General features: G+C 41.4%; 9 protein-coding genes across 23 annotated transcripts in view; 4 read left to right on the forward strand and 5 right to left on the reverse strand.

Moving 5' to 3' along the window:
• fam199x (family with sequence similarity 199, X-linked) overlaps window positions 1-7,449 on the forward strand; it is a 14,371-nt gene extending 6,922 nt beyond the window's left edge. Inside the window, exons 4-8 of the mRNA XM_026186655.1 lie at window positions 1-130; window positions 573-734; window positions 838-1,021; window positions 1,157-1,260; window positions 4,798-7,449. The exon at window positions 1-130 is cut by the window's left edge and continues 29 nt beyond it. Of these exons, the coding sequence (XP_026042440.1) occupies window positions 1-130; window positions 573-734; window positions 838-1,021; window positions 1,157-1,260; window positions 4,798-4,971 (754 nt within the window). The 3' untranslated portion in view covers window positions 4,972-7,449. The remainder of the gene's footprint in view (window positions 131-572; window positions 735-837; window positions 1,022-1,156; window positions 1,261-4,797) is intronic.
• A 1,199-nt stretch (window positions 7,450-8,648) lies between these two features.
• smim19 (small integral membrane protein 19) lies at window positions 8,649-13,759 on the forward strand. Of its 5 annotated transcripts, none has more exons than XM_026186731.1 (4): window positions 8,649-8,715; window positions 10,574-10,732; window positions 10,893-11,017; window positions 11,123-11,415. In XM_026186731.1, the coding sequence occupies exons 2-4, from the start codon at window positions 10,599-10,601 to the stop codon at window positions 11,353-11,355; spliced, it is 492 nt and encodes a 163-aa protein (XP_026042516.1). In that variant the 5' UTR covers window positions 8,649-8,715; window positions 10,574-10,598; the 3' UTR covers window positions 11,356-11,415. The 5 variants fall into 5 exon arrangements, with proteins under 5 accessions (XP_026042516.1, XP_026042507.1, XP_026042534.1 ...); XM_026186722.1 differs by lacking the exon at window positions 8,649-8,715 and adding an exon at window positions 9,488-9,611; XM_026186749.1 differs by lacking the exons at window positions 8,649-8,715; window positions 11,123-11,415 and adding an exon at window positions 12,734-13,759 and having other exon boundaries at window positions 10,401-10,732.
• A 134-nt stretch (window positions 13,760-13,893) lies between these two features.
• Window positions 13,894-25,614, reverse strand: pld7 (phospholipase D family, member 7). Of its 2 annotated transcripts, none has more exons than XM_026186680.1 (12): window positions 25,220-25,614; window positions 24,635-24,736; window positions 20,446-21,342; window positions 20,047-20,234; window positions 19,758-19,938; window positions 19,540-19,654; window positions 19,325-19,452; window positions 18,563-18,766; window positions 17,326-17,465; window positions 16,846-17,011; window positions 16,651-16,750; window positions 13,894-14,351 (listed from the first exon to the last, which is right to left on the reverse strand). In XM_026186680.1, exons 1-12 carry the CDS (start codon window positions 25,334-25,336, stop codon window positions 14,155-14,157), a joined length of 2,535 nt encoding a protein of 844 aa, XP_026042465.1. In that variant the 5' UTR covers window positions 25,337-25,614; the 3' UTR covers window positions 13,894-14,154. The 2 variants fall into 2 exon arrangements, with proteins under 2 accessions (XP_026042465.1, XP_026042476.1); XM_026186691.1 differs by lacking the exon at window positions 25,220-25,614 and adding an exon at window positions 24,924-25,201.
• Window positions 25,615-25,686: 72 nt separating this feature from the next.
• Window positions 25,687-34,110, forward strand: gpr137 (G protein-coupled receptor 137). Its single transcript, XM_026186707.1, has 8 exons — window positions 25,687-25,748; window positions 27,015-27,491; window positions 30,624-30,658; window positions 30,768-31,008; window positions 31,805-31,954; window positions 32,050-32,175; window positions 32,747-32,865; window positions 32,980-34,110. The coding sequence occupies exons 2-8, from the start codon at window positions 27,111-27,113 to the stop codon at window positions 33,074-33,076; spliced, it is 1,149 nt and encodes a 382-aa protein (XP_026042492.1). The 5' UTR covers window positions 25,687-25,748; window positions 27,015-27,110; the 3' UTR covers window positions 33,077-34,110.
• A 3,873-nt stretch (window positions 34,111-37,983) lies between these two features.
• Window positions 37,984-49,258, reverse strand: syvn1 (synovial apoptosis inhibitor 1, synoviolin). Its single transcript, XM_026186772.1, has 16 exons — window positions 49,033-49,258; window positions 48,217-48,362; window positions 48,036-48,128; window positions 47,751-47,903; window positions 47,308-47,356; window positions 46,235-46,338; window positions 45,670-45,796; window positions 45,471-45,570; window positions 42,509-42,574; window positions 42,275-42,391; window positions 41,912-42,081; window positions 41,520-41,672; window positions 41,284-41,430; window positions 39,372-39,555; window positions 39,081-39,193; window positions 37,984-38,989 (listed from the first exon to the last, which is right to left on the reverse strand). Exons 2-16 carry the CDS (start codon window positions 48,346-48,348, stop codon window positions 38,793-38,795), a joined length of 1,905 nt encoding a protein of 634 aa, XP_026042557.1. The 5' UTR covers window positions 48,349-48,362; window positions 49,033-49,258; the 3' UTR covers window positions 37,984-38,792.
• Window positions 49,259-50,528: 1,270 nt separating this feature from the next.
• On the reverse strand, window positions 50,529-61,010 carry smad5 (SMAD family member 5). 3 transcript variants are annotated; one of them, XM_026186794.1, is made up of 7 exons: window positions 60,699-61,010; window positions 56,118-57,062; window positions 54,726-55,016; window positions 53,670-53,777; window positions 52,304-52,525; window positions 51,965-52,221; window positions 50,529-51,620 (listed from the first exon to the last, which is right to left on the reverse strand). In XM_026186794.1, the coding sequence occupies exons 2-7, from the start codon at window positions 56,518-56,520 to the stop codon at window positions 51,477-51,479; spliced, it is 1,425 nt and encodes a 474-aa protein (XP_026042579.1). In that variant the 5' UTR covers window positions 56,521-57,062; window positions 60,699-61,010; the 3' UTR covers window positions 50,529-51,476. The 3 variants fall into 3 exon arrangements, with proteins under 3 accessions (XP_026042579.1, XP_026042588.1, XP_026042570.1); XM_026186803.1 differs by lacking the exon at window positions 60,699-61,010 and adding an exon at window positions 60,162-60,331 and having other exon boundaries at window positions 53,673-53,777; XM_026186785.1 differs by lacking the exon at window positions 60,699-61,010 and adding an exon at window positions 60,162-60,331.
• A 3,377-nt stretch (window positions 61,011-64,387) lies between these two features.
• Window positions 64,388-76,351, reverse strand: ap1ar (adaptor related protein complex 1 associated regulatory protein). 3 transcript variants are annotated; one of them, XM_026186818.1, is made up of 10 exons: window positions 76,108-76,351; window positions 73,724-73,772; window positions 73,599-73,625; window positions 73,263-73,288; window positions 73,069-73,165; window positions 72,793-72,891; window positions 69,793-69,857; window positions 69,274-69,347; window positions 67,838-67,960; window positions 64,388-67,540 (listed from the first exon to the last, which is right to left on the reverse strand). In XM_026186818.1, exons 1-10 carry the CDS (start codon window positions 76,176-76,178, stop codon window positions 67,275-67,277), a joined length of 897 nt encoding a protein of 298 aa, XP_026042603.1. In that variant the 5' UTR covers window positions 76,179-76,351; the 3' UTR covers window positions 64,388-67,274. The 3 variants fall into 3 exon arrangements, with proteins under 3 accessions (XP_026042603.1, XP_026042613.1, XP_026042624.1); XM_026186828.1 differs by having other exon boundaries at window positions 69,793-69,854; window positions 76,108-76,350; XM_026186839.1 differs by lacking the exon at window positions 72,793-72,891 and having other exon boundaries at window positions 69,793-69,854.
• Window positions 76,352-77,221: 870 nt separating this feature from the next.
• On the reverse strand, window positions 77,222-82,865 carry cfap100 (cilia and flagella associated protein 100). 5 transcript variants are annotated; one of them, XM_026179745.1, is made up of 16 exons: window positions 82,801-82,865; window positions 82,603-82,693; window positions 81,707-81,784; window positions 81,401-81,501; window positions 81,042-81,252; window positions 80,894-80,958; window positions 80,163-80,326; window positions 79,740-79,820; window positions 79,400-79,569; window positions 79,210-79,282; window positions 78,784-78,826; window positions 78,531-78,685; window positions 78,252-78,381; window positions 77,971-78,173; window positions 77,620-77,713; window positions 77,222-77,518 (listed from the first exon to the last, which is right to left on the reverse strand). In XM_026179745.1, the coding sequence occupies exons 3-16, from the start codon at window positions 81,723-81,725 to the stop codon at window positions 77,393-77,395; spliced, it is 1,635 nt and encodes a 544-aa protein (XP_026035530.1). In that variant the 5' UTR covers window positions 81,726-81,784; window positions 82,603-82,693; window positions 82,801-82,865; the 3' UTR covers window positions 77,222-77,392. The 5 variants fall into 5 exon arrangements, with proteins under 5 accessions (XP_026035530.1, XP_026035551.1, XP_026035566.1 ...); XM_026179766.1 differs by lacking the exon at window positions 82,603-82,693 and having other exon boundaries at window positions 82,801-82,860; XM_026179781.1 differs by lacking the exon at window positions 81,707-81,784 and having other exon boundaries at window positions 82,801-82,859.
• Window positions 82,866-111,449: 28,584 nt separating this feature from the next.
• gabra4 (gamma-aminobutyric acid type A receptor subunit alpha4) lies at window positions 111,450-139,707 on the forward strand. 2 transcript variants are annotated; one of them, XM_026186864.1, is made up of 10 exons: window positions 111,450-111,566; window positions 111,769-111,943; window positions 112,041-112,159; window positions 114,197-114,264; window positions 114,478-114,698; window positions 115,202-115,284; window positions 120,106-120,249; window positions 120,819-120,971; window positions 130,784-131,040; window positions 133,854-139,707. In XM_026186864.1, exons 2-10 carry the CDS (start codon window positions 111,855-111,857, stop codon window positions 134,388-134,390), a joined length of 1,671 nt encoding a protein of 556 aa, XP_026042649.1. In that variant the 5' UTR covers window positions 111,450-111,566; window positions 111,769-111,854; the 3' UTR covers window positions 134,391-139,707. The 2 variants fall into 2 exon arrangements, with proteins under 2 accessions (XP_026042649.1, XP_026042639.1); XM_026186854.1 differs by having other exon boundaries at window positions 111,450-111,943.
• Window positions 139,708-141,114: the final 1,407 nt, after the last annotated feature.

Below are 141,114 nucleotides of genomic sequence, written 5' to 3' on the forward strand. Positions count from 1 at the left end.
TGATGTCCTCTCTGACATAATTCCAAGTGTGCCAAGTTCACCATGTTTGTTTTCCAAGAGGAAGCCGAAGCCCCACCCTCATCGCAACCTGGATGAGCTGCCTTGGAGTGCCATGACCAACGATGAACAAGTAAACAAAACAAGCTCGTTTTGTGCTGAGTGCTCAGAATTAGCATTAAAGCTAATGAACCAGGTGTTTTCTGTCTTGCGTGGTTTTGTTTGTTGCAGTGTGTCGTCTATTATTTTTTCATTTGTTTGTCTATTTTTTTTAACCTGTAATACATTTCGATATACAGTCAGTTGAACTGGTGTGTTATTCCCCCAACCGGTCGTGCAGATGGCCCCGCCCCTCCCTGAGCCTGGTTCTGCTGAAGGTTTCTTCCTGTTAAAAGGGAGTTTTTCCTTCTCACTGTTGCCAAAGCGCTTGCTCATGCAGAGTCGTATGATAGTTGGGGTTTTCTTTGTATTATTGTAGCATCTTTACCTTACAATGTAAAGTGCCTTGAAGCAGCCATCGTTGTGATTTGATGCCATTTAAATAGAGCTGAATTGAATTGAATTTCCCCTTCTAGGTGGAGTACATTGAGTATCTGAGCCGGAAGGTCAGCACAGAGATGGGCCTGAGAGAGCAGCTCGACATCATCAAGATCATTGACCCCTGTGCTCAGATCTCTCCCACTGACAGCGAGTTCATCATCGAGCTCAACTGTCTCACCGATGAGAAGCTCAAACAGGTGAGCAGCAACAACAGCTTTGTAGCTGCTGCATATTGAGGAGCAGCGCTGTCGAGAGTTGTTCAGAAACTCCCCTTTTAATGGATCTGTGTGACGTCATTAGGTGCGTAACTACATCAGGGAGCACAGCCCCAGGCAGCGAGCCAGCAGCACCAGGGAGGGCTGGAAGAGGAGCAGCCACAGCAGTGCCAGTACAGGCGGCGTCAGCGGAGCCAGCAGCAGTAACGCCAGCATGGTCAGCTCTGCCAGCTCCTCCACTGGATCTACTGCCTCCAACTCTGTAGCAGGTACGATGCTGCCTGGTTTGACACCGCCACAGGAGTCTGTGCTTATGTTGGTACTTCCAGCTTTTGCCAAGATAAAATTGCTCCCCTGCATTCTGGTCTTGATGTTTCTAACAGTGTCTGTGCCTTGTGTTCCAGGGGGTACAGCCTCTGCCTGTAGTGGGAGCAGTGTTGCTAATATTAGCAGAGCTCACAGTGATGGAAATCTTTCCAGTGCTGCAGAACGCATACGAGACTCTAAAGTAAGAAAGATGAATGTTGAAAAATGAAAAACAGTTTTTGTTTTCTTGGTAAATATTTTGCTCTGCAGAGTCCGGGCCAGTGGTTATAATATATATCTCTGAAACACTGGAAGAACAGTTGCAGATCTTGATTGTTCTATACAGAAGGACATTTGGCGTTGTGTTAATAATTGTTACACATTTTCTGCCCTTGAAACTTGAGTGAGAGTTTTCTATAGACGAACGCTTGCTTGGAAGCCTTTCTTGGACTTATAACAGATGACCAAGTTGTTATCAGCACCGCTCCTCCCCTCACCCTCACACTGTGGTGTAGCAGCAGAGGAGACTGTGTGACTGTAATACCTGAGCGCAGAGGTGGGCAATTAATTTACCCAAGGGCCCACGTGAGAAACTGGGACTCTTGTGGAGGATCACTACAGGTGTATGAGTGTGGAGACTCTCACTGAATCTAAGGAAGTGAGGACTGTGGTTGGTGTGATTACGAGAAACCACTCAGCATTAGAGCAGGGCGATATGGCCAAAAATATTTATCACGATATATATTTGAAAATTTGCGATAACGATATAACCGACGATATAATGGATGCGAGACAAAATACAACTCCACAACATTACTAGTGCAAAAAGACAACCTTCCATTTATTTTCACTTAAACAAGAAGCTGGTTTTTATGTACATTAAAGCTTTATAAAAATGTAACAGTGCAAATGCAAATTCCTTGCTGAAAGTTTAACCAAAAGGCATTTCCAGTACAAATGGGCTGACATATCCTGAGCATAACCATGTATAATATCCACTGAAGTTAAAAAGAGGTGCTTTGCAACATTAAACTGCAGTGTGCAGTACGCATTTTTCGGACCATAAGGTGCACGGGATTATAAGGCACATTAAGCGAAACAAAGCAGTCAGATAAATCAAACTTTATTAAACTCATTCTTCTTGCTTCCTCCACTTCTGTACCATTGATTCATTAATGTTGAATTCTCTGGCAGCTGCTCTATTCCCATGTTGTTGCAGTATATTAATGACTAACCTCGTATTGTGGATGGATTATCTCAGTTGTTCTCCTGACTGAAGTTTGGTCCGTTTACAGCATCCTGCCATGCGATTGCATTTGTCTCTAACCATGAAGAACCTTCACGTTAACTTTTATAAGTGGAAAAGTGTTAGTGTTCGTCCTCCAGCTTCACTGTTTATATTATGCTAACATAGCTGTGTCGCTAGCGATCACGTAGCACATCATTATATACCAGCTAGCCCAACTTCAGTAACCCTACAAACGTCACTGCTGTTTAGTTTCCTGTCTTCATTTATGTTGGAAGTGATAGCAGAGCTGTACGTTTGATTTTTTTCAGAAATCTCTCAGTCAGAACATGCTATATCATGCTTAGGTAACTAGCGAAACTAGCGAGCTAACTTCCGCTAGCTTCCTGCTAACTTCTAACTCCGTTAAATGTAATAACTTTTGTTTTCATGGATGCCTGAAAGTTAAACTTCATAGTTACACCTGGTAAAGCAGCAATGCTGATCGTTTTATTAAAGATGAAAGAATTTAGACAGGTTTTAACTCTCAGTGATGCTGCAGTGTTGTTTGACCAGAAGCATACAGAGTTTAGGACCCAGATTACTCCCAGATTTAAGAGCGTCTTAGTCCGACAAATACGACAATAACAACGGCTGCTTGCATGTTCTGCAAAAAAATGTGCTTTGTTGTGTATCTGACGGACAAACACCAAACCAGTTCCACATCACGGAAGTTGCACCATTTTTACAAACCAATTCTGGTTCATCTGTTTCACTCAACAATCGGCCATGTGCGTATGAAAACAAAGGCACTGCGCATGCGCGTTTTACTCCCATTCTATCGCGAAATTTCATTTTCCTGTCGTTGCCTAACATTATACCGGTATTACCATGAACGGTATAATATGGCCCAGCCCTACTCAGCATTTCAGAACTAGACTTTTTTTTTTTTTCCTTTTCATGAACTTTGTCAGACAGCAGAGTTTACATTTCTTTAAACTGCTGTTAATTGCGACTTTAAATATTGACATCCACTGTGATCTAAAATAATTATGATCTAATGTGAACTGCTGAGGAAAAATAATTGATTCAGTGATTTAATCAGTTTGGTGAACTTTGCTGTGCTGTGTTAGAATAGAGCTCATCGCTTGAGTGATCTTTGATTGTTTTTTCTTCAGACACAAACACAGGAAGTCTCAGAGTGCAGTCTGAGTGTAATCAGGGGGCAGCATGATGGAGATCACACAGTAAAGAGAGAATAGATTCTCAATGGTTAGATTTTAGCCTGGATCAGCTGTAAGTTGGCTCGTTAGGATCTGTTAAGTCACAAGATGTAGGAAAGCATCACAAGACCAACAAGAATGTCTTTGCAGCCTTGTCTCTAAGCTTTGATCCTGAGGTGAATTGTGTGTTTTGTCTTGCGTTGTGTAACTGATAATATTTTCCAGTGCCAGTTCTGTTGCCATACTATGATTCCCACAGTTGTTCTCAACCAAAGAAAGTCTCAGTTCAGATCATTGGTATGTGCTTTGTCTCTAGCTTAAATATCTCTTTCATTGTTTGTGGAGTACACGTGAGCCTTTTCAGGATTAACAAATTGTAGAATAAGGTTCAGTTAACAAGAAAACTATTTGTAAACTGCAATCATTATTCTACTGATGGCCTGTAAAAAGAGTATCACCAGAAAATGGTTATCCCCGGAGAGCCCAAACATAAGTACATGGATGGAAATCACAATGGAAATCTATAACATGGAAAAGATAACAGCTTCTGCCAACCACAAGCTGGAGAAATTTACATCATACTGGGAAAACTGGGTCAAATATATCACGCCTCATAGGCCAGATTTTATTTTCACAAACCAATAACTGTGATGTATGAGAGTATATATTTATAGGATCACCCCCTACCAACACATCCATTTTGTTTGTTTTTTTGTTTGTTTGTTTGTTTTTGTTTTGTTTGTAGGTTTGTTGGTTTTGTTTGTTTTTCTTATTTCGGATTATGTGATTGTTTCAATTGTTTCTATAGTTGTAAATATTCTTTCTTTATGATTCGGATGTAAATTAAAATACTATTTCGGTATCTAAGGCAGATAACCTAAGCAAGAAGTATGCTTACATGATGTACATACTGTGAATGCCTGCTTTTGAAACCTTAATAAAAAATATATAAATTAAAAAAAAAAGTAAACTGCAATCATAAAACAGAAATCAGCCTTTTTTGGGGACATATGAGAGAGCAGGTTGTAGCTGACAGATGGTGGAGCTGGTGAAGCAGTGGCTGGATGTTCACAACAACAGCTGTGAGAATGTGCTTACACAGTTTTAGATGAAATGCTCTGATGGATTGTTGAGCTGTGAAATGCAAATTACTGAAAGGGTTGAAGTTGACTTGTATCCGTTTCTACAAAATGCTGTCACACTGCTGACGTCTGCTCATATCAGAGCATTTAGACCCACGATTTATTTATTGTTATTATTAACTCCTCTCTCCACACACCGTCTCTTCCAGAAACGTTCAAAGCAGCGAAAGCTTCAGCAGAAAGCCCTCCGCAAGCGACAGCTCAAAGAGCAGCGGCAGGCCCGAAAGGAGCGACTGAGCGGGCTGTTTCTGAACGAGGAGGTCCTGTCGCTACGGGTGACAGAGGAGGACGATCACGGAGACGACCTGGACATACTGATGTGACACCAGTGAATCAATCAGTGCTCCCTCTACGCCTGCTTTCACTCCACCTAGTCACTAGCATAGAGCTTATAGAACGTGCTAATCCACATCGCTGCATGCGTTAGCTCCGCATATGCTAACATGCTTAGAATGCTTTTTGTAAGAACAATGTGATGGCCAGTAATAGCTTCTTGCAGCATATAACTTAGCTTGACATATTGTTTGCTAATACTAGTGTTACCTGCTGGTGTGTAAATTGCTAAGTGCTGCAGTCACTACTGCTCTAGTTAATGTAGCAGTGATAAAGCACTGCTAATGCTTTAATAGCCACAGTCTCTCCTGCTTACAGCCAGAGGTTAGCGCTGCAGCTCCTTAGAAGATTGCAATTGAATTCACACTACTAATGATGATTATGGCATCTTAATGCAGGTAATAAGAGGTTTGCTTATAGATGCTGTAAGAGGATATATTCACTACTACCTGGCAGAAGGACAGATCAGACGAGAGAGGTGGACTTTGGCTACATTTGCTTCAGTGGGAGCGATGGCAAAGGCTTTATTCCCCACAGGGAGCTGGATCCAAGCTTTGGAGGATGATGTAATTTGATCTGCATACAAATATGTTCATAATCAGCAGGATGAATTGGTCTCGTCAGATTTAAAGTGCTCATACTTTTCTCCTTAACAGCCTCCTTTGAAGCTAATGTTAAAGTTAGCCATGTATGCGACACATTCTTTCACTTTTAAGTTCCTCTTAAATAGAAATATGGCCCAAATCCTGGAACAGCTGCAGTCTTGTGTGAAATAAGTCAGATATGTTTGCTACTGGAACATCAGGATTTTCAGCAGTGCTCAGCTGAACGATTCGGCTGGTTCACATTAGACTTTAATGTGCTCGATGGATTTTTTTTTTTGGTTGTATTTAATGCTGCTTGGTGGAGCATTATATCGTTGTGTAACTGGAGTGAAGATTGGACTATAAACTAATCCTTTAAGGCAGCTGAGCAGCATTTTTCCTGGACTTTGATCTTTTATAGGTTTGAATAAAAGAAGGCAGATAACAGGCTAAAAGACGCAGAGATCCTTTAAGCATATTATGGGCAGTTTAACATGTCTGTAAACTTACTGTAAATATAATACCTCTCACACTGTGTCGACACATTCTTGATGCTGAATGAACTGCACATCGATGCACCCATTGTTGCCTTTAGGGGAAAACATGAATCCAAACTACGATGGTTTAGGTGTGGAAAATGCAGCGAGCTGGTCTGTCTTTCTCTCTGCTGAGCTTTGTGGTCCCATTTCACTTTTAAGGCTTAGAGGGAGCACTGAAACACTGCATGTTTCAATCGTTACCCACAGCGAATCACCGTGTGGACCAGAAACTAACAACTTGCATCATCGTTCGCAAACACCTGTTGAAATAGCTTACCTGTGTTGTAAATAAGCGATCGGTACCATCATATTTACTGCTTGTTTTCAAGGTTTCCTCTGTGATAACGTTTCTTTCCTTTTGGGAGTGTATGTAAATGATGGACATGGCAAACTAACTGGTCATTGGGGCTTGAATGCGTTGCTAGGTTGCTGCCGATCCCTTCAGATATTTTCAGTCATATTTTGATGTGTTTTGTTGTTTTCATCACTTTTATTTGGTCTTTTTTTTTTGTTTTCTTGAACTCCTACTTGAATGTTTGACCCTCATTGTTTGTTTGAGTGATTTTGGGAATTGTGGACGTTTTATAGGATTTTAAAGATCACACTTTGCTCAGTGGCTGGTATGGTTTTGGAGCTATTCTTCAGCTTCTTATTTGAGCCGTCAACGTCGTTTCCAGAGATGTGCTCACTTTGCTCTGAAGATTCAAATCCCAGACAAAGTGCTGATGAAGCAGGACAGCGTTCTGTGGAACTACCGGGATGTTTTCGTTTTGCTCAGTTTTTTCTTGTTAACTTGTAGAAAAGATTTTTTTTCCACAGCTTCTCTGCTGTAACCTGATGAACCACTACAACTGTCGGCCTAAAAGCTGCCGTTTCTGATACTTGATGTGGACTGAGCCGTGGCTCTTGTTTCTGTCTTGTGTATAAAATAATTACAGCAGTCGGAGGAAAAACAGCTTTGTGTATTCTGTAGCAATGAATTAGTAAAACTCTATTTTGAAAAATGACATAATTTTGAAATAAAAATAAGTGATGCAACAGAGTAACTTCAGCAGATAAAATGCCATTAACTGCTGAAAATGAATGATATTAAACTTACAAACCTACACAGGATGTTTTGAAAGGGAAGCCCACTGTGGAGGTGTTATATTATATTACGCAAGTGAAAATGTTTTCATTGGCTACTAAAGCAAAGAGTGGATTTACATGCGTTAACTCCTGATTAACAAATGATTCTGGAACAGTGTTGTGTTTGAATAACAGGGTTGAAGGGAGACTGAGCAGTTCACTCGACGCTTCCTGTTTATTGTGAACTCGACAAATAAACATTCAGTGTTGCATCTTTTCTACACGTGTGCTTATTTTGACTTGCAACTTCTGTAGAGGAGAGCATGACTCATCAAGTTATTCATCAGTTTGCAAATTCCAAGCACTTTTTATTGAGCGCTAAATCACTGTGAATTTTATTTTCCACAATAATTAACAAAGGAAAGAACACTTTGGCTTTTCACAGCTCATCAGCTGCTCCTTTGTGTAGTAAGTTCAGGGTGGAGATTGAGATCTTTTGGAGGGAATCCCATCAAGAAGAGGGATCAATGGACTTCCCTGTTTTGCCCGGCCCCAGAGCTCACTGGAGGAAAACCTCTGCATTAAATTTTAGTGCATATTTGTAATAAATACCTTTTAATTAGGTTATTCCAAATAAACAAAATTTCATTATTCTGATCATGGTACAAAGTCAACCTATGAAAAGTTAAAAATGAAAACTAGTGTCTTTCAAATATTGTACGCTCAGACTGGATTTCATACAAGCAACAAATTTTTTACCCCTCAGCCATGAAAGGCTCATGTTGTCACTCCACCGGTGAGGTGGGTGTGTGGGAGGCGTGGACACTTAAGTTTGTGATAAATTGCAAATGAGGCGTTTGAAATTAATACCATACATGTATCTACTAAAAAAAAACCAAACAAACTCCAATGACTTCAAATGTCAGTGATGTCAGGTCAAGGTCAGAGGTCAGGTTTTCTGAAGATGCCAATGCGACGTCACATACATTCTGTCTGTGAAGTAGTCAGACTCGAACGTCAAGGAAGGTGGTAGGGAAGCAGACATTTCAGGTTTCCAAGGTGAGCAATTTATTTACAGTGAACTTAATTTAATGTAACTTAACAAAACTTCCTCCCCAAATAAACTCTATTAACAAACTGCAAATTAACATGGCTCTGGTAACACAGCTCACCTCTCCTGCATCTGGTAGAGACTGGCTTTAAATAGGGCCATCAATTTCCCTCCAATTGCCCAGCCAGTACCACTCACTCAACTGAGGCATCTAAAACTACACAGATGATCTAAAAACACAAAACCTCTACACACTTCTAACATGCACATTTACACAACTAAATGGCAGTATTAACGAAAGGAAAAACATTCAACAAATCCCTTTAAACCATAACACAAACAAAAGGAAGCATCTCTATGGAAAAAGAAACCCCTCCACTTGGTTTGACCTGCTGATGTCATATGTGACATCATCAGGACTTTAAAATGAGGAAATGCCAGGCAGGCGTTTCCCCACACCTGACCCTCATGAAGACTGAAAAGACAAGCAAAGTAAATATGAACAAATGACTTAATCTGTAACATAATGAAATATAAAGAAACATGTAACTGAGTATTTAGCTTAATTTGCAGAATGTTTGATTTGCCGGCAACAAAACGCTTACACAAACAAACCCGGGATAGTGAGTGAAGCAATGTTACTTGACAAATGGCAAAACATAGTAAATACATAGAAACGGAATAATGTGTACAATGTGTACAATGTGCAAAAAAAAAAAAAAAAGGTAAACACATATGGGACAAATGGAGAGCATTGCAACTGCTCCTCCACTTTGTCACACTGTCATCTACAGATCCGTATGCCCTAAAGTGCTTTTATGCTGATTGAGCCATGTTTATGATGCTAAAATTAAATTTTACTGAGTTGGTGCCGTGCAGCAGATTGGTTTAATTACAAATGGATAACTGATTTTACATGATTCAGTTAGATTTTATACATGTGAGACATATTAATCATCCCAGTTTACTTTGCATTTGTTTAACTCACTTAATGCTGCTGAGCAGCTTTTTCCAGAGGCTGAACAGGTCTGCTAACATTGTTGCCATTGTTATTTGTCAGTCTGTATATCCTCAGTTCTTTTCCTTGCCCCCCCTCCGGCCAGTCTGAGTCTCTCCCACCAAAGATAGGAGCAGAGGAGGTGAGGAAGGAGGTCAGTCAGCATCACTGTAGTGATGAGAGATGTTTACTTTGGAGCCTCATTTCAACGCGTGTCAGTTAAAAGAAGTGCGGCACCTGGTATCTCTCATTGTTCCTTTTGAAAAGTTTACCATTCTGGAAAATGGAACGATATCCTTTGGATTTTTGCCACACTTTCAAACGGTGAAGACCAGAAAGTTGGATCACCATCCTGATCTTTTTGCTTTTTGTTTCCCTCTATACAGCAAAGGTAACAACCACTACAGAAACATACACCTGTGTGTCTCTTCTGTCCTCCAGATATATTTTATGAAACGGCATTCTGTAAGATGGCAAACTGACATACTTATTTGGTCTCAAGATTCAAAAAAGAGAGAAGGCAGGGCTGAAAAAATAAAAAACCCAACCTGTGACATCACATAAATGGATGAACAGATTGGAGGTTGGAAATCGGTGTGCTTTTACCTTTAGTAGTTCTCATTCATTATTTGCTTCCTCCTGTTGCAGTTGTGCTCATGAGTAAAATAACATATGTGGGTAAGATATAGCTTTTACTGATTTGCACATTTGGGGTGATGCTGACCTGATTTTCACCAAAATGAATCTGAATATATAGAACAATCATGCATAATGGACCTTCCATGACCTTCCAAGCTATATAGTTTGTCTTCCATATTTCCAACTATATCCATAATCACATACTGTGTATGCTACCATTGTATATAGTATTATCTTACTATTTTTCATTGATTGTACTTAATTGTATTTTTGTATTTCCTTCATATCTGTACCTGAGCTGAGGTGACGCAAAAATTTCCCCGTTGTGGGATCAATAAAGTCTTATCTTATCTTACAAGTAAAAACAAATACACGCTTGTAAAGTTCCCTTCAGGAAGGACAAATAACAGGAAAGGACCCAAAAAACAACACAGAATAAAAGAAAACATTTTGTGCTGTAATAATTAATTTAATTCTCCAATCAAACCTGCATCAATGAATTAATTTCAGAATTGATTTTTTTTTTTACTGGGTTGATAAGATTTGGGACTGTAGGGGGCAGCAGTGCGTCTAAACCGGAAGAGGAGCAACGAAGAAAAGAGAACTGATGTGACGTAATAGTGTTTACGCTACACAGTGGATTCGCGACGACGTGTAGGCTAACGGGGCTAATTTAGAGGGTTTTGCTTCAAAATTGGATGTTTCTCCGTGTAGTTTGGTGGCAGTTTCCGCATTTTCCATGGGCGCTCACGGAGTTTTGGGAAACGAGCCCGACTCCATAGACTACTCTGTGCACGAAGCGTGGAACGAGGCCACGAATGTCTACCTGCTGGTGATCCTGGTCAGCTTCGGCCTGCTCATGTACGCCAGAAAGTAAGGACGCGTTTCTTAACCTTACCTCATAACGACTGTAAATAACTGGTTTGGCAGGTTAACATGTTACAGGTCAAACCGTGTGCTCGTTGATGATGTTCCCCTAGTTGTTTGCGGATAACGAGCACAGACTGACGCTGTTTGTTTACGTACGCTTTAGAAACAAGAGGAAGATCATGCGCATCTTCACTCTGCCTCCCACCGCGGGCAGCAGCCCGGAGCCCAACTTCTACGACAGCCTGCAGAAGGTCCGCCTGCGACAGCAGCTGGAGATGTACTCTCTGGGTGAGGATGCATGTGGGCTGATGTGGATTGCAGTGAAACTCGATTTGACGCTACAGTACTGTGCAAAAGTCTTGACCCGCTTCTAATTTCCTCTTACTTTACCAGGAAGATGGGAAATAAGGGTCGGGTCTGGGTTTTCCCCTTTTCTTTTACATACTCTTCATACTTTTCTCTCCCTCTTCTACTTGTCAAGATTCAAGGACCCACTCCACACCACGCCGAGATACGCCATGTTTTCAGCTAACCTCTCTGTGGGAATCGCCTTGTTGTTGCAAAAATACTATTTTACGCCGACCACACTGTTATTTGTAACCTTTTTTTTTCAGCTAAAGAAATGAAAACAAGGATGCTCCTAACACAGATACAATTAAAATTTGGTTCTTTGCCAAGTGGAGTCATCCATGAGTAAGATGCCTTTTTATATGCTTGGATCATTCGTAGGTCAGTGTTAAGTCGCTTAACAAAAAAATGAATAAATAAATACACGATATGGTACAAAGACTGGACCAATGCAAGTGATGTCCAAGGAATAGTGTTTTAATTGGTCAAAACAACTTTAAGAAATTACAAGAAATTGTCTCCATTGAAGCAAAACGGTAGGTGGCTCAAGACTTTTGCACAGTACTGTAGATGCTGCCTTTATTGAACTAAAATAAGGTTGCACAGCAAGTCAGTGAATATTGTGTGGCAAAGCCTTTAACATTACACTGGGTTGTGCTTGCTGGTGAGGCTATGGCTGGACGAAGCCAGACGGAGGTTTGATATTGAGTTGTTGTTTTTTTGTTGTTGTTTTTTTTTGTGTGTGTGTGTGTGTGTGTGTGTGTGTGTGACTGTTTTTCAGCCTTAGAGGTTTTGTTTTCCAGGTAAAACCTCTGCGATCATGCCTCCCCTACTTGTCTACAGTGAGCCTCTGTAGCACGTGCGTAATTCTAAAACACACCCCAGAGTTTAGATTCTATTGAGCTGAGCAGACTCATTTTATTGATTTATTTATTAGCATTCAAATATCTCACTGAATACAGAATAAAGATCTACCACAAAGCAAGAAAGCACGAGACAAGGCTAATCAAAAGGTATTGGCTGAATATGCTTATTACGCCAACCCTTTTAACAAAAGATCTTTCAGCATGCAGCTCATGTACAAAACAAAAACTTTCCACCTTAGATAAGTAACTATATTAAATTAAATGTCATTAATATAATCAAAGCAAAACAACCAAGAGTTTCAGTGTTATTATTTTGCTCTTTTCATTCTTGATTTATAATTTTTCTAATACTCTATTTTTAAACAACGAAAATAAACTGCACCTGTTCCACCAGTTAACTCCTCTAACAGAAACACTCTGCTTTATCTTTGTCCTTATGTTTTTTTTTAAAGAAATCTGTTCCCCTTAAGTCGTATTTACCAAACAAAGAGCAAAAAAGTAACCTGAAATCACTGTAGTGTGAAACCAGATACTAACGTAGTCGAGCCTGTGTGTGTTGGCTCAGTGTGGGCTGCGTTAGATGGGGAAAAGTGGGGATTTTTTTTTTTTAAACTGAGTTATCTGGTGGCTCTTTTGTGTAATGTTTTCCTTCACATTAATAAAGACATTAATTCAACATTCCAAAATGGTGCATAAAACATTCACAAGAGTGTGGAAAGCCTGCTGGACGACCTGTAGATCTTCTGCTTATTGTAGTAACTCTCCGTCTGTCTCATGTCTCGCCTTCTAGCCAGGAAGTTTGAGCAGCAGCAGCAGCAACAACATCAGCAGGGCCAGTCAGACAGTGTGCAGCTCTCCATGGAGTGAGAGCCCGTCTTCAAGCTTCTCCTGCCCGTGGATATGAAAGGACTGGGATGGTTGCAGAGTTTGTGTAAAAAGAATCTGCACCCATCCTTGCTGCTTCATTCACCGTCTGACGTTTCATTTGTGCACGTGGAGCTGCTCCACAGCTACAAAACAAAGCTGTGGATGCTTTTGTACAGCTGGCAGCTAGCAGGTGTGCTGTCTCACACAACAGTGACACTAAGCAGGTGTGACGAGCTAAAGCTGGAACTGCAGCGTTCGACACTGACACAGGCTGTACATGGTTCATCCCATTTCTTCTTTTTTCCCAGATGTGTGCAGAGAAAAGATTCTTAAATGTGAAGATGAAGGCACATAAACCTGAAGTTAGTAGTTAGATTATTTGTAAATGCATCATCTGGATCTCTGTGGGTTTTGTTTTGAAATAGCTGCTTCAGTTCACGTATATAAAGATTTTTCCTTCTAGCATTGAGCTTAAGACAGCACAGATTCACTGTCAAATGAGTCGTTTGTCTGAAACAGGCTGTTGGTACAGCTCCTCAGTTCATCCACTGAAATAAACTCTCTCTGCTAGCTTTCATCCGATTGGCTGCCCCTCATAAACTAAAAACAGCATGAGGATGGCGCTTTGGCGCTCACAGCCAGAGGTGTGATGTCATAAGAAAGAGAAAGGGCTCTTGAGGAATCCAGAAAGATTACCATATTAGGTGTGTCCTCTCTCTGACATCATACAGAGCCAAGAGTAGAAAAGCCTGCTTGAAAGTGTTTAAAGCAGCCTGAAGCTCTTTGTTTGAAATGGCTGCAGGTGAAAGCTTGTACGTAATACCAAGCTAATTGTTTTGAAACTGCAATAGGTCACCTTTAACTTTGTGGAACACCATTATGATTTTGTAGCTGATTTCACACAATCATCATTATAATAAAATGATTCTATGTTGATGGCTTAAAAGTGTGCAACGAGTTGGAATATTACTGCTGTGCTGACAGCTCTCAGTTTATAAAATAACACGTGTTGGTTATGTAGTATTCAGACTTTTTCTGTTGTAAAAGTTCAGATTTTGTAAGAAAATCCAGAGAAAAGACGTCTTAAAGGTCTCCAGAATGTTGTTTTATTTATAATGTAACACACTTGTCACATCTGTCAGCATATTAAAAACACCACAGAGAAATTTAAAAAAAACAAAATAATGTGCTCTGAAAACGCAACTATATACAGAAAAAAGGCAGCCAGTCGGTAAACTGCAATAAAACAAACAGCCAGCGGATTCTGCATAGATGCAATAAAGTTCAAGTAGTAGCAGCAAGAAAGCATACAGCTCTTCTAAATGCGATGCGCTTTTGATTCCCTCAATGGCGCGGGCACACGTCCACGTCTTCAACGGGGAGCGTGGAGGCGTACTCAGACCCCCAGTCTCTGAGGAACAGCTCCTCTGCTTGGCTCTGCAGAGTCTGCTGGCCCGGTTTAACAGCAGAGCCCGTCTGGTTCACCACCAAGCCCACGCCAGCCGTGAATGCAAAGTAGTTTTCTGACCAGTTGGACGTCCCTGTGAAGAGAAGCAGTTTAACAAGCTGGACCACAGGAGACTCTGGGTGAGAGCTACAGTCTCCATTTATCGAATGCTTTTCTATACTTTCTGTCACACGTACACAAGTTTAAAACAATGTGATCAGACAGTTTTTTACTCTTAGATCTGTATGTTGTGACAGAGATTGGAAATACCTAATATGGTCATTTTAGAAGCCCCGCCCACCTGGTGTTTAAACCGTGGAGGATGGCTTTACAAGGAGAGCAGCTAAAACAATTAGAGGATGAAGCGCTGCACTAAGACTCAATATGTGATGAACAGTGTTGAGTAAGTAACTTTAAATTAGTAACTTAGTTACATTACTAGTTACTTCTATCAAAAGTAACTCAGTTACTTCAAGTTACTTTCAGAGTAACTAGTTACTAGGGAAAGTAACTTTGGTTTAACTCAGAATTCTCTTGTTAATGTGTTGCTTCTGTAACTGGACACCCAGCCAGACTGCCGGTCTTCTAGCTTGCTTACTTGCCACAAGTGCACTGTGCCACCTACCAATAGAAAGGAAAAAAATAATGTGCACACTTCCATGAGAGAAATCCCACGCCTGATTCTATCCTAGCCATTCTATCCTCGCTTTTTACATCCAACACAAAAACTGCAGTCGTGGTGCTTTCGATTGTACTCAGAACTCGGAAATTCTGCCTTCTGAATAGGAAGATGTAGGTAACACCAGACTGCAGATGAGCTGCATACAGAGCTGGACTGGGACAAAAAAATCGTCCCGGGGAATTTGACTAGAGACCGGCCCACCATTATAGGAAAAATCATAAAGCCTTTGAATGAAAATAAACACTGTTGTGACAGTGATGTACACTGATCTGATGGTATATATGTATCAATCTATCAATCGTTTGTTGTAAGACTCAGATAATTATTTTTTTTAAAAGCGAGACATTTTAAATGAGAATAAGAAAAAAAAGTATTTCCCCTCTCCCTTTTAATGCCCTACATGGACCCCAGGCAACACTTTGCTAGACCCGCCCCTGCACAGTTACCAGCTGTCAGCTACTTAGAAAAGGATCCTGGGGTTATTTGTCTCTCAGAAACAGTTCATAACTTCCCTTCAACTCATTCATGTCACCTAAAAGGTAAACCTGTTTCTCCATCACAGCTCTGATGTGATTCAGTAAGGACATCTCCTGGTTTCATCTTCATGTTTCCCTCTCACCAGATAACCAAACCGACATCATGACCAGCAGATTTACAGCTGTGGCTCCAGCAAACATCAGCTGATACTAGAAAGTAATATTAAATAAATTCTAACAACAGCTGATCAAGCTTAAACGTGCTGCTGTTGTTTACCGCGACATCCGCTGGTTTCCTCTTTCTGGCGCAAAGTGGGCGATAAATAAACAAGAGACAAAAGCCGATCAGCTGATCATTGATCAATTTCATGATTGAAGTAGAAACAGGAGAGGGAGGGTGAGAGAATGAGAGAAGAAGAGGCAGCTGTGCAGCAAACACACAGTAACTCCAGCTTTGTGTCTTTTTCATTGTAGCTGAAGTCCGGGACAAACTGTGTTTCTTTTCACCTAAATACGAAACGCGTAATAATTTCTCTGAATACGAGACGATTCTGTTTTTTACAGGACGGTTGGCAACTCTAATAATTAACCTTATGAACAAAATAAAGTTCAACATCAGTAACATAGCACCACCCAGCTGTATAGAAACTCCGTCATGCTAGCTAGCACGCAGTACGAAAAAGTCAGCATAACAAAAATAAACTCAACCTAAACTTGGTTCATATCTGACCCAGATGGACTGCAGGTCATAACTTCTTACCTGAAGTTCAGTTCACCTGACACTCTCGGACCAGGGGCCGCTTCGGGTCTCTCCTCTTGCCTCCCCTTTCCTTCATCCACCTGCTGCCCTCCACCACTTGCTAATGTTATTGAATCTGTGGAAACTCCGCGATAGCCACCACACGAAGTAACGAGTAACGACCCTATCTAAATCCCAGTAACGCGTTCCTGGTTTTGGCATAATAACTAGTTACCGTGCTCGTTACCACAATAATAACGTAGTTACTGTAACGCGTTACTTAATAACGCGTTAGTCCCAACACTGGTGATGAATGCAAAGCTACTTTTGGAAAGTTCAAGAACAGAAACAGAGCTGAAATTGAGTATAATCGTTCCACTTTACAGACATTACCTACTAAATGTTAAAAGCTGGACACCTTATGCTGTTAAATTTTGCCTTTCACAGTTCAAAGGAGCTAAAAAGTGTTAAAATGTAGCCAGTGCTGGCAGCATACCTATATAGACCACTCTGTCTGTAACCATGTACTTGGCATGGTTGACTCGTGCAAAGGGAATCTTCTTCTGCTCTGCTGTTGAAGGCACTGTAAAGATTTTCTACAGATCATACAAAAAACGTTGCTTTAGAATCCGCCATGTCATCGGTGACTTAAAACGTTTCATGAAAAGAAAAATCAAATCTTCAAACGTACCACGTCAATGTCGCACGTCAGTGGATGCCTCCTGAGCACCTGCAGGGACTGCAGGAAGATGAACATGTCAGGAGAAGAATGCTCCCAGCAGCTGACCAGCAGTTGGACTCGCACGCCTCTGGTGCACGCCGCAGCACGCAGGGCCGTGTCGATGGCGGGCCAGAACCTGAAAATGAGAGACCAGGACATACTTTAAAGCTCTACAGCTTCCACAAGACACATCAGCACTTTTACTGTTTGATGCAGGCAGGTAGAAGCAGAACGAGCAAATTTCTTCCTCCTGAAATGCTCTCTGAGCGTGTGTACTTGATCTTAATGAGAGGCTGCTTTGTAAGCCAATCTTTTACCTTTTTAGTAAGTCGACATAACATTTTTTAACAGCATAACAGTAATTTCTGATTGTGTCTTGCATTAAGGTTGACTGACTTAAGAATCGCTATTAAATGACATGAACAGTGCAGCTGTGTGAGTGGAGTGTACCTGAGTGGCTCCGTGAACTGAGACAGTGGAAGGAAGTCCATGACAGAGATGTAAACGAATCCCTGAGCATCGTTGATGACAGACAGAATAGTGGACAGATCGTCAGAGCGGCCACGGGCTGAGATTTGTGGAGGGGCGCTCTGCAGAAAACAGACACAGCAGAAGCAATGATGATCAACAGAGCCAACACAGGAGGAAGAAAAGCCTGTGACAGCTGAGTGATGTCCTTATCTTGAGATTGGAATGGTGCAAAAGCAGTTTCAGACAAACATACAAATGTTGTTTTTTAGCTTTACACCAAAACATATTCAGGGCATAGTTACATTATGAAGATGATTTTATTTCAGGGGGCTAAACCAAAGTAAAAGTCCCAGAGTGCAATTGGTGTTTCTGTGAACCCACAACATGCAGCTAAAGGAGCTCTGGATACAAGAGCTCTATGAAACCTACACTTTTTTTTACATTCTTACAAAAAAAATAGTGCCCTGGTGATTGCAGACTCCTTTTTCATGGTAAAGAAAACCCGAGAGCACATCAGTCTTAGAGGGGTAAGCACAGAAGTAAGCATATCATTATCCAAGTCGAACATAAGAGGAATCTTGCAGAGAGTTCAGTACACCATGCAAACCAGCTATCGTAACAAAGACAGAAAGGGGAGATTAGACACAAACATCTACAAAAATCTGAACGAGCCCCAGAAATCCTGGTCCAGCATTCTCTGGACGAGGGAAGCTCAGATCAGCCTGCAACCGAAGGACAAAAGAAAAGAAACTGGAAGAGAAGATAAAACCACAGAGAAGGCTTGGAATGGTTTATGATCTGAAGTATGATGGCATGAACAGGGATGGCTTCCCGTGGCACTGGGCCACTAATGTGTATTCATGATGTAAAAGAAGGCAGTTAAAGACACACCATCTGTACAGATTTAGAAAAGAACAGCAAATTAAAATAATAATGAACAAAGATGTTGGTTTTAATGTTTCTCTCACTGACTAAAAGACTCCAAACAAACCACAGACAGCAGCTGTCTGTCTTTTTTGTTTATTCCTGATCAAATGTTAGGATATTCCCATTCGTTCAGTGTTGGGAATAAATCTGTTTGTCATTGAGCATTTAGTATGATGACGTAACATAGACTCATCTGCCTGTGTCTATAAAACAAATAGCAATCGATGCAACACAGTTCCTGTAAAATGACAGCAGAACTCAAAAGGATTCCTCCTGAAAGGATACTCACAGAGAGGTAGACCTGAGCAGGGACCCCGTTGAACTTCAGATGCAGGGGCTTCTGGGAACTCGACAGGGCAGAGAGGCGAGCGGGCCAGTACGGAGGCAGGGAACCGTTTATCACACCGCCGATGCTCCAATACACCCCAAAGATCCGAAAGGCATCCTGAGCCAGGCAGCTGCAGTCCTCCACTGACAGACCCACCTCCTTCACCTTTGTTCAAGAGAGTCCACAGTCTGCATTAGCTCTGACACAGCACAGCCACTGTGCTAGTATGCACGATGTGTGGGCTGATACAGGGATGTAATTACTTCTTCTAAAGGGAAATGTATCATTTTCAGGTTTTAAAGCTGGACTCTGTATTTTTATTCATGGACTCCAGTAAAGCAGCTTTGCACAGTTCATGCTGGGCTTTGGTGTAGCTGCTCTTTTAGGGCCTCTCCCAGTTTACGTCTAACTGGCTGCCCCTCACCAACAGAGGGTTTAAATCAGCAGCTGAGCGGGGCTTCTGTGCCCATTGACAGAGCTGACCATATTAGAAATATTTCTTCTCTATGACAGCACAGAGGAAACAAAAACCATGAGACATCAGTCCTGCACTCTGTTGACACTAATGTACTTAAGCTGGGACGGATCTGTCTCCCTGCCCCACTTAAAAATGTTGTGTGGAGACTTCTTACTTGACATTACCCGACTAAAAACAGGGGGATTAGTGAGGATATCCATCTCTTATACAACCTATATATAATAGTTTAGGAGTTTGCACCATACCTGGCTTAGAGAGCGCCAGTCCATGTTAGCACTGCCCACATAGAAGTGCTTTTGGTCAACCACCCACAGCTTGGTGTGGACGATGCCTCCAGTAACGGCTTTGAGGTCCACCTCTCTGACCTCTGCACCTGCAACGGAAAAACAAAATAGCATGGGAAATTAATGCTGAAATTCCTTAAACGTCCTATTCTGAAACACAAACCTGGCACTCTTACCTGTCCCAGCCAGGTCGGCTGTGTCGTGATTTGACTGTTGGGGGGCGTTGACAGCGATCTGGAGCTTTACACCTTTGGATTCAAGTTTCATCAGCTGCTCAAAGACCTTTCTTCCCTGAGAATCATGCGAGGCCATTAGCTCAGAGGCTTAAAGCTTCAGGTACAACCATCTGATGTGCCGCATTGTGAGACCTGAGTGTGCAGGTGGTTGTGCTCACCTGAGAGTCTGAGGATTCGTGCGAGCCCAGATCGCTGTCCCGCAGTGTGAAATAAAAAGCGGCGATGTGGACTGAGCTGTTGGCTCTGTCCAGCAGGTGCAGCCAGCTGTCTGCGATGCTCTTTCTGGACGAGGGGGAAGACTGGTAGAGACCGACAGGAATGCTTTCCACCAGGTGCACTCTGAACAACAAGGACCACATTCAGCAGTACATTAGTTAATCCTGACAGGTGAATATAATATTTCTGACATAAATAACTCAAAAATATCCAGTTGCTGATATCATTTACCGACAGTCAGTGCTACAGGGCTCTGGTAACAATCCAAAGCCCTCCAGCCAGTGCAGCTCCAGCTGAGCCGTGAGCTGGGACACGGACATGGGAAGCCCGTAGTGCCACACGTGGTGAGAGAACCCTCCGAGAAGCAGCAAGGTGGTGCTCAGGAAGCAGAAGAGGGTAAAACTGGGACATCCTGACCTCTGAAGGATGATAAGGGGAGAATTTATACACTCCAACAGGCTACATCACACTCACAGCTTAAGCATAGCATAGCATACTGTGATGCATACCAAAGCTGCTACTGCAGGGAGTGGTAGAATTCTGAAGAATTCCTAAATATGCCTCAGCTGAGACGATCAAGGAAACAGACGCCAGTGGAAGCTCTCAGTCTCAAACAGTGACATAACTCACCTTGGCTGACTTGGTTGCTTTCACTTTAGCGGGCGTCTTTGGTGCTGCAGCAGCGTCTGAGTCGGGATCTGCTTTTTTCTCTTTGAGCTTTGGGAACTTTGACTGGCTTATGAGTAGTTTACGATCCTCCTTCACTTCCTCTGATCTCTCACCAGCCAACTCATCCTCACATTCAGCTTCTGATGAAGATATACTGTCCCTCAAACCAGCTGTGTTCAGTGGCTCTGTCTCCCATGGAGGTTCTTCGTCCATTATAGCTTCCACTTGGCTGTCCTCAGGTGCTTGAAAGATCTCTGCAGACTTTTCAGAGTCTCCAGATGGAGTGAGGAGAATCCTGTCTTTAACTGCGGGGTCGTACGTCTCCGCTGGCTCCTCCCAGGGTATCTTGCTGGGGAAGCTCTCGCGTGGCAGATGTGTTGTAGGCCCATCTGGGGTGGTTTCTGAGGTTTTGCTCTTGACTTGCTCTGATCTGAGAGCAGGCCGGGGGCTTGCAGTCAGAAGAGGGGAGTGAACAGGTTGAGCAGCAATCAGAGGGCCGTGAGCTGTCGCAAGAGCCACTTCTGTCCTGCTGAATGTAGAAGGAGCCTCGAAGCCAATTTTGGGGGTGTGGAACAATGGCGCAGGGAGCGCTGTTTCTCTGGGATCAGGCGGCTTGGACTTTGAAGTTTCCAGACTTCCAAGTTTCTCAGGAGGCTGAGCATGGACTGGAGTGTCCTTTCTGGGAACCGGCAGCTCCGTGCTCTGACTGGCTCCAGCGGGTCGCTTCTGGAAAGTTGGGATTCTGGAGACTGGTTTCCCACCTTTGCGGTTCATGTCTTCTTTCTCCTCGAGGTCTTTTTTCAAACTCTTTTCGTCAGCTTGGAGACGGTCCAGCACAACACTGCAATCCTTCAGATCCTGAGGAAGATGAAATATCTGTTATAAATCTGTGTAATCATGTAGCACACACACACACACACACACACACACACACACACACACACATGAAGCAGGGATTCTGAATAGCTTCATGGCACACACCAAAGGAAACGTAACACCTACGGCTATCTAAAAAGCTAGCAGTGAATCACTGAGAGACTTTTCCAGTCTTAGTCTTCCTGCTCCCGCTGGCTCCCGTCAACATCAAAGCTCCCACACTGACTAGCTACACCCATTTAAAGCAGCTCTCCTGACTGGTGCGTGGCTGCTGTTGACTTGTTAATATTTGTTTACCTGCATGACACGAGCCTTACCGTGGCTACAGCATTGTTTGACCTGATATTCTCATGGCAGTCAGTGCTCAACATTAGCCTTGCTCTGCTCCACCTCTGCCTGCTCATTTTCATAAATACACTGACAGCCCAGTGGTCCAAAAGTGGGTGTGGCCACTCTACAGGTCACATTTTATGGATGCTACATTAACTTGCCAGTAAAATATATAGCAGTGCCCCCTACAAACAAACAAACACTTAGATACGTACCTGCGTTTCCAAACATACTTCATATTACACCCGTCAGCCACAACATTGAAACCCCTGCACTGATTTTAATGGGTCACTTCATTGCACTGGGTCATTGCATTAATGTAAACGATACTTTGATACACTGTTGAAAGCCAAGCACATTTGCAAAACATGTTCAGCAACAGCCGCCAGGCTCCCCAGATCTACACTTCCAGAAAGATCCTCACTTATTAAAGACAATGAAGACAATGTCAAACCATATATGCATTCCCGTATAGTAAGTGAGACCTGGTGCTAAAGTGACCCAGCTGTAGTTAATCAGTGTCACCCATTTCATGAAAACTGGCACATTATGAAACAAAACAACCTCCCCAAACTGTTGAGAACAGAAACTGTAAAACAATCACGCCTGGAAGAACGTTTCTGTCTTAAACAAACAGCAATTTGTCTCCTCCCTTTTATCAAAAGAGCTGACGATGCACAAGTGGTAACGACACGTTTTTAAAATGTGCTGCTGGCATCAGCATCATCATGCATTTTAATGATAATAATAATAATACATTTTATTTATGAGCGCCTTTCAAGTCACCCAAGGACACTTTACAATAGGATAAAACACTTAGTAAAACAATGGCAGAATAAGAACAATAAAATAAAGCACAAGATAAAATGAACAAACAGTGGATTCACAGTGAATATGCAGATTTGAACAGATGAGTTTTGTTCTGCTAATCCAGTTTAGGGTCACAGTTGGGTAGGAGCCAATCCCAACTGTGAAAGGGTGAGAGACAGGGTACACCCTGGACTGGTTGCCAGTCTATGTGGCAAGGCTCACACACAGAGACAGAACAGATTTGCACTCATATTTGCAACTACGGCCAATTAACCCAACATGCATGTCCGAGTATCCAGAGAGACCCCAGGCTTCAGCTTTTGCAGATATATTGGAACCCAGCAAGTTTCATGTTTTACAGTTGCCTTTATTTTAATTACAGAAATACTCTACTATTCTGCAATATTCATTTACTTTAAATTCAACTGTATTCATATAATCATCACAGCAACAGTCACCTCAAGGTGCATTATACTGGGGTCTTCTCTCTACAATAATACAGGGAGAACCCCAACAATTAGTCGACCCCCTATGAGCAAGCACTTGGCAACAGTGGGAAGGAAAAACTCCCTTTTAACAGGATGAAAATTCCAGCAGACCCAGGCTCAGGGAGGGGCAGCTTCTCTGGTTGGTGGTAAGGGGAAAAAGACGAGACAATAGGCATGCTGCTGAAGAGAGCCAGAGACTAATAATAACTAAAGATTAAATGCAGAATGGTTTATAAACACAGGTTGAGTGAAGAAAAAACACTTGGTGCACCGTGGCCCCCAGCAGCGGATGCCCATTGCAGTGTAACTAAGGGAGGGTTCGGGGGTCACCTGATCCAGGCATAACTATCCGGTTGTTCAGTCTGACGTCACTAGCCGTGTCTGGGTCTAAACTCCGCTGCAGGTCCATATATCAAACGATCACTATGGCATTACTGAGAGTTGAAAAACTGTCTAAAGTCTTTCATCTTTAATAAAATGATCAGCGTTCTGCTCTACCAGGTGTAAGAATTGAGTTTAACATCCAGGCATCCATGAAAACGGAATTTATGACATTTAACGGAGTTAGAAGTTAGCAGGGAGTTAGCTCGCTAGCTTCTATCTAAATACAATATAGCATGTCCTGACTGTGGGGTTTTGGAAACAAATTAAAACGTACAGCTCTGTTATCACTTCCAGCATAAATGAAGACAGAAAACTAAACAGCAGTGACGTTTGTAGGGTTACTTAAGTTGGGTTGCTGGTATATAATGATGTGCTAGGTGACCGCTAGCGACACAGCTATGTTAGCATAATATAAACAAGCTAACTTTTTTTCCACTCGATAAAAGTTACCGTGAGTGTTCTCGGTGGTCAGGAACAAATGTAATCGCATGGCAGGATGCTGTACAAGGACCAAACTTCAGCCAGGAGAACAACTGAGATAATCCATCCACAATACGAGGTTAGTCATTCATATACTGCTGCATAGGCTGGGCTGTAGTTACATCCTTTTAAAGACTTTAAAGACAGGTTTTAAAGACTGAGCTTAAATAAATGATTAGTGGTAATAAAAGCCGAGGGAGGTCAACAGGGATCACTGACTGTTTTAGGAGCTTTTTGAGATCAAATAGAAGAAAATACATAACATTAAACATGTTAACAACACAAAAGCCATATTAAACGCAGACTACTTTAGACCCGGAAGTAGGATTCGTCGCGTCATCACTGAACAACCGGGAGGGAATGTTTTATAGAGTTTTAAGGAACCACAAGAATGCCAGCTGTCTGAGAACAAAGTGCTCTTTTGGGGTGATATGAGATATTTAAGAGAGAGATGAAAATAGATATAAGCCAGTATTGATTGTGACTATTCAATCTTCTGTTTATTACTAAATAAGCAACAGCTCTCTTCTCTGCCAGCAGGGCAAAGGAGGTTGAGACATTTCCGCACTGGCCTGCCAGTATTTCCCGGAAGCGGTTTTATGCAGCTGCAATGACACAAAGCAGGATATTTATACTGCAGGGCTGTGCAAATAGGAGCTCTGCCACACCCAGGAGGCCTCACAGGTGGCTCTGCTTTGCTCCCTCCCCCCACATCATGCGTGCACAGAACAATATCTGAAAGTGAGAGAAAGGGGGGTGTTTGTAGGTGAATTATAGCCTACCGTCAGATCTGCCTCCTCAGCAGCTTCCTCCTCCAGCTCAGCCTCACGTCTCTCCATCTCCTCCTGGAGCAGGAAAAGCTCAGAGTCTGACTCGTCTGACTCCTGACAGGAGATATCGGTAACACCGTTAACGTTAACAAGCGATGGAATAAAGCACTAGTTGCTGCGTGCACTCTGCATTAAGTGTGTTAACCATTAAAGTAACAGAAAAGGGGAAGGAAATAATATGAAAGGTATTTTTTTGTTATTAACCACATATAAACATCCTAAGCTAGTTAAAAAAACTTACCATGATTAGAGACCTTTAACTAAGTTTTGGCTCGCACGCGGAGTTAGCTAAAACAATGCTAGCCGCTTAAGCAAATATTTATTGCGGTAAAAAAAAAAAAAAACTAAAGCAGTAAAGTTGGATGACTTAAGAGCAGTACGGCCTCTTTATAATCCTCGCTTAAGTATTCTACACGTATTAGCCAACTAACGTCTTCGCCGTTGACGTTAGCCAGTGAGCTACGTGGCCCACGATGAAGTTTGCAGCAGCGGAGGAAGAGGAGGCGGAAAGGAAAGGCTGAGTAATAGAAATCCCACCTCGTACGTAGCTCTCTCCTGCCTGCTCCTGGAGCTTCTCCTGGCTGTCGGTGTCGACGTCGGCAACTGTACCTCGCCGGGGCGGAGGGACTTTCTGGATCGCAGTACCATGGGCATCCTGGAGCACTTTTTTTTTTTTTTTTAATAATGCAGCACCTTCGTGACTCGAGGCTTAACGGACGCTGCGGAGCGTTAACAGCGGGCTCGTTTGTCTGCGGTGCCGAGGAGAGCTCAGCGACACACCCGCTAAAGCTACGCTTCAGTTGATTTTTTGGGATATACTCACATTTATTAAAAACAAATCGATTGGGTCGTGTAAACAATCTTTAAATTGATTTGAATGCACCTACCTTCACGCCATACGTAAACAACAAATTGAAAAAACCGCGATTTCCTGTCTTCGCTGATTGGCGGTTGAAATCAAAACTGTGGCTCCTCCCACAAGTCTTGACTCACGTCACACAATGCGGAAACCAAAAAGGGATTACCGTCGTCGGCTGCACATCCCAGGAGTCCTTGCTCGCGAAAGGTAAGCGCTGTCTTTGTTGTTAATAAATTATTGCGGGTGTCTTGCGTGTTTTATGGTTCTAATGAGGAAGCAGACGGCCTCTGACCGCTGGCAGTAGCAACACTTCACATTAGCGCTGGCTCACAGTTACTTTCAGTTAGCCTGGCTGTGGCTGAAGACCCTGAGCGGAACAGCCGGTTGTTTATGCTTTTGTAAAGCTCAAAGGAACCTCAAGAGCATAAAAGCAAATCAATTACATAACGGAAGTGTGACAGAATGTGGCCGATTGTTGCTGTTACTGTGTTATGCTGCTTTAATGTTCTGCTGTTATCATTAATAACAACTGCATGACTGATTGAAAAGATATAGTTTTGTGGAAATCGGATTCGATTTTTCTTTCGAGGTTAGATATTTTATATCACAGTACTACAATATGAATCAAAGGCTTGGACACTACTGACCACACAGGCCACTACTTGGTCGACTGATCTACTTTGCAGTATGTTGTTCTGAAAACCGAGGAAAAAATCATCTTCCCATTGAACTTTTTTGTGTTTTTCTGCCTCTTTGAAGCTAAAATAGAAAGAAAGTGTACTTTATTGGTCCCCGTGGGGAAAATCCCTCTCTGCATTTAACCCATTCACTCAGTGAAGCAGTGGGCAGCCACTGGGCGCCCGGGGAGCAGTGTGTAGGGACGGTACCTTGCTCAGGGGTACCTCAGGGTAGTTGTTCAGGGGAATCGAACCCCCGACCTTCCGATCATGGGGCCACCACTCTACCTACTGAGCTATCCCTGCCCTGTAGGCAGGAAAACACATGAGATATTAATGGAAAGCCCAGGATGTCCTCTATTAAGTACATCAGGACTTAGTAGGGTAGCTCAAATAATCAAAAGATGTAGACCAAAAACAAATGTCTATTACAGAGGACATAAATGAATAAGCTAGTTCTCAGGAGGATATATTTATTTCTTTTTCCTCGTAATGATTTCTGTTACAAGCACAGTAGTTGTAAACGTGCCTGCATGTCACCTGAGGCAAGTGATTTGGAGAGGGCCTGTTATCACATGAGAACGCTGCGTGTGATAACATGCAGTGTTCTCATCATTCTTCTTGATCAAACAGCCCACACAAAAGGATGGAGGTGTATTTTAGGCCACTGTCCTACTGTGTGAAGGGATATGATCAAGGTACACAGGGGTGACACTGAGGATAGATTCTCTGATCACATTTGTGTTATCAAGATTGTTTTTTTCCCCATCTTCTAACTTCTTGTTTTTTCATTCAGGTCTCATGTAATCCCCTCTGACAGAGAAGATAAGCTTTGGTTCTCTAATGATGATGATGATGACAATGCCAGCTATTTAATCACATCAGTAGTCCAATGGAAGCCCCAGTTACAGCCACCCCTCCTGCCAACTCCTCCAATTCGCCATCCCCGGCCCCCCTGCGTCCTGCTGTCGCCCCCTCGGTCCAGCTTAGCTTTACCGTCCTCTACACCACTTTGTACGCCGGGCTCTTTGTGGTGGTGTACGTGCAGCTGTGGCTCCTCTACATCTATGGACACAAGCGATGGAGCTACCAGAGCGGCTTCCTGTACCTCTGTCTGCTGTGGGCTGCCCTTCGCACCACCTTGTTCTCTTTTTACTTCCATGATGCCCTGCAAGCCAACCACCTCCCCGTTGCAGTGTTCTGGCTCCTCTACTGCTTCCCCGTTTGCCTGCAGTTTTTCACTCTCAGCCTCATTAACCTGTACTTCACTCAGGTAAGGTTGAAGGGATGTGGATGGGGAAACGTTCTTAAAAATCTTGTGTCATTTAGAAAATGTTGCTCAGAATGTAAAAAGAGTTGCTCTGGTACAGCCGTGGTGATAAAAGCACAAATAAAACTAGTCAGAGGAAAACACAAGAGCCCCTTACAGTGGATCATGTGTCCTCAGCTACAGCGCCACATTTTTTTTCCAACAATATCTTTATTATTATTTACATTTTAATGACTTGCAAACAGTCCAACATTCTAAATACTACATGAACATACACTCCTCTCAGACAGCAAAAAGAAAGCAACAAAGTCGTCAGATTTGTCACTCCGTTAAAGGCCTAAATTTGTCATTATCCCAAATCAAATGTCATTGCCCTCAGTCCTCGTCCTCCTCAGATAATACAAATCCTTCTACAAAATTTACAAATGGTCTCCACACCTTCTCAAAAACATCCAATTTCCTTTTCAGTATACATGTTATCCGCTCCAATGGCAAAGCCACCATCATTTGTTTTATCCACTGTGTGATACTCGGTTCCCTTGTTTTTTTCCATTTTAGTGTGATTAATCTTTTTGCTTGTAACAAACCCATATCAATAAGCATTCTGTCACTTTTTGTGTACCTCATGTTTTCTGGGTACAATCCCAGAATAAGGAAGCCAGGATCCAAAACAACCTCTTTGGATAATATTTGTTTCATAGTTTGTGTTACTGCAGCCCAAAAGGATCCTATCTTCCTGCAATCCCAAATACAATGCCAAAAGTTACCTTTATCTTCATTACATTTATTATAAGTGTCTGGAATATTAGAGTTGTACTTATTTAATTTTTCCGGAGTAACATATATTCGCATTAACCATTTGTATTGCAACAACCTTAGTCTAGAATTAATAGTTTGTTTATGAGCTTTTGCGCAAACCAATGCCCATTGTTCCGTGGATATGTCCTTCTTTAAATCATTTTTCCAGGCGTTCAACCTTCCCAACGAATTGTCAGATGTTTTGGACCTAATCAATTTATATATTTCTGATATTGCCCCTTTTTTTGAACTGCTTTTGCTAATTATGTCTTCCAATTCTGATTTTGGTGGTTTGGTGCAGGTATTATTTTGATTTGCTCGAATGTAACTTCTAATTTGGAGATATTTGAAAAATTGCTTTCTATCTATATTATATTTATGTCTAAGCATATCAAAGGAAATATCTTGAGAATCTGTTGCATACAAATCTTGGATTTTTTGTAGTCCTTTAATTGACCATTGTCTAAAAACTTTATCCTCTCTTCCTGGTCTGAAATCCTGGTTTCCCCACATCGGTGTAAACTGTGACAATACAACAGGTTCCTTCTTATATCTTTTTACACCATACAACACTTGGACCATGTTCTTTACCATTGGATTTTTTGCCTTTTTAATCAAGTTTATTGCTCTGTCTGAGAAAAAATATAAAGGTAAAGGTGGATACATCTGTCCACTATCTCTGTTATTTCTTTAGAAAGTCTTTCATAGTCATTTTCCACGATCTCACTTAATTTGGGCGAAATCATTATTCCTAAGTACATAAAGTCCTTTACTGTCTTAAAATGAGATGTTACTATGGGTGGGTTTTTCCTTTCTTCTTCATTTAGTAATAAAACGGATGATTTAGATTTGTTAATGACATACCTGATATTTGACCAAACTCCCCTATCAATCTAAGCAGAGCAGGTATAGATTCTGTTATTTTAGAGAGATATACTATTACATCGTCTGCGTACAACGAAATCCTATGTTCTACTTCATTTACCATAATTCCTGTCAATGATAAACTCGAACGTACGGCTATAGCTAATATAAACAACAGTGGGCTTATCGGTGAGCCTTGTGGACATCCCCGTTTCACTCTTATTAGTTTAGAGATATTTTTGTTTGTCAAGATTTCAGCAGTTGGATTTGAGTGTAATAATTGTATCCATCTTCGAAACACATCTCCATAACCAAATCTAGTCAGAACATCAAAAAGATAAGGCCACTCGACCCTATTGAATGCTTTTTCAGCATCCAGTGAGAGTAAGGCCCTCTCTGAAGAATTGTTTAGTCCGTTTATAATGTTAAAGACTTTTCTTACATTATGTAGACCTTGGCGCCCCAATATGAAACCGTTTTGATCTCTTTGAATTACTGAGGGGAGAGTATCTTGAAGACGTGTTGCTAATATTTTACCCAACACCTTAAAATCAGAATTAAGTAAGCTTATCGGCCTCAAATTTTCACATTTATTACTCGGTTTTCCTGGTTTATGTAACAAAATGATTAGTGATCCTGTTACTGATTTAGGAAGACTTCCTTTGCTTAATGATTCCTGATACATTTCCAATAGTGGTTTCATTAATTTACTTTTAAATTTTTTATAAAAATCAATTGGGAATCCATCTGGTCCAGCTTTTTTACCTGATCTCATATTGTTAATTGCCCTGCTTATTTCCTCTTCGGTGATTTCTGCATCTAATTGTTGTTTTACGTCGTCAGCGATAGTAGGAATATTTATTTTATCCAGAAACGCATTTCTGGAGTTTTGATCTGATCTATCCTGGGATTCATAAAGTTTTTCATAATAGTTTCTAAATTCCTTGTTTATTTCAATCGGATCCATGATCATTTCCCCTTTGCTGTTTATAATCGACGTTATATTTTTCTGCACTTCCAATTGTTTAATTTGCCATGCCAATATTTTTCCAGGTTTCTCTCCTTGTTCATAAAAAGACTGATTTAATCTCAAAATGTTCGAAGCTGCTCTATCTCAGCGCCACATTTTTATTCTTGGTCTTTACATGATTCACAATTCAAAATAACCACTGTTCATTTTAAATTGGAGCCTGGTGCAGCCGTTCAAGTAATCTACTGTGAAACATGATGTTGTAGCTCCTTTCCCTTTCACGCAACTTCCTTCTAATTGATCGTATTAAAAAAAAGGCTAACAGCTCTTGTGACTATTATGCTCGTGCCACAGACTTCAAAGAAGTATAACAGGACTGACTACTCGGCTGTGTTACCTGCAGTTCTGCCCCCATCAGATCTTAATCAAGCCTGTTGTGTTTTGAGCAGGATGCATTCTTTGTGTCTTTATGTTTATGTGGGTGTCTTTGTGTCTTTGTGCAGGTATTAGTGAAAGTGAGAGAAGTGGACAGAGGGCTGTAAGTTTTACATCATTTTCCTGTTGTTAAATCTAGAAAAGCGCCTCGTTATGTTATTGTTATGAGCCCTAATCGTCCCGATTGGACCCCCTGTATGTATGTTCCTCAGGTGGGCAGCAAGGTGTTTGTACGGTGCGCTGAACGCCATCTTCTTCTGCGTCAACGTGGTGTGCGCTGCACTCGGGGAACGAACCAGCGATGGCGAGAGGGGAGAGCGCACCTGGAATCTAGTCCTGGTTCGAGTTGTGGTCAACGACTTGCTCTTCATCCTGGAAGCAGTGCTGCTGGCCTCCACGCTGTTGCTCCTGACCCGACACTCGCGGTCCGCCAGCATCCACCTGATCAGCAGGGTGTGTTCAACGTTGTTCCCCAGAGAGAAAAATAGGGATATGCTAATCTTGCACTCACTATTGACTTCACTGCACTGGAGTTTATACTCAACGAACGATGCATCTGCAGCTCAGATGTGTCTAGACAAGCTAGCTGTTTAAGAAAGGAAATCTCGTGGTATCTACTCAAAGTATGTCAGTATCAGCATCAAACATGAAGAAGTGGTACTGAGCCAGCCCTGATGAACCGAGCCAAGTTTAACAGCAGCACACGCATGATTAAACTCATGTTTAGTCCTGAGCTGCTTGGAAAAACAATGCGTGTCATGTCTCCAGTCTGAGAAGATCACGGGACTGACATCACTTTGACATCATCGGGGTTATCTCAGCTTGAGCTGCTACACTACATATCTCCAACAGATCGTTTTAGGTGTTGCGTTAAAGGCAGCGAGGCTCCTTTTTAGCTACACAAAAGACATTTCCTCAGGTGAGAGGTGAGACGTCTTCACGAGAGCCTACAAAGAAGTCCAGTTACCTTCAGCTCAAGTGCTTAAAACTACCAGAACCTGGATCACAGACAACCTGCACCAATGTCTGTAACAGATCTGTGTAATAAGCACTGAGATGCATTATGGGAACTGTAGGATCCAACATTACTTGAGTGATATAATGGATGAAAGCAATGTTGAGCATAGCCAGAAAAAAAATGTGATGCGGGACACAGAAAAGCCAGGATACTACCATAAAGAGCGATGGGGATGTCTGTATTTTGACAGTACTCCAGGCTAACTTTGTTTTTATTTTTTAACCTGACCAGGGGACCACAGTGTGGCGTACAGCAGCACTGGGAGGAGCAGTGATCTTCCTGTTTGCCAGCAGAGCCTGCTACAACCTGACCGTCCTGTTTCTGTCCCAGAAGTATCGGGTGGAGTCCTTTAACTATGATTGGTATAATGTCTCTGACCAGGTAAGGATCCAGTACCAAAGCCTTCATGTCTGCTTAACAACTTTGGACAATTAAGGTGCCCCTAAAGAGCACTTTCTGCACTTACTTGTTTTAAGGCGGACTTGGAGAGTGAACTCGGCGACAGGGACTACCTGGTCTTCGGTGCCATTCTCTTCATGTGGGAGCTGCTTCCAACTGGCCTCCTCATCCTTATCTTCAGAGTTCGCCGGCCTGCTCAAGAGGTAAATCTAGTGGATGTGAAAGTAATGTCCCGAACTAAAAATCTACTAATGACACCTGAGACTGTATTAAATACAATTATTTACTGCTTTATTACTCAAAAAAATAGTGCAAAATCACAACAGCAGTCGCCTCAAGGTGCTTTATATTGGAAGGTAAAGACCCTACAGTAATATAGAGAAACCGCCAACAATCATATGACCCCCTGTGAGCAAGAACTTGGCAACAGTGGGAAGGAAAAACTCCCTTTTAACAGGAAGAACCCTCTGGTAGACCGGGCTCAGAGTGGCAGCCATCTGCTGTGACCGGTTGGGTTCAAAAGTGGGAGACAGAACAGAAGACACGCTGTGGAAGAGATCCAGAGATTAATTATAACTAATGCTCTTCCTCCCATTCTACTTTTAAGTAACCACAGAACCTAAAAGTAAGCCCGCAGACTGAGAGCGAAGTGCTCTAATGGGGTGATATGGTACACTGAGGTTTTTAAGATAACATAGGGCCCGATTATTCAAGACCTTGTGTGTAGGGAAAAGGATTTTTAATTCGAAACATTATTTCATCTCATTCTCACAGAACAGCATCATGGCTATAAACAACAGGGTCCTGCCTCGGCCGTACTTCTTTGACGACCCTCAAGGCAGCGATGAGGACATACCCGCTCCATGGGCCAATGGTTCAAATTCAAACATAAGGTACAAGCACCACAAAATCTGATACACGCAGGTCATTACCTTAAAGCTGATCACAGGGTTTCAGAAGTGTGAGAAGAGCTCTCATCTTCTTCTTTTCTTGCTTTTTCCCCACAGCTGGTACGGATCAGAGACCGCGCCGCTCCTATTTGCCAACAATCCTCCAGACCAGAACCACCAGCACCACACTCTGTATTCCACTCCTCAAAACTGACCCCCCCCCTCCCCGAGTTCTTGTTTCCTTGATGACATTTATCTCAAAGACAAGCCGCTCTCTCTCCTAGACACACTCACAGCCAGTAGTCCCTCACTGTGTGAGCAAATTTGCACTGAAAAGTCTCAGGAAATCATCACCAAACAGTGAATATGCACCTTCTATTTTTCTAAAGAGACTGTATTTAAAAAGTTCTTCCTCATTTAAAGGGAACAAGCTATGTAGAAACAGACCAAACTGACTTAAACTGGCCAGTACTGCTCTCTCATGAAGATCATACTGAGCTACAGCCACAGGTTGACTTCACACACATGCCATTGTTCAATTTTGGAGAGACCCTTGCCATTTCCAAAGAAGAGGATGGCACACGCGGCCTCATTTGCATTCCTGTCGGTGTGATGTCGATGCTAAGTTCAGTGAAGTTAAACAGCGACTTTTTTTTTTTTACAGGCTCACATGTGATCGTTTGTCTTGTAGACAGACTGTTTCTTTTTGGTGTTTGCAGCTAAGTACTGTTTTAAGACCAGGGATGTCCTTGGCCTGTACACTGCTGCTGGTATAGTTTTCTTTCATCTTTTTTAAAGGCCAGTGTTTGCTCCCATGTCTGTAAAAAGTTGCATCGTTTAAATATTTCTAAGTTGACTGAAGTCCTTATTGGATCTCTAAGTTTAACTTATTTTATAACTGTGGGTCTACCTGTAATTAGAGTTGGAAATCAAATGCGACTCACCCTTTGCGACTTTTATGCAAAAAAACCAACTTCCTCATAGTCTGTCACTCACCTGTGGTTTGGACTTATCCACGTGACAGGTATGTACTGTCCATGCTACGGACCAATAACAACATCAGAATAAACCTGCTGGGCATGTTGCTGAGCAGAAAATCTATGTGGTAGAAATTCTGTATCTACAGTGGTGCTGTTATGCATTTTAGCCCTGTTACTGTGAAGGGTATGTGACTCGCTCTTTGAAATTCAGGACTCCTTTTGTCTTTTATGTAATTGTTGACTGATAAAAAATAATAATCTAAAAAGACTCACTGTGCCACATGCATTACTTAGTGCTTCAGTGTAAGGGTTCGCAACTGCTTTGGGGTTTTCATCACAAATATCAAGTGCACTAAGTCTGAAAACATGACCAACACCTAACTAAAGATGCATGTTAAATAATTCTTCCATTAATTATCTGGATGAATATTGACCATGGACTGTATGAAAAAGAAAACAAAGCTGCAGATGAGTTTGGAAAGTGGAGTCAGCATTAAAGTGTTTTAAAACCTGCATTCTTTTTAATGGCCAGCAGGAGGCGATGACAATGGCTGTCAAAAAGATGTTCTGAAGTCTTGGAAAATGGCCCTCTGATCATTTTTGGGCTCAGTGACTAGTTTCAGCTAATAGACTAAAACATGAAATTAATTTAGTAAATTATTGGTCCTAGTAGTAGAGCTGGATGGATCAATACTTTATTTCTAGAGTCCCAGAACCTCGAGTAATGTCACTGACATGTGTCATCATGGCATGATGGGTTGCTGTTTTAAAAAATGTTATAATCTTATTCCCTTAATAAATGGAACCATTTGACCTGCACTGGAGCAGACTGGGTTTGCAATGATGCAGATGTTTCCCAGTACAAAGTAAAACCAGGGTTAACCCCAAATTTATCTGGATAAGCCAAAATTCTGCTTTGTAGTGCAGGCCTCTGGTTTCAAACCACCAAGACGTGAAACCAAACGCTTCAAGCAGCACTTTACAAGCTGATGTGTGATAGTACAGCAGCCATCTTTCGTATACAGTCTGTGCCTAACATCTATAGATAATGACTGGACACAATACCAGTGTTGTTAAACCTTCAGTCACTGTTATATCGTACATGGTGGGAAAAGAATAAATGCCTGACAAGAGTTTGTAGTTGTACAACACACCAACTGCACATAAAGGACAAGTGAACCTTAAGATGCAGTGCTGACATCCGAGTTTTTCCTCAATGATTCTGGCTAATGCCCGACTTTCAGATACCAGAAACACGAAAACATTTTAGCCTGATTGAACTCAGCGTTAAAAGAAATGTTGTGCAGTAGTTCTGTCTAGGGATGGGTACCGGTATCCGGTGCCATGATGGCACCGGTTCTGACATAAACGGCAGTAACCAGACCGAAAAGCAGCGCACATTTCGGTGCTTTTTTTTTTCCTGAGCTGTGATACACTTTAGATTCTAGCCAATCATTTTACGTTTCCGAGGATAGTAGGCGGGTCCAGGTACGTACGTTCTTTTAGAGCAGAGCTACAGATTAAAAATGCCCAAGGCAAAGCGGTCAAAAGTCTGGCTGTACTTCACAGCAAAAGATGCAAACTCAGCAGCCTGCAACAAGTGCTTTAAGCTGATACTGTGATATTGTCAAAGGAGGTAACACCTCAAATCCGATGAAACACGTGGCGACGCATAACGTTTTTTTAAAAGCCGAGAAATGCTTGCTGCAAGACCTCACACCAAGCACATCTACTGTGGGTGTGATGCCTGTTATCGACCCGGAGTTAGCAACATCCCCCAAAAACCCGAAGAGTAGAGTCCTGGGCCCGTATCCCTAAAGAATCTTTGTGCAAAAAGTGGCTCCTAGCGGCCAAATTCTAAGAAAATTCTCAGAGTCATGACGTTTTCTTAGAATTTCCCCTAAAAGTGACACGACAATCCCAGTTAATATAAAAGCTATTCCTCAAGATTCCTAGCGCTTAAAAGGGCTCCTAAGGCGAGATCTGCTAAGAGCAGGGAAGAGGACTTTTAGTGGCTTAGGAGTTCCCCTAAGCAGCTGCACAAAATGGCCAACAGAAGAGGCAGGAGAGATGTCCTGCAAACACTGGATGACAGGGAATTATTGAGACGCTACAGATTGGATCGTGCAGGAATCATGTTTGTGGTGGATCTCCTTAGAGATGCAATTACTTCACCAACTCGACGCCACAACGCTATTACACCGGAGACGAAAGTAATCACAACCCCGAGGTATTTGGCAACTGGGAAAATGCAACAATGCAGCAGTGATGACTTGGGTCTGCAATCACAGACATTGCTAAAAGCTGAGCCGTGTTACCCTCGTTAAGACCACACTGGACTTGTAACGTTGTGATTTCTACTTCATTAAGGACAGCCTCTTGAGATAGGCCATCTTGTTTTCAACGGGGTCCATATGGGAGTGAAAGTACAAAATATGCCAGCTAGGATATTAATATGAGCAAATAAGACACAAATCATTATTTGAACAGGGTGTAATGAGTTTAAGTTTTCACATATTTTAGATTCTAATGGCTATAACCCCTACAGCTTACTATTCATTTTCCAGATATTTTCTTGAATGTGAAATATTATTTACAATTACAGTCAGCATAAGATTAGAGTATATAATATGTTTATTGATTTGAGGGTACATCCTTTGCTCATTATCACCAAAAGCTCATTTCCATCAAACTTGTAGGATCAACCAATCACGGCTTTTGAAATGATGACTCATACCTAGCAACGGGGTCAACCACACCTCCTCACTAAGATAGGATTTTCCATCCATTCCTTGCTCAGAGTTCACTGAAAATGTTCTGGAATCACTTCTAAGCTAAAACTCCTGGCAAGGAATTTTTAGGTTAAGTTAGGAGCTCTCTGAGAGGATTCTCAGAATCTTTAGGGATACGGGCCCTGGCCCCTAGCAGCGTTGCCAACTTAGCGACTTAGCGAGTTTTCAGACCCCTTAGCGACTTTTTCGCTAAAAAAAACAAAAACAAAAAAAACAGTCGCTTTTTTGCTAAAGCGACTTTTTTGCTAAAAAAAAAAAAAAGTCTCTAAAAAAAAAAAAAGAGTGAAAGCGCTTATCTCTTTTACTCTCAACAAGCAGCGGGTGCTGTAACACAGTCAGTTCTTCTTTTACTCTTATGCTGTTTTGTGGATCACAAGGTTTAAAACTACTTATAAACACACACACACAAAGTAACTCCACCAGAGTGCCTATTTCGGGTCACTTGTCGGTCCAAGCCCGGATAAAGGAGCAGGGTTGGAATTGTGACATTAAGAAAAAACAATAATTGCTAAAAGAAATTTAATTTGTAGTTCTAAATAAACTCTAAATGCATTTAGGACGTTTTTTTACTCACTTTATGTCTCTTCCACGATGTTATTTCTCTCTCCAACAACATAGGTTACAATTAGATTAGCATGACCAATTATGCAAATTAGGCGATGACGTCATTTAGCGACTTCTAGCGACTTTTAGGACAGCCAATAGCGATTGAGGAGTTGGCAACACTGGCCCCTAGCCCTGCCAGTGTAACAGAAATGATGACGGATGATGACGGCAGCAGCAGCCGTTCTTCTCTGCGTGAGTAGTGTGAGGCTAACCACGTTATTACATTAATGCATGTAAGGTGAACTAGCAAACATCATCATAGCTACATGCGGCTGTCTTCTTGTTTGATGGCAGATACTCCCTTCACCCTGGCCAAAAAGGCTAAAATGACCAAAGAAAAAGTGGAAAACAGTTAAACATGAGAGGTTTTTGGACAAAGTTTGATTTTTTCCCCCCATTGTTTAAGCACTGCTTCCAGCCAAGAGTGATGCCATATATGTACCAAAAGCTGCAGAAAAGGCTAACATTGTTATCTTTTTACATAAAAAAAACAAAAGCAAAAAAAACAACAACACCTGAACATGAGAGGTTTTAGGACCAATTTTGTGTTCTCCATTCTTTAAGCACCGGTTCGAGCACCGTTTAAGCACCAGCACCGTTTCAAAAGTACCGGTTTGGCACCGGTATTGGATAAAACCTAAACGATACCCAGCCCCAGTTCTGTCAATCTTTATTACTTAAGTGTAGCAAATGAGAGACGCTGGAATCAAATGCTAAAGGTGCTCACTCATAAAGACGTGATGTCATTTAGATCAGCATTAAGTTTTAATTAAACACCCCAATCTCTAGCTCAGAGGCAACAATGACGCACTTAAACAGAAACCCTGATGAGAGGTGCTCACACTCACTGAGCTTCACTGTAACAATCCCACCTCTATGACAACAGTTTGCAAACAACTTCTGTACCGCTGCAATTTCAGTCAGTTTATTCTGCATTATGTACAGATCATCCTATTAAAACTTTATACAGTATGTACACATTCAAATAAATCAGTATGTTACAGTGTCTGCAGTGGTAACGTGTTGAGAATGCAGGAAACAGAAGAATGATGCATGTTAAATGAAAAGACAGCAGAGGAAGCTGATTGGTTTCATTTGATTTGAATTCACTGGATTGGTTGATGATCCATGTCCTCTGTAACACATCGATGAGGAGCGCGGGACCTAATGTCAGACGAATTAAAATAGGAAGTTAAAGCAAAGACGTCACTGACAGTAAAACTACCAAACACAAACCCAGCATGGCCTCTCCCACACTGATCAACCACAGCTTGGTTTGAAAGGACATTTCTTCTTCTGTCTCAGTAAGCTGACAAATGCCTGCAGTACAACTACTGCAGCAGTCCCTGATGATGCAAATCAAAACAAACAAAAAGCAGGTGCTATTGCTTTCTGACGCAGAAACAGTCCACAAGGATTTTCTGACAGTCCAGCTCGACACAGTTAGAAACCTGAACCTGTGGAAGAAAGCTAATGGAGAACCAAAGCAACTGAACACCAGCTCAGAGTTCCTGTTGGTCCAGAGTGATATGTCTGAGTCGGGACAAGTGGATCAGTTGTCTGGAGGAGGAGAGGGAGGCGATGACGACGACGATGGTGTTGTCTCTAGCTTACGAAGGCGGCGGCGTCTCAGCTCAGCAGCATTTGGCTCTCCATCCTCTCCGTCCTCCACTCCTTCGTCCATCTTCTCTTTTCTTTCAGTGGAGTCAGCGGACTGAGAGGAAAGCGTTGCCCCGTTCACCTGATCGGCTGGAAACAGAATCGTCACGGTTACTTTACTTCTCTCCACTGTTAAATCCTATGAAAAACAAGACTTGAAAGGCGATAACCAGTTCCTTACAGAGGGACGAGTCCCTGTCCGTGCTGGGACTCTCTGTGTTACTGCCAGCTGTGGAAGATGAGGCAGTGCGATTCGTCCCGCTGGCTTCTCCAGTGCTGCCAGCCCGAGGAGGACTGGAGAAATCAGCAGAGGCACAAACGGTCAAACAAGCAATAAGCTCAAAATTCTATGTAGGAAACAGCATAGGAGGACCAAACCTGGCACATCACTGTATCTCTTGAAGCACTGAACTGAGTTAAATAGTTACAGATTCCTCATATCTAATCAAAAGTAAGAGAATCTATCCATTACGTGAGTGTTGCGACGGTGCTGAGGTAGTGGTGGATGTTGAGCATGGCAGCGTCTAGCAAGGTGTGGATGTTTTGAAGACACTGGAGTCGGGCCTCAAGGCCCCGCCGACCCTCTGCCTCCAGCTCCCTCAGCTCCTCTTCTGACAGCCGAGACAAGGAGGGAGGGGGAGGAGGCATCGAGGACACTGTAGGAGAGAAGACAAAATAAACTGAACTGTAACAGCACTGACACGCTAACAAACACGCTTAACCAAGAGCTGCCAGAGCTTTGGGACACATTTGCAGACACTCAGTTAAATTCAAGATGTTCCTACAGCCGTCGTGGCCAAAACATTTGAGAATGACACAAATATTGGTTTTCACAAGACCTCTACAATTCACCCTGGCATGCTCTCAACCCATTCTTTCATAATCAGTGCTTGGAGTTTATCACAATTTTTGTTGTGTTTGTCCACCCACCTCTTGAGGACTGACGACAAGTTCTCAATTGGATTAAGGCCTGGGAGCCACTTAGTTATTACTTTGGCCTTATGACGCATTGAGCCCACTTCCTTGGGTGAGAAGCAGCCCCACAGATGAATTGTCTCAGGATGCTTTACTGTTGGCATGAGACAGTAAAGCGGACAATCCTTTTTCCAGATGCCCCAAACAATCAGAAAGGGGCTTCATCAGAGAAAATGACTTTACCCCAGTCCTCAGCAGTCCACTCGCTGTACTTTTTGCAGAATATCAGTTTGTCCCTGATGGTTATTTTGGAGAAAAGTGGCTTCTTTGCTGCCATCCTCCAAGTCTTCGCCTCACTGTGTGTGCAGATGCACTCACACCTGTCTGCTGCCATTCCTGAGCAAGCTCAGCACTGATGGCACCACCGATCCTGCAGCTGGATCATCTTTAGGAGACGTCCTGGCACTTGCTGGACTTTCTTGGGCACCCTGAAGTATTCATGGTTGATTTAGGTGCAATCATACTAGCAACAGCATCCTTGCCTGTGAAGCCCTTTTTATGCAACACAATGATGGCTGCATGAGTTTCCTTGCAGGTAACCACGGTTAATAGGAAGAACAAAGATTTCACGCATCATGCTGCTTTAACACATCCAGTCTGCTATTCTGACTCAGTCATCATGACACAAAGATCTCCAGCCTTGTGTTCACCAACATTCTCACCTGAGTTAACAAGAAGATTATTGAAATGATCTCAGCAGGTCCTTTTATGGCAGTGATGAAATGCAGTGGAAACTGTTTTTGTTGGGATTAAGTTCATTTTCAAGGCAAAGGACTTTGCCCTTCATCTGATTACTCTTCATAACATTCTGGAGTATATGCAAATTGCCATCATAAAAACTGAAGCAGCAAACTTTGTGAAAACTAATATTTGTGTCATTCTCAGAACTGTAAGTATGGCGATGTATCCAGTTTGCATCATTTATTTACCCTGTAGCTTGAATAAAATGGTAAATGGCCTGTACTTGTATATCGCTTTTACTAGTCCCTAAGGCCCCCAAAGCGCTTTACACAACCAGTCACCCACCCATTCACACACTGGTGATGGAAAGCTACATTGTAGCCACAGCCACCCTGGGGCGCACTGACAGAGGCGCCCCAGAAGTTAAGAATGCTCATGAAAACTGATGCTTTACACAAAACTGCCAGAATCCAAATACATGTTTGAAAAGACAAAACAGTCAGGCTATGAGAGGTCTGACAGGACCGAGGCACCTTGGTGTGACAAATGAACCAACCTACCCAAAGTTTAGATCATAAGGAACAGAAAAGATGCGTTTGTGCAGAAAAAAAGTCACTCATACAGATATTATCATCGCCAGTATCCTTGAACAGCAGCCTGCTCAGGCAAAAACTCTAAATGTGAATTTAAGGATAGACCACAATATTTGGAAAACTGCTAACCCTTACCAAAGGGAGGAGGTGGTGGCATGGGGAGCCATGGTGCAGCAGGGAAGGGAGGAGGGGGGAAAGAGAATGGGAAGCCTGGCACTGCTGATCCTGGACCTGCTGCCGTAGCAGCAGAATCTGCAGTAGATGTTGTGGGCTGGGTGGTGCCTGAAGGGAAAAACAAAAGCAACAAAAGCCCAATCACTCAGAGGTGTCTCTTTCATTTTACATTCAGGAGCTACAGGAGGCATCCTTACTAGCTGTCTGAGTGGACTCTGTGCTGCTTTGTGGAGCATCAGTAGCACCTGGAGCTGGAGGTACAGCTGCTCCAGCAGGAGGAGGCACTGCAGGGAAGGGACCCCAGAAGGGGAAGATGCCGGGAGGAAACCCTGGTAACATGCCTAGAGCCACTGGAGAAAATACAAGGACAAAAGAACAGTTAAATTCTCACATAGTGGAATATTCCTATTGCATAAGCTGCTTTAAAACCACGTTCCCACTTCAGTTTACTTTTATCCAATGGCTGCTTTCAAGCTGGGAGAACCCACATTACTGATGCTCTGCAATATAATGTGGATGACCTTCATGTACCACTGAAAGCAACACAAACACGGGGGTTGCGATCACCTGGTCTTGTTTTTACTCTCACCATTTGGTGGTTGGCCTGCGGGGGCGTTTGCAGGGGCGTTGGCAGGGGCTGCCGGGGCTGGAGGCGGAGCTTGGGCTGGAGCCGGAGTCTGGTTGTTATTCGTAGCACGGAGTACGTCCATGCGGCAGGTGGGACAGGTCTGCTGTCTCTGGAACCAAGAGCGCAGGCAGCTGGAAGGAGGACAGGACAAAAACACAAACCTTTCAAACACAAAGTCATGTTCAGTCTGCCACACTCACTCCTTTTCTGTTTAAACGCAGGTCCTGTGTTTAATGCTGACCACCTCTGACATGGAACTGTTTGTTTTTCTTTGCAGGCTACAATCTTTCCTTGCTGATTCAGACCTTTTACCACAGAACTTACCTGGAGTGAAAAATGTGATTACAAGGCAATTTCTTGGCTCCAGTCACCATTTCTTCTCGACAGATGATGCAGACGTTGTCTGAGGCCTGCAGATCTTCAGGAGTAGCGTCGGGGTATCTGATCACAGACAGAAGAGAGAGGCGGAAGTGAACAATGTTTCTGGCCAGAGGACACATTAGTCACTCCATTATTCTGGGCCTTGATTTCACATCTACAAACCAGACGTGTACATACAGCGTATTCATGTTGCGGATGGCTCTCCGGGACATCACAGCATCTGTTACAGCTTTTTTGAACTGCCTGCAAGATACAAGAAAAGAGAAGCAATAATCACAACATATTCAGTAGTATACAAAAGAGTCTCATTATGAAAAATGTCATTTTAATTAAGGACAAAGCACTCAAGTCTCCTCTATTAGTTAACTTACTTATCTAGTTAGTTACTACAGTGGGGCAAAAAAGTATTTAGTCAGCCACCGATTGTGCAAGTTCCCCCACCTAAAATGATGACAGAGGTCAGTAATTTGCACCAGAGGTACACTTCAACTGTGAGAGACAGAATGTGAAAAAAAAAATCCATGAATCCACATGGTAGGATTTGTAAAGAATTTATTCGTAAATCAGGGTGGAAAATAAGTATTTGGTCAATAACAAAAATACAACTCAATACTTTGTAACATAACCTTTGTTGGCAATAACAGAGGTCAAACGTTTACTATAGGTCTTTACCAGGTTTGCACACACAGTAGCTGGTATTTTGGCCCATTCCTCCATGCAGATCTTCTCGAGAGCAGTGATGTTCTGGGGCTGTCGCCGAGCAACACGGACTTTCAACTCCCGCCACAGATTTTCTATGGGGTTGAGGTCTGGAGACTGGCTAGGCCACTCCAGGACTTTCAAATGCTTCTTACGGAGCCACTCCTTTGTTACCCGGGCGGTGTGTTTTGGATCATTGTCATGTTGGGAGACCCAGCCTGGTTTCATCTTCAAAGTTCTCACTGATGGAAGGAGGTTTTGGCTCAAAATCTCACGATACATGGCCCCATTCATTCTGTCCTTAACACGGATCAGTCGTCCTGTCCCCTTGGCAGAAAAACAGCCCCATAGCATGATGTTTCCACCCCCATGCTTCACAGTAGGTATGGTGTTCTTGGGATGCAACTCAGTATTCTTCTTCCTCCAAACACGACGAGTTGAGTTTATACCAAAAAGTTCTACTTTGGTTTCATCTGACCACATGACATTCTCCCAATCCTCTGCTGTATCATCCATGTGCTCTCTGGCAAACTTCAGACGGGCCTGGACATGCACTGGCTTCAGCAGCGGAACACGTCTGGCACTGCGGGATTTGATTCCCTGCCGTTGTAGTGTGTTACTGATGGTGACCTTTGTTACTTTGGTCCCAGCTCTCTGCAGGTCATTCACCAGGTCCCCCCGTGTGGTTCTGGGATCTTTGCTCACCGTTCTCATGATCATTTTGACCCCACGGGATGAGATCTTGCGTGGAGCCCCAGATCGAGGGAGATTATCAGTGGTCTTGTATGTCTTCCATTTTCTGATGATTGCTCCCACAGTTGATTTTTTCACACCAAGCTGCTTGCCTATTGTAGATTCACTCTTCCCAGTCTGGTGCAGGTCTACAATACTTTTCCTGGTGTCCTTCGAAAGCGCTTTGGTCTTGGCCATGGCGGAGTTTGGAGTCTGACTGTTTGAGGCTGTGGACAGGTGTCTTTTATACAGATGATGAGTTCAAACAGGTGCCATTCATACGGGTAACGAGTGGGGGACAGAAAAGCGTCTTACAGAAGACGTTACAGGTCTGTGAGAGCCAGAGATTTTCCTTGTTTGAGGTGACCAAATACTTATTTTCCACCCTAATTTACGAATAAATTCTTTACAAATCCTATCATGTGAATTCATGGATTTTTTTTTCACATTCTGTCTCTCACAGTTGAAGTGTACCTCTGGTGCAAATTACTGACCTCTGTCATCATTTTAAGTGGGGGAACTTGCACAATCGGTGGCTGACTAAATACTTTTTTGCCCCACTGTAGTTATCTAACTGGTTTCGATAAAGATATATCTTATACTGGGCTTTGGTGCTGCCCCTCATTTCCAAACGGTGGAGGCAGATGCTTCTCCCCGACTCTGGTTTTTCCTGAGGTTTCTTCCTGTTAAAAGGGAGTTTTTCATTCCCACTGTCACTGAGTGCTTGCTCAAAGGGGGTCATTTGATTGTTGGGGTTTTCCCTATATTACTATAGGGTCTTTACTTTGCAATATAAAGCATCTTGAGGCGACTGCTGTTGTGATTTGATGCGTTATTGAACTGAAATGAATAAAGCTCCCATCCTTTCACAGCAGCTTTCTTCTCAACTGCCCCTCACAGACAGGACTTTAGAACAGCAGGTGGGTGTGGCTGCTGTGAACACACCCTCTACCCTGATCTGGACACTAAATGACAACGACACAAGGGAAGGAAAAAAAGCCTCTTTTTTTGCTCTAAATGACTTGAGAATCAAAACCATATTTAACAAATTAGAATGTTATACAAATACAACATAAAATAAAAGCATCATGGGTCCTTTTAAATAAGCATTTTTCTTTTCTCAGGAATCATCTTTGTTGAACACGAAGGAGAAATTACACTTTGTCTCCACTCTAATAATTATTAGCACTGTAGGCAAATGTGCCGAACAGATATACATCTGGCTTTATTTCATTCATTCAAAAGGCTGAAATTAACGGTGACGACAGTCCTCGCAGTCCCATTTTTACAAAGATAACAGGACTAATGAAGCACAAGCAGGAATTCTGGTCACTCGTGATAATTTTTTCTTTCTAGTTTCTCTTTCTCCACATTTCCACTGCCTCTCTGGTGCTGCTCTTTTCTCCGGTAGCACAAAAACTTTAATGTTTTCCAATGAATTTAAACATAATGGGAGCTTTGAAGCCTAAGCTTCTTGCTCAGGGACACTTGTTGACACAGTCGTCCTTATTTGAAAGTTTGGGCATGTTTAAAACAAATTTGGTCTAACATAAAAGTATATTTTCTGTAATTCAATAACTGTGTCTCATGTGTTTTAAATGACTAAATGAAAATCCTTAAACTGAACTGTGTATAAAGCCCAACACCACAGACCAATGGTAAAAACATCATGAAGATTTTGATCATAAGTAGTAAAGGAATCGCTCACCTCATAGCCAAATACATGGGCCGAATGGCAAACAGAGGGAAGGTGTGCACCTTTATCATGATGGTCATGAAAGCAATGTACAGGAACACTTTGACCACACCTGGAATAAAGATGTCAGATAACATTTAAGAACACCTGCCACCACAATCCCAGAACAATTTCAGCATTTCATACTTTGAACCCCAACTGAATACAGCACCTGTGAAGAGGTCAGTGTAAAGCATATAGACAGCCTTGTTATCCCAGGGGTTCTCACTCTGCAGGTCAATAGTATGCAGAAGATACTTGATAAAGGTTGTCAGGACCATGGTCAGCAGGATGGCATACTGAGAAGAACAAATGCAAACATTCGTTTTGGTTGTTATGTGCACGTATCAACCGATGAGTATCCATCATTTCCCCACATGAGCCAGCAGAAGGAAAGAGTGAGAGGTTCACAGCAACTGGTTCAAATCTAAAGAGCAGACGCATTTCACAGCAACCATTATGACACAGAGAAAAAACACTAATCCCATTTATTAAAGCTCTGATCCTTAATTGAACAGAATGTTTTAAATGTCAGTATAATACATGTGTTTACCTACTATTTCATATCAAAAATGGCTGCTGTGATTGTGAGATCCATCTATCCATCTATCTATCTATCTATCTATCTATCCATCTATCTATATATATGAGATTCAAACAGCCAAAGACGTGTCAGTCAAGCTAGCTTATTGTTTGCATGCACAACAGTTTCAATTCAGCTTCAGCTCACGACAAACCTCAAATCCAAACACAAGCTGGACCGAAGCGCCTCGGGTAATGATGCTGTGACAGGCATGGTTGACGAACAGGAAGTCCATGACGCCCAGCAGTCCCATGAGAGCTGCAGAAAGTAAAGGAGCACATATCAGTATTTTTCTAACCAGTTTCTCAGCTCGAAGTTTGCATGCAGACGGTTGGAAGTCTAAACAAAAATGATGTTGCAAAATTTGAATGTGTTGGATTTGATTAAGGAAACCTATCACGCTGACAGAGCCACAAACTGTCCGCTGTTCACTTACAACAGTTTGTAAATACAAATAAGTCATTAGCTTATACATATTCCCTTATTCCTAAAGAATTTCACTTTGCAATGATGCCACCTGCAGTTAAATCCACTTATTAATATCAAGGCATCCTATTACAACACCAAGACTAAGGCAGACTGCATGGCTTAAAGAGGTGGTCAGAGTAAATAAAAGTTTTTTTTGAGGCAAAAGCTCAGATACTAGAGGCTGATGAAAATTAATTAATTAAATTAGACAGTTTTTCCCCTGCTCTTGACTCTGCATGATGTCACAGAGAGCAGAAATCCCTACAGTCATCTGAGGCACAAAACTCTGGTTAACTGTGGCTGTGACACACAGCAACTCTAACCAGCCAATAAGAAAGCTGAATTAGGGATGAGGGGAAAGAAGCTAAACAGTTCGTTTGAGCACTAAAACATCATGAAGGTCAGTATATGATCAATTTTCTTTATGTTATACTTTAATATAATCTGAGACTAAATACATAGAGGTGGAAACGAACACAGCAGGTTTTTTGTAACAGACCAGCTTCCCTTGCAGTGTTCAGGAAACTGCTGTGGCTTGTTACTGTTATCCACTGTAATGTTCTGGCCTTACAAATAAACCAGTGCAGGTGGCCTGTAGTGCAAGTACAAACATTTGCATATAGTTTCATTTAGCTAAAGATTTATGACTTCAATTGGTGGAAGAGACAGAGTTGCCCAAAAGGAGAAATGAAAGACAAAAAGAAAGCCGGCACAGAAGTGAGGTATGAATGATATTCCACTGTGCTGATGTCTACTTACATAAAACCCTCATGTGAAAAACCCATGATATGTTGGGACTCCGCTCCATCTGACAGAAAAAGGATTGAAAAGACCCGTTAGCACATGCAAAGCTAAATACACTCAAATGCTACATAAGATTCAGAGTATCGTATAAATCTGTATGCTTTACATTCTGCAACTTACAGGTCTTTTTGAAATGGCAGTTTTAATATAATTACAAGTCATCTAATTTACAACATGCTAAAGGCTCTTTATGTTTAATTTCTAATAAAATCATCAGTTATAAAATCTCCAATAACAATGACATCAATACTCCACACCCTTAACCACACACCATCTGTTCCACCCGGTGTCCCACACTTCCTTTCTACCTTTGAGCAATGTCCTGTACACAGATGCACTGGAGTGTGTTTTATGTGCATTGTGTGAGACAAGGAAGCGCTTTCTCATTCATCACTCACAAAGTCCACTCGATCCTCAGCCAGCCAGTGAAAGCACTTAAGGAACAGGAGGAGGGTAAAGAGGGCGACGAAGCGAGGAGAGAAATCATCCCTGAACACAGTGAAAGCCAGGCACGTCTCGGTCACAGCGTACCACGAGCGTTCGATGAGATGCTGGGGGTAGCCAGGAAAGAATGTTCAAATGCATATGAACAAAAGAGTCTCAGCAGTATTATAAAGACCGTGCAATAAATTCTAAATTAAATACGTCACGATGAATCAACTGAACATAAAAGATATCTCTACCTCCATTTCTGCAGCTCTCAACTGACCAAAAAAGACCTTCCTCATAAACTTTCCCAGCAGAAACACAAGCACAAATGCCTGGATGTACAACACCTGATACCAGGAGAGAAAGGAAAATTTAAAGAATTTACAGAAAAAACAAAACAAAACATGGAACATTTGACTTCATTTCCAATCTTACCGCCATGCTGGGACTGCTCTTGGTGAGGTAAACTACAGTCGGGTAAAACTGGTGTTTGAGTAAATAAGCATGTGCCACAACGGCCCCAGTCAACGCCAGACTGGTGACAGTCACTAAGGCTGCTCGCACCATTTTGGCCTTGGATGCTGTGGAGGGAAAACAGATGGAGAAGGAATGGAAGAACAGGTTAATGCTTGTGAAAGTTGACAAATACACTAAAGCAGAACGCAAATAAAAGTGATATGCTTGGGGGGGAGGGGCGTCTTTATGCCATGTTCGTTTTACTTAGATAACGACTTTTAAAATAAAATGTATTAGGTAGACTTTATGAGGGTATATGGTCAAAAGGTTTTGGCACTCATAGTGAAATATAGTTGTGCTGTTAAACCAAAAAAATACAGAAACGTTTTATATTTAAACATCAATGATGCTTCCTTTTGAAGTTTTGAAGCTGACCACTACAATTATCAGGAATAACTTATAGTAAAGCTAGTTAAACAACAGCTACACTCCCTCTTCAGAAAAATCAAACAAAACCACGTATACAGATGCTAAGTAGCTTACTGTTTTTAAAGCTAATGGGCCAATGAAGTCTGAAAGCCGACTGACCTGCTAGGTTTTCAAGAAATATTAAATGCTAAAACCACAAATATAAAGAAGCTACACATTATCCAAATACCCGAAGATACGATTGTCTGGGTTAATAATGTTATCTGCTCCACAGACTGTCAAACAGTGTAGTTAGTTAGCCAGTTTTAGCTAGCGTTAGCCTGCTAGCTGCTACCGTTGCAGCTGTCACTACTCTGCGGGACTCACCTACTCGATGTCTGTGGTAGACTTTCTCCTTAGTACCTTTGTCGGATGTATCCCTGCCTACTTGAACTGTATATTATGAGCAACTACTCCATTTCAGCTCTTTCACAACACCCTCCCTGTAATATTTATTATCCTCACCCCTTTCTGCCTGTATACGTGTTTATCTTTGGCTTGCTCACTAGAAGCCACCTCACATCCGGTTGGTAAAATTATTTTGACGCAAGACCAATTTGTGTGTCTCACGACATGCTTGTGTTCTTATGTCCGGTAATCGCTATAAAAAGCAGATAGAGGGACGCTTAATTTACAGTATTTAGTCACGACTTAATATTAGTGTTTGACCCCTATATCGCGTAACAGTGTTTGTAGGTGCGGTTTGTTTCACTCTACTGTATTGTTAAGCGACGCACCTTTTAGGATATTTACGGTAAATAGAAACGTGGACCAATAGGAAGTTGACTGGCTGATGCGTCATTGGTTAACGCTTCAGGTCTGGCGGTGAAAAACTGTAAAAAGGGCAACTTGCTATTCTGTAACCTCCTGTACTCATTGTGCCTATTTTTGTTTATTTATAAGCTCAGGTAGACACGTATACACACACACACACACACACACACACAGGTGAAAAATATTTGTGCTATGTTGTTATTCAGAGCTGATTATAGATTTGAATAAAGCTTCCTGAAAGATTTATTGAAAAATTTCCTTTAACTTGAATTGTTTCTAAAGGTTCTGCGTGTACCTACCTCATGAATATGAAGGAATCCTGCATGCTGTCCTTATTGAGACATGCTGCATGAAATACAGAAATATCAACAAACATTTCAACATTTTTTAAGTTCTCCATTTCAGCCAACAAGTGCTTTAACCTCATGGAAAGCAAAAAGAATGCTATTCTTGTATAACAGATTTATTGACACTAAGCCGTACTGTAAACAGAAATAAGCTGTGGACTTTGTGTACTTAATCTTTCAGTCATTACAATTCACTGTCCTTTATGAGTTTACCACGGTGACAGTGTATTTTCACAACCCTTTACATCTAATAAAGGCTATTCAAAGCAATCAGCCATAGATAGAATGATTCCATGGAGAAAGCTGGATGGTGTGTCATCAGTTTTCATTATCAGAACAAACCACTGTGTACGGTGAATCCATCTGCTCACGTATGTTTTGACTGATTGTCGCCAATTTGCCAAGACCAGACGTAAGCACAGAACAATAAGCTATCGCTGTTATCAACTGGTAACTTAAAGACATTTTTGTTACCTGAAGTAAAAATAAAAACTTGACTTTAGAAAAAAAGAAAGAAATAGAAACAGTATTTTTACTTAAAACAAAAAGAAAAACAAGAGGAAAATAAAATAAAAATTCACAGGAAATGCCTTTGTCCAACACAAGCAGGAGATTGTTGCACACTGAGGTTATCGTCTCTATGCGACTGAGCCAAAAGTCAAAAATTTAAAAACAAAAACACTTAAAAGTACAAAACTAAAATTATTCCGTTACCAGACAACCCCTTTATTTCATTGAGCAAAGGAGGTCAATTTATTTATCAACATAATGCCTTGGTACCCACGTCAAACCCATCCAACATGCCTCCATAAAATTCATGAGTGCACAATATTGTTAATACAGTGAGTATGGAAAATACAGCCACTCTTACTTGAACACGAGAGTACAAACAAGAATCAATAATGATGGCGTCCACTTTCTGATTATATCATATATGACTACTTCTATTACGATAGATGTAACATTCACAATGTTGTTAGCTTATGGCATGTTAAACTTGTTCAGTGATTGATCTCCCATATCAAAAACTATCAGGTTGGCATACATAACTTTCTTAAAAGGCAGTAGCTCAGTGTTCAATTCTAGCAGTAGAGACTATAAAAAGAAAGCATGTTATATCTGAGTCTAATGGTAAACATAGTCATGTCTATATCTTTATTGTAAATATTTGACATTGAGACAACAATGTAAGAAAAGTGTTTTGTAAAATTTCAAATTGTCAGACACAAGGCAGAGTAGTGAAACAGTTCCGCTTCATTAAAAACTACACATATGGAGAAACAAAAAGTTATTCGTCAAACAATAAAACTTGATGCAAAAAAAAATTAACATTTGACAGATTCAAGCTTGACAATAGAGCCCTCAGTTCTTGTAGGTATTGTAGCATTGTCAAGCAGTAGTGTGTCCATGTCGTCACTGCTACTTGGGCATATTCTCATCTTTCTCCAGGTATTTTCTTGCAACATTGATGCCATTTCAACAACTGGATGCTGGCTGCAGGTGCTGTTGAATTATTAGCCAATCCCTTCCCAAAGTAAGTGTAAACAGTTCAGCCATTAAGACTGTTTTAAATTAGAAATCATTGAGGGGTTTTGGGGGCGAGGGGGGTGATTTTCATAACGGGTCTCCCAGGCTCTCACAAGTCCAGTATTAGGACACAGAAGAGATTGGGTTGAGAGGAGAACCCATTTGTGTTAGCACTTTGTCTAGCCACTGAAGCGGCCCGTGCAGGTGCACTTCGATCCAGCAGGGGGTGCTGGTGACATCCTGTCGATGATACTCTGCTCCCCAGCCCTGTGGAGGGAAAACACAAAAAAAAAAACTAAAGGTACACCATATTACACAATGACAGTGACTGATGATGTTTGCACTTATTAAATCAAGCAAAAGTGTGGCTGGTATTGTTTTCACCGTGTGTGTGTGTGTGTGTCTCATCATGACTAGAGAAATCTACTGTAACAGAAACTACCAAATAGGTGTACTTCTTGGAGTACTTTGGTAGGCTGTTTTTCTGACTTTCTTATAGCAAAAAGAAAGTCAGGTTTTGAAGTGCTTGTGGTCTGACTCACAATTAGTGAGGAATCAAGAAATTACCGAGAACGTCTTCATTCGACTTGTGTACAGCATGAAACCCTTACCTTGACAAAGCTCATCCTAATTGTACACATCTTGGTAAGCTCATAGACGGCCTCAAAGCCATGGTTAACCGACTGAGCCAGAAGTTGAGCAAACTCTTGGTTGTTGAAAATCTTCAGGCTACATCCACTGGGGATCTTGCACACAGTGGTAGGGTGGAAGCCGTGGTGGTAATTACAGTTACGACTCTGAACAAAAATGCTGGTGTCGCTGAGGCACTCTGCATACACCTCCCCTCCCACATAGTACAGGTGCACTCCTGGACGACAAACAAAAGTGTAAGAACATTTAATCACCATCATTTCCTTATTTCCTACTCTTACTGGGGTTATTAGTCATACCTTTGCCAATGTGTCTGCGGGTGTTCTCGATTGTGGAGTTGCGGTTGACGTTGGACAGCAGTCCGAGGCAGAAGCGGTTTTTGTTGTTTGAGGGGTCAGTGAAGCCATCCACGAGCACACTGGTGGATGAAGCGTGGTAAGCCTCTCCGACACGATTGTTAAGTTCATAGTAGACAATAGAGCACCAGTGACTGGGCTCCTCATACTCCACTGGCTGCACATCTGCAAACAATAGGTAAGATCAACAGATGTTGAACATGGATTTGAAATGAATTCAGACAATCCAGACAGTACACGACTGCGTGGTTAAATAAACTACAAGATTTATTAATTATTACGGTTAAAGAGGAAAAGTAACCAGGAGCAAAGCTCTGTTAACCCAACTCATGTAAAACTACATTCAATGAGGTTACCTCAACTAGCTCTAAAAGACCAGTCCTAACATATGGTCTACACCAACAGTCTGGTCAGAGATCATGCAAGTTTAAATAAATCCAAAGCTGTCACATCTTTCTTATTTCTGTAGTACAATGATGTGATGCTCCATAGAGGCTCTAATTTAGTCAACCTACATAGACTCACTCCCGACTTCAGCTCTCATAAACCAAATACTGCTGGTAGACATGAAGTGTAGCGATACTTGTGCTTCAGTAAAATGTTGTTATACAGAGATTTACAAGCACCAGGTAAATCTCAGTAATGTGTGAACTGTTTTTGGCAAGGGCCTGAAAAATGTCAAAGCCCTGCATATCAGCTTAAAAAGGTTGTCAAAACACCTTTTAAATGTGGGCACAGCAAAACACTGAGAGTCAATAGTCCAAGTGATATTAAAACATCTTTTCCTAAATATAACCATGAATGTAACAGAGAGCTGCTTCGCACTTATCCAATAAGAGTGTTCTGTTAAATGAGTCAAAGGACTTGAAACTGTTATGTTTAGGTTTAAGCATAATAGCTTATAAATAGGGGGTCATGACAGCACATTGGACAAAACGTTTGATTTAGTAGAGTCGTACCGCAGCTGCCCAACCTCACATAACCCTCCTAGAGACTTATCTGGGTCTCAAACACGAGAACTTTCACACATTTGACAAATGGGTTAACTTAACCACTACAACTGAAAGATATAAACCAGGTTTAATGGAAGATTGTGTAAAAAGTGTCCCATAAACTAAAACGGAGACAGCACTACTTGGATTTGAAGAGAAAAAAAAAATGAGGAAGAAACAAGACCTTTGTAAATTAAACTCTGTTCATAATTTAACAGCTAGTTAAAGAGGAAAGGAAACTTATACATGAAGCTGAGATATACCAACAGGTTTGGTATATTTTTGCTACTGTCAGTATAACTGTGAGCACATCTCACCACCTCTGGCAATGCTCTGCGGTACCAGGCTGCTGTTCGTTTCCATGGACTGGGGCTCCTGGCCGATCGGCTCATCAGGGGGCATGTAGGCTGGTGGTGGGGTGTCAGCTGAGACATTAAGAGAGACATTAGTGGGACCAGTTGCTGCTGCTGACAAATGTACTCTCTCTCTCTTACGCACACAAAATCCCCTTAGACACTCCTTAGAACAATCATGACAAGATCTGTACCCCGGAAATGGTGTCAGATTACACACATCCCTCATTTGCTAAGCCACATGCTAACCCATTCCCAACAGATGCAACATGAGCTTTTCAAGCCCTTAGTGAAGCATACAGGAAACAAAACATCTACTTAAAACTGCAACAAGGACATTTCAGTGGATCATGATGCTTGTCAGCATTCAAAAAGCCAACCAAAGCTTTGCAGGATAAATAACTTAAATCCTAAATTGCTGTTAAAAACAAAAAACAAACAATTTAAAAACAAAACAAAAACCACCCCTTTTTGCCAGACTGCCTTAAATCACTGGATGTGTCAGCAGATCTGGAGTGAAGCAGAGTCTAGACCAGTGGTTCTTAACCTTGTTGGAGGTACCGAACCCCACCAGTTTCATATGCGCATTCACTGAACCCCTCTTTAGTGAAAAATAAAATATGATTTTTTTCAAATTCAAGACATAGATATGTTTTTTATTGGTGCACAAAATGAGCGGTGCATGTCACGGTGGAGGGTCTGCCGAACCCCTGAGACCGACTCACCAAACCCCTAGGGTTCGATCGAACCCAGGTTAAGAACCACTGGTCTAGACTAAGAGCATCAGTGCTGGTGGATGGAACTGGATTCGCCTGGCTACATCATTTGTTTTTTCACCATACAACTGTAAACAGACTTCCCCCCCCCCCCTTGCATTATGCAACTTGAAAAACAGAAATCCTGAGAGACCAGTGTTTATCAAAAGTCAGACATTTGTTGGCTACATGACAGTGACAATTCAGAAAAAACAATGGTTTGGCAACTTTCCCAGGGTTAGGTGGAGGAGTGTATTTGGTGTACCTGGGAGTTGGAATGGACTTGAGGGCCCCGAACTGGCAGGAGAGTTTGGATAAGTACCAGAGCTGGCTGGAGAAGGAGGATATGGAGAGTTGGGAGAAATGGAAAAAGAGCTGCCGCCACCTCCACCTCCTCCACTGCTGCCACCCCCATTGTGCGGCTGTTGGAAGGACTCTGGATAGGTGGCATTCAGGGGCATGTGTGGCTCGTTGTGGGTGAGGTTACGGAACTGTACCAGCAAGCTGTGCTGTGGGTTGAACTCGCTGTGCCGTGGTACCAGGACAGGAGGAAGCACTGGATGGAAGAAGAAAAATGAATTAAACAAGTGAGAAACTGCACACATGACGTATCACCATGTGGAATTCACAATTCATGAAAACTAAGTTTTTAAGGAGTAGGGCAAGCCCAAAACAATTAAAATTTACATGAAAATAATTAAAACCAGAAAGCAGCATAGATTAATCTTGTAGAGGCTGAAAATACCTAATGTGTAGAACACTGTATATGCTGAGATCGTTATTACAGTATTTTAATATGATTTTAATAATGCTACTATCAAAAATAACTGAAGGAATTCCAACCTGTATGTTGAAATAGAGATGACTGAACAACAACAGTGAGTCTTGAAATGTTATTTTTAGCTCTTGATACATAAGAACAAGATGTTCTTCACATCTAATTTTACCCTTAAAAAGGATTGAAGGTTTCCCTTTGCAAGATATTACTCTGACTTTAAGAGTCCAGGCTCCAAGGCTGAAATATAGTCTTCTCACCGACAAGTGATCTGCATCTTTGAACCGGTCAATACAGACCTTGCAATCCTGAACCAGTGTAGTATCAGAAAGCCTGTATCTTTAGGGTCATCCATGGGTGTGTAAGTGTATATGATGGGGTGTGGGAGAAAAGGGGGAAGGGGGGGTTAAGTGATGTGAAAGTGCTGGGAGTTTAGTCTGAGTGGTTTATGCGTTTAGTACACTGCTTTCTGATGCCACACCCAATCTGGAATGCCTGAGGCATATAATCTAATAAGACTCCCAGAGCTAGTGATATTGATTTTCTGTGAAATGGAGGGGGCGGGCAGAAAAGGCCTGTGTGATGACAGCCTCCTGACCTTTGTAGATTTGTTTACCAGCTCTACAGTTTACTGAGAGATGTGCACAGTTCTAAATTGCTTTAATCCATCTTGTATTTGAAAGTTAAAAGGCAAAAAGCAAAACGAAACAATAGGCTAGAAATGTTAGAAACACTGCAAATAAACCAATTATGTGATGACTATGCCTCACAGAACACAGGTTTAATCGTATATACAACAACCATTAACATTACATGTCTGTTTAAATATAAAAGCTAAGGTTGATTAAACAGAACCTGTTTAAGGTGAGAAAAATTACATACCAGGGCTCTCCACTCTCTTGTAGTGATATGGGTTTATGCACACCTCCTTCTGTTTGGAGCCAAACGGATACTCGCAAATGTCCAGAGGCTTGAGCTCATGGTGGGACTGTAGATCCGGCCAGCGCCACACTCTGCAGTAGATAACATGAGGAAGACCCTTCCTGTGGGAAACCTGCAGCCGGCCGTCCAGTGATCTTGGAATGGTAACACACTTGCTGGGCTGTCCAGGGCAGCTCAGCGCTTTCTCCAGGTCTTCCATGGCACCCTTCTTCTTCTTCAACTTTTTCACAAGTGCATCAACTGCCTTTTCTGCCCATTTTTCTTCCTCGTCTCCCTGTTTCCAGCCGAGCAGGCGCCTGACTGTCGGACTTGTGAAGGAGAACAAACTAGACATGGAAGTCATTCTGCAAGTTGTAGTGCAGGTAAAAGAGAGGAACTTTCCTTCGCGATGACACTGGGCCTATGCAAGGGGGCCAAAAATCAGTCAGCAGGTAATCTCCAAAGAACGTTATTAACCCAACACAGTCTGTGAGCGTGTGATCAACAAAAGAAGTTGCTTGAGAGGGTAATATAAGTGTGCAAGTATGAAAAGCCAACACCGATGAGGGGTGGGGTGAGGGGAGAGGAGATTTTAGCCTTGTCTGACCAAGGACAGGAAGCAGGGGAGGGCCAGGAGTGAGCAAGCAGGACGCAGCTGCTGCTGCTCAGGAAGGGCCCTCCAGCAAGCTGTCCGGAGTTGGGTCACTACCACTGATGGAGAGGGGGGGTGTAGTCTGTAGGAGCTCAAATCAGGACTTATGTTGAACTGATACACTGCAGCAGGCCTCACTGGTGCAAGTCTGACACACGTCTTATAAGGAAGTGCTCATTTCTTGAGAACTACCAATGCTCTTTTGGCTAACTTCATTCAAATCGCCCACAGTCAGGGTTTCCTCTGTCAGCCTTCTGCAAAACACAAAAGATCAGAGAAAGAACAAGAACACATGTAAAGTTTGAAATTACTGTTATCTAGATGAACAAGCAAGCCTTTCTAAACATTTTTATAGCAACTGTTACAGTTTTTTGTTTAATGACATGAAACAGTCTTTATGGCAACCCACTTAGAGAAGCACTATTCTCGATCCATGGGGTGGGGGTTTGGGAATTCAAGAAAACCCTTTGTGCTATTTTTGATCTGACACATTTCCACAGAAACGCCACCATCACTACTTAGATGACTCAGTTATGTGAAACGCGTTCCATCTCAAACTCGAGATCAATCATGCACATGGAAAACACTTAACAGCCATATGGCCTAAAATGCATCTAACATGATCATTTGTCACACAACAAGCAATTCTGCAGAAAGGCAGCTACAGAGTGCTCAAGGCCAACTCCCCATTTAAACAAAATAAGGAAAGCAGTTTGGATCGGGACCAAAATTTAATGAGCTCTTTTTAAAGTGCCACCTCTTCAAGTTTCAGGACATTCTGCTTTTGGTGGACTCATGCTTAGAGGCAGACACACAGCTGTGATCACACTGGCAGAGGAAAGAGCAGAATAGATGCTACAGTCGGACTAACAATGATTGCTGAACTGACTGGTACAAGTTATGCCACATAAGGGAAAAACTCTTAAGGCAGCATGTGGAGAATCTACTTTAAAAAAATAAATAAAAGAAAATCTGTTTTTTGCCTAGTGAAGTCTCAGCCAATTTTTGAACTACTTTTCAAATAAATAACATGACAGTTGAGACAAAATACTGACCTCTCTCTTCAGTATTTGCACTGGGAAAGGAAAAAAAAAAAAAAAAAGTAAAACTAAGAGTTGCTGATTACCCCTCACTACTGATGCACTGCACCAAGATACCTTTGTCTCAGACTGCTCTAGAGATGTTGGGGAGTTCGGGCAATTATGACATATAACACTTCAATCCCCTTCATACAGACAGAGCAGACAGAGGGTCAACACATGCAGCCTGCAGCAGCAGCTGTTTGGGCTGTGAAACTGGCCTTAGTCAAAAAGGATGTAACCACAAAGAGCTGCTTCCTCCCTCATCCCATCTCTGCCCAATCCCTCCCTTCCAGCTAACAGCTGTCCAACAGCACTGCACTCACTCCCATTACTCATTGTTCTCCACACACATGAAAGCAGAGAGAAACATCCTAAAGCAGGACACACACACACACCGAAAAAAAACCCATATCAACATGTAAATGTTGGGAGCTTTTCTGGAAGTCACCAGGCCACATTAAAGCAGTTCTTCCTACATGTGGATAGGCCTTTTTCAGATTCCAAGTGACACACAAGTTCATGGTTCAGTTGGTAAAGACAAGTAATCAATTTACACATCCAAACTTGTGGATAAACACACTGTAGCTACAAAGACTACATTAAATAAGATTTCTCATGCCAATCCTTCAGATAAAGCTGAGCTTTTCAAAAGACAAACAGTTCACGACGATAGCTTATTCTCTGTGTCAAATCAGTCTCGACTAAAGTATGTTTAACCAGATCCAGACAGATATCAGTGGGCTGATATTGGCCTATCACAGATTTATCTGTAGTTTACAGTACTGGCATGTTAATAACAACACCATCGGTTTCCATTTTTATTACAACTAGTTCCATGTGCGTGCGTGAGAAGAATAGCAACAAATACATCTACGCCAAGATCCCCCCCCCTTTTTTTTTAAACACCCTAAAAATACTACCCACTATCAGTTAGGGTGCTATGTATTTTACAACATCGCATTTTGACAAGTACTTATTTGTTAACCCTCAGTAAAGGTGGCTTACATTCTTACAAAAATGACCATGAGTTTACTCTTTGTGGAACCAATTTAGTATGACAGGGATTGCTTGCCAGATATATAAAAACTATTAAAGGGCAAAAACACAAAACAAAACACTACAACACCACACCACTGGGATTTCTTAACTAGTTGTTCCCAAGTCGAGTTTCATTTCCCCAAGCATAAAACACCTTTTTTAAATAGCCTAATATAACAACCAAAGGTTAAGACTTGTGGATCAGTCGTGTTTAAACCGGTAGTAAAATCGTCAAAATCCCACTATGACCCAGGGAAAACTCTTTATGAATCACAGAAAATATATAGGTCATAGATGCATTAAGAAAATGCATATACACATATGTACATGGATACAACATTTTAAAAAATACCATCTCCAAGCATGGCGGGAAACAATGAGATGTACTTTAATAATAGGAAGTGCACCCCAGAAGCTTCTCAAATCGTTGATAGATATTCATCAGTTTGGGCTGCTCTGGATTACACGCCTGAGAAATTCCTTTAATCCCGTTTAAAAGATGTCTACATAAAACGCACACAGCAAGCAAAACAAAAAGACAAAAAAAAAACCTCCAAAAAACTGGAAAACCTGACAACACTACTTTGTTTAACAGCGTGTAATCCGTCTTTAACGCTTGTCAAACATGAAGTAACACGGAACAGACAATATGGAAGGACGATTCAGTACCCCCCCCCCCAACCAGAGAAAGAGAGAAAAGGCATTCAGAAAGACGCATCTAATTATACACAGACCCCAGAAACAGCAATAAAAATAGCTTTTAGTACTGCTCCAAGTGCTCCACGAAAATACACACGGTCACAATATAATATAATATCCCACTGGCATTAGCTAACTCTGGTATGTAGCAACTTGATGTAAGTAGCATCGAGATTTTGCTAACTAGCTTAGCTTGCTTTCACAGAACACATCTTGTTTAGCGTGAAGTTTTTAATTAAACACCTCATAACAACCATCTACATAAGAGTCTACCATAATCGTTTTATCATCAAGTATAACTTGGGGAGTCATCGTATTCAGCCTCTTAGTAGTTTGACAACGTTTACTTCAGCCTTCCTCCTCTTCCTCCATTCCAGAAACTTTTTGAACTTCTCACAACTGAAGCTAAGCTATGTTAGCTGTTAGCCAAGCTCTCCGAGGGGAACGGAGCGCCGAGCCTCTCTGTGTCCTGCTGATGTAGCTCCCTGGAGTTCAAGTCTACTCTCTTATTTCAACCGTTAAATAACCACATACCTTTCAACAATGCGTACGAATCATGACAGTGATCTTTCTTGCAAACATTTAGCCCGTAATCCCAACTTTTGTATACATTTCTTTCGTTTTCAGAGCCCCTTCGTTCCGTCTCTCCGTGCCATGTCCTCCAGATTCTGGAGTGAAATAGTCTGGGAAGGCGGAGTAAATATCGCTCCGCTGTCCCAACAAACTAGTGCTCGCTTTGGCGTTAATGTCCGTGAGGATTTAGTTTCTTACTGCGAAGACACTAAACATTAACACTAGTTTTAAACAGCTTTTAATGTACCACTAAGCATGACCCACAATCGCTTACTTTTCTAAAAAAAAAAAAAAAATCAGGTCACTTTTCTTGAGTATAGGTCAGATTGTTCCAAGTGAGCTAACTTTTCTCCATCTTGACATTTGCGACCCGAATATCGAAAATATAACGTTAAATGATACGCCGGCAGCTAAAAACGTATAAGAAATGAAAGTGAAACGTTTCCATTTATTCTTTTCTGCTTTTGATGTTTAAGTGATTGAAGCTGGACGTCTTACGGTGGTCGTGCTGCGGCTCTGGAACGTCTCACAAGTTGCTGGCTCCACTCAGTCTGGAGGGCTGCGGTTTGTTGTGTATTGTTGTCCTTTATAGTCACTTGTTCGACACTTCGCCAGCCCTCGCGATGTTAACCCTTTGAACCTGAGGAATCAAAACAGAACTAAATATTCCACGACGATTCCCGTAGACGAACCGCTACTTTCTCACAGGACAGTGTCGAAGCTGCGGATTCTTCATTCAGTCTGCGGACTCCGAATGAAATGCAGTGCGCGTGCTCTGCCACTAGCGAGCACCCGACAACCTCACGAGGAATATCACAGCCTACTGGTTTGCTTTATAAAGTGGGATTCTCCCGATTCCTTCCTCCCATCCCATTGGGATAGTCACTTCAACAAAGAAGTGTTCAAGTGAGTTAACCAGACCTACAGCATTTGTAAATAAAAACGTAAGATATATGTATTTTTTAAAGGTGGATTAATACTTTTCTTCACAAACTAAAATAACTTGATCGTTTGCTGATTGTCAGGCTGAGCTTTAATGGGAAATCAACCACAGTAGTTTCTGAGTTTTTTTTTTTTTTATAAGACTCAACAGTGAGCATCAGTGACCTTCAGTGGGCCAGCGTGGGCAGCCAAGTCTGAAGTCACCTGTCTATGAGTTGTATCAAAGTGTTACAGGAAACACTATAGCAGTGGGTTTGGGGACCACTTTATTTTGTTGCTGACATCACTGCTCTCAGACAAAACACAACATGCTACATACCATCCAGACAAGATTACAGGCTGCCCCTAAGAATCCGTCATGCATTGACTCTGTAATCCTTTGCATGAGGAAAAATGACACACTCCTTCCTTCTCCGGGCTCTGTGAACGTGTCCCTTCTGGCTGTAAGTTATGCGTTCAAACGTGACCAGTGGAACTATCATATTTGTTTTTATAACAAATGGTAACCCCACTGTCGAACGGTTGCCGCAATGCAGCTTGGAGTTTACATTGGTCTAATTAAATATTCACAGCGGATGGTGACGTGAGCTCAGTCTGGAAATCACACTTACACTTAAGCTTGTGTATCAAAATGCAAGATATTCAAGAATCAAATGCATTATTATGTATGTATTCCCTTAATGCTTTCAAGGCAACTTCTATGGGGAAATTCCACCTGCAAATCATCATTGTGTAATGCTATTGATGCTTTGCAGGAGGAAAACTACTACTGACACTATTACAGTTCATGTCATTCAGGTGTACAAAGCTTTCTTTTTTCTATCAAAGGGGATATATTCAGTTTTTTTCTATTTTCTTATAAATATACACTTTTCAGAGATTTTGGTCCATACTGGCATATTGACATCAAAGTTAGTGGAGCTTGATTGCCTGCACGTTTATAACTAGAAGCTCCTGTTCTGTTACATCCCAAAGGTGCTCTACTGGAAAGAGTTCTGGTGACTGTGGAGGCCATTTGAGCACAGTGAACTCATTGTCATGTGAAACCAGATTGGAGTTTTGTGACATGATGCACTGTCCTACTGGAAGGAGCCATCAGAAGATGGGTACACTGTGGTCATAAAGGAATGAATATGGTCGGGAACTATACTCAGGTACGTTGTACCACCTCACGGCAAAAAGTGTGTCAAGAAAGTTTCCTCCACACCATTAGACCCACCAGTCTGAAGCGTTGATACGAGGCAGGATGGAGCCGTGATTTCATGTAGTTTCATGTAGTTGGCGTCTGAACTTGCCATCCAAATATTACAGCAGAAATTGTGACTCATCAGACCAGGCAACATCTATTGTCCAATTTTAGCGAGACTGTGTGAATTATAACCTCAGTTCCTTGTTCCTAGGTGACAGGAGTAGCACCAGTTGTGGTCTTCTGCTGCTGTAGCCCATCTGCTTCAAAGCTGGACATGTTGTGTGTTCAGAGATGCTCTTCTGTATACCTTGGTGGTAATTTGAGTTGCCGGCCATTCTCCTCTGATGTCAACAAGACATTTTCACCCAGAGAACTGCTGCTCACTGGATTTTCCCAGCAGTTTCTGAAATACTCAGAGCAGCCCATGTGGCACCAACAATAATGGCATGCTCAAAGACACTTTTTTCTTCCCTGTTCTGATGTTCCATTTGAACTTCAGAAGGTTCTCTTGACCATGTTTGACTATGATGGTCTATTAGACATGGTCAAAGCTTGAAACAATTAGGTCAGATTAAATTGAAGTATTCCCTTCAAGGCAAAGGTTCAGGCTTCAGACAGTTTCTCAGCCCTTTGTGATGTAATAGAGAGATGTTCCCAATGGTGCGGTCACGCCAAGCAGTTTTAGCTTGGCGTGACTATATGAAAAAGTCTATACAACGAGGCAAACTGAAATAAATTTGCACAGCTGTTGGCCATACAGGTAACTCTAGGATAGCACAAGTTAAAACACATTTAGCTCTGGTGAAAAATTCTCTCTGGCCTGTGTTACGAAAAACCATCAGCTGGGATTTTCCTATGGGCTGCAGATTCTCTTCTGACGCCACCAACAGCCAAAATGTCAAGGTAACTAGACAGTTACCAGTTGTACTCCCTTTTTGTCCTGGTGGCTGTCAGGGGCAAATATTTTCAGGTTTCCAACAAAGCAGACTTCACAGGAGCAATTAAACCTAAACTTTGCTTTGCAGTTGGTGCGAGTGCTGTTTAAACCTTTTTGTGAGGGGCAGCCAATCATAAGAAAGCGGGCTTGTGATAGCAGCTAAACTGATGGGCTGCACCAACTGAAATAATGATGATTTTTTTGAAACTGGGAATCATGCAAAGTCATTCTAGTAGTCTCCAATCAATAGATAAAAATAAATAAATAAATGGAGCACAATAGATCAGCTTCATGGACAGACAGGAGATTACAGATATACAAGTTGTATTTTTCTTATCAATAGGAAGTCTCACTGTTCAGTTAACTGGCTTTCCACTCCTTTTGTGGTTATAAAAACTTTTGTAGGTTTTGCTAAGCCATCATCCGTGTGGTTCACTCACAGGTCAGCTGCCAGTGCAAGCAGTTTGATTGACAGGTGATCAAACAGGTTAAGTATACACTGTTCAGGTAGTATGCATTTGTTCAATATCTGTAGGTGATGAGCCAGTCTTTTGAACTGAACAAGCATGTAGTGTTGACATAGTTTTGAGCTGAACCCTTATGTGTCACACTGTTCTCTTTGACTGTCTGCCTATTCTGCCCGTCACAGTCAGCTACACAAATCCTCTTCCACCTTCTTCAAAAATAAAACTGCACAATGCATCACTTCCTGTTCAAAGGTTTTTTGTTTTTTGTTTTAAAAACCAAGCCAACGTCAGGCACATCGTGTTTAGAACAGCAAGTGAGTAACATATTCATGAACTGGCGGGAAGCTGAATCACAGCTGTGTTTGAAAACACACAGCAGTAAACTTGGTGGTCGGCCTCAAGACACCAAGGCGATTTTTGATTGGTTGGAGAAATTAACCCGTCCTGAATTTAGTCACACGCAAGACGATTGAGATCTGAAGAGTCGGTTGCTGCAATATTAGAGAGCTAGAAAGAATGCCGCCTGCGGATTGCTGGGAGCAACCATTCAAGGAAAAAAAAAAAAAAATACTGTGAAGCCATCACTATCATCAATTTCTCCATGCACATAGTAAAAATGCTAGGTTATGTTTCAGCCAGCTACTTCAAATTGCTCTTTTTAAATCTACTTTATTTATTTTTTTGAAGAAAGTAAAACTCAGTTGTGCAACAAAGAGATACAAATACATTCACCATAAAATGAGTAGGTTTATTCGTTGTTCGTCCTTAAATGGATACCAACTTTTATAAAAATGATTTGCTGTTTTGTGGGTGAGTTTAGGTATCAATCAAGCCACTGACAGTGGTGGCTAAACAGTGCAGCATTAAAGAGAGACAAAGCCCCAATCCAGGTCTTATGGTACATCCATTCAGCCTCCACGTACGGTCTATGTTAAAGGGGATCTTTTATGCTTTTATATGCGTGTGTTGCAAATAACGAGGCCATCTGTGCAGGTAATCACTATGAGCCAAAAACGTCAGTGCTCTAAATGTTACAAATGCACAATGCTATTGTACAGGATGTATCAAAAAGAATAATCCCATTTTAAAGTGCTTTCATTCAATGTTCACAGGAAACAATCTAAACATGTACCATTTAGAAAGAGGGCATTCGTGAGTTTCACTTGGTTCCTGGTTGGTAGCATAACAACAACAGTGGCTGCAGAGACTGCAGACATACCCACAAAAGTAGGGCTCAAGTTTGACTTTCTTATGGATATAAAGTATGTGTCAGGTGTAGGGATGCATTGAGCAGTTGTGAGCATTGTGTGATCAATTTTACATTCAGCCATGCACTTTAAAGATTTAATTTTCTTCATGTCCTTTACTTTTAAAAATATAGCTTTTGGAAATCAGATGACTCTTTTGATACACCCTGTTCTCTTAATTATGTATAATGTCAGAAGTGGATCGCCCTAATATGGTTAGGTCATTTAAACAGGTCTGGCCGACACACTGTTCAAATCTTCCATTTATGAGAGTCAGCCAGTCAGAAGATAGTGTGCTTAATGAGACAGCGGCCATAAAGGGAGAGGCAAAAGTAAAAATTTAGAGCATAAAAGGCCCCCTTTAAATTTTGCAAACTACTTCTGTGTAGCCTCTCACTTACAACTTTGGTTTGTACTTTTGATTTTTTTTTGCCAGAAACATTTAAACATTCTGCCAGAGTCAAGTGTCAAGATTACTTTAAAAATTACAGATTACACACTCAGTTGGTCTGTAGTTAATGTACCTGAAGCTCGGGACTTTCTTCCCCCTCCATGATTTTATTTTGTCCCTTTATACTCAGAGTGACAAAGAATGAAGTTTTGTTCTTTTTAAACAGAAAATTACAGTGATGAGTCAAATATGCTATACTCACAACAAAACATAACACTGGGGAAACAAAAGGAAACAATATATTATACCACACTCAAATATTAGGAAGGAAAATTACCAGTGTCTCGTGTACACACTTTGACAGCAGTGCAAGTCAGTGGATCGGGTTCATTTTGGTAAAATCTTCTAAGATCTGAATCGACAAAAATCAACACATTGCAGGTGCACGCAGTAGGCAGATTTAAACTAATTAAAATTGATTAATGTGAAAAGCTATTTTCCCGACTCCAGTTCAACAACATGTGACAGGTTAAGATAAGAAGAAAAAGTAACAAAGAAGAATTAAAAGCCCCTTCCTTAATCAAAGCAGCACTGGATCACCGACGCTAACACCACAGGTTTGATCTTTTTAGTTCAATTTCAAAATATTGCTTTTAATGATTTCTTCTCAGATATCACTAAAAAGTTAGTTAAACACTCGGAACTGATTTGTCTCCTCCAGTAGGTTTAGGTGAATGATGCCTCCTGTTATACTCTGTAATGATTTCACTGTGCTGCTGAGCAAATATTCACACGATACTTGAAAAAGCCTGAATGTTGTTACAAAGTTACAGTTTGAGAAGTTTTTTTCTGTATTTGATCAGCATCATGACACAGTTTCATATGAGGGCTCTCAATTACAAGAAAGGAGGCTTATGACTTCAGCTGAGGGTCACCGCCATGAGCTCAGCTTTTTGTCAGAGTGCATGCACTGACTTCATATTTGTGCGTGCCTTTTTTTTGTGAGCGCTCATGGCTGACATGCAGTGTTCACCTGTGCTGTCTCGTATAGCTTGCTCCACTGATTCACTGAGAGATGGTTTCATTTTTCCTTCAGCAACCTTCCAGTGGAATTCACCTCCCGATCACGCATCAAAGTAAAGAACAGACGGATTTTCTTTTTTCCCTAATTTAAACTGCTTTTGTGCTTCTGTGGATTTTTTCTCTCTACATGTAAAGAGATCCAAGAATAAACCAGCCTTTTCCCCACAGAGGTGCTGAGTGAGGTGTTGGCCTCAGCACTGCACTTGGTCCCCAGGTACTGTTTGACTGTTCGCTGCTGCTAAATAGTTAGCATAGGTCAAATGCAAAGAACAAATTAGCCCGCTGGGATTTTAAAAGTACCTAAATGATCCAGAATGACTACTTTACCCACAAACTGTGAAAAATCTACACATTGGTCATTTTTCACTCCAATGTGTAGATTTTCCTGCACAATTACTTCACTCACAAGCACTGAAATGTGTCCAGTTACACCAGTCAGTATACTGGAGGGTCAATCTGCTAATATAATAACATTTCACACCCAGTTGGTTGGTGATAAATTGGTTTGTATACGATCACCTGGGTGCGTTAGATAAAAAGCACTTGTTGTACAATGTGTAAGACGGTCGTGGATACAACTGATCAGTTACAATTCATTAAATGGTCGTTTAGCAAATGAAGGCACTGAAAAAATGAGTCTGATAAACGTCACCACACTGTTCTGTAGTGCAGAGGTACATACATGTTCCTGCAGCATCACAGTTTCATGACAGTATGAAGAGCATGTAAGGAACGACATTTCCACTTCATGAGGCAAAAAAGCTGGTGAGCCTTGACGTGAGGAGGCGGGCCGCCAATGTCTCCTTTGGTGCTGGACACTATCTGTCTTGGTTGTCTGACCTGAGGCCGCAGTCCGAGGAATCCTCAGAGGGAGTGTCTAGGACAGGATTGACAAACCCTTCGAATTCTGCAGTGTCCTCTGGGTGGGTGCTCACAAAATCATTCTCCCACTCCAGTGCGGTGGAGTCCTCGGAGGCTGAGGTCGGCCCGCTGTTCATTTGCTTGCCGCCTGGCCTCAGGGCTGCGCGCAAGATGTCCTCCTCTGTTCGAGACCTCTCCCACACTGGAAGCGCGCGATTGATTCCTACAATGCAGAGACATGAGGTTTGATTCTGACAGAAGAGCAGTAACTGATGTCAAACAGCAGAAGGTCCACGGTGGAAGTCACAAACCGCATGTATTACATAAGTGTGCTGCCTTGAAACGTACACAGGAAAAGACCGAAAATAAATGACAGATGTAGCAGCAGAGAAATGAAAACAAAAGAGCAAAATATGTTTTCAAATAAATTAAAATACTCTTGGAATTCTATGAAAAAGAGGGCTCATCACATCATCACTATCCTAATCAAACTTTTCAACTTCAGTCAGAATGTTCTTACCTTCCTCATCCTCCCACTCCAGATCTAGTGAGGTACCGTCATCGTTGGTGGAGCGGGTCTTGGTGGTGAAATCCCAGCTGCACTCTGTGTTTGGAGTCACCACATTTGTGTCAGACGGGAGTCCTGGGAACAAACAGAAAGCATGTAAACCTGACCTCTCATGAATATATACTCGCAATGTACAACAAAACGATTATCTTCTCGATGCCGATACAGCCGGCAGTCGGTTTTTGCAGTTTTCAACAAGTTGCAGAGGTCCTCAGAGCAACCGCAGCTCATTCTTCTTTGGCAAATCTCTCAAGATCCTCCAGATTTGATGGTCTTCTAGCGTGGACCCTGGTGTTCAGTTCACCTGACAGATTTTTAAGGCAATGCTTTTGTGCAGCCCAGTCAGTAACGTTCACTTACTGACTGGCTCACTGGAGGTAGTTCTTCACCAGGAGCGACACACGTTTTGGGTCGTTGTTGTGTTTGAAGATAAAGAGACGACCCAGACCCAGGTTTGTTTCTGACTGCTCGAGGTTTTCTTTTAAAATCTTCACGTATCCTCCTTTCATCATAAGCCTCCCACCACTGTGTTCCCCTGTGGGGACGGTGTCCTCTGAGTTGTAGAACTCTCACTTTTTTCTCTAAACATCAGCAAAGTGTCTGCAGCTAAAGAGCTGTAGTTTTATCTCCTCTGACCGAAGGACGCTCTTCTAGTCTGGATTATTTGTCTCCAGGTCGTTCTTAGCACACCTCAGTCTGGCTTGAAGGCGTTTCTTCTGCAGAAGTTTTTCCTGGTCTCTAACGTCGCAGCTCATTCCTGTGCAGGTCTACAGTGATTGTCTCCTTCAGACTACAATTTCAAACTTGACTAAGTCATTCACGGGTGTCTTGGCAGTTGTTCTCTCACCATTTTTCTTTCTAGAGTCTTTTGCTTCCCACTGCTGCCAGGCGTGTTCTGTGTTGTGTGTCTGTCTTTACATTTCTTGATGATACTCCCCACTCCAGTTCTTGACACTTGGAAACACTGTGACAACTTTGTATATCGTTCTTCTGTTTTCTTTCTTTCTTCTTCTGCCAATTCTCTCTAAGCTGATTTGTTTTGTAGGCTTTTTTTTGTATGATGCTTTCTCAAGTAACAGCTTGAACCCTCCATCAGGTTTTCATACTGTGTATAAATCGAAGCTAGCGCTCAGTTTTAACTTAATTGTACAAGCTTTGAGCATTAAAGTCGCAATTAAGGCAGAATAACAAGGTCACAACCCCGGTCACTTTTGTTTCTCTGAAATATTTCGTACATTGTGTGCAAACAGAAATAACTAATGCTTTCTAAAGAAAACTAGTATGTTTAGATACGCTATGTTTCTCTGCCCTGTTTAAAAAAAAAAAAAAAAAAGCACCTGGGAAGAGGTTGACAAAAGCCTTAAATTTCATATAGATGGTTCACTCACTGTTGCTCCTGAAAGCTTCAGACTGGGCTTTAACATTTTGGAGGTAGGCATCAAAATCTTCCCCAGAGGTTTGTCTGAAACCAAAGAGAATAAGACGTGTTTAGCAGCAGTAAAGCACAGGAATCCCTCCAGTCCAGCGTACTTTCATTATTTCTGCTGCTTTCATGTGCAGTGAAAACAAATGAAGACGGACTGGACAGCTTGGAGCACTAAAATCTGCTCTGCAGTCTACACACTGTCTGGCTGCAGCCGCAAATATAATGTGCACTTCATCACACAGATGTGTGTTTTGAACCTCCACAAAAAAACAAAACAGACATGGTATAAGACTTTTCCAGGCAAATTCAGCCATAAATGTTAATGACTAAACAGTCGATTAGCTAGAGGCTGCAAGTTCTGGTTTTCCAGTCTTTCTTCAACAAACACATCGTTACTTAAATCCTCCTGCAGAGTCCCATGACCCGAGTTTGTCCTCAGCTCAACAACTACGCCGTTGTCTAATGAACTTAACTGACTCACTTTCTTTGCTGGGTTTCACCGCCGGAGCCATCTGCTTTCCCCCGTGTCCTCTGGGCAGACAGCTGCTGACAAAAACACCACAGATCAAGTAAAAAGATAATCTCATTAGAAATTTCACAGGATTGAAATACACACTGGATTCATTTGAAAGCCTTTAACAATTTTGGCATTATCAAGGAAAAATGTGATCAGACATTTTTGAACAGATGAAGAAGAAAAAGAAAAATAAGCAACACCAAAGGAGCAGTGGAATGTGACCACAGACAAATGGCAGTCCTGCTAGTTGTCCTTTTTTTCTTTAGATCATTGGTCCCCAGCCTTTTTTGCACCACGGACCGGTTTATGTCCGGCAATATTTTTATGGACCGGCCTTTAAGGTGTCGCAGATAAATACAACAAAATAAAACCAGTAATGGTACCAAAAAAAGAAGATTTATTCATACCACACGGGAAAAGACCCCGGGAAACCGAGTTAGCGATAAAAACCATAAATTTCCCACCCGAGCCTCTTAAGGCCCGGTACCAAACGACTCACGGACCGGTACTGGTCCGTGGTCCGGGGGTTGGGGACCGCTGCTTTAGATCACATGAGCAGAAGAGTACATATGAAACCACCATAGTGATGAAAATTCCTGCTTGATTATTGCTACATGCCAACAGTCTAGTTTGTCTTTGTAAAAACGTGCATGCAGGGACTGTAAATATCAGCCCTTTTATGGACCTTTTTTCTTATTTCCCTGCTTGACCTTAGAAATAAAGCCCATATCCAGATTTATATCCACTGGCACCTTTGCCTTTCTACTGTAACGCAAATAAACTCCTCCTAGTTTGTTTTGCTTGCTTTGCCAACAAGGTTCCTGCACCATTTCAAAACCCAGCCTCAACTAATGACAAATAAGAGCAAACAATGCTGAAAAGATACGCTTTGACTTTGTTATACATGCAATAACTACTAGTTGCCATACTATTCAGCACGTCACTACCTCAAGAATTAAAAGCTTTTCATTGCTGCACATGAAAATAAAATGAACCTTTATTTACAGGTACAAAACACTGAAGTAAAAGTACAGAAGTACATCTGCTTCCAGCAGCCTGAAGTGTGTCAGAGAAAACAACCTGATTCACACATGTACATTTCCTGTACAGGGTTTCTGCCTGACAACAGCTGACAGCAAGCCCCCACGGTCCCACCATTATTAAATGACCCCCACCCACCCAGCAACCAAAGCAAGCTCATTTATTTACTGCAGTTAGTAATTTTAGGTTTAGTCTTCTTGCTGCTACATTATATGTAGTTGAGATCTACTATGCAATAAATATATATTTGGCATTTTTTCAACTTTTTCTACTCTAATGTATCTGGTTGTGCTAATTTCTCCCCCGGAGCCGTCAGACTCTTCAACACTCAGTAACTGGACTGACACACACACACACACACACACACACACACACACACACACACACACACACACACACACACACACACACACACACACACACACACACACACACACACACGCTACTTTTTGGCACAACCCATTGTCATTGTTGCACTTTTCTATTGCACAGTCTGTATCGCTCTGTTCTGTCTGGTGTTGCAGTGTCTATGTTTTGTTTTTTGCCATTTTGCACACTTTTCTTGGGCTCTTTATGTAGTCCTGTGTTGATTGTCTGTTATATGTCATATGTAGCGCCACGGTCTTGGAGGAACGTTGTCTCACTTCACTGTACCACTGCACTTAGTTGACATGACTATAAAGCCACTTGACTTGACACGGAGAAATGGCCACATTATGCTGTGACCTTAGTGCCCCCTAGTGTTTCACGCCCTGTAAATCCATGCAAAAGCAAAAGGATAACAACAAGTGGCAACTAAACTTACAGGCTTTTCTTTTTTTCGTACGAGTCTTGAACAAGCCTTCTCCAAATTTAACAGCCGACCTGCAGCAAAGTTAGGGAAACATAAGACCTAGGTTTCCTTGGTTTTAATGTCAGATTCTTCAAGGACTTCATTGATCCACGGGAAATCAACAATCTCAAGCAAAGACAAACAGTATACTTCCATGAGCAGACAACAGTGATGAAGGCTGAACAGAGAAAGGTGGACTTGTGCAAAAATAATCACTGTGAGCTGAAATTAAGATTGGCTACTTCTTCTTTTCCTCCTGCCTGGCTGCTCCATCTTCAACATCTTTTGTCCAAAACATCCACTGTCCCTCCTCTGCACATTTCCAAACCATCTCAGCCTTGCACCTGCACCTGAGCTGTCCCTCTGATGTACTCATTTCTAATTTTGTCCATCCTGATCCTGGCAGAAACCTCAACACCTCCAGCTCGGCCTCTTGTCACTTTGTCAGTGCCACGTTTCCAAACCGTACATCACAGCAGGTCTCACCACCTTGTAAAGATTCCCTTTCACTCTTGCTGCTATACGTCTGTCACAAATCACCTCTGACACTCGTCTCTACCTGCTCCACCCTTCTTCACCTCTCGTGTGCTTTGAATGGTTGACCCCAGGTATTAGAACTCATCCACCTTCACTTCCTCTGCTTCTTGCATCTTCAGCTTTGTATCTGCCTCCCTCTCATTCATAAACATGTATTCTGTCTCGCTTCATACCTCCACCTCTCCAGACTCTCTTCATAGATTACAATGCCATCTGCATTCCTACTGTGGTTATATCAAGGACACAAACCCCACCCACCAGTCCACAATAAGAAGTATTGAATTTAGGGGAAAGAGAGCCAGAAGGGCTTATTTCACTAAGGCCCAGTGAAAGACAAATATTGTGACTTATATAAACTTATTATATTTCTGGTCAAGAAGAAAAATGGAGCTGGAAATGATTATCATAGTCCCCTTTAAAAATACATTAAAAAAACAAAACAGAAAATTGAAATCCTGGGAGGTCTCTGCACAGAGGGGCCAGCAGCTTAGAGGAGGAGGAGGAGCTTTAGCCGAGCAGTAAGGTAAAGAAGGCAGCGCTCAGTACCGCCTCACCTCCTTCAATTTTCGTTCACGTGCCAGCCTGGCGGCCTCACGCTGGGCGGCATTTCTAGCCTCCTCTTCTAGCCTCAACTTCTCCTCTTGTGCCTCTAACTGAGCAGAAATAATGAAATGAAACAAACAAGGAAAAAATAAATAAATAAAAAAACAGAACAGAAAATTACAAAAACAGAAAAAACAATGCAGCAAATTAAAGGTAAGCCAACATAAGTTAAACACAAAATGAAACAATGAGGGCTGTTTAATCTTGACGTGGACAGGTGGCCTCACCTCGGCTCGCAGCTTTTGGTCTATGACGATCTGTTTGTCTGAGATGGCAGCGTAGCGGTGCTCTTTGAGGTTCTTGATCTCATCATCACTGATGGGCCTGGTGGAAAAACAAGAACACATATTACTCTTTTTGTTTTCTTTTTTCATGCCAGAGATTATTAGCTTTTTCTTTACATCTGAGCAGGATCTCTTACCTCGGGCAGGGCTGGGGGCTCTCAGCCTGCAATGCAACATACACAACATACTTTTTAGCAAATAGCTCTGAAATCCACTAAGAAATGCATCTACCCTACTGCACTGACTCAAGAAGTGCTACTCTGGGACTGAGCGGAGAGTAATCGAGTTACTCTCTGGGAGGAAAAATGGATGACTCCCATATCGCAGGGATGGCCACATCACATCGTTTTCTATCCATCATGAGCCGAGCACGGCAATAATGGACGGTCTGATCCAAGGAGCATAATCCAGCTTTTAATCAGAAAACAGCATTTTTTTCACAGACTTATTTAGCTCATAAAATCTAAACTTACCTCATCACTTTCTACCAGATTCTCAAACTGAAAAAATAAATAAATAAAAAGCACAGTTAGACTCATTGCATTAGCTTAAATAGTCATTCTTAAGAAAGGTTCAAATAAATAAATAATGTACACACCTCGATTGTGTAGTGCTCCCCTGTGGTGCTGCTGCGGAAGTATTTTGACCTGCAGGAAAAATGAAGAGAAAAAAAATTAATTTCAAACAGCAGGGGTACCAAACATGAGGCCTGCGGACCAGAATCGGCCCACTTCCAAGTTCCAGTTTTTTCTCCACTATGTACTTTAAATTTTTATTTCTGACAAACTCAAAAAAAACCAAAACATTTTTGTGAATTACTGTGAATTGTTCTGTTTTAGTTGCAATTACTACAATAACTTTATTTTCTTTAATTTTATAGATTTAATCAAAATTAAACATTTCTGTCATTTACTACAGCAGCATTTCGTTATCATGTAGAAAAACAGAGACATGCTAGACGTACTACTAAAACTGCAACTTTCTTCTTATATTAAATGGGATTAATTTAGTAGTTAAACACCTTTACACTGACAGAAAGGGCTGTTTCACTGGTTTGGCCCACGATGTAAAATTACTTTGACATCCCTGATCTAGAGTATAATGAATGAGACAAATATAAATTAGCATCAGCACTTTTCACTTTCCTGTCTCTTCTTCATATTGTTAAAAATATACACCAGGTCTATTCCTGATGCTTAATTTTCAAAATACAATTAAAATCTTCAAAATAAAAGGCCCAGTGTAAACTAAATACTCATTTCTTGAAACCTCCTTAGTCTGACACAAAGCCTTGTGAAGGTCTTAAAATAATGCTAGGGACTCATTTGTGTGGTATTAATTTGATGTTTGAATTCACAATGCCAGAGTTATTGCATCATAAACCAGGAGCAGTGGCTTCATAAAGGAAATGAACTAAAAAAAAAAAGAAGCATGAACCTATAGCCAAATCTCAAAGCTCTACAGGCTGTTCCACCAGTTTCATGAAAGAAGTCTCAGCTGTATGTAGGTAAACAGATATTAGCATAAGCAAACTCTATGAACTTTGTATTGTGAAATTTCCCACATAATTATTGATGCGTCACTGTCAGGCCTGTGAAATAGGAAACAGGTTGTTGAGTGTTGGCTGTTCAGTTTGTGTTCAAATGTAGTCTGAATCCATTATTTTGTGTGACTTTTGGGTGCTGCTGAGTCACCACAGCAAGCAGCTCCACGTGTTTGATTTGGCAGAGCTGGATGGCCTTCCTGACCCAACCCACATAAGGACTTGAGGCTAGTTGAATGCTTTATGTGGAACAAACTGTACATGAGAAAGCTATATTACACAGATGTAACTTCCACTAAAGCAGCGTGCTAAATGACATCTGTACCAGGAGCCCTGACAGCCTCACCTGCCCTGCATCAAATACTGCCAATTAACATTATTGATTTGAGCTGTGACCTTTAGGATCTACAACAGTCAAACCTAAGAGAGAAAAAAAAGCTGTTTTTTTCCCTTCATTTTAATGACTGTCAGTGAGAGTGTGACTTAAAAACTTAAAACCAGGGGCAGATCTACAGGGAGGCACGCGGAAGGGGGGCAACTGCCCCCCTGCTGTAGAGCCTCGCCCCAACTTCTATGTTCCTAAAATATTTTTCGCCTTTGCAGGATTGCTATCGTTTGTCCAGTGAGCACTGCAGAGTGTGAGCAAAGTTTTTCTACTTCAAAAATCACCACGCTCAACCATTTTAGTTTATACCTAAAAATTATCTTAGAACAGATAATGATACAATAAATGTTTTGTTGACTGCATTTACATATTGGGGGATTTTCAGATACCTCACTGAAGAGGACACCTTTGTTGTAATGCCACTTTGGGCTAAGTTACAACTACTACTGTGGTACGAAGTGTTAGCTACTGTCAGCTCCATTATATAAATCTATGGATGAAAGTGTGAAAAGGCTCGTTGCTGGTAGAGTGAAAGCCTTCTCTCACCTTAACAAAGCACAAGGTAAAGTCAGACTAAAAAGCATCAATTATTTACATTCAACTGGGTGACACAACAGCCTGAAGCTAAGGCAAAAAACAGGCAATTAATCCCAGCAGCTAGCCAAGCAGCCAAACTGTCCATATATTAGTTTACATGATTGTGTGTGAGCTCTCCAGAAGCTCTGTCAGCTGTGCTGTCATTATCAGACCTTAGCTAAACTACAAGTCTACAGCTAAACTACAGGCTCCTGACACTAGGGGTGGGGTCTTGATTCCCACTGGCACTGGCTGACTGCAGGTACCGTACAGCTAGAGGCTAAACTAGCTGGCCCGTATCTCTGATTTACAACATCACCGTCTGTAATAACAGCATCCCTACACAGCTGCCCAAGTGCTCACAGGCAGACTGCCGTGTCAAACTACCGGCCAACCTTATCAGCAAGCAGATAACGCCGCTTCGGGTGATGCTTGCATGCTAGCTAGCTCAGGCAGCTAAAGCTCACAGTTGACTCACCCCCCTCCTCGCTGGATCCTGTTGGTTTCTCTCCTGAAGAGCCCCACACAGTATGCCCAGCAGTTACCCATCGCATTGTCAAATGTTCCTATGATCCGGCTGCCTATCGCCTGACAGCTGCTGGAGCATTAGCGTTGGCAGCTACATCTCCAAACGTACTCCTCTCGCTCCAGCCACTTCCTCATCCTCCTTTCTTCCTCTCCGGCTGGTGACAGAGCTCAGATGAAAGTGAAACATCACCACCTGCTGTCCTCTACGTGAAGTTTTGTGAAGGGCCAAAATAAAATCCAAATAAAAAAATAAAGAAATGACTCAGTGAGAAAATAAATGTGCTAGAAAATAATGCAAATAATATCTTACTATAATGATCATAGGGTATGTATTTTATGTTCTCCCACTCCTCCAAGATGCATCAATCAGTCTGAATCAAACCTACTTTATATAGACTGCTGAGGGTACCAGTATCATCAACATATATATAGCTTTTGGGAATATATTTGATTCATTCATGATTCATTAATTTGTTTGCTATGTGTGAACAGACATTTTTTTTCATCTGAAAATATACAGTGGTATAATGGAGATTAAAAACTAACATGAGAAATTTACACATGTGTTTTCATACATGAGCGAAGCAATTAAATGTCACACACCTGAGAAAACCTACCAGTTTGGTAGGGGTATTCACTTGACAAATTGTTTTTTTTGAAGGTTAACTTTGTGTTTATTGGCTAGAGTGAATAACTACTATTTTCTCCCATATTTTTAATAGCATTTACTGTATGCAGTTCTGCTTTTTCCCCCTTCCAGCAATATGGGAGGCCCTTGCTGGGGGTCTCATCCTGTTAAAAGGGAGCTCTTCCTTCCCACCACTGAAGTGCTGCTCATATGGGATTGTCCATGTGACATTAGCTTCAAACTCTAATATCACATGGTCTTCACATAAAGCACCTTTAAACAATTGTATAAAGAAACTAGAAAAAGCTTAAAAAATGCTTAAACATGTTTGAAATATTCAAAGCTCAGCTTTCTAAATGATCTTAATTGCATAAGATTAGCAAAATATCAGCGAGTTTAAGAATAAAAGGCAACAAAACCAAAACGTTTACCACAGTTAGATGGCTTTATTCTGCACTCCAACGCTAAATTTGTAGTATCTCAGCTCATATTGACTTACTGACATGTCATGATTGTGGCATCTGTGTGATAATACATGATCACTCATCAGCCTGTGCGTCTGAGGCATGATAGCACTTTCAGTTATTTTCTTTGTATTTTTTTTTTATCAGTCCGTGTTCTCAGGGCCAAAGAGGTGTTCGTGAATCTCATCTTGAGCTGGGATGCTGTCCATGTTGCTGACTTTGACTCTCTGGGTAACAGGCATATATCTGGGCATGAGCTTTTTCCCACTCTGAAAGAAAATCCCGAAAGTGTGCAACTGAATCAGTTTCTTTAAAAGTTGTAAGTCAGAAAAACTAAACTGGAGAATAGTGTTAATGGAAAAAGACCCACGATTTTCTTGGAGTCAGCCAGCGATCTCTCCGAGTACCTCCTCATCCTTTCTTTCTGTTTTTCTCTCTGCTCTCTCAGCTTGTCTTCACGCTCCCTGCAACATGTTGTAGAGAGAGTGGGAGGGTGTTTATATAACACTGCACTGTAATTTATGCTAAGACTGGAAATAATACATTCAAGAAGAAAAAAAAACAAAAGCTAGTTTCTAATCAAGGAATTCTGTTTTTACCATAGAGCCTCACAGTTCTGCAGCTGTTACTGAAAATATTTCAAGTTTTTTTTTTACAGGTGAAAAATTCAATAGCCAAGTGGGCTGAGGGTGGAACATTGAGCCACTGAGGCACACAGTACCTGGTCCTCCTCTCGCTGTCCTTGATCTTCTTCATTAACTCCAGTTTTTCTTCAGGGATGCTCTCAAGGCTCTGCAGTAGTAAAGACAGCCGCTTCTCAATGTTGGTCAGCTTCTCCAAAGTGTTTAGTTTGGTCATCCTGTCATCCATGCAGCTGCGGTGCACCTCTGCCACCTTCTCGCTCAGAGCATCCAGTAACACATCCTGTGGGTAAGCGAAGTGATTACGAGGCCTGTAAAAGTCACCAAGTGCAGCTTGGTGCAGCGGTGTATTCTGTGTTACCTGGTCCTGTGTATTCAGGGACACGTGGAGAAGGACCTTCCGCTCAAGCCTGGCTCCTCTCGCCTTCTCCTTCTCGATTCTCTCCTTCATTTCATTTATCTGCATTGTAATTTGTTTTTCATCCTTTTCACTTGACAGAAAGAAAGCAGCAATGAGAAAAGAGGGCAGCTGGAATAACCAGAAAACAGTAAAACCCTGAGTGTTATAAGAGCTCTGAAGCTGCAAGCAAAAAGAGATTTAGCCACTGCGTAATGTAACAGAGCCATGTGACATGCTTACTGATTCTTCTTGGTTGTTTTCAAGGACTGTTGGAGCTGCTCCAGAGTCTCCTCCACCCTCGTAGAGTTCAGAATCAGGGACAGGTTCTGCTCCGTCAGCTCTGTCATCAGATCCAGCAGCTGCTGGGGATCAGTGAAATACAGCTCTGGCTCATCCTACAGAGAGGTGGGTAAGACATACCACTGTCAGTACTGGGAAGAAATATTCAAGCTGCTCCTTTAGTTAACGTAAGATAGGATCGGGAAAAACTGACCTCATAATCTGAGCTGTCACTGTCCAATTTAGGATCTGTGACTCTGCAATGTAAGAGTTTTACACCTGTGAGAGAAGTTACAGCAACACTGGAGAGGATTTTAAATGTGATCTTCTAGTTTTTCTTTATTTTGCGGTTGTTGTTTGAAATACAAAACCTCTTTCTGGCAGAATTGTTGCGACTGTGCTCATGTAGCTCATATATTGTTGCCAGTCACTGCTGGTCTTTCATTTTCACGTTTTTCCTGTACAGGTTGTGAAGGCTTACAACGAGGGTGGCTTGTTTCAGACAGAGGGTGAATTGAGGGTGCTCCTAAGTGCTTAACTACCACATTCAGCACTACATCAAAACTATGACACAAACAGTGGATGTGCAGAAATATTAAACAAAGCCATGAGTGAAACGAGAGTGCTGGTGCTCCCTTACAGACTGTCACTGTGGGCTGGGGACAGCCTGGTCTCCTGGATGGACGTCAGCTGTCTGCCTGGAGTCTCCAAACCTGCGTGCATGTTAATAAATGAAAGAATCATTTAAGTCAATTGCAGGACATTAAGCAGAGTACCGCCATGCTGGTCTCTGTTGCCTATTTTATGGTGATTTACTGGGCATTACTTGCCATTCCTAATAGCAGTGTCTTTAAGCTCCCTGTTCTGGTCCTCCTTGGTGCCTTTACAAGACATAACCTTTGACCTCTGGGCCTCCTGCCACTCTGGAGGAGACAGCTTGAATAGAAGGTCCTTATAACTCTTGTAGTCTACCAGGATTTCTTCAAAGCTGGCAAGTTCACTGTGCAGAAGAAAGACTACATTAAAATCTACACAACATAAAAACTGTATCTTCGAGGGAAACCACCTTTAGCGCCTCTGTGTTCACCTTCTGGATAAACATGCTGACGGACTGAGACAGGGGTGATGCCCACACACATTTGATTTTTTTCAAGATGATCTGAATGCTACCTTTTTATGGTGAGTATTTCAGCAGTTAGCCTCCTGATTTCATTGTTCTTCTCCTGTGTTGACCTGGCCTCCTGTTCATACCTGGCAGCAGAGACAAACACAACTATTTGCAAAGGAACCTTTTAATCATCAGTACAGGTACGGCAGAAATAAGCGTGTTCAGGATTCTTTGCATATTTTTTTGCATACTCTTGCACATTGTTCTTTATTCTCCTTTTATGAGCTGAGAAACAACAACCAAACATTCTTATTATAAAAAAAATACTTATTTTAAAATCTATGAGTACTGCTGGTATAAACATCGACATCAGTCAGCATGATTTATGTACATCACAGTGGTGCATCCCTAAAACACTATTTTATGAAAATGTGATTTTAAATTGAACAGAGACGCTAACAGGATAGCCACTGTTTAATCCTTACAGTGTTCTGGCCTCCACAGACTTCTTCTCATTCTCCCTGAGAAACTCTTCAAATCTGACATTGTCTCTCTCAATGCTCCGCTCCAGGTGTTTCAGCAACTTCTCTTCCTTTGCTATGGCCTCGTCCATCCTCAAAATCTCAGACCTCTTTGTCATCACGGATAACTGAGGAAAGGAGGACGAGAAGAAGATGAAGCCAGACTTCTATAATCTTACATGATGCATATTATTGTAATAGTAATTAATAATAATTTCCCTATCTGTCTGTCTATCTGAGATGACTTTAGTAAGAGAACAGAAGTGGATCATTCATTCAAGCAGTCATCTGCTTGATCTAACTCATGGGGAACATTCAAAAGCACATACACAGAAGAAGATACACATGTGTGTTCAATTCTATTGTCATAATTTTCATAACTCATGTTGAAAACATTAAAAGCTGGTGGCGCTGAGTTTAAATGACGTGAACATTCACCAGGTGAGGTTAGAACAGTAGGCCTGACCCAAAATGAAGACCTAAAGAGGATTTATTAACCTTTTCTGCATTAACTTGACTTTGTCTCATTCGGCTGGATCTATAAGGCTACATCAGAGGAAAAGTTTTTATTTAACTAGAACAACCTGTTTTAGTTCAGTAGCTGAGTTTGGATGATAGTTATCCTCCATTAATACTAGACAGAGCGCTGATTCAAAAAACATGACAGCATATTAGCAACTGTTGAAATCATTTACCTCCAACACAGCTTTCTGTCGTTCCAGGGAGATTAAGGCATGCTTGTTGTCTTTTGTTACTTTTTCTGGGGACAGAGGACAAACAACATGTTAAATTGATCGTATCTGTTCACATATATTTTGAATTTTCTACTCCTCTTCCACTTACCTTGTTTCATTCGTCCACCAGATGTTTGCTTAGGGGGAACTGTCCTACTCTTGATTGGTTTTAGATTCGTCATCTTCTCATTTCCCCCCTTCTTCTCCTCCTCCGCCTCGTCCTCCACTTCTCCCACCAGCTCATTCTTCAGCTTGGCCGTCACTCTTGCAGCGTGGGTTGTCTTCTCATCAATTGGCAGAGCGAGGAATTTACGCATCTCCTGAGCACAAAGGGCGAACAGCAGCATGACTTTAACACAACAAAGATCCATTTTTCACTTTTAGAAAATGCTGCCATGCCAGTATAATGCGTGGAGAGAAAATCTGTCATTTGGACATACATAAATGTGCAAAAGCACGCTCACAAACCTCTTTACGGTCCTCTCTTTCGTTTACACGCAGCAGAAAAATGCTGTTGCCGTCTGGCACTTTGAACGGGCTCAGCTGAGTCCCTCTCTTCCTCCTTGTCCCTACACACGTTGGGAATAAAAGATAAAAACAACAAAAGTTGCAACACTTTCTGTTATTTCTTTTTATTCTACAACTCAGTTTTATTTTACAAATCTCTCTTCTCTCTGATGAAAACATATTTGAAATGCAGCACAAACCAATCATGATGCGCTGACAGTACACACACTGTAATGTGTAAAGCACGACTTTATAAAAGAAGCTTACTAAGCTGCGGCGATGACATATCTGAGGTGCTTCTGACATCAGGGGTTGAACTAGCTTAGCATTTAATGTGGCTGCAGGCTGGGAAAAGAAAAAGTTATTCTTGGCAGAACAGGAAGTTACATTTCTGAACGTTTCACACCGTAAAAGCCAGACGGATGTCCTCTGGTGAAGGCGTCCTGGCAATTTCCACCTACAAGATTCCTTAATCGTATTTATTTGTTTTACATTCTTTCCTAAATCTTAAAACGCCTCTTATAACCGACAGTTTTATTTTCAAAATACATTTACTATCATTAAAGGCATTGTGTGTGTTTTCATACTAATTGGATCTATTTTGGTTGGAAACGTGGCGTGATCTCTATAATGTCATCAGGCTCTGTGTAATGATACAAATATAAAGGTCAGGGGAAGAGGCCCAATCAAACATCTGTGTGTGGGTGAGGGGCTTAGATGATTAGATGATTACTTAAAGGATGTTATTCTTGTTTTCTCTATATTTTTTATATGTTAAATAAGTATTCTTAAACATGTATTCTGTATATATGTTTAAGTGACGTTGAAGGTGTCAGTTGGTATGTGTTAGTGCCAAATGGGCTGATGTGCTTTTCTTCTCACCGCAGGTTCTGGGCAAAAAAGTGTCTTGTTGACACCAGAGATTAGAGAAGTAATTATAGTATTATAGTACTTGGCACACTAATAATGTTTTGCTATAAAACATTTCTGTTTCTGACCTTTTTTTTTTAGGAGTTTCTGGTAATGTGTTAAAGACGCTTTTCAAAAGTAAAGTATGTTCAATGTGTCATAAAGACAGTGAGTAAGTGAGTCAAATCCTACAGAAACAGTGTAAATAATTAATAAATGAATTTAAAAAATACACTTTTTTTTAATAACTTTACCCCTAAGTAAGGGCTCGTCTTTGCTGTTGAAATGTGACCGTCCTCCTGTGATTACACCAGCAGCAAGCAAACGCAAGCAAACCCTGCCAAACTACAGATAAATAAACGAAGTTAGTGATAAATAAAAAAGGTCAAGCTGCTGCAAAAGACAGATTTAAGGACATATTTTTATTGGTATTCATAATAAAGCTAACTCACCGTCTTATAATGCTGTAGGTAAACAGTATAGATCGCAGCTAGCCGCCCCGCTGGCTCTGTATACCGTTGTCATGGTGAATGTTGCCTTCAGGGCCTCCTTGTTATTTCTCCCTTATTATTTAGTCTTTTGTATAAATAAATAGGGAGGATGTCTATATTTGTATTGCTAGTTTAGTAAATGTGATGAAAAACAAACTAATTTAAGAGAACAGTTACTTGTTATTCTGAAACACTATAAGCATATTACAGGAAATGGTTTTCAAGCTGGCTCTTCAGTTCTGTGGACCATGTTTGTTCTCCACTAGATGGCATGAACATATCACAAAATCCATCTCAGGCCTCTCTGCACTGGATTGCCTTCTTATGAGGGACCCAGGTTCCAAGATTAAAGAAAAGAAATAAATGTTTGTAGCTAGAACCTGTTTCGTCCTTATTTAACTCCCCACCACTTTATCTTTCACTTCATCATGTGTATCAGTGAATATACTTAGAATCAGATACTGTATATTTTCTTCCCACGCATCCACACATGACCCTGCACATCTCCGCTCAACAAAGCAGCCCACACACTATGCTTGCTTGTAGGAAATCCCAGTGTCAGATTGTCAGGTTAAAGTAATGCAAACACATGGGGGAGTGTTGGCTCACACAACAGAAGGGGGCATGTTGTGTAAGAAAACAGAAATGGCGTCTTATTCACATTTGAAGGAATGGCTTCAAGAGCAGGGATAGATTGGAAATCAGAAAGAAGCAGAGGCTCAAGGCTTTTCTCCAAATTCCCAATGTTTCCCTTCCAGAATTCCTCAACTCTCCAGTAGAGAGGGGGAAAAACTTTCTGAAGTGTACAGCTGCACAGAAACATGATTTGTACTGTACATAAGACTACCATATAATGCTATAAGTGCATTAGAGTATCTTATGGAACAGTACAGATTACTTCTAACTCCCCCGCTTATGCAGCCCAAAGACAGTGGATATTTGCTATTATATAAGAGGTGAACATTCAGCCTTCTGTGCAAGGCAAGACCAACAGCTTTCCTTCAATCAGAGTCCATGCAGCCACCTTCAATTAACCCAAACTATCTAACCTGAGAAATGATTACACACAGAACATATAATGATTTGAATACTGTAAGAACTGAGTCCCACCCCCATCTCTTACAGTTTAACTGAGTTGGTTGAGTAAAAAACAAAACAAAAAACTGGACTCCTGTCATGAAGCAAACGTTACAGAAGAGTTGGAGCTGCCACACTGTCGAGCAGCTGTTCAGAGATGCAGACTGTGCTTATGTCCATACGACTGAACAGCGGGGTTTCAAACGCAGCCAACATTTTATAGTGTGTGGCTGGTTTGTAAGCGTGCCTAAGCATTATAATATATTATAAATCCACTTCTGATCAAATTATTCACACATATATAAATGCTTTCCTATAGCATTTCATCATCATTCATATTAACAGTTAAATGGTTTAGTGATATCTGTGCATACTGCTGTAAGTATCAGTAAGGAGGTCTGCTAATGACCCGTGAAAGTGACATATTTTCATACAGATGTACAGCACAGTACAAATCTTGAGCGTCATTCCATTTCTTTATATTTTGCTTCCAAAGAGCTCGACTTTCCTGTATTTGATTAGTGTTTCTCCAGGACATCTGAAGGAGCATAAAAGAAGAGGCAGACCTTAAAAACGATCTACGGCAGATGAAGAGTGTCTGATAGTCACATTCTTAACGAAGAACCAAAAGCCCAACAAAGACCTGACACAGGAGCTGACAGTCAATCTGACCGTTAAGCTGATCCATCTACTGTTCCCCGAGGCCTCATCAGAAATGTTCTCAGTGGTGGCTGTCAAGAAACCGTTCTTAAGGGAAACAAGGAGCGAACCTTTGGTTCACGTTATCATCATTAATGGAGGAGTTCAGGAGAGAGGGGAGTGGGTGCAGACAATCGAGGGCTGCTTTTCAGACAGTGTTGTTGGGAGTCTTGCCAAAATTGCACTTATTGCAGTCATTCATATTCAGTTATTTACAAATCAATACATATTATCCTAATGTTGGTGTAGTCAAAATAGACATCTCCCATGCTACCCTCATCTAATTTTTTACTGCACTACAAACTTCTTAAAGTCCATTTAAAAAGAGCAAACAAAACAAAACAAATCTATAAAAAATACAACACTATTCCCTTCAAAGTAAATACTCCAGAGAGCTGCCTTGATGGGAGGTTTGTGCTTTGACAGTGTCAGGGTTCCTGGGTCGTTGACCCAGTGATTTCAGTTTGTTCATGTTCAGTTTGGTTCACCACATTAATGTTCTCACTTCCTGTTTTTTCCCGTGTCAGCTTGTCTCCCGTGTCATTAGTCAGATTATGTTCAGCCCTGTACTCACCTGTTTCCAATCATTGTCATCATCCACCTGTGTATTTAAGTTCCTCGGTTTCACCAGTTCTCTGTCGTGTCATTGATGTTAATGATGTATGTCTGATGTCGTCTGTATGTCCAGTCAGTCAGTCAGTCCTTAGTTCATTCATTCATTCAGTCAGCCAGCCATTTCCTCCCTCTGTACTGTTTGCTCACTCCTTCGGCAATAAACATCCACCTTCACCTACCTGCCTGTGAGTCCAGCGTTTGGGTCCTCCTCCTCTCATCCACGACACTACCCTTGACAGACAGTGCTTCTTGTTTTTTAATGCATTCTTGATAGCAGTAATTGTGGTTTAAAGAAAACACATGAAAAAGTGTTCTAGGGTACAAAAGCCTCTCCTTGTCTTCTTTGTGGATTTCGATGCTTAAAAAAAATCAAATTAACATTAATGTTCATTTGCATGATTTTGGATTAGACAAGTGTCAGAGCTTTCAGTCATAACCTTAAAACACTAAATGCACTGTTACCAAGATATCACCCTTTGCTTCAAAATCATTTTCTGCATGCATTTGTCTGCAGTGTGTGTAGTGTGTTGTGTTGTGTCATTGGGAAAAAGCTGTAGGACTATAAAGTCCAATGAGAAGTCTCACTTTTTCACTCTTACACACTGTAGAAGCATTTCAAATAATACTCATGTCATTTAAATATTAAATAAATCAAGGCTGAGATTGGCAGAGCCTCAAATGAAAATGCTCAATTGATTATATCAGAATCAGAATCAGAATCAGAATACTTTATTGATCCCTGGGGGAAATTATTTTTTGTTACAGTGCTCCATTTTAAACCAACATTAAGACAAGACAGACAATACGCTAACTAAGAATAGTACAATATATACATATATATACATACATACATAAGTCACTTATTTGGCATTGATTGTCTGTATCTAAAAACAATCTGGTTAATTGAATTAATTATTGCTGTGTGAACTGGGAATTCAGAAAGGCACTTTCTAAATATAGGACACTCCAAAGCATGTCTAATGCTAGTTTACACAGAGTAATAATTAAGTGGGAAATGAGCAAAGCTTCAACTTGACATAAAGCACAGAAAGAAATTGAGACATTATTCAAATTCTCCATATATCTATCACCAGACCTCGCTGTGTTTATACACTTGTCTTTCATGCAAAGGTGGTAACAGCATTAACATTTTAATTTTCCTCTATTTGTGAAAAAAAAAAAAAGATCAATGAATGCTCCAAGACAGTAAGGACAGTAACTGACTGGACTAAATTAAATAATACAATATATTACATAGTTATAAATATAAGACATAGCTCAAATATATACAAATAACTCAATTATAAAAATCCAGAATATTACTGAGATTAAATATATATGATTTACTCTAATCTGTAAAACTTGGTTATTTGTTATTTTCACTGCAGAGGATATGCAAAGGCTATAACTATTGCACTGTGTATTGTGCATTTTGCATTAGAGGAGTTGTACAGGCAGGAATGATTTCCTGTGTCGTTCAGTGGTGCATTTGTGTAATCTCAGCCTCTCACTGAAAGTGCTCCTGTTACTGGCCAGCACATCATGGAGTGGGTGGGAGGTGTTGTCCAGCATTGACCGTATCTTGGACAACATCTGCCTCTCTGACACCACCTTAAGGGAATCCAGCTCCATCCCCACAACATTATTGGCCTTGTGGATCAGTTTATTAAGTTTGTTGGCATCTGCGATCCTCAACCTGATGCCCCAGCATGCAACAGCATAGAGGCTGGGACTGGCCACAACAGACTTATCAGCTCTCTCTTCATCACGACAGCATCCGCATCACTGCAGCTGCAGCACCAATCCGTCTGTCGATCTGCCGCTCCCTTCTCCCATCACTCATGAACAAGACCCCCAGATACATAAACTCCTCCCCTTGAGGCAGGAACTCGTCCCTGAACCAGAGAGGACACTCCACCCTTTTCCAGCTGAGGACCATGGCCTCAGATTTGGAGGTGCTGATTCTTGTTCCCACCAGAACCGGTGACAAAGGGCAGCACTGGGTGAGCCCATCACCCACCGGAAATGATTCAGATTTATTGCCGGCTATGCGGACCAAACTCTTGCAACGGTTGTATAAGGATGGCCCATATGCCCATAGCAATGGGCCAGACACCCTATACTCCCACAGGACACCTCGAGGGACACGGTCAAATGCCTTCTCCAAGTCTACAAAACACATGTAGACTGGTTGGGCAAACTCCCATGCACCCTCAAGTATCCTCAAAAGGGTAAGCAGTTGTCCTCCAAGACCCACCACCTGTAAGTAGAAGGACAGTAATCACTCCGACCTCAGCAACCCAACTCTGTCTTTAGTCAGGGGGATATAGTAGGCCGTGGCCTGCACAGAGAGACAAAATATAACAGCATCATCATTATACAATTCACAGAGCAGTAAACTATCCATCATCATGCACACTCAGGCTTTTGGAAAAAAAGAGTTCAGAAGTTTATTTACAAAATCCACAGTGCAATATATATACAAGGTGTGGGGCAGAGGGTCAAGGGCTTCAGGGACAGGAAGGGTATCTACACACTTGACACACTCCTCTTCTTGCTTGCACACTCGCAAGTACCGGTCCGCGGCCCAGGGGTTGGGGACCGCTGGTCTGGACTTTCTTGAGATAGACCAGGCTGCACCCACCTGTCAAACAGGTGGAGGCTCACCAAGACATGCAGAACTCATCGATGAAGTCGTTGCCACCTCTCACCTCCTTCATAGAAACTGTCACTCCAAGAGGGGGAGGGCTGTGAGGCACCGCCCCTGTCCCCCCAGCACCCCCTGCCAGACCCCACCTTTTGGAAAGCCCTGAGAGTGGGGAACCTGTGAGTTTTGTATGTCCGCTCAGGCACAGTCCATACTTCATCTGTAGGCAATTTCCATCATAAGTGGTGGTCATGGAGGGGGTGTCAGGTGGCGGAAGGTGGTGCCTAAATGGCTCTCCTCTTCTGAGATTGTGTAACAACTTAGGTCAATGTAGTCTAAGCATCTTGGAAAGAAAGGAACTGAACGTCTTTTAATTTCTTGGAGATGGTTGCTCAAACGTAAGTATTTTATTGTGAAGCTGCTTAGATTGTCATGACCCCACATTTTCTTTTTGTTCTCTCTCTCTTTCCCGTGTGTGTGTGTTATGTGTGTTTGTGTGATGATCGGAAACTTATGTTGGATCTGAATCTGTTCCTGGATTCCTTCCTCCTGGTTGTCATCCGTCACAGCCCATGTAGAAGATGGAGAAGTTCATTGCCCATAAAGGGCTGATAGGCCAGCATGGATGCCTAAGTTTGTGTATGATAACTTGTGAATGAAGCGACGTATTATTTTGAAATTGATACTGTAGGTGTATCTATTAAAAATCACAGATGTGTTCAGATATCAGTGACCTCCAACCTCAACGTGAGACGTCAAGGCAGAAGTGCTAAAAACTGGATGGCCACTTGAAGCTTGGAGAGTGTAGAGTCCCTGTAGAGTTCATTGTAAACTCAAATTGTAAACTTTGAAGGGTAAAAAAGAAAAAATCTTACAGCCTGTCACTAAAAAGTGTTTACAACAACTTTAGTTGTGAATTACGAGTCCAGTTGCTTTGAGTGACAAGTATCCCATCAAAAGCTTAGCAGAGCCAGGCCTGCACAAGCAAGCATGAGCCATGCAATGTGGTTCATGCTTTCCATGCTGTCAGCATTCACAGCCGTGTGCGTATGCAGATATGAGGTAACAATTAGGAAGTTAATAGATACATTGGAGATGCTCACCTCAGTACTGTAACCGGCCTGTATTTTTGACAATTTATTTGTTTACTTACATGTATCTACATTAGCCTGAATATACTTCACTGGGCAAATACTTTATCACAGATTATAAACTGGTTTGTTGAGGCTGTTGAAGCGCTTTCTGGTTACACCGGCATAGTATACCGGGAGGAGACTGATTGAGCTTATAATAGGGAGATTATATTGCTTGGCTGGCTTGGGAATGCCTCGGTGTGGATCTGAATTGTCACGGTGACCCAGTATGTGTAAATCCTAGTTAAAGTTAATATTCTTTGATTTATTGTTATTCATAGTTTTGGTTTATTGTTTTCTGCTTATGTTATACTTATAGTTTGATGGCCTTAGCGCTCTGTCTCTGTGAATTCCCTGTGTTCCACATTTCTCTTTTAGTTACCTTTGTTTCTGAGATCCATGCCCCCTCTGGCTCTGTCATGGTCATGAGTCTGTGATCCAGTGTTTTGTGTTTTTGAATTATTAATATTCCTTGATTTCATTGTTATTTATAGTTTCTAGTCTCTTGCTTTGTGTCTCAGTGCCTCCCCTGTGTTCCATGTGTTCCTTCTGGTCTCCATTGTCTCTATGTTCGTGTATTTCCTGTTTTACTTTGACTGTCTCACATCATATGTTAGTGTGTTCAGTTTTGCTTCCTCCCTGTCTCATTAGGTATGTCCGAATTCATAGGCACCATCCTTTGGAGGACCCGGCCCTCGCGGTCTACGTGGGCCGGGTCCCAGTGTTGCCAACTTAGCTACTTTGTCGCAATATTTAGTGAGTTTTTGGATCCCCTTAGCGACTTTTTTCTAAAATTGACTAGTGACAAATCTGGTGACTTTTTCTGGTGTTACTGGAGACGACTTTTTGACCTGAAAGCACGTACTGCCAGAGTGCCTATTTTATCCAGACAAAGGAGGATGGTTGGAATTGTGAGATTAAAAAAACAATAATTGCTAAAAGAAATTTAATTTGTAGTTCTAAATATATTCTGAATGCTTTTAGGGTGTTTTTTTACTCACGTTATGTTTCTTCCACAATGTTATTTCTCTCTCCTACAGCGTCTATTACAATTACATAGGCATGACCAACTATGCCAATTAGGCGATGACGACTTCTAGCGACTTTTAGGGCAGGTCCTTCGAAGACCGAGAGCACCGGAGGTACGAGGCCTTCAGATTTGCGTCACCAGCTGTCTCGGTGGAGTTTAATAAACTCAGCCATCTGCTCCTCGCTCACTAAAATATAAAGGACATTGAAGTAAATTCTCGACCATCTCACGCTTCTGTTTAATCTGTTTTCTGTTTGACGTTTATTCAGTTGAGTGAAAACTATAACTTTAATCTCAGCCAAACTGATTTACTCATGAACAAATAAAACACTGAAAAAAGCCAAACACAACATTTTTTAAGTTATCTAAGGGACTTAAATATTGTGTTTAACCTGAGTAGCGAAAGACTGCAGGAGGTCTGAAAACGATGTGACGGGAATTCGCTATTCTCCCCGGCTCTTGTGAGCCTCAACCTCCCTGTCAGCTTCGAGCTGGTGGGTAACAGACGTCTTCGAAAACGTCGGAGTAGTTTTGTAAATATGTGGTGTCTGGGTAAACCGAGCAGATATTTGAAGTTTACACAGCTACATTCTCACCTGAAAATATGTTAGAAATTTATTTTGTGATCCAGAAAGAGTAATAAGAGTAATATTCAAACTTAGTAGCTGCCGCCATTGTTGAAAACTGTAATTGGCTGGGCCGCGCTACGAATTCTGGGATAGGTTGGGTGTTACATCCCCCAGGTGGATGTTTCTTATACATGAATACAAATGGATGGATGACAAACTGAGTACATTTTTCAGCGTAACTTTATGGATGGATATATGTGATGAATGACTGTACAAGGAATAGATACAGTATGTTAATCCTTTGTCCCTGTCACCTTGTTTGCAGCCTTTCTGCCCTTTTGTGGATAACAAAAATTAATTATTGCCTTTAAAGAGGACAAAAAAGCAAAACACCTGATTGGTGCAAGAAAATACTACTCTGAGTGAAAAGATTTTAAAGATTATTAATAATGGATTGCATTTATATAGCGCTTTTCGAGAACCTCAAAGCACTGTACAATTCCACTATTCATTCACTCTCGCATTCACACACTGGTGGAGGCAGCTACAGTTGTAGCCACAGCTGCCTGGAGCAGACTGACAGAAGCGAGGCTGCCATATCGCGCCATCGGCCCCTCTGGCCATCACCAGTAGGGGGTGGGTGAAGTGTCTTGCCCAAGGACACAACGACCGAGACTGTCCAAGCTGGGGCTCGAACCGGCAACCTTCCAATTACGAGACGAACTGCCAACTCTTGAGCCACGATCGCCCCCGACATTGCACAGACATTGCACCTTTACCCCAATTTCAGCCTGTCCATATATGTTACATTAGTCCCAGAAGTTCTAATGAATTGACATGTTTTTATTTATATATATATTTTTTTGCATTTGCAAATTTTAAAACTTGTAAATGAAATGTACCTCTGTCAGCGGGAATGTACAACTAAATATTCGGGGGATTCGTCCATGCCTGTCAGCTTTGATCCCAGCAGAATTAATCCTCACGTAATTAAAAACTCGTTAGCAGACAGACGTCTGGTCTTGTCTGGAGGAAAGGCTATTTGTATTTCGATAGTCGCGGTGTCAGTTTGGCAGCAAAAGGACATCTTAAAAGGAAACGATTAACTGGTTAGCTGAAATGAAAAAGACATGGATGTTTTTTTTATTCCTTCTGGCAGCTTTGTGGGGACCACTCTTGTGGCAGATGTAACCTATCCCTGTACAGCGTTGCCTTGTGCGTCTCTGCCTGATGAACAGCGGACTATTCACAACTTTAGTTTAATATACTATGAAAAGACTTTAATAGTTGTAAATGTGTAGTCGCTTGTACCTCAGGAAAGATAATTGCCACAGAGATTGCAGAGAATTACTGGATCCACCTCTTGGACCAAACCTCTAATGACGAAGGATAATGAGCTCTTTCACCTTGGCCCACAAATTTCCTTCATTTAAAACCAGTAATCGTTCCAAATCTGGAATCGTTTGCTCTGTGAGGATAATAATAGTCTTTGATACTTGTTATTCATCTGGGGGGGATTAAAGAGATAATGTGATTGACTTTGATCGTTTGGTGTCCAGAGTTTTGTTTGGACACCACAGGACAGTGTGAAGACGGATAACGGTCCATATTTGGGGAGTTCAGTGCTTCGAGAAAAGCTCAACACGTGGAGCTGCTTTTGCATTAAACCACCAGTGATGCAGTTCAAAGCCAGGCACTTTAACACCTAGAATTTAAATGTCAAGAAAGGTTTTTCCGCCTCTAATAGCTGCATGGTTTGCAGCATGAGGCCGCTTGCTAATGTCCATCATCCTCCAGCTATACGGACTGGTGCTCTAAGTGCACAGTTTAAAAGTCGACTTATGGCAAAGAATTTCTCATCACTGAAGTGTAAAAATAGATTAGGATTTAATCAGAAGACAACTGCATGCAAATCATTTTCCCTTGAAGTGCTTTGCCACTCAAGGGACTGAAAATGAAGGAGATTTGGGTTAGATTCCTTATGGCGGGCATTTCACTCCTCTGAGATTTTCTCGTTTTTTTCCCTGTCTTTTTCTCTTTCTGCCACACACAAAACTACAGCAACTCCATTCACTGCTTAAAATGACCCCATTCATTGTTAAAAACAAATGTACGACTCAGTGTGGTGTAAAATCAGTGTTCCAAAGGTTTCGAGGTTGTATTACTGAAAGTTGAGGCACACATGAAAAGCCCAGTGGGCCTGTACCTGTAGAATATCATTACTGTTAAAGATGCACATTTGTGTGGGGGCTGTATTAGTGGAGCAGTATAAATCAGTTTGACATGATGAAGCACTGTGGAAATGTGGTCAGTACTGTCATGGTTACTCTGCGGCCTTCAGTTGAAAGATCTTTTTTTCCCTCCAAACTGGACCATTATTTTGAAATGCTGCACACATGGCTGCTTATAACTATAAACATTCTTCATTCAACAAAGTAGAGCATGGGAAATTTGAACATCTTGAGAATTACAAGAATTCTTCTGGAAATTAAAATTTTGCCAGCAAGTGCCTCTCATCGCTGCTGAGTTGGACTTCCAACCTGCAACTTTTGATTTATTGTCTGCTGTCACTGCTCTTATAAGCATTGCTTTATCAGGAAAACCTCTCCAATGAATTCACTGTATTTTATTTAGTTTTATTTATTTACTCTACAGCATTACAGTGAGAAACCCATTGATCAAAAGATCCTTTGTTAGCAGCGCTTAGTGATGGTGAGGGAAGAACTCCTCTTTGACAGGAAGAAACTTCCAGCAGAACCAGATCCAGTGAGGAGCAGCCAGGAGTGGCTGCAGCTCTGGAGGTAGAGCAGGTCATCTACTGGTTGGTGGTTCAATCCCTGGCTGCCCCAGTCTGCATGCCAAATATCCCTGGGTGAGATACTAACCCCAAGTTGCTGTCCGATGCATCCATTGGAGTATGAATGTGTGTGAATGATAGGAAGCACTTAAAAAGCATGCTTGTGTGAATGTGTGAATGCAGCATGTTGTATAAAGTGAGTGCTCTGGGAGACTAGAAAAGCGCTATTTAAGAATCAGTCCATTTACCATCTGATGAAACTGGTTTGGAGATGAGGAAAAGTGATGTCATTAGAAGGATAATCTGTCAGGAGTTTAAAAAAAAGAAAAACAAATTGAAAACGAAAAATTCATTATTTACATTCGCAAAACAAAACATAGAACCGTATAAACTGTAGTTCCTGGGATCATTGTGCTGTTGCATGACCCAGTTTGCCCCAAGCTTTATTTCTCGGACAGATGGCGAACATGGTCGACTTGATGACTGCAAGGTAACGAGGTGCTGTGGGTGTAAAACAAGCCTATATCATCACACCTCCACCACCATGCTTGGTATGAAGTCGTAAAGTCTCTCTGGTAATCCTTCCTGACAAGGCATAATGGCTTTGTTAGGAAGGATTGGTTGATGCTATTAATTACTAGTTATTAGCATTAGCTAGTTATTAGCATTAGCTAATAACTCCAAAAATACATCATATGAAAGAGGCATGGCACATGAAGTATTTTCAAATCTACTGTATAGGATATATTGTTTAGGGGAAATCATGAGAACATGTCCAGGTACAACCTGAGATGCTAGCAAACAAAGAAGTTATTGCTGATAGAGTTTTCCCCCCTCAGTTGTAAAATGTTTTTAGGGTACTGTATAGTCACCCTGCTGCACAAATAACTGGAGAATGAGGTGGCGTAGGATTTTCAAATGATATCGTAAGTATCTACTAAAAATCTTGGACGAGTTTGAATCTCGATGACTTTGAGGTTAAGTTTCTGAAAATCTTATGCACATGCTAACTGGAGAAAGATGAGGGTTAGCATTGGCAGCTGTTTAGTTATTTACCATTCACTGTGCAACATTTTGCAGGCAGTTTGTTAAAACCATCAAAAAACATCAAGAAACCTGCATTTTGAAAATGTTATAACAAGGAACTGCACAGTCATCAGATATACAGTATGACAGATATAATTAGATTCTGTGAGATCATCATTCATTAAAGCCTTGTAAATAGCATTGATGTCTTCAGGGGAAAAACATGTCTGTTCGTGCACAACATAATTGCAACAACATTACTCAGAACAGGGTTCGTGATGAACAAATAAACAGACCTGTGTAGACTGTTGAAGATAACAGCAATGGACGTCATGGCACACAGCAAATGAGGCATAGAAGAGCAAATGGGTAGTAAATGAATAAATGTTTTGGCTGCAGGAGGAAATATTTTTGAAACAACTTTAGTGCATTAAAACTGGTTGCAAAGTTTCATATTTGAACCCCCCCCCCCATGATGTTAAAAGATTTGAAACTTCTGCTCACAGCTACTTTTTAACAGGGATTCCACAAAACATCATTACGATCCAGATGTCTGTCGTGTTCTGGCCTATATCTCAGTGTTGGAAATCTGGTCGCTGGTCCAGGCCCCCCCTCCTGAGAGGCTCCTCTGAGAGTGAAGGTCTATTTCCAGTGTGCCTATTTTTACAGTGCCTGTCTCAAAAGAGAGGCAAAATGAAGAAAAATCTTCCTAGCAATCAGGCCAGGAAAGTGAAGGCTTGGTGGGAAAACAGCTTTTTAAACTCAGCAGCATTGCAACAGTTCCCAGAGTCACCTAATCAATGCAGCATCCCTTCTCTTATTTATCTAACCATAGAAAAATCTAAACTAAATGCCAAGCAGTGTTGTCTGTAAACGCCTGCACAAGTGACAATTAGCATGTAGTCAGGATGTCAGGATAAACAGAGCACTAGCAAGAGAATAGCAGGGACACACTGATGTGCACAGACTCAGGTGAACATGGTAAAAAGAGCACTTTCTGCCTTGGTCACCAGAGGACTATATCTTAAGCGCCCTTAAGCGTAAATTCCAAACACTGTAACTCATTAGGGTCTATTTTACAGAACCAGGTGATGCATGTGCTGGAGACAGTTCTAAACTAAACAGTACACTACTTCCGTTTCAACAACAAACTAAGTAATAAGAGCTTTTCTAAATGATCCCAACCATATTTTCTTCATTTTATAAAATGTTTTTATATCATTGAGCACCGTAAATGCCCATAAATATGGAAAAAAATACTGGGACACAACAATAAAGTTGAAAAAGTTGATTTGCAGTTGAAAAAAAATTAGTAGTAGCACTGTAATACTCAGAGATGGAGGAGAGGAAGAGAGAGCGGGCAATACAGTTATCTGCTTTATTACAAATATCATATCACACGGTACTTTTTAAATTTAAATCAGAAAAACTGAAAAAAGTCTCAGGTTCGAACCTGAGACTTGAGAATTACCTGAGAATTATTTTATACAGGCATCCAGTCAAAATTAGCTGCTATCTACTTTCTGAGGAAAACTTAATAGAAAGAGTTTCTGGCTTAGAGATGACACTTGCACATTAGAAGAAGGATCCTTTTACAGAAACTGAAGTCATCGATGTCCTGGCTCAGGAGCAGTCTTTTTTCCCTGCAGCTGAAGTCTCTAACAGGCTGCTTCAGGCCACTCCGGCTAAAATTCCTGGAGGGTGCTGAAGCGGTCTGTTTGGTAAGTTTTCAAACAAACTCGGCTTAGTTTAGGTGTGAATGTCTTTCTACAAGGAAAAGACAAATTACAAGAAATCCAGCAAAGCTATTGGTAGGACTTGCACATAGTATCATTCATTGGCTGTATTTTTAGACTTTTGGAAAGGCCCATAATGTTGGTATCAAGCTAATGAAACACCCCCCCAAACTGGCACCAAACTGCTCCCATGACACGCTGCCTGCCGAGATTAAAATGATGACACGGTTACCATAGTGACATGCTAAGTTTGTCCTTGTGTGTGTGTGCATGCGTGTTGTTTCAATGATAGCAAGGTTATGTGTTGTCACCCTGTTTCTGTCGCAGTTATCATAGCTCAGCAAAATGGCTCAGTAAAGTGTTGTGGCTACATCTGCTGCTGGTGGTAGGGGGCTTTGGCTGCTGCGGAGACGACTGAGGAAGCGAAGCATGAGCAGACTGGGACCGTGTTTTCCATTATTTCCTCCACGAGGATGTGCTGTGAGCCCCATCCAGACAACTAGGCACTGTTCATTTTTCAAAGAATAAATTGTCATTAAAGAGAGTCAGCCCAATACAAGTGTATGAAATTTGCGATTCCGATGTGATTTTCGATGAAATGTTCACATCTTAACTGTTTACTTGCTTTTTTTGCGTGCAGCACCAGTAATTTATTCAGGAAAACCACACTTGCATACATGCACAGAAACATGCGCTCACACACGCACTCAAACATCACTCGCTGTAGGGCAAACATTCTCCCACCAACATTTATGCTCTTTTTGTATCTCCCCCCGGCCACATCCCCCTGCAGACAGATCCAGTCATCACCAGGAATTTTCTATAAATGTGTGATCGCCTCATTTCCATCTGTTTATAAAAAAATAAAAATTCCTCCACCCACAACAGCGTTTCTCCTTTGCTTGCTAGATACAGTATGTTTATGTGTCTGTTTATATATTAAATATTTAAAAAAATATTTCAATTTAAAAAAAGGGATAAAGTGTGTTAAAAATTGAAAAAAGAGAAGTTTATGTAACTGTGCTATCTTCAGTTCTATTTAGCAGAATGGATTTTGAACATTTTTAAGAGAATCAGGTGGTGATATTTTCCACATTTGTGCTTTGCTTTAATTGTCATACACAACAGGAAGTAGTCTGCTTCAGACGCATTCAGACTATAAGACTGCTTGTTTGGATAGAGTGTACAGATGGCAGTTATCATGAACTGCAGGGTAAAACCTGGCTAATAACAACTAACGTCACTTGACATTTGCATTTTTTACATGCACCTGTGTCGGGTAAAGCAAAGCAGAAATCAAACCTGCCTCTTTAAAGGATGCTTCTGCTAAGCTTCAAGTTTTAACCTGGAATGATTCATATATATCCTCCTTTCTGGTTTGCAATGTAATGACAGGTCTGTCCCCTTTGAGTTAAGCCAGGTCAAATTTTAGTGGCAATGTCAGTAGATTGCAACTGAATTCTGCTTTCTTACCCCTTCCAAGTGCAAAATGTTTTTTTGGTAGCTGCTGTAGGACAGATCAGCTTTTAATCAGATAACAGATCAAAAACAGAGTATCCTCCATAATGACCAAAGTTGAGCTTGTTTCTTTGTCTGTTTGTGTATAAAACTATATTTTAACATATCTAAATATCAGCACCTAGCAATAAATCACAAAAAACAGATATGTGTTAAATAAATATTTTGCAGCATTTTATGTTTTTACCTTTGAGTCAACTCAAAAGCTCTGGCTGCCATTTATCTGTAGTGAATGTAGGCCATCAGTCTACTGTTTACCTCAGCTGTCTTCAAATCTCTTTATTCCAGAGGAAGCTGTAAAACTTTGTGAAAGGAGTCCAGTAAAGGTTGTTGACTGAGGAAAGTTCACTCCTGTCTGACAAAAGCGATAATGAGGTGAGTTGTTGAAGATATCCTGATCTTTTCTGTTGGTAAGTGGTACTGTTTTTGTTGCTGTTAGCCTCTGTTAGCTGCTGTTAGTGAAACCTTGAATGTAATCAAACTGTTAATCAGAGTAAAAGTGTGACTTTCAGGACACTCATGGCTAACATTAGCAACTATATTGTTAGCTTATAACCAGAAGCTGTTGTTGTTTAGCCAATTTGTTGTTGGGAGAAGGGAGGGCCATATCTTTATCATCAGATGTGAAGAGAGGTACATTTCAGTAGGATTTTAATGTTTGTTCAGTTCAAGTCTAACAAAAAATTGAGCCTAAATACACCTAGAGCATTGTACGTTTGTTACCTGCGAGTTTTTATGGATTTTTGGCAGTTCTGGAAACGTGTTGTAACAGTTGCTGTTGTAATGCAGTGTACCGCCGCATGGTGGCGCCTCCTGTCTCATGACTGGTGTACTACCCCCTTTTTGTTCTTCTTCGCACCATCTCTGTAATGGGTTCTTCCATGTGTACAAGGACTAGTGTGCTCTCAAGTAATGTGTGGTAGAGGTAACACTTAAATTTTTGATATTTTAAATAAATGAGTTCTTGTGGAAAGTTAGAAGCTGTTGCTCATTCCCTATCCATCTGCACACCTCCACAGCTAGCTTCATCTCCACATTACAGTGTCACTGTCTTTATCCCATTATTCATTCATCCACTACATATGGTTTCCAGATTGTATTTAGGCAAAGGCATTTAATATGGACCTAGGCCAGCCAAACATCCAGTTTTGTTTTTAATGCTGTTTTTAATGCTCATTCAAAATCAACAGGCTCCTCTCTTTGCCTGCAGTCTGCATGCTGTCGCAATACAGCTACACCTCCAATTCGCTATACAAGGCAACATGCATACCTGGAGGTAAAGTAGGGAGATAAGTGATAATGTTGTAAGAGAGAGGCCTGCACCACTAAGGCAAAAGAGAACAAGAAAGTCCAACTAGAGAAACTTAAGTAATAATGTCCAAGGATGAAGCCAGAAAAGAGGCAGCTCTCCATAGCAATTCCACAGATGTGATAGCCAATCACATAATTATATGAATAAAATAAACAAAAAGTGACACTTGGGTAAAAATAATTGGTTGCTGAATATCATTTGCCCTGAAACACCCACTGTGGCTCAAGCAGAGGAAAAGGAGCAACTGTTGGCCCGAGATAAGAAATTCACAGCAAAGAAAAACAAACATGAAATACTACAGATTCTTCAGCACTTGTTGGGATAGTGCCAAAAAATGTTATGACAGAGATGACATAAGGCATTTTAGTGAGAGATAATTTAAGACTGAAAACTGAGCTTTTTAAAAACTCTTTCCAGGGTTAACAATTTCAGAGACTGCTTTTACATGGGGAAGAAATAGCAAAGATTTTGTTTTGCAGCGTTAAAGACCTGCTTCTTTAGCTCCTTCTTTATTATTAGACTGTGCAGAATATTTGCATGGTTTCTGATTGGCTAGCTTTTCAACAGCCCTTGACTTAATATTTTTTGTATTTTGATGTGGCCTTAAAAAAGGTTGAAAACTTCTGTGTCTCTGCCACTGTGGCCCCAACACACATACAGTCAGTACACCACCTTTACTGTGCTTACTTTCTTTATTACTCATTTTGTTTTGTTAAAGGTGTTTTTCCAGACAATGTCAGCTCACTCAGTTCATCGCATCATTCTCCTGGTCCCAGCGCACTACTGCATAAAGAGGAGAGACATAATTAGACAATGCCTGACAGCTGTGCCAGCCAGCCTCTCCTGGCACTGCCCCCTGAAACCTCTGCTCCACCCCTTCACTGCAGCTGAATCAAAACCATCCCTCACCATCGCACTATAGTTTGAAAAATACCTGTGGACCAAAAACTATAAAAATGTTAGTGTTTTGTAGTCATTGGTGTGAAAGTAGTGTGAATCAAGCAGCAACCTACAGGGCAGAAAAATGAAGCCAACTCAAAACTGCTAAATACTGGGGATCCTTGAAGCCCACAAGGCTGCCTCCAAACGTGAGGCAAACCTCAAACAGTCCCATGTTAAATTCCAAACTTTATAGCAGAAATAGGCATGCAAGCATTAAAAAAATACGGTTTTGGTCTATTTTTAGACAAAAAAAACATTTTTGTTATCTCAATTCTACAGATCTATTAAATCTTCTTAGTTAAACTAATGAGGAAAAGAATATTTTTCTGCAGAAGATTTTACTGACATCCTGCTAGACATTCTGAAAATGGTTTAAGTGCTCTATCATGATGCAGCCTGTGTGAAAACCCCATACGGGATCAAATGCTCAGTTTCTTTGGTAAGTATGCTTCATCTTAATGCTGTTTATTGCAAGCCAAAATCTACATCCTATTTAATATCAGTGACGTACTGGGACATCTTGCTATGTTAGGTAGCCAATATTAGCCTTAGCTGATAACTCTCGAGCACTAACCTTTTAAATATTGTCATTTCCATTTTAAAAAACAAACAAACAAGAAAACTAAACTAACTTGAGACTTAAAAGTAGTAGTCCACAAACCAATAGGTGATGTCACAGTGGTTGCATTCTTCTTTTATGTACAGTCTTAACACTTTGGTATCAGAGCTTTGGAAAGCTAAGCTAAGCTAATCACCTTCTGACGGTGGCATTTTGGTTGAAAATGTCAAATTATGATTCACAACACAGCATATTCTATGGGAAGCAAAGAGGCGGTGTTGAAAATTAGGGGAGTGCTCCTTAGTTTGCTTTCAGAAATCGATGGCTGGGTAAACTTACCAAACATTTATGTCTCATCAGTTTCACCATTAAAAAAATGTAAATATCCCGTTTGCATAGTTAATAAAATGAGTAAATAAAACATAAAATTTTAGCTGTATAAGGCGCATTCACACTCATTTAGGAACTCACTGGAGACTGAATGTTGGTCTTAATGTTTACTGTCTATGGCTTATTCTGACTCCTGGTATGTGGATAAAAACTAAACTTTTAATGAGTGCAGATGCCTATACTTAGAAGCTGGGATCCCAAATAAACCTCAGGCCTCAGGCGGGTGTGCGACATCAGGTTATAATCATCTGGGCAACACTTATTGATTATTTGATGATAGACAGAAACAAAACCAACAAAATAAAAAGAGATGTTTCATGAAACACTTTTGACTTGAAAATAAAGATAGCCTTACTGCTCGCCTCTCTGTCTGACTTTCACTTGCTTGAATAGCACAGACATAAACTTCACGTAAGTGTGTCAGAGCAGCGAAGTGTTGAAAAAGAGGGAAATTTGCCATCTGTATATCACAGGGCACTCAAGTGTTGTCAAGTACTTGTATGTAATGTGTGGGCAGGCTTACTGAAGTAGATAAGAGGACGCCGGGGCAGTGCAGAGCAAAAAATGACTCCCAATCACTCAGAGTCACAAGTGGATAATGGCTCAGGATGATGCCTCCTTTGCATTTGGATGGGACGACTTCATTTGTCATGATTGTGGACAGCAATGACAGAAGAAAGAGCACTTCATAAGACATGAAACATTGGGCCGCTGTATTCTGAGTGCTTCTCTGAATATATCTTGTTCTTGCCGGATGATTTAGTGCCTCAGGATCTTTTTTTTTCTTTATGCAGCTTTACTGTTCATTTCTACAAAGTGTTAATAAAGATAGGAACTGCCCAAGAGCAATATGAGCTGTGAGGTGGGAACTTGAACCTTGAAAGTAAGAATTTATGTCAATATTCTTTCTTAAAAATGGATGAGTGGAAAATGCAGTTTATTTTTACAGGCTTGCATGTCAGTGAAGATGTCATACCATGCTGTTTGAACCCTGAGGGCAGACTCTCTTTTTGGCTCCACCTCCGCCTCTGCAGGGAGGTCAGAGATCATTGACGGCTACCGTAACGGCATCCGCATCCTCCAGATGAAGAGCGAGCATCTTCACTGATGTTTGCTTGAGCGCATACAAAATCAAACTGGGGTTTCCAAGCAGTGTGCGGAGCTTCAAGCTACAGTCTGAGTGGATAAATTCACCCGTGATCAGTGTGAGCTGTGAGAGTTTAACATGAGACAAATGGAGTGCGAAGCAGTTTGGACATTAAGTTGCATAAATGTATCTTAGAAGGAGAGCTGCACTGGAGCCTAACTTCATGACTTTTGCACCAGGAAGCTCTGTGTCAGGAGACGTGACGGACAGATCACACGGTGGGAGGGGCTTGTCCACACTTTATCCAAACTAGGGTCTGAATCTGTATCAGTTTATCAAGAAAAAAATAATTCATGACTTTATATCACAGGCACTAAGTAAGGTGGTTAAGCCTTAAAACCAAAGCAGTTTAGAAAAACTGTACATTATAATTAACTGTTTTGTAAAGTGTTGGTTCATTAAATGTGATCATTTTCAGACTGTAGTTGTACTTCTTTACACTCAAAGAATTACCTTTTTTTTTTTTTACGTAGTTTTTAATGCAATGTTTTCCACCAGTCCATCCCATTTTGAATTAAATTGTGCTGTATGTGCTCCATGGAATACAATTAGTGTTCACATCCCTACGTTAAGTAAAACTGGAGTGAGCAGTGGGCCATTTTCCAAAACAGCTTCAGATTTATTCCACCCCCTTTTCTCAATCTGCAGTGTAAATTAGACTTAGACAGCAGCACAGCCTCATTGTATGTGGATTTCTGAGCCGAGTTACTGACTTTTATTGTGCCACAGCTGGATCATGGAACAAGATGTAGCCTAATAATCTGGAGAATCGGTCTTCAGTAGATGGAACTTAGGTGGCAGAGCCCCCACTAAATACAATAAGCCCCACACCCCACAGTTTGAATATTGTTACATGCATGTCAAAGTTTCCATTTTTGATACAAGTGCGCTGTGAGATTGGTTTTACTTTTTGTCCTGTGCACAAACTAGAGCTTTAATTATTCCATCACTTGGCAGGCAGCTTGCATCCCAATCATGGACAACAAGCTGTCCAAAAGTAATGGAATAATTAAAACAAGGATGTCAAACTTAATTTTACTAATGGCCACACTGGGAATTTAGGTTCACATCAGGGCTGCAAGTAGTTTATTTACAGCCTTAAATTAACCCCCCAAAAGTTTAACAGCTTTGATAGCATTGTTGAATGTCCCATGTGACCTCAGTACATATAATTTTGTCAACATAAAAGGGTCAAGAAAATAGACAAAAATGGAACTTGTGTAGCTGATATACAGTTGCGCTCAGACATTTACATACACTCAACATGGGTATGACGAGTGTATGTAATTTTTGACGCATTGCAACAATCGTTATTATGGCATAGCTTCAGTAGGCGGAGTCTTTCCATCCCAAGAATGTGCTGCTGTATTCTCTCCTCCTTGTGATGAAAACCTTACGCTTGTAACAGGCTGACGCAGTCAACTTCTCGTTCCCAGGACTTGTATGACCAGATAGTGTAGAGCCAAGGAGACCTGGCTTATTATTGCCAAATAAATGCCTATTGTTCTACCTACCTGACTAACGAGTTGTCCGGTTAAATTGCCAGCTGCACACCTGCTAGACCTGCTAGCTGCTCCTCCCTCGCCAGACCTCCGTTACGAGATCTGAATAACTTGCATACAATTGCTTGAACTCATGATCTTGGAATCGACGATTGTTCAGAAACTGCTCCAAGAGACCTCCTTTGGACTTCCCCATTCTTCTGAGTAATGGTCAATTCAATGAGTGCTGTCAAATAAATCCTTTCTATGTTGGCAAAGAGAAACTACCATTACTAATGAGAAGTAAAAAGGCCTTGGACTTTTCATCTTTAAATACATTGTAGAACCTCCAGCACAACTTTTATTAATAGATTTAAGTAAGTGTATATATCTGTATGTATACAGGGTGGGCCATTTATATGGATACACCGTAATAAAATGGGAATGGTTGGTGATATTAAAGTCCTGTTTGTGGCACATTAGTATTTGTGAGGGGGCAAACTCCTCAAGATGGGTGGATCGAAATTGTGTTGATATCTGGTGAACGCAGTAATCGGGTCATTGCAGCATATTTCAATGCAAGACACCCTACGAGACCACCCATCTCCCATGCTACAGTTAGCAAACTGGGGTCTGGAGTGTGGGGCCTCCCTGCTGCTGCCGAGTCGGGGCAGTCTGCTTCTCCCCACCGCAGGGAAAAGGGTAACACCACCTGGGTCTGGGTGCAGTTTCCTCCTCCAGGAGCAAAGGTACCTAGACCCGGTTCTTAGAGTACGCTTGGGGAGTGTGATTGTGTGTACAGTGTCTCTCTGTGTCTGTCTCCACGTTGGTTGAGTGTGGAGTAAGTGCATATGAGAGCATGAGGGTGGGAATGGATGTTTGTATCTGTGTGTGCCTGCATGTCTGTGTCTATATGTCAGGTTGGGTGTCAGGCTCCACCTCTCTGGGGACATCTCAGGCCCTCCAAGGTTTGGAGGCTTATCTCCCCCCACCACCACTTCCCCTGCCGGTGGCAGACGCCCTCAGACATCTGTGCGTTGGTGGTTCTTTGTGTCCGGGGGTGGGCGCCCGGGTACACACCGGCTCACTCCTTGGTGGCTGCTTATCGGGGCCTGGAGCTTGCTGCTCACTCAGGCCACCTCGGGGGTGGGGTGCCCTCGGCCTCTCGGCCTGGGGCTCGGTCACTCTGGCGCAGCTGGCTGCCGGCGGAGCTCACGGGCGCGTCACTGCAACCCCCCCTGGCTTCTGCTCCGCGGCTGCTGAGTGAGCCCTCATCTGGGAATCTCCTCAGCTCTTTCTGGGACAGTGGCGTGGCTGCCCCTCTGTTGGTCTTCCTTGGTCTCTTGTGTTCTGGGGGCCTCTGGATGTCTGGAGTCTTGATCTCCTCCATACCTGCTTCATGCCCTGGTGGACGGGGCAGTGGCCCCCCCACACCCTCTAGCAGATCATTACATGAAGGAACCTTTTAAAAACAAGCGCGTCCATGCTCACAGGTGTACACATGGCTGCTCACACCCACAAACTACACCCTTTTTGGCTCCTACCTCAAAGCACACTGTTCTGTTGATCTTATGTGCTGCACAATAATGTTTAATATTTAGTATTTACTGTCATATTCCCATATATCATTGTGATGTTGTTTATTGCATTGCTCTCGTTTTCTTCTGCTTGTTTTCTTTTTTCTTTCTCAACAGGTGATCCAGGTGATTGATATATGCATTTTTTTTTTGTCTGCTTATTTAGTTGGTTTTTGGGGTTTTTTTTCCCTTTATCCCCATCACTCTTCTCCACCTCTTCCTTTCTCCCTTTTCTTTTCCTCATTCAAGTCTGTCCCGTATCTAGCAAGTGAAAAAAAAAAAAAAAAAAAAAAAAAAAAAACCAATAAAAGATGAATCAAATAGACCATTACGGCAAGGCTGGGATGGTCAATTTGGTAAAGTAAATCCGTTGGGCATCTTTCTTTGCCTTTAGACAATAATTCTGATGGCAAAAGAGCCAAACGGGACAGGCAAAAAAAAAAAAAAAAAAAAAAAAGCAAACTGTTTGCTAAGTTTCGTGAAACTGGTTCAGTGTTGGATTTGCCAAAATGTGGACGCAAGAAAACTGTCACAAATGAAGAAACATCAGGGGCTGTCCTAGCTTCTTTCAGCAAGAGCCCACAGCGTAGCGGTCGCCGCATGTCACTGGAGAGTGGCATTATCCGAACATCCCTTCGGCGGATATTAGCTACTCAAAGCCCCAAATTACCATGACATTCATTACCCATGTATGTAAACAGCTGTACCATTTGGTGCTACACTCATTCACTACATTCATGTGAAAAAGAAAGTCTTCACAGGACTCCACATGGCAGGTTGTGGCATTGTATTAACAACCCCCTGAATGCTTCAGACCAGAGCACTGACAAAAGCCCTGTCTTTATATAGGTGCTCACACTTACTGATGATCAGTGAGTCAAGTGCATTTGATTAGCACATATGCTCTTAATTCCATGGACATGGGAAGGGTGTCTCTAGTTTTACACAGTTCTGACATGAGCTTTCTTTTCTTATGCGCACAACAGTTAGTGCAAAGGTAACAAAACACATTCTTATGTAAACTCAAGATAATCAATCTGTATTTTTTGAGCATGACTCAACTCAATAATTGTGGGAAATTTCAATAAAAGTAAAATTAAAAGATTTTGGATTATGTACTATATAAAGGCGCAATATATTCTAGCCCTCTAGTGTGAAAATAGATGTATGTAATCCAATAAATCACAAATTAACGGCTAGATTTGGCACCAAAACCTCGAGTTTAAAAAGAAAGTATTCACCACTCTTTCTACAGTTCCTTTCTGTAACGAATATTCACATTTTCAAAGCTGTATTAATCAATATTCCCTGTTGACAGCTGCTAATTATGCTAAATGTAACAATATAATCAGCAATCTTAGCCACTCTTCATTTTTTTTCCTGGTAGGTGCACAGCACCAAACAGCAGACTAACCAAGAAACATGTGAATATAAATTAGGATTTAAAGTGCCCGTGGATGCTGGATGTCTAAATAGAAAGATGTTCAACATAACAATTTGATCTTCCATTGTTCGGTGGGACAGATGTGAGTGACAGTCTCTGTTTAACATGTGTGGCTGACGAGTAGAAAGTAAAGTTGAGAGTATTCTCTCCTGCTGTGTTGGTGTTGATTAAAGAAGATGATTTGAAGAGAAACTGTAGCCCACTTAACACCCACAGCTCAGAGACTCTGAATAACACTACAAACAAAGGAATCAGGGTTATGTCAATAGATAAACTTAAAAGTAAAGTAGCCACACATGTTTATATTATTCAGTACTGATCAGAGTCAAGAAGACATGTTAAATTATGAGGCACTATTTAATTTCTTTGCTTTTATTTTTAAAGGTGTGTATTCTGTATGTGTGTGTGTATAGTACTGTACTGTAAGTGGTGATTCGCTTTCAGATTATTGGTAATTTGTGGATCGTTAAGCTGAAATAACTGTTGTAGAAATGAATTACTGTTGAAGTAAAGCAGTGACATAAGCGCTCGTTCTCCGGTGTCTCATTTTCAGTCAGCCTGTGTCTCTCCAGTAGCATTTGTTTGGAGTTGAAGATCTCACGTTGGGTTTTTACAGGGAGGGTTGGTGGCGGCGTGATTTCCCAACAGCTTGACTCGTGGTTCTGACTCATTAGCTTCCTGCACTGCCACAATGAGCCTCATCAATCGTAACCCCCAGCGCAAAAGAGCTACTTTCTCTCTACCTGGCCTTTATGGTTCTCTTTGCTCAGTAACACAACCAGGAAGCTGTGCGGCTTTTCTAGGACGTAAATGCATAAAGGGATATAAATAACTCAGAAAGGAGTTTTTAATATAAATACAGTCAGAGATAGAGTGATGTACAGTGCTCAACAAATGAATCAGACCATGTCCCAGTGTTAGGGTTTTGTCACAGATGTGATAAATTAACAGTGTTGATAATAATCAAAATCATTGTTAAGAAAAAAGCTGAAAAAGAAAATCACATTATTTATTCATTTTTTATTAAGATATCAAATTACATTTCATGCCACCAGAATAGATGCCAATCTTTGAAATCTGAAACCCAAAAATGGAAACAGTGGCATGAAAGCTTATGTCGCTTTTATGATTATATAAAAAGACATAAAAAGCTCCACTGAAAGCTAAAATACCAACATTAAAAAAAGCGTTTAACAACCTTAATAAAGAGATTTGTTTACACTGACTGACCTTTTTTGTTTACAGTGTGTGTGTGTGTGTGTGTGTGGGGGGGGGGTTCTTCAGTTTCTTTTCGATGCCACTGCTTTTCAATCTAAAAAGGTCTTTTTTACACTTACGCATTTTTCTCTAGAAGCTTCAGATGAAAGGACAGCGGGACTTCCTGTCATTGCCCCAGGCCTTTTCCATTAGAATAATTTTACTGCACCAATGAAAACACTAGGCTACCCCCAGCTTCTGGCTCATAGGGGGAGTGCATCGCAAGGACGTCAGCTAGCTAATGCAACCTAGCTAACATTTCCTCTCTAGCTAGTTAAGAGTGAAGCAAGTGACAAGAGGAAAGGACAAAAAATCTTTACATGCTGTTTAGGAGTTTACGACGCTGTTTAGTTGGATCTGAACTTGAAACATTGTTGTTGAGTTGCTGAGTTAAGATGGCCGCTAGTAGGTAGTACCTGTGAAGCCCCGCCTCTCGGTCTCAACTATTAGCCCTTCCCACTGAAACTGGAAAGCTGCTACATCAAAAAGAAACTGTAAAAATGTCTATCAATCATGCGGTTTTCACCAAAGGGGAAATTAGTTATAGAGACAAGTGTCTTAGTAACAGGCTGCAAACATGGATATTTCTGCTGTTAATTTGTTCCTTTTAACCAAGGAGTCTGTGGGGACTACCTCGCTTGTGGCTCTGGCCTCAAGTAGCCATTTGTGAAACTGCAGTTTTCAGCTCATGTGGTCAGGCTTCATTTTTCAGTGGCTGATGCTCCCGCTTGATTTCCACACATGAAGTCAGCTGAAATCCAACCAGAGATGAGAGCGAGCTGAGGAGGTGAGGAAGAGACACACAAAAATTAGACATCCTTGCCTCGCAGCGTTCATTTTAAAGCAAAGTCAATTAAATATGACGTTTGGCACAGCTGCATCATCTGTCAGTTGTTTTGTTACAGCCGACTGCTGTATGTTATGATTTCAGATGCCAGAAGAGCATAACAGTCCTCATGACAACTTTTATTTTTAGAAGTACTTTAATTAAATTCACAATGAAACTCAGTCTCTCGTTCTCTCTCTCTCTCTCTCTCACACACACACACACACACACACACACACACACACACACACACACACACACACACACACACACGCACAGCAAAAAGCAGAATCATTTTAAATAACTGAAATAAATTATGAATACAGGGAAACATTGTGTACAATGCCTCTCTTATCTATGACGTATAAAAGCACTTCCACGGAGAATACAACTCAAATACAGCTCCTCTATTCTCAATCGACTGTCCTCCAGATCCATTTTATGAATTGAAACATGCTTCAGCATGGTGCAGAGAAATTGCTGTCTGGAGCACAGGCATGAGGATGGGGGGACAGAGGAGCCAAGGAGGTACAAGGCAGAGAAACGACAAAATACTCGATACACACCAGAGAGTGAAGGCCAATAAGGGACAGGTAGACTCAGACGCTAGGGAGGGTGGGAAAAGAACAAAACAGGAAAGTAAAAGCCATGTGAGGAGCCTTCAAAATAAAACAGGAAGTGAAATTGAGACAGTAAAGAGGAGAAAGGAAAGCAAATCAAGGAGAAGAAACGAGGTAATAACTGTCTAACCGATCATGTTCTCTGTAATGCAGAGAACATGATATGAGTAATAATGGTCATATAAGTTCTTATGGAGTGAAAGTGATTTTTTTGTGGTGCTTTACATGTTGATACCATGTAACAGTGACGTGCTAAGTAAGTAAATGTCACTTTCCACTGTAAGAAAAGAGCACAGAATTACTGTATGATCTCACCACTCTGGCAGATTAAGTGAAACACAGTGAAGACAGCAGTCTTTCACATGTGCTGAGCTTGAGTTAACAAGCCCTGCCGCAGCAGCTGTAGGTGTGTGTGTGCATGTGTGTGTGTGTGTGTGTGTGTGCGCGCGCGTGTCATCGGGCTGGGACTCTCTGATGGCTGCCAGCAGGCCCTGCACGGCTCCTACAGGAGGTAATGTAATGACCCTCTGTTGGCATGCCCCTCAACCCGCTTTCAACACACACACACTGACCAACAATCAGAGCCTCATTGCTCCTCCTCTACCCTCCTCCTTCTCACACACACACACACACACACACACACACACACACACACACACACACACACACACACATGCGCTCACACTGTTAAAAAACTGGGTTATCGTCGCAGTTTTTTGCTGCTGCAGGGCATATAGCTTACAAAGCAGAAGAAACAGTTTCAAGGAATCACAGGGCAAACAGTTTCCGAGGCAAACACACGTGCACAAAACACAACCCACAGGAGAGTCCAATAACCAAAACTAAATTAGAGACCTCTTGCAATTTTCTTAGGGTGTGTGTGTGTGTGTGTGTACGTTAAGGGCACAAATGTTAACACAATGATGCACCAGGCACAGTAATTTAAACACTGGCCATACTCACAGGAAAAGGTCATCATTGCATAATAAGGCAAACGTTACTTTTCCTACAACTCTACATCTGATATTTCGAGGCATTTGCTGAATGAATATTGTTACACCCTCTTTTTTTACCCTATGTCCAAAGTGCTTCCATTAAAAGAGCAAACTGCAATAAAATGTCTAAAAAGAAAGAAGGAAAAAACACACACACACGCTGGACGAAAGCCGGGCCCCACAAAGAACACACGTATTACTCATCCCCCACAGAGCCGCCTTGCTTTAGTGTATTGTGGGAGGGCTGGGGTGGGCGGCTGTGCAGGGGATTGGGAGCTGCGGTATAAGACTGCATGACTTCAGCCTGCATGTAATATATCTACATGATGTTTTTTCAGCTTTGCATTGCACTAAGTGGCTTCTGTTTCAGCTAAAATTAAAAAAAGTAAAATGTGCATGTGTGCGTGTGTGTGTGTTCACTTCAAAACTAATCAGGAAAGCCAGTGTGGTGGAACCCAGACATCTTGTTTATCCTGAGATTTACCCGCACTTCACCTTCAGCTCCACACACACACACACACACACACACACACACACACACACACACACACACACACACACACACACACACACACACACACACAGTTTACACACCACACACACACACACAAGTGAAGGTCTTGTGCTTGTCCCAGGTGCAGAGAAATCTGTGAAGCAGCATGTGGCTTGTCCCAGTTCCTCTACAGTACCTGTGTGCCTTTGTGTGTGTGTGTGTGTGTGTGATTGCGTATTGCGACAAGACTGACCCATTTGAATCTTAATACAGGCGCTCACCATTGCATTCCTGAAACTAGTTCAACATGTAGGCTATAGGCTGCGTGCGACGCTGTCACAGAGCAGCGATGCTGAGGTCAGAGTGAGAAGATCTTCATTTGTTGGAGATTTGGTGACTAAAAAAAGTACACTTTTTTCTTAGAGCTGGAAACTGAATGCAAAAAGATGTTGATGGGTGGAGGCGGAGGGGCTGAGATGGGCTTTGAGGAGATGGAGAAAGCCTCTGCTTCCTGCTTCTCCAGTTTTGACAGCAGGGTGAAGTCAGAGATGTGACTCTTGTGAGCTTAAGCTATTTCAAAGCAGCGCACGTCTAATCTGTGTCCTGACCAAAGGAGGTGCGCGCGTGTGTGTCTGAGAGAGAGAGAGAGAGAGAGAGAGAGAGAGAGAGAGAGAGAGAGAGAAAGCGGGAGAGGAGGGAGAGAAAGAAGTGAGACACTGAAGCAAACAGAGTGAAGAAGAGAGGGAGAGAGGGGAAGGACTGTTTGTGTGCCTGGGTGCTGAGCAGCAGCAGAGCAGCTTAGATGCGGACCAGAGGTGACCAGGGCTCGGGGTGAAGGTGTGTGCGCGTATGTGTGTGTGCGTGTTTGTGTGTGTGCGCGCGTGTGCACGTGTGAGTTTGTGTTGCGCGCCTGGCAGAGAGACTGCAGGATCGGGAGGAAAAGGGCTCTCAACTTCCCTCTTCCTCTCTGCGCCGCTCTGCCCTGTGTCGCTCCCTGCCTACTGCTCCTCTTTCCCTTTTTTTTTACTCCGGGACACAGGCAGCTGCTGCCGCTGGTAGTGGTGCTGCTGCTGCTGGTGCTGGTGGTGGTGAGATGTGAAGAGGCTTGAAGTATGGCATGCAAGGATGGTTTCTGCCAAGAAGAAGGAGATGGTGACAGCGATGCGCCCCGCGTTTACTCGGACCCTCTTCTACTTTTTCTGTTTGCTGACTTGGTGAGTCTCTGTCCGCGGTGCTGAAACCTGCCGCCGAGCTGTGTTTTCAGCCCTCAACTTACAAGTATCCCGATTTTCTTCTTCTTCTTCTTCATAGTATGAAGAAAATCTCTGCGCAGACAAAAAAGGATGAAAGGATCTATCCGGAGAATTTCACTCGCATTTTGGACCGACTTCTGGACGGCTATGACAACAGGCTGCGACCTGGATTCGGAGGTATTTTAGAAAAATGCGCACTATTTTTGCGCACTATTGAGAGTGTTCTGCAATAAAAGTAGTCATATCAGCTATGTAACCACTCGGAAATATCCAGAATCTTCAAACCACCAGGTGAAATTTTATTTCTTCTGTAATTTATGCTACTTTTTAAAAATTTATTTTTAAAAGCCATACCTCGTAGCTCTAACCACATTATCGAGTAATAAAAGCATCCGGTGACATCTTTAAACCACTAAAAAGGGAGCTTCGCTTGTTATTGGACTTTTTAATGTAAGAGAACGTAAAATGTACTCTAAAGATAGCTGCAAACTCACTGCTGAGCAACAAAACACCCCATTAGTGTGGTTTAAATCAAGTCAGTTCCACCCATAGTAATCATACTACACCCCTGAAGCGCTCTAAATGAGCAGAGGGAACAATCCACTTGCTGAGGGAGGCTAAAGATTTCAATTTTGGTGTATTCTATTTATATAGCTCACAGCTGCAGTCATCTCAAGGCACTTGATACTGTAAAGTAAAGCTCCTGCAGGGGTGGAGAGAGAATGTCATTGATCTGTGAACAAGCACTTGGTGATGGTGGGGAGGAAGAACACGTTTCTAAGAAAAAAACATAAAATGACCATCAAATATGCCATAATTTAAAAAAAAGTGCACTTTTATTTGCACAGCCTAACAGTCTACAGCCTGAACCATGAAATAATTGCCAGAAAATTCCAAGTTTTTGAAACTGGTTTTTATTGAAGCTGAGAAATTTTATGTTAAATGGACGGCTACTTGAGCACTCAGAGCACTTTACACAACATGCCTTATTAATCCATTCATACCCATTCATGCCAACACCTTTCTTTTTCTATGGCAAAGTGTTTTCTTTTTAACATCCATACACATTCACACTCTAATGAGGTAATCTAATAATAGGAAGGTTGGTGGTTTGATCCCTGGCTGCTCCGGTCTTCATGGGAAAGATGCTAACCCCAAGTTGCTCTTTGATGGATCCAATAGAGTCTGTCTATGAATGTTAGACAAAAAGCACTTAAACAAAGAAAAAACAGTGCTCGCATGTGCTTGGGTATGAATGGGTGAGGCAAGTTGTATAAAGTGCTCTAAGTGCTCAGGTAGAGTAGAAAAGTGCTATACAAGAACTAGTCCAGTAACCATTTACCAGTTAACACTCAGAGAGCAACTTGAGGTTCAGTTTCTTGCCCATGAAGAAACTGCCCAAGAGTGAAGAAGCCAGGGGTTGACCCACCAACCTTAGTAGACAGCTCAGCCCAGTAATTTGCATCAGATTTGCATCAGACTGCCATTTCTATGCAGCTGTTTTAGGTTTTTTTGGGGGGAAAAATGACAGGTCTCTAAAACTCATCTGTCAAATATGATGCACTTGGCATTGCAGGGTTAAGACTGTGAAATGAGCATGAACGCCTTAGTGAAACTCTTTAACAGCATGGGGGAAGTAGAAAGCCAACGACATGCATGACATGTTTTCATGGGAACATTATGGCAACATTTTAATGACCTTTTTCTCTACAATGTTTTATGTGATTTGCATACGCAACATACTGCTTTGTGGTTTAGTGTATCACAACACGAGCGCTGCTGAGTTGTGCACAAGCCTGGTAGTTGTGCCCACTGAAGATGGGCCTCTGAGCTGGCACGTTTGAGTGAGTGTGGTTACATAATTGTGTGTATGTCAGCACACAAACGTCCTAATGCACAGTTCAAGTTCTAAAAGTACAGTTCTGGGTTTCTACGGCCATATTTCTCAAAGAGATGCCTCACTGCTGGTTGTAAAGCAGCCTGTCAGCAGAGATGTTCAGACATGCAGGCGTACCAGCTTCGCTTTAAAGTGAACAGAATGGAAACAGCAACAAAGGTGCTACAGCTCTGGAAGAGATAAGTTACTGCAAGGCTTTTAGATTGGCTAAACAAGTATGAATAGGACTCCTGTCTTTTTATGACCGCGACACTGAAGGATTTACACCAGTAAACGGTCATTAAACGTGACACTTGTCTGTTTCATTATCTCAACAGGTCCTGTGACTGAGGTCAAGACTGACATTTATGTGACAAGTTTTGGGCCTGTCTCAGACGTTGAAATGGTACCTATCCTATCTCATGTTTGTTTATGACTTTCTTTTTGTTTATTCTAAATTGAGTGTCAAACTACAGAAGACACAGAGATCAATACTTGAAGATAATGACTATCTTGCTCAACCAAGAGCCACTCAACCAAGCCTGCTTTATGTTTGGATGAAAAACCGAAGCAATTTCTTCCAGCTGGTCTTATTTTTGGTCCCTTTTTCCCAACGTAGGAATACACAATGGACGTATTTTTTCGCCAGATGTGGGTAGACCGGAGGTTGATGTACGAGGGCCCGATAGAGATTCTCAGGCTGAACAACCTGATGGTAACAAAGGTGTGGACACCGGACACCTTCTTCAGGAACGGCAAGAGGTCCGTCGCTCACAACATGACAGCGCCCAACAGGCTGTTCCGCATCATGAAGAACGGCACCATCCTCTACACCATGAGGTACTTATATATTAACTTGAATAATATGCCAATCTACAGATTGCAGCCAGCTCTAATTTTGCATCCATCTAAAAAGCCTGCTTGTGTTAGTTACACTTCATGTATTTGTTTTCTCTTTTTAGTGTTTTTTGCTCATTAAAATGGGATAGGAGGGATGACAGACTTTGTTTGTTATAAAGCAATGAAAGAGATTTCCTGTGAAATCAAAAACCCGCTCTCGCTGTGTACACAGTAGAGAGCTGTGTGGAGGCAGTGCACATGCCAAACTTTCACATTCATTCAGGAGAGCAGTTGATTGTTTGATAGTAATTGGCCTTTTTTATATAAAGATCAGCAGAATCAATGATTGCATAGCAACAATTGAAAAACCACCTTTGTTTGTTTTAAAATACCTGAACAAATAGAACCATGTAGGCAGTAGTTTTTGGTGTACCTTTAAAAGAAAGCCCTTATTGCCTTGTTATTGGTTCTAAGTCAAACGCTTCTCCTCTGTTCTGCAACAGGCTGACGATTAGCGCCGAGTGTCCCATGAAGCTCGTGGACTTCCCCATGGATGCACATGCATGCCCCCTCAAGTTTGGCAGCTGTAAGTTCTTTATGTGTGAGTTGGTGACATCAGCATCAGAAAACTTTATTGACACACAGTTTGCACAGTTGCTTTGTTACAACTGCAACATATATAGTTTATAAAAGGGGGAAATTAAGTGGAAGTAATAGTAACAATATGACATATAAAAAAAGCATTTTTCAAACATAAACTTATTGAAAACATGCAAAAATATGCAAACAGATGAACAACACTTACAACACCAGGAGTTTAGTGTAGAGTACTAATGTAGATAGATTAGATGAAACTTTATTAATCCCTCGGGTGGGTTCCTCCGGGAAATTCGGTATATGTACAAAGTCAGTATTTTATCCATCCAATAAGATTTATTATTAATATTAATGGTATTATTTAAATATAAACTAAATGGACAGAAGCTGAGATGAGGAGAAAGACATGATGATTTATTTTCTTTTTATATAGCTACATCATGACAGGAAATAAACGGTACCATTTTAGTGAGCCTCCTTTCAATGTTCTGGCTGTGCTACAAGAGAGAAAACAGGAAGAGGCTGCTGATTAGGTCTGACAGGACAAAGTGATCCAAACATGCATGTAAGATTACTGTTAACCTCTAATATTCCTGCAGTGCCTTTGAATGAGGAAAAGGACTCAAAGTTTTAAAAAATCTATCATTTTATCAGAATGTGAATTCTGTTCGTCCTCAATGTTTTGTCAAATGATTTTATTAATAAGTCATTATCACAGTGAAAATTTGTACCTGAGTAATAACATAACATAACAGCATTGTAGCATTGTAAGTCTGTTAGTTTGGGAAGACGCGAGTAATGTAAGTATAATTTTTAAAATTAAATACAACAATTAGTGATTTGTAAACACAATCAATATCCAGTCATTGTGTATTCTCACTCTGTTGCATGTTTGAGAGTCTAACATAAAAATAAACAAAACGCTGCCTGAGCAACTCGACACAGAGTAACTCAGTGTGACAGAGAGTGTAGAAAATCTTAGTTAAGATTTTTAATCTAAAGCTGAAATCCTGGAATTTCACCAGCACTCCCACTTTGGACTTTGCAATACCAAAGAACAGCTGCACACTATGGCAGATGCACACAAAAGAAAAAGCACTCTGAAATGATCATTTCTAAATGGAAAGTGAACCATCAAAATACTTCCAGTTAATTAAAAAATAATCAGTTTCATCACCTCAAAAAGGAAGAAAATGTCACAGCAATGTAAAATACTGGAGTAAGTCAATTCAGTTAAATTAATTTTTGAGCTAAACATACAAGAGTACAGTAGAAGTGTAAGCAAATAACCCACTTCTGGTTCTTTACTTCTTGTAACTCAGATAAACTTGCACATTAAAACAGGTGGCAGTGTAATGAGCGTGTAATACGCAAAGATCTGATGTGAGTTACCTGGATGATTATTTTGTAAATCAGTTGTATTCCACTCTTACACAATTGAAGTGACTTTATTGAAAGGACAAAAAAAGCTGGATTCTAAGATGAATAGTGTGACAGCTGCTGTGTAGCAGTCGGTTAGGATAGCGTGACCACTTTATAAACAACCAAATAAGAGCGTTTAGACTGAATCTGAATCTAAACTAAGCAGAGTGGGTAAAAAAAGAGAAAACACCAGTGGAAGGCTAAGACAAAGAAAATATTGTCCTAGCTCAGTTCATGAAGCCACTTTCCTCCTCTTGGTACTGAAATGGATGCTGTGCTGAAAAGGAGCGCTAAAGAGCTGAGCAGAAAGCGACTAAATGCTATAGTTAATAATGAAACGTTTCATTCTTCATCGTGAACAATAAACGCCCAACTCAGCACCAGTGTTCACAGTGGGCCCACTGGTCAGCAGAAATGACTTATTTCAAATAAAGGAGCTTCTCAAAAAACGAGCAGCTGCGTCTTATCAGAGAGCAGCAGCGATTTGAAGATTACATCTGCAAGAGAAAGGAGAGGAAAAAAGACAACGAGTTTGCCTCTACACCCGCTGTCAATTACCCAATCTGGTGACATTGCGGAGGACAAATTCACATTCCTCGGTTATTGTCATCCCCCCTCCTCCCGTCCTTTCACCATCCTGTGCTGCTGCTGCTAGCCTCCAGTCAGGAGGAAGCAACCATGGATCTGATGTGGCCTGAAGCGAGGGAAAGGTCAGAATCCCTTCCTCTGCCTCAGGATAGCGCAGACCTATGCAGCTATTTTCCATAGCCGGTGCATGTGTCGATGTGTGCCTGCGTGCTAATTTTCTCGCTGTCTGCCCTGCCTTCATTTTTCCTCCATCTCTCCCCCTCTCTCTCCTCTCACCGTCTCCTTTTTCTGTTTCTCCATCTGGACTTGTGTGCACAGGCACTGCGTTCCACTCCATGACACACCAGAGTCATTTCATTTTGGCAGCACAGTTGGTATCCTGCCGATACGGAGTCCCATAGGGAGTGGCAGGCCAAGACAACTGGCATTTTGTTTTGCATTCGCACTCTGGTCAACCTCGCCAGTAAGAATACAGAATACAGAAAAAAAAACGCACAAAAAACAAAATAAAACAGAGAGGAAGCAACAACGGGGAATAAACAAACTTGTAATATAATGTGTGACTGTTACAACTTTAATTAGACACAAAGTGGCAGCTTGAGTCTTTACTAATTGGACAGTTTTACTGTTATCATATATTTTTACTTTCATTTGTTCTGATGTCATGGTGTGGTCCACAATTACCAAAATAGATTGTAAAACCTGCACTGGAATCATTTTCTTTATGCAGATTAGTGAATTATTCATGCTTGAGTGGAGGTGAGATGATGAGTCAATCTGGTAGAACCAATAAAAAAATTATTCATGAAAAGTTTTTGGTGGAGACTTCTTGTCTGTTTTTGTTGTGATTCACTTAGAGGGGACTGTCTACATTTTTACACCTATAAAACCTGTTTGAAACAAAAAGATATGTTTTTGACAAACTTTACATTTTCATATGTAAATTTGAGCTGGCACACTGAACTTCTCTGAGACTAAATAAATCGAGCATAACATTCAGCCACTAAAATGTTTTTCTGTTCAGAAATACAAGCAAATAATTGCAAAAATACATTTTTCTGCTTTTTTGTAAAACAGTACATACAAAACATAAAAATTTACTTTGGTAATTACCAATTTACTACTGTTACTGTAGCGCAGATGAGGCATAAACCTCACACAGGATGGTGATCTAATACGCTGCATATTTTAGTTGCATTTTACTCAAAATGATTGTCTCATGTTTATTAAGGGTGAAGAAACATATTTTGAGTGTAACAGGGACATTTGAGGCCCCACCCAACTGCTCTTTTCTGTTTTGAGAGGGGCAACCAATCAGCCAATCAGTTCCTCCAAATTTTCATTTCAGACACAGGATGAACTGAGGGGCAGCACTAAGGCCCAGTGTAAGACAAATAGGGATTGATTTTAATTATGAGTCATGCAAAGCTACTCTAGTAGAATCTAATAATAAGAATATCAACTTTATTAACAGGAACCTTTAAAGACCTCAAATGTAGGAATATTGGACACCACTTAATTAATTGAATTATCTATAACATATCCTACTTAAAGCAAAAAATTTTTTTTATTATATTAATCAATTATTAGTTTATTATAATATATTTAAGCATTAACATTAACGTTGATCTTTTTTTGTGTGTGTGTTTGTTTGCTTTTTGTGTTGCTTCATGGGTGGACATGCAAATCAATTTCCCATTGGGGACAATAAAGTTACCGTTGAACCTTTATCAACAGACAAAGCAACAACTGTAGAGATAAAGGTTATTATCAATTTGAGTTAGTTGTCTTTTCTTTAAATTTAGGCAATAAAATAAAGGCAATATAATACATGCTGCATATAAAATATATTAATTCAACTTAGTTTCACTACACCAACCCACCAAGGAAGTAGAGCTTGTCTTTTAATGGGAAGGTTGGTTCACTTCCCAGTTCTTCCAGTAAGCATACTGATGTGCTTTTGAGCAAGATAACAAACTCCCAACCTGCCCAAGCATCTTTCAGAATAAAAGGCTTGGAATAAAAACGCTCTGAGTAAAAAAGTGCTACATACAGTTAGATCCACAGGTTTGTGGATAATGACACAATAATAATTTTGCCTCTGTACATCAACACAGTGGAATTAAAAGCTGAAAGTCTGCAACAAATTCATCTTGGATTTTTGAGTTCAAGTTCAAACAAAATAACTGGATTCATTACTTTGGAATGATGGCCATTTTTATACATAATCCCTCCAAAAACGTATGAACCTAACCGTAAGCAGCCACGTCACCAGGAAAATGAAGTCCGGGTAAAAGCTGGCTAGTAAATGAAAACTTGTGTTGTTGCACCGGCCCAATAAATGCAGAAGTTTAGCAGCAATTTCCACAACAGTTGACAACAGACAAAATAACTAATGTGTAGCTCGTTCCTAATGGTTTCTGGTTTAATGCACTTTTACATAACAATATGCAGAATTTGTTCCAGGAATAGCAACCCCATTATCTGAGAAGCAAAAGCAGAAGTGCTAGAGGATGTAGCATTTATCACATATACAAACAGTGTGAAGAATGGCAATCCAAAGGAAAACAGGAGAAAAGTGGTAAAGGGAAAAAGGTGCTATTAACAGCTGGTTGGTGACAAGAAGAAATCTACAGTGATGATAATGTTTCAATTATATCAAAGTAAAATCCTGCACACATATGGACAGTTTACAGTATACAAAGAGCTGCTTTCTTCTGAGCATCTTGTTTTTCTGCTGCACTGCTCACAGCTTACAGTCAGTGACTCATGTCGGTGTGGCTTTACTGTCTGCCCACAGATGCCTATCCTAAAACGGAGATGATCTATACTTGGACCAAAGGGCCTGAGCATTCAGTGGAGGTCCCTCCAGAGTCCTCCAGCCTCGTTCAGTATGATCTCATTGGCCAGACGGTCTCCAGTGAAACGATTAAATCCATCACAGGTGAGATTTGCTCATCCTTTCACCGTCCTGCTTTATCAACCGAGTTACAGTGAACGCTCGAGGAATAATGGGACACTGCTGTTCATTTATCACTTTTACAAAAGAGTCTGCTTTTTTATGAAAAGAAAAGATCCACATCTGTCTGAGTGCATTATATTGAATCATACTTGGAAGATTTGCCAAGTCTACACTGTGTTTCCACAAGACAGATTTGGGCGTCGCATATTGGGGGGATATAGAGTTTTGACACTTGCACAGACATGACAGTGGGTCTACTGGACCATGGCTTGCACACAGTCTTGTGAAATGAAACCCTCAAACATCATGCGTTGAGACATTTCAGAGCCAGTTGGCTCGCAAAAATACTGAAAGCCCCACACACCACACCAAAAAAAAAAGATTTTAGCAGCAGAAAGCTACAGCAGAGTGCAAATGGACACAATGTAGAAGTGAGGGGAGAAAACCAGATCAAATGTGACATCTGTCTGGAGCTGCATTAATGAAATCTGTCAGCCTGCAACTTCAAATTCTTTGTTAATGAAACTAATTCATTTCTGTTGATCCCCCAGGTGAATATGTGGTCATGACGGTCTACTTCCACTTGAAACGTAAAATGGGCTACTTCATGATTCAGACGTATATCCCCTGCATAATGACAGTAATCCTCTCCCAAGTGTCCTTCTGGATAAATAAAGAATCAGTCCCAGCGCGCACAGTTTTCGGTATGTAGACTTCACACAGCATTCATGCTGCACTGCCTTTCTGCTCCTCTCTCTCTCTGTTTATTTGGTGCCTGCATGCCAATGGAGCAATCAGAGCTGGAGTATCTATTCAGTCAACACAACAAGGCGATGCTTCAGCACGCGGTGATTACGGGAAACAAAAAGTTTCCCATTCTATTTTATTTTCACCTCTTACAGTAATTCTCTAAAATATGTTTGGCTCAAAAAGCATTTACAAGCAGTAATACTGCACGTGTGGTTGAAATAAACATTTTTAATCAGATGGGGAAAGATGTCCTCCTTATTGTAGTTGCTAATGACAAGCTTTATTTTGGCCATAAATAACTTACTTCAAATACAAAACTAAACTGGAAACAAACCAGGACCAGTAACTAGGAAATGGCTGAAAACACAGAGGAAAACACACCAGGGAGTAACGAGGGAATAGAAAACAGGAAGAAAGCACAGCTGGGGCTAATCTGAGGCCCTTTCTCAATTCTCGCGTTCTCGGCAAGTACGGATTCGCCGAGAACGCGAGTACGGACTCGCGATTTGTACAATTGGAACACCCTCGTACTTGATGATGTCACACACAGGTCCGGAGTTTTTACTGCCGTCCCCTCTTAATTTAACTGTGAGTAATATGTTATGAAGCTTGTTATGAAGGGGGTGTTGAAAACGAGACTAGCAATGATAAATCATGATGAAATCAACAACGAAACACAAAACCCTGGGTCACCGATCCCGGACCAGGACAGCTACAGTCACACTAAGTCACAAAATTACTGCACCAGTATGGAACAAACTTATGATGTTTTTGCCTTTGAAATGGTTTATTTAAAGACCAGGTCCACAATTTGGTGCATCAAGATGGTGATAATTAGGTGGTGTTAGTGTGCTATCAGTTTGAATGGAGTCAAGTTGGCAGCTACGTGCAGTCTGTTTGTGGCGATACAGCAATTAACGTTCACAAATTAGCCCAAATAACAAATCTGTTGCTTTCTGCATCGACTGAAATTCACATTGACTAAGATGCTCATAGATCTGAAACAGAAAGTCCTCCACAAATAGTGACGTAGTTGCTGCAAAATGCAGATTTAACTGCAGAATTACACACAGCAACCTTGCTTTTATATAGGAACATAACCAAAATACAACCAGCTGAGTTGATGGACTGATGGACACAGACCGACTCAGACTGACTGAAAAAGTTGTCAATCTGCGTTTATGCGTTGGACAGAAATTATTTGCAAATGTTTGAGTCCAAGGGGGACTTTAATTTTGTGGAGACAGGTTGCCTTCCAACAACTACCCGTGCAATCACATTGTGACCAAAAGTGGTCTTCCACAGATTGAGTGTACTACTTGCAAAAAATGCCATGCAGTCACCGGGTAACCATGAATTTTTCCTAGATGCCGTCCAGTTTTGTCTCTAGTGTGACTAAGTCCTTTACACTCTGTGGGATTTCCAATGAGCTTTTCTTGTCTTAAGCTCTCTTTTTCAGTGCTGTGAGCTTTAATCTGATTTCCTATTGTGAGTCATGGGTCGGCCATTTGTTTGTTTGTTTGTATTTGTTCTGTGTTGTCTAAGAAAATATGTGTTGTCTAAGGTCATATGGCTTGTTGATGAATTTCACAGTCAGCGCTAAGACTACCGGCCCTGTTAGCGGTCACGTTAAAAACCTCCACTGTCAAACTCGACATGATCAACAAACTTCTGTTATCTTTTCATTTGTTCTGTAACTTAATTTATAGCTAATTTTATTTGCTTACAGTCAGCAAAATAAGAAACTCCTTCTGAATTCATAATATAAACGGTTTGTAAAGAAGTGAACAGTCTATTATTTAAATTTGATTAAAAAAAATAAAAATAAAATAAAGTGCAGCCTTACCTAATGTCCATCCGACTGTTACTCATTTTATATTAAGATTTAAAAATCTAGTCGGTATTGGTATGAAGAGTAACCTTCAATAATGGTAATAAATCACACAGCAATAGGACATTCATGTAGTTGTAAAAAGCATGATAATATATTAAGTAATCCAAAGTATTCAGAATACGTTACTCTCATTGAGTAACTTACCTGTATACGTTACAAAATACATTTTGGGGCATGTAATCTGTAATCTGTAGTGGAATACATTTGAAAAGTAACCTTCCCAACAGTGAACATGACACATAAACCAGGGGACATGGATAACTAACTAATACAAACTAATAATAATACTAGGACTTAGTGTTATCTCCTAAATAATACAACCCTTAACTTGACAATAGCACATGATATTAACATAAGAAATCAACAATTCAAACATAACCCAAAATCCCCCTGACAAAAAAAAATTACTTCTCCTCAGTCTCCTAAATTCAGTGCATCCCTTAGAAGGAAAATAAGAAACATAAATAAAAAGAATTGTACCAAAACGTAACACAAAATGAAATTGACAGGGGAGTGCTTTCAGTTTTGCAGTGTGCTGCATTTCTGTTAATTAAAACGTCTTTGCAGGCGACACTGCATTTCTTCAATTGGCCTAAGTACATCTAAAAGCAAACAAATAAAATAAAGGCCATACTAAATTCATTGTTGATGTAAATAAAACTCAAAGTAAAGTACCTGACCTATCTACCCCTGCTTTGTGTACTGCACATGTTTTGTCACTTAGTTGGGGAGGGAATAACATCTTTTTCCAGTATGTTGACCATTTTTCTGAAGCCTTCTAGGGTCCAGCTCTTTGCCTTCTTTTGTGGCAGACATTTGAATTTTGTTGCATAATCTGTCTTTGAATACAGTGGTACTCCTCCAGACAGAAAACAAGCAGTGCAGTGCAGGGAACAGCTGTGATTGGCACATGCAGACTTGAGGTGAGGCGCTGATGTAGGGAGCACTCGATTTACTTTTGCTTTCCATTTTCAGTATCGCTCAGTAACTGTGGGAAGCCAAAATCGTGATTGAGATTAAACTCTGATTAATTGTGCAGTCCTAATCCTTAAATACTTGCCAATGAAACTTTCGTCCGATAATATACTTGATCCAAATTCTTGCTGGTCAAAAGGGGATTAAATACGTTTCTCCCTCACTAAAACTTGGATGGGTTGAGAACGACTCTGTGTCCCCCAGATGAGTTGGAAGAGGTGGCCATGGCGAGTCTGCTTTGACTGCTGCCCCCGCGACCTGAACTCAGATAAGCAGAAGAAAATGGATGGACAATCCCAGATCACGTTCTGCCTGTAGTACAGTCATTAAAATATTGCATTTTCACACCAGAGCTACTCTATCATTAAAGTGCTCTAAAGCAGGGGTGCCCAATCCCAGCCCTCGAGAGCTACCGTCCTGCAGCTTTTAGATGCATCCCTACTCCAACACAGCTGAATCAAATGGTTTGATTACCTCTTCAGCATGCCATCAAGTTTGGCAAAGGCCTGATAACAAGCCATTCATTTGATTCAGGTTTGTTGGAACAAGGATGCATCTAAAAGCTGCAGGACGGTAGCTCTCGAGGGCTGGGATTGGGCACCCCTGCTCCAAAGTGTTGAAGAAAAAAGTCTTTAACAAGTTATATTTTCAGTCAGTGAGTGCATCTTTTGTATCTGTTACTCCGCCCCCCCCCCCCCCCCCCTCCCCTGTAATATGCAAAACTGCACTGGTTAAAACAAACAGAATCAATGTGATCATAGAGCTTTTTGTTGGTTACAGTAAGGTAGTCACAGGTCAGCCATCAAGCAAACCAGTTACTTTATTGATCACTATATTTGATTTATGAATATGAATTGAGATTACACCCAAATATATAGTGTATATAGTATATGTTTGAGTAAATTATAAATAATTAGTTTGCTACCCATACTAATATCTTGCTGTAACAGTAAAAATGAGCAGATGTTCGTCAGACTTCACAGAACTGCTACAGTTCTTGCTAAAATGAAGGTGCATTGATCAAAAGCCAGACCCAATGGAAGGGAAAGTTGGATGAAATTAGCACAAAATCCATCTGTCTTCCTAAAAGCGAAGTGGGCGAGATGAACATTACAAACAATAGCCTCCCTGCATGCTGGCTGCTCATAGATGTGCTGCAAAACCTGCTTTCAGTTTTTAGCCTGTAACCCAGTTGCGTGCTATCCATACTCCCTTGCTACACTGTTTGGGTTTGCCCTAGAATAGACTAATTAGTGTGTGACAATAGACATGTTGTCTATTGAATGATAGTGGCACTGATGCTTGCCGCTGTTTGAAAGTATTCCTGCATTGCTTTCAAGAGAATTAGCATTAACTCATCACCATGACTAATGACAAGCTAACTAAGAGAAAAACAAACAAGTGTCAGTGGTGATTAATGATTCTGATTTAATATGCTGACCGTTCATGATGCTGCACAGACGTCTGCATAAAACCACACGTGGGTTTATACAGTAGTACTGACCCCATGTATGAAATCCACACATCTCCTCTATTGACTGGCATTTTGTTAGCTAGCACTCTGTCAAATCATCATAACATACTCAGACACCAACACAACCAACAACCCACCCCACCATTTGGTTTTAATAAAGGTGTCACGCACACTGCAACATCACCTCTAAGCATTCATTTGGTATAGTGAATGCTTTTGCCGTCAGCTGTTGAGTTGCTTAGTGAAAAATGATGCTGTGTGGCTCTCTCTCTCTGAGTGTCGCTCAGTGTAATATAGCACGAGCGAATCACTGCTGCTCTTTTTCAGCGGACAATGTATCTGACAGTCCTGCTGCTCTACCCCTGCCTCCCCCGCCCCAAACTGTCCGGCATGACAGAGGCATCACAGCAGCCCGACTATTGACGCATGAGTCGAGCCTTTGAGACAGTGGAGTTCTGCTGTTATCCGCTGCTTTTCAGCCGGCGCGTGTGTGACTGTTTGGGTTGGAAGGTGGTCTGTGTTTGGATTTCTCCTCTTCTTCCCTACAGCCTCTGTTTTGACTTCCTGCCTCTATGACTCCACTGCAGTGACCTGTTTTAAGCCTAAAAGAAGCGGTTTGTCAAGAAGACAAACAGGAGTGGAGTGAGGATTAGAGCTCAAGCTTCATGGTTTCAAATAGAGTCAAGATAAAAAGTACACTTAAAGTAAAACGAGTGTTTCTTAAAGCCTCAAATTATAACTTTCTAGACTTTTGACATTTAACAACTCCAGTGATTGTCTCAAATCAGAGTTTATGGCCAGTAATCGTTCTGGAAGTCCCAAAGTGTAATTGTCCTTTGGTCTATGAAGAGGCACACATTTATGATCCTACAGTACATCTTCTCTGTGAAAGTGAAGACAAAGGACCATGAGTTTTGATTAAGAGGTTACTCTTGTGACATCAGGCGCATGTTTCCTTAGACACAATAACTGGTCACGAGAGAAAACTATGCGTTCCTCGACGAGTTGGAGAGTCGTGCCATGAGGTTGGTGGCTGCTTCTGGGAGAAACTAATTGCAAAGAAGGTGCTACACCAAAAACTACCCTGTGATTGTGTTGATTGCAAGAGTAGAAGACCCAAGTGCAGACAGAGGCGAGGAGACAAAAGTGGACTTAACGAAAAGCGAGCCTTTATTTAGGGCTGAAACTCACGAAAATACAGCAAGGCTAAACTGCGGGAAAACCTGAACATAAACTGGGAAACTATGACTATGACTTGACTGGGAAACTGTGAGAAGGGGTAGGGAAGGTAACACAAACAACGCGACGCTGAACACAGGAAGACGGAGGACTTAACTACACACATGAGGTGATGAGGAGACACATGAGGACACAGCTGACTAGAATGAGACATAATGACAAAGGGCGAGTAAGACTAAACATGTAGTAACAAGAAACACAAGGTAAAAGTAAAACAGGAAACATGGAGACTAGACATGACAACACAAGCTTAACAGACCTAAAGCACATGACAGACTAGAAAAGAACCCAAACACAGATTGCTGCGGTCTTTTGTATTTTGCATAGAACATACCAACTTCTCTGCAAACTCTCACCAAATAGTAGTCAAGCAGCAGTAACAACAAGTTCAACATAATCTGGAAATGCAGACCATTCACCTTCAAAGTAAAAGCCCTGTCGCATTTTTTCCCAGTGAGCAATGGTTGTCAAATAGTAGGACTATGTAACTGAAGGCTTATTAATTCGACCCTACATGGTCACATGTCCAAAATGAGGGAAAAGCAAACATTAGCAATCACAACACCTTGCCCGACTATCCTATGAAGCATACTAATTCATGCAATTTACTGTATCTTCTTATTTAGCTACATAAGTAACAGTCTATACAGTATATTCAGATATATGCTGCACTTGTTGTTGCACAGCTGCTTTCACTCTTTCTGCTTCCTGCTATAAGCTAATAACCTCAAAGCTTTATGTTCCTGAAGTACCAACATGAAAAAAACATCTCTCTATGCAGCGCTTGGAACAATCAAGTATCCAAACCAAGCATAATTATGGTGAAAGAATGGCTTCCGGATAATTTCTCTGATTTCAGCGACCCACACCATACTTTGCATTATATACATAATCAGTTCCAGAGTCAGTGAAATGTTTCCACGAAAGCTTTAATTTTAATTTTAATAGAAAACACCCACTGTTTCATTCTTTTGGCTATGTTAAGAAAAGCTCTCTATTAGAGGGTAACGTCCTCAGTCTGTGGCCTTGAGCTGCAGTTCACCTATCAATGTCATCCAGCTGCTTTTGACTGACAGGTAATTATATGGCGGTCACGTCCGGGCAAAGGAGACATGCGTTTATGTTGGGTAAGGGCTGTGACGCACAGATTGTTCCAGATCTTTGGCATAAAGGGGATTTTCTCCAAATCACATTATTGCTATTGGTTAATAGTACCAAGGGCGAGTGACGAGCGTCAGGCTTATACGGTGACCTTCTGTTATTGTAGAAGCCCCGCATAACCTTGGGTGCTGGTCAGACAGGTGTCTTGTTTTATTTTTATGGTCCCTCGCTGGGTAGTGCAGCGACAAATAAATGAGAACACATGACATTCAGTCCCGGTGTCTGCATGAACCTCAGTCAATGTGTCCTCTAGCTCTGTGATGTATAACCTTTCTTTATTTGAATTATTTCCACAATTTGAGAGTTACCAGTGTTAATGTGATATACAGGGTGGGCCATTTATATGGATACAATTCCATTTTATTACAATGTATCCATATAAATGGCCCACCCTGTAGTTAGGAAACTGCAAGCTCACAGTGGCATAATATAAGTTAATGCTTAGTTATATAAACAGTATTTGGAGGTAGAGCATGCTGACCATTGCTTAGATGTCTTAATTCATCTGCTGTATAAAGACCTTGACTATCTTTAGCAGGACTATGATATAAGAAATTAAGTGGGTTGGTACCAAATTATTGATGGAAGTGATTGCCAATGAGACTGGAGAATACAGGGAGTGCAGAATTATTAGGCAAATGAGTATTTTGTCCACATCATCCTCTTCATGCATGTTGTCTTACTCCAAGCTGTATAGGCTCGAAAGCCTACTACCAATTAAGCATATTAGGTGATGTGCATCTCTGTAATGAGAAGGGGTGTGGTCTAATGACATCAACACCCTATATCAGGTGTGCATAATTATTAGGCAACGTCCTTTCCTTTGGCAAAATGGGTCAAAAGAAGGACTTGACAGGCTCAGAAAAGTCAAAAATAGTGAGATATCTTGCAGAGGGATGCAGCAGTCTCAAAATTGCAAAGCTTCTGAAGCGTGATCATCGAACAATCAAGCGTTTCATTCAAAATAGTCAACAGGGTCGCAAGAAGCGTGTGGAAAAACCAAGGCGCAAAATAACTGCCCATGAACTGAGAAAAGTCAAGCGTGCAGCTGCCAAGATGCCACTTGCCACCAGTTTGGCCATATTTCAGAGCTGCAACATCACTGGAGCGCCCAAAAGCACAAGGTGTGCAATACTCAGAGACATGGCCAAGGTAAGAAAGGCTGAAAGACGACCACCACTGAACAAGACACACAAGCTGAAACGTCAAGACTGGGCCAAGAAATATCTCAAGACTGGTTTTTCTAAGGTTTTATGGACTGATGAAATGAGAGTGAGTCTTGATGGGCCAGATGGATGGGCCCGTGGCTGGATTGGTAAAGGGCAGAGAGCTCCAGTCCGACTCAGACGCCAGCAAGGTGGAGGTGGAGTACTGGTTTGGGCTGGTATCATCAAAGATGAGCTTGTGGGGCCTTTTCGGGTTGAGGATGGAGTCAAGCTCAACTCTCAGTCCTACTGCCAGTTTCTTATTTATATAGCACTTTTAAAAACAAAATTTTTTGACCATATTACTGTACAATAAAATAATCAGATAAAATTTAAAAGGAAAGTAAAATAAAAGGTAAGAAAATAATAAGAATAAAATAATGACAGACTCATACAGAACTAAAAGCCAAAGAGTAAAAATGGGTCTTTAAGCGGGTGAATGAGTCGAGTCACTGAGTGTTTAGGAGTCTGACGGCTTGGGGGAAGAAGCTGTTTCACAGTCTGGCAGTGACGGCCCGAATGCTCTAGTACCTTTTGCCAGAAGGCAGCAGTGTTTTTCAGGGCCTCAAAAGTAATTGGACAATTGACTGACAAGCAGTTTCACGATCAGATGAGGCCTGTTCCTTTGTTTTTCCAGACAGACTGATTAAGAAGTTAAAAGATCTAGAGTTGATTCCAAGTATTGAACTTGTATTTGACAGCTTTTAGCTGGAGCTCTTAATCTGAGGTCCACAGAGATGCCCAGATGCAAGAAGAGGAGGCTGAAAAATCAAAATAAAGGTACATCAGCGACATCAAAGAAGAAACTCCACAGAAGACAATGGATAAAAACTGTTCTTTCCTAGGTTACGAAAAAAATTTCACAACATCTAGCCGAGTCAAAAACATCGTTGAGGAGGTAGAGTGAGTGACAACAAAGAAGGTTTACAGCAACAACCACTGGTTACAATCAAGAAACTGATCATACAGCGCTCCACAGTCCAAATGACCCAAAGAAAGTACAAAAGAAGCCCAAGAGTTTTTCAAGGCAAAGAAATGTTCAGATTAGTTACCAGAGCTCAACAAAATAGAGCAGCTTTACAGATACTGAAGACAAACTCGAGAGTGGAGCAACTGAAAGCAGCTGCAATAAAGGCGTAGCAGAGCAGCTCGAGGGAGGAAACAGTAGTCGGTGATATTCATGAATGGTAGACTTCAGACAGTCATTGATTACAAAGGATATTCACCTAAGTATTAACCACAAACCTTATGTTAAAGTTATGCTGGCTTGTCCAATTACTGCTGAGCCTCTGAAAATTTGTTTCTATGTATAAAAATGTTTGTAATGTTTGTTTGTTTAAAGCTGAAAGTCTGCATTCAATCACACCTTGATTGTTTGATTGAAAATCCACTGTGCTGGTGCAGACAGGCAACATCAGTCCTCAGAGTACAGAGTCGAGTGAAACTCTCAGAGTAGCTCAAGTGGACAAATGCTTTTTGTGGTTCTATTGTACATGTTTCTATTGCAAAGCTATACTGTATACTGTATATGGTTCATTATCCTTCTGCCTTCAGTTAATGAAATCTCCTGATGAGAAGAACATAATATATGGGTTATTGAACACATCTGGTTTTCTATTCCGATCTGCAGTGTTAAAATTCTGTGGTGAAGCCTCAGTTTTCCCAGTGAGATGGATATTTTTGCAACTCTACTTACATTCAAATTGAGTCAAATTCAGACTAATTATGTGCTTTGATCAAATATGAAAGAATTTATGTCAACTCCCTCTTTGACACAGGCTCATGTGTTCTTTTGTTTTTATTTTCCCACAAACCAAGGCATCACCACCGTCCTGACCATGACAACGCTCAGTATCAGTGCTCGCCATTCCCTCCCCAAGGTCTCGTACGCTACTGCGATGGACTGGTTCATCGCCGTCTGCTTCGCCTTTGTCTTCTCCGCCCTCATTGAGTTTGCCGCTGTCAACTACTTCACCAATGCACAGATTGAGCGCGCCAAAAAGAAGCCGGCCAAATGTCCCCCGGTGCCCCAATCCACGCCTGTCAAGGTCAAGGACGCAGAGGAAGTGCTGCAGGTGACTTCTGTTTCTCTCAAAGTGGCTCAATAATCTGATCACACTTTATTTCAAGGAGCACTCACAGAGCATGTCCCTTATTATGTGCTTACTGCCTTTAGCCTACACGTTTGAATCATCAGAAGTGGTTCCTGCATGTGAGAGTAGTCAGCTGAGCTCCTGCTTACAGGGTGTTAAGGAAAGCTAGAGAAACCTGGTCCCAGAACTTTACAAATGAAATCTTGCTTGTCAAATTAAAAACAACTGCTTGTTAAAAGACAGAAAAAAATGTGTGTGAGAGAGAAAATAAGACGGGTCTGAAAACAGCTTCACAGCACAGATGTTTGGGAGTAGTCACGAGGTGTGCAACCTTTCTTTTGAAATTATACGTGCATGAACTGACATAAGTGTCTATTTCTGTGTGACGAAGTTTAAGCAAATTGCATCGACACCATGGCAAGTTACATGGATTCAACGAGGATTCATGAATATACCATGAAGCTATTTTAAAGCTGTAAGTCAGATATGATGAATGTGTTGCAGTGCTGTTTATGTAACTGTAGGAATGTGTTCATGATAAACACGTGCGATGTATTTGTCTCAGCCTGCATAATCTTCTGAAGAGTGGAAATCATAGGTCATCTGTTAACCGATCATTGAAGTTGACGTAACCCACCAGCGGATATGCCCGTTTTACAGTAACTACTTTAAGTTGTTCCCTTCTGCCTAAATCCCAGTGTGGCGTAATCATGCCTGAATGCAGTATAGTGACAACAGCGCTTCAGTGGATTAGGGGGTTGCCATGGCAACGCAGTCCGAATACATCTGTATAGGTTTCAGGATAGCTCTGGCAACAGGGGGGGAAATTAATACTCTCTTCCTCAGGAGCAGGTCCTGTTACCAGAGGGCTTGGCACATGGGTCACAGTGTGTTGATGGTTCCAACTCCTCAGCATTTTACCTCCTCCATGTTGAGACACAAACTCCACGCACACGCACACACTCCTCCTCTGCTGCACACGGGACACAATAACATTGGATCCTTTCTAATTCAAGGGGTGGGGGTGGTGTTGGTGGATTATTCCTGCGAATGCCTTAGTACCAGCATCACACTCTGCTTGAAAACATCAACTTTCAAAGGATAAGCTCCTTTGACGCTACAGTGCATTACCCCGATGCGGTGCTACCTACTTTCTGTCTTAAGCTTGTGTGAAGTGAGTGAAAGCCATGGTAAGTGACACCTGTATTACGCACAGTCTGGCGTCTGCCTTCACAAATCAAGGCCATCTGTGTCGGGGGACTGTGATCAGATCAATATGACAAAGTTTGTGGGGAGGAAGTAAACTTCACCTATCCTGCAAACTCCTTCAAACAGGAAGAAGAAAGGAGAGACGAAAAAATTCTTTGCACAAAATATGTTTGTTTTTTTTAACACTCCTTTTTTTTGCTAACATCAATTCAATGGTTTATATTTTAAGATTAAGCTTCTACAGTAATACAGAGAAATAATCTCCCGAATCCAAACTGAGAGCTGGTTTCAATAACAAACTCAATCAAGAATTCCAGTTGGATTTGTCCAGTGTTATCAATAAGTGGTGGCATGGTGTTACAGGGGTTAAAACTATTGTCTGTCAGATGGCTTTTGGTTCAAACTGGTTGGGTTTCCTCAGTAAAGACATATCGTAGGATAAATGGTAATTCTAAATATAAAGGTAGAGGTGGATAAAATGCTTAAAGTGCATAGAATAAAGTAGTGCATCATTGTATTATTAAATCTGGCCTGTTGTGCAGAGGGCTTTGGGGGCTGCATTTGGAAAACTTTGAACATGGTGATAAATCTGGAAAATTCCTTGCTAACCACTTCAAGCTAAATACAGAAAAAAACAATTTATTCTAGAAAGGACTGGGAACATTATTTACAATAATACACAACAAATAAGCCTTGGCCTCTGTTGGACATGGGCACGGAGGGAGGAGTTCACCATCCCCATCACTCCCCGCTGGGATGCAGGTTTTTGTTGGTTCCGGGGACTGTGGCTGGATGTTCTGGTGTCGTCACTGACCCACTCACTCGGTGGTCTTGGAACTCCTTCTGTCGCTTGGACTTCTTCCGTGGTGCCAAGAACTTCCCAGGCAAAGGTACCAAGCGGTTCTTGGGCACCTGGAGCCTTGATCTCGACTCACACTAGGGTGGGCAGCTCCAGTGGGGTCGGCTGCCCGTCGCCACTGGTCCTTTGGGACTCCCACCCCTTGGCCATGCGGACCCCATCTAGGGCCTTCCTCATTCTCCTGCTGGAATGAGCGTGCAGATATTGCAGAGATGTGTGGACTTAGGTCTTCAGAACTCTTGAGGGCTGCGGATGGCACGGTTCTTTCTCTCTCTCTCACCACCCCCCCACAAGAAGATTGTTGATTTATGTACCTGCGCATTTTCAAATTTTTGTGTTCCAGGTGTTGTATGTTCGTTTTTTCTTACAGGTGCAGCAGTTGGCGATAGATTTGTATACTGAGTGGGCCATTTATATGGATACACCGTAATAAAATGGGAATGGTTGGTGATATTAAAGTCCTGTTTGTGGCACATTAGTATATGTGAGTGGGCAAGATGGGTGGTGACCATGGTGGCCATTTAGAAGTCGGCCATCCTGGATACAACTTTTGTTTTTTCAATAGGAAGAGGGCCATGTGACACATCAAACTTATTGGTAATGTCACAATGAAATGTATTTCAAGCTGTTAAACTGAACTAAAACACGAGGAACAAATTTAAATGTCAGTGTCAGTTTCACTTTCTTATCAGCCTGACTCAAATATGGTTATTCTCCTCTCTCGCAGCAAAATCCTGATACGAACGGTAATCTGAGGAAGCGCATGAATTATATCTCCCACCAAGAGTCGAGCAGTCAACAGAGAGCCCAGTCCACCACCAACATTGCAGGAGTAGGGCGAGGAAGGCCGCTGCGACCTTTAGCCGGTGGAACCAATGGCAGCTCCTCCACCCTCTCCCGCTCCAGCCCAAAGTCTGAGAGCCTGCTCAGCGTTGCGTCTTCCTCAGCGCAGCTGGTGAAGAGTACGCCTCAGGGTGCAGCTTCTACGCCAGACGTAATGGCGGGGACACCGTGCAAGCAGAACGCCAGCACTTCCTCTCTGCAGCATCTGCTGGGCCCGAAGCTGGAGCGCATCCAGATGATGGGGAACAAACTGGAGCCGAAGCAGACGCCGTGCTCCCAGCCCACCACTGCTGGTATGGGCGGAACCAGTAAAATTGACAAGTATGCACGGATCCTCTTCCCCGTGTCGTTTGGCGCATTTAACATGGTCTACTGGGTGGTTTACTTATCAAAGGACATGATGGTGGCTAAAGGTGGCTAGACGTGTCTTTTAACACATGGGATTACTGGAGTTTGTGAACATTATGTAGAACGTGTTGTTTTTGCCAAACAGATGAACAAAATGTGCCCATAAAGCACTTAAGAATATATTTATTTTTTTCTTCCTGAGTCCTGAAACTGCAAGCATGGGAACAAGCGAGCAAAATTAGAAAAACCTGACTCAACATAAGAAGGAACACCTGCACACTGGAGTATGCTACTGTCCTCTTTCTATTACATCATGCTTCATTTGACTGAAAAGGTCCTCATCAGCTTCAACTGATCTCTTCTGGCCTGCAGTCAAGATAAAGCATGGATTTTATTCATTTTCCTATTTTTGTACCCTGCACCTGGCAAGATGCGTGGACGTGTGTGCCATTGTTCTGAACTCAACTGCACCAACACTGTAAATATATAAATTTATTAGGATAAACAGATTTATATTTAATGAATACAGTTTACTTCCTTTTGAATAATTAAGACGTGTTGCTTTTGGTGCCAGCAGGTTAGAGGTTGCAAAATTAAAACGAGGGATTTCAGAATGGAAAATTGTTGAATGTTGGCCAAAAGGGTTTGAAAGTAAAATGGATTTGGCCAGAATGAAAGTCCTCAAACCAGGCTGAGTGGAGCTTTGGCCAGGACCTGATCAACCATGAAAAGCTTCTCTTGTATAGTACCTACTGCAAAGCATCTTTCACATACAAGAAGGATTAACTAATCTGAAATAGCGAATACGAAATTTGTGGATAAGTCGGGCAGAAAATAGTAAAGACAAGTTATGAATTCATGTAACAGTAGGCTTTAAGCTTCTTTCCAGCCGTAACAGATTGCGAATAGCAGACAAAGATTGTGTAAGTGATTAAAAAAGAGCCATAGCATGAACAAACACAGGGAGCAGAACACAAAGCCATTTGCTCGTAGACCACTGTGGCAATAAAATAATGAGCTGGTTGTTTGTTTCGAGACATTTCGGCGTGCTCAACAAAAGAATGTGACTCAACAGCAGCTCCAGGGGAGAAACACAACATCTAACTGCTGTCATCCACATTCTTAAATGTGTTTCCGTGCACTTTGATTTTGGGCATAAAACATTATTTAATTACTCTTCATGGGAAAGATCTCTCGTGTGTGTCTATGGAGCACACTCACTTGCTATCAAAACTACAGCAGATACACAACACGTTGAGCACATTTTGAAGGTTGAAATAACTTTTTCTCTCCTGTTTGGTAACCCCAGTGTCAGCTGACGCAGGGCTGTTGGTCACTAAGTTGACAGCTATTAGTAGGTTATGGAATTTATTAGTGTTTGCACTGATAATTGCTACAATTGCTACAACCACATTAAGTTATGGATGTGGTTGATATTTATCTGTTGTGTCAGATCAGTTAATGTTTAAAGATAATGACGAGTCATTTTCCATAGGGGGTAATCAGTTTGCACCTAATTTACTTCAGCTGCAGTTTATTACCAACCAGAAAACGATTGTACTGAAAATCAGAGTGCATATCTTTGGAAGTGTAAAGGCCTTTTCACATAGGTGCGCTTGTGCTGTGGTGTGTGCGAGCCATAGAGAAGAGTGGGTTTTAGAGCAGTTTTCACATTGTATGGGGAGGGTCTTAATACATTCTCCTGTCGTTCTGAATTAATGGGAAAATGTGTAAAGAATCTTACTTAAGATTATTTTCATGAGTAATATTGGCCTCTACTCGGTTTTTATTTCAGTTCAGGTCTTAAATGCTTTGAGATGCTGGCATCTTCGTGTAGAGCCCCCATGTACTCAGGCTGAAATTTATTTTAGTCGCTTCATCTCATATCCTGAAACCAGATGTTTTGAAGTGATCCTGTAAAAACACTGCAGTATCAAAAAGTCAAAGATGCTTCAAGTCAGCAGAGGCTGTTGGGATTCATTTATAAATTCAGAATTAGATGTGCTGACAAATAAACACTTTGAAAACAGTGGTCATAATAGCGAGGAGTGAAGCCCTTTACACACCGGACATGTAAAATTCAAGCTAATATTTCGTGCCTTGAAAATATTTTTCGGGCTCATCTATTTTTAATGCAGCCATTCACACTGACCGATTTTGCATGACAAATTTGGGGCTTTTTTTTTAAACCGAGCTAAATTTTTCAGATCCAAATAAACAACAAGCGTGCTCGTAGTTTAAAACATGCAACGGCTTGATGATGTCATCTTCAAGTTTTTAAAAAAATTCATTTTCTGCAAAAATGCTTTTGGTGTGTATCTGTGTAACACGACAAGTTTGGATCAGAAAAATTCTGTTTTCTGATCCAAACTTGCTTCTTTGCAACACGCTCGAGGCGTAATGGCCTTAACTCAGAACTTGAGCTCATCTTAATCTACACGCTGGCTACTTCAACACTTGCTTAAGTATTGTTTTTTAAAATAGAGATTTTCTGCCTTCATTTAAAAAAATCTGTGCATACAAGCATTGATTTGAAAATATTGTCCATCTACATGAAAATGCTGAAAACAATAACAAATACTGGCCAATCAGAATCTTTAATGGAACAACTTTATTAGGTGAACAAAGATGGGCATAACAGAAATGTTTTAACTGAATGTGGAATGTAGAAATCTCTTTCTAAAAACACAGGAGCGTGAGTCCTTTGCATGTGTTAGCATCTAAACGTGCATAAAAAGATAAAGCAATAATATTTTGTCATGCAAGCAACACAGCACACAGTCTGATGTAAGAGTTAATAAAAGGCAAACACCAAGTTTCAGAAAACTCTGTTTTCAGTGACATAAAATGTGGACAAAAGGCCAAAATGGACAGAAAAGGCTAGTTATCAAAACAACTGTGTTGGGTTCATTTTGAGAGAGAGAGAAGACAAATATGCTCAAAGTGCATTTTCTTAAATTTATTTAGCAATTAAGGGTTCAAGTTTAAAAAAAAATGGCTGCAGTGTCTCTCTGCTCGCTCAGGAGACCCAAACGAACAAAGACCCCACACCCAGACAGTGAATGCTTTTTATTATGTGTGATAAACAGGACACTAAGGTGAAAGGTCAAAAGTTCTCCTTGTGTGACTGAGATCCAGTACTTACGTTTCTTCTTCTGCAGCTTTCTGTGCACTTCAGCCTTCTGCTAGCAACACTACCGTTACCATGACAACCACCTCTTATCCTCCGGTCAGACCTGCATAAAGACGGAGCTAGGGTGCGTTCCATAAGAGCAGATTTATGACCTTGTTCTTGTGAAGGGGGTCTTACTATGTTACACTGTGGGCCGTCAAAGACAACACACAAATAAGTGACGCTACTTATGAGATATTAGCCGTACATATAAACATAAATCCCAACAGTATGTGTAGAAAGGCCCCAAAAGGTAACCAAACGCTGCTACTTCCTCGCACCTACTCTTTAAATTACTCTAAACAGAAGCTAGGAGGTCCGTTAGCCATGCTAGCTGCTTCCAGCTCTGTCTGGTTATTGTGCTAGGCTAATCAACTTCATATTTACACTTTATATGTCTATAATCACTTTCAACTCTTTGGTAAGTGATGAAAAAACTTTATTTCCACAAGTCAGAAATGTTTAAACTCAGCTATTAGCTTCTACACATGATATATATGTGCTAATTTTTTCTTTTTAGACATTTTGAACCCTCAATATTAGTATTAGTGCTGACACATTTTTGTACTGTTTTTGTACAAGTAATAATCATATTTGGAGGAATTGAGGTCTAAGTTGTCAGCTACCATTAATCCAAGCATGCTGATAAAGAGAAGCTTGGTCATTTGGAAAGAGGTCAGAGTAGAGCTCCTAATCTAAAGGAGCCAGCTGAGGTGCTTCAACATCTGACCAGGATGCCTACTGTGCAGCTCCTAGGTGAGGTTTTGTCACAGCAGCGTAAGACCATGGAGCAGATTCACAACAAGCTTAAGAGATTACATCTCTCGGCTGGATTTGGAAAGTCTTGGTGACCCTCAGAAGAGAAGAGGGATAGAGGTGGACTATCAATCCAAATATCAATAGTATCGATACTATTGCTGGTATTGAACTGATACTAGTTCAATAGGATCGATAATTTGTTTCTATCCTCTAAGTTCAGTCCACTGATTTGTGTTAAATAAATATTTTTTTTAATTACTTGTAATTGGATCAGTACCAAAACTTGCAGTGTTGCACAGCACGACTGGGGGAGTGGACAGGGAGCAGCAGATCCAGATACGTGGCAGAAAGTATGGATAGTCCCAAGAAACAGATAATATAAATGATAATATAAAAAAAAATTACAAAATAAACCTGAAACTTACTGGATGGTCTGGACCACACAGCAAGTTATATTATGTGTCATAAAATTCCATCAAAAAGTGTCGATGTGCAGTTTAGTGACTTGGATTATCAAAGATGAAGCCTAACAGTCACTGGCTGCAGGCTTACACCTGCATAGTCTATGAAAAACGCTGTTCTCTTAACTTTAAATCTTCTCAGTTTTCAAATGGTTGAGCTTCGAGAAAATTCACTATACACCACTGCACAGCTGTTTTAACCAAAATCAAGTGGCCCCTCTGGGAGGACATTCATGTTTGGCATAGAAGTGTCTGATTTCAGTCACTAACAGTCTGACACTTTTTCCCCACATAGTGAATTTTCATTCTAATGCATGAAAGCAACTTTCAAACATGTTAAAGGAACAGAGGAAATCCAGTGTGCTTCCAGTGTGATCAGGACCTTGGTGCAGTTTCAGCCTCTGCTGACCTTTAGAGGTGATGAATCTGCCGGTAATTGAATCCTTGAATAGACAAAGGACACCATTATCTTGATAACACACAGCACCACAGCAGAAGATTGTCCTCCCTGCTGTCGGCTGTTGCTGTTCCCTAACTGGCTGATAGAGGTGAAGCAGGGGATGTTTTGTCATTGAACGCCTCGTCTGGACAAAACTGACATTCGGCGATGACGTTGCTAAAAAGTGCACAGAAGAAGTCTAGAAAATATCAGAAAATTACAGTTATCGTCCATAATTAAGCGCTTTAGCAGATTCTTTTTGCAAATAAATAATGTGTAGGTTAGCATCATAATAGGAAGGAACAGAACTGACTCATCTTGAAGAGTCTATAATTATAATGTACAAGATCTCATTTTATATTTCCATAAAAGAAGCAGAAAAATCTCACGTGATAGATATATGTATGTTTTTTTTGGCCTATTTTTCTTCTTGTTGGAGAAACTGGAGGTTAAACAGTTGGCGGATGAGCTCAGCGTCACTCCTGCAGATAAAGATGTCATATGTACAGGGTGTGTGTGAGTGTGTGCGTGTGCGTGTGTGTGTGTGTGTGCGTGTGTGTGTGTGTGTGTGTGTGTGTGTGTGGGGGGGGGGGGTCGTGATGTAGTAGGTGCCTAGTTTCTTGCTCTAACAGCCATATCATCCATGTAGTCATGGTTGTTGGCCCTCGGTTAGTCTAACAGGAGTTATGATGCTGCCACTGCAACGAGAATCACGCGGGCTGATGGACAGATCAAGATGCCCGGCGCCACTCACCTCTCCTAAATGCAGTCAAGTGTGAAATTGATTTTGCCGTCATTACCTCCCCGTTGGTCTCTGCTCTCATGCTCTCCCCATTCCTCTCTGTTTGCCACAACAGGCTACAAAATGCATCTCCTCATAAAAAAACAACAATAAGAACCCCCACAGACCATCCATGTACCAACGAGGAGCCAGTCAGCAACAGATTGATGGTCAGTGTAAATATGCTGTATCTCTGCGCTTCTAAATGTGTGCATGATTGATGGAGCAGCCGATGCCAGGTTGTGGATTTTCTGTTGTTGTTGGTTTATCTTTTTTCCCATAAACGAGCAGTGCTAGACAACAGTCGAACAAGCTCGCTTTGCCCCTTTCAGAGTTTACTCGTAGTGTTTGTGGAAAGTGTGAGCACTCCCAAATGATCATCATCAGGCTTCCTGAAAAACCACACAGTGCAGTTTAACTGGGCAAAAAAGTATATTTATTGTCACTTCAGAGCACTTTTGAGGTAAAACATGGCGTCACGCTCCCTCTAGTGGCTCAACTGAACCCACTTTTATTTCCTACACAAACTCACAGAGCATGAGGCAGCTCTGTGCTTACTGAGTTAGTAAGTTACAGTAATGAGCAGAGTGATGAGACGCTTTTCACGAATGTGGACACTTTAACTCCTCGCAGAAATCAAATGAAAGATTGGCTCTGTCCCCATACGTTTCCAATTTTTTTGACTGTTGCAGATCATTTTCAAAATAAATGTACTACTTGCATCCTTTACTGATATTCTACAGAATAAAACTATAAATGTATTTAACAAAAAAATGCAATAGTTCAAAGGTCACATGTGTGGTATGTAATAACATAGACTGTATGATGTTATTAGGTTGACATTGATGCACTGTTATTGTAGCTGGTTTCACTTATTTTCTTGCACTTTTAAAGATTTCTCTTATCTGTAACTTTTTGACTGACCTCTCAGGTATTGATTTAAATTAAACAGAGCCACGTGATAGGAATTAAGATTTGCCGATAATATAACCTTGAAACGTGAAAGGGCTCAGAATGAAAGGGTTTGAGTCATTAGTAACTGTGCTGTACTGTAACACCCCCTAATAAATAACTGTAGTGAAGTGAAAATCACAATATTCATTTGATAAAAGGTAGCAGAAAGTGGAAACTTATAAGAACCTTTAATTCCTCCTCACATATTCCAATCATATGGAAATGAACATG

Source organism: Astatotilapia calliptera, chromosome 2 (assembly GCF_900246225.1).
Source record: "Astatotilapia calliptera chromosome 2, fAstCal1.2, whole genome shotgun sequence".
In the NCBI taxonomy this organism is placed as follows: domain Eukaryota; kingdom Metazoa; phylum Chordata; class Actinopteri; order Cichliformes; family Cichlidae; genus Astatotilapia; species Astatotilapia calliptera.

What these genes read in the sequence shown, in the direction of transcription:
- smim19 (XM_026186731.1), top strand. Translation starts at nt 10,599, where the DNA reads ATGGGCGCTCACGGAGTTTTGGGAAACGAGCCCGACTCCATAGACTAC. An exon ending in CTGCTCATGTACGCCAGAAA is followed by an intron (nt 10,733 to 10,892) that starts GTAAGGACGCGT and finishes CGTACGCTTTAG; the next exon opens with AAACAAGAGGAAGATCATGC. An exon ending in GCTGGAGATGTACTCTCTGG is followed by an intron (nt 11,018 to 11,122) that starts GTGAGGATGCAT and finishes TTACTTTACCAG; the next exon opens with GAAGATGGGAAATAAGGGTC.
- pld7 (XM_026186680.1), bottom strand. Translation starts at nt 25,336, where the DNA reads ATGCCCATGGTACTGCGATCCAGAAAGTCCCTCCGCCCCGGCGAGGTA. An exon ending in AGGAGAGAGCTACGTACGAG is followed by an intron (nt 24,737 to 25,219) that starts GTGGGATTTCTA and finishes ATCTCCTGTCAG; the next exon opens with GAGTCAGACGAGTCAGACTC. An exon ending in TGACGTGCGACATTGACGTG is followed by an intron (nt 16,751 to 16,845) that starts GTACGTTTGAAG and finishes TATGATCTGTAG; the next exon opens with AAAATCTTTACAGTGCCTTC.
- gpr137 (XM_026186707.1), top strand. Translation starts at nt 27,111, where the DNA reads ATGGAAGCCCCAGTTACAGCCACCCCTCCTGCCAACTCCTCCAATTCG. An exon ending in AGAGAAGTGGACAGAGGGCT is followed by an intron (nt 30,659 to 30,767) that starts GTAAGTTTTACA and finishes TATGTTCCTCAG; the next exon opens with GTGGGCAGCAAGGTGTTTGT. An exon ending in GCATCCACCTGATCAGCAGG is followed by an intron (nt 31,009 to 31,804) that starts GTGTGTTCAACG and finishes TAACCTGACCAG; the next exon opens with GGGACCACAGTGTGGCGTAC.
- syvn1 (XM_026186772.1), bottom strand. Translation starts at nt 48,348, where the DNA reads ATGGTGCGAGCAGCCTTAGTGACTGTCACCAGTCTGGCGTTGACTGGG. An exon ending in TGAGAGCTGCAGAAATGGAG is followed by an intron (nt 47,904 to 48,035) that starts GTAGAGATATCT and finishes GGCTACCCCCAG; the next exon opens with CATCTCATCGAACGCTCGTG. An exon ending in AGCACCGTCGCAACACTCAC is followed by an intron (nt 39,194 to 39,371) that starts GTAATGGATAGA and finishes TGATTTCTCCAG; the next exon opens with TCCTCCTCGGGCTGGCAGCA.
- smad5 (XM_026186794.1), bottom strand. Translation starts at nt 56,520, where the DNA reads ATGACTTCCATGTCTAGTTTGTTCTCCTTCACAAGTCCGACAGTCAGG. An exon ending in CAAGAGAGTGGAGAGCCCTG is followed by an intron (nt 55,017 to 56,117) that starts GTATGTAATTTT and finishes TCTTCCATCCAG; the next exon opens with TGCTTCCTCCTGTCCTGGTA. An exon ending in AAGTCCATTCCAACTCCCAG is followed by an intron (nt 53,778 to 54,725) that starts GTACACCAAATA and finishes TTAATGTCTCAG; the next exon opens with CTGACACCCCACCACCAGCC.
- ap1ar (XM_026186818.1), bottom strand. Translation starts at nt 76,178, where the DNA reads ATGGGTAACTGCTGGGCATACTGTGTGGGGCTCTTCAGGAGAGAAACC. An exon ending in AGGATCCAGCGAGGAGGGGG is followed by an intron (nt 73,773 to 76,107) that starts GTGAGTCAACTG and finishes TTTTTCCTGCAG; the next exon opens with GTCAAAATACTTCCGCAGCA. An exon ending in AGCCCCCAGCCCTGCCCGAG is followed by an intron (nt 73,166 to 73,262) that starts GTAAGAGATCCT and finishes TTTTTCCACCAG; the next exon opens with GCCCATCAGTGATGATGAGA.
- cfap100 (XM_026179745.1), bottom strand. An exon ending in AAAGAGAGGACCGTAAAGAG is followed by an intron (nt 81,253 to 81,400) that starts GTTTGTGAGCGT and finishes CTTTGTGCTCAG; the next exon opens with GAGATGCGTAAATTCCTCGC. An exon ending in TCTGTGGAGGCCAGAACACT is followed by an intron (nt 79,821 to 80,162) that starts GTAAGGATTAAA and finishes CTCTGCTGCCAG; the next exon opens with GTATGAACAGGAGGCCAGGT.
- gabra4 (XM_026186854.1), top strand. Translation starts at nt 111,855, where the DNA reads ATGGTTTCTGCCAAGAAGAAGGAGATGGTGACAGCGATGCGCCCCGCG. An exon ending in TTTTTCTGTTTGCTGACTTG is followed by an intron (nt 111,944 to 112,040) that starts GTGAGTCTCTGT and finishes TCTTCTTCATAG; the next exon opens with TATGAAGAAAATCTCTGCGC. An exon ending in ACCATCCTCTACACCATGAG is followed by an intron (nt 114,699 to 115,201) that starts GTACTTATATAT and finishes GTTCTGCAACAG; the next exon opens with GCTGACGATTAGCGCCGAGT.